The sequence below is a fragment of the Musca autumnalis genome, unplaced genomic scaffold (genome assembly GCF_047663935.1).
Source record: "Musca autumnalis isolate F117 unplaced genomic scaffold, ASM4766393v1 scaffold_2, whole genome shotgun sequence".
Classification (NCBI taxonomy): domain Eukaryota; kingdom Metazoa; phylum Arthropoda; class Insecta; order Diptera; family Muscidae; genus Musca; species Musca autumnalis.
The window spans coordinates 256265885-256410063 of NW_027411755.1; positions in this window are offsets into that span (position 1 = coordinate 256265885).

Consider the following 144179-nt stretch of genomic DNA (forward strand, 5'->3'; position numbering starts at 1 on the left):
GTAGCGTTGTTCAAGCGTGAGTCTATTCATGATGATTTGTCAGAGTATACTGAAACAAATAAAAAAAAGTTTCATCAAAATTTAATTTTTTGTGTTACGTTTTACAATTTAAAGTTCTATCTAGCTTAAAAAAACACCCTTTACTTCGAGCTGACGATTGATGTTCGGGTATAAAAAGTTTTTTGTTGAAGAAGTTATTGAAAAATAACTGATGAGATCCTGTGTCGAGGATCAAAACTAGGCCCTGCCTTACCCCTTGGCGAACAAGAAGGGGTTCCATGCGATGACGTGATTTCATGGCATCTTTTGCATTGGTTCAAACGAAGTCGTGAAAGATCCGATCTTTTAATAAGCATTTGAAACCATTTCATCGATCCAATAGAGATGAATCTTGTGTTTTTATTTATAAACATTTTTCTAATTTTACAATTCATAGACTCGAAATCCAAACCAACGCACATTGGGCCCAATGGCAGGTTTCTGAGGCAAAAAGTCTAGTTTTGAAGTCATATATTTGTATAAATTAGTAACGGGATTAGATTCTTAACACTTTGAGCCACTTAGAAACAAAATCATTTCAACCTGGCAACGCTTCGTGGTCACATACCGAGCTGTCAAAGATATTGCATGTTACTTTGTAAAATTTTATAAAAATGTATCCAACGAAGAACAAATTTGTTTCGCTCGGCAATTAAAAACCGCTGATTTAATAAACAGTTTTTTTAATGGATAAAACGTGTAAAGGTATATAAATTAATATTCTGATTAAGAAATAAAAGAAGTTAGATTTGGTAAGGAATATTTGAAGTAGACTTGTGGTGTATTTTTTGTGTAGTTCGTATTGTAGTTTAAATAGTTTTTGGAATAAAACTCGCGGTATTGCGACGTATTGTCGAAACTATTTATATCTGATAGAAGGTAATAGTGAGTACTATATGTGTAAAAAAATTTCATATCCGTATGGATCCGAATACTTATAGAAAATTACTTACAGATAGCGTGACACTTAAAAATGTGGATATTTTAATTTATTAGACTGGGTTGGGACTGGACGATGCTCAATATGACACAAGTCGCGAAATTTTATAGTAATCTTATCCGAGTTACACCAAGCATTGAAATCTTCAATATTCTAGATCTTTAAATTTAATAACTGGTACTACAAACACCTACTAAATTTCAAGATCTTAACCTGTAATTATAAAGTTTTCAAATAACGGACGCGATCGCGGTTTTCTACTTCCAAAACATAAATTAATGATAGAGGTCACAATTACTATTGTTTTGTATACCAATGCGTCTAATAATCTCTGAGATTTCGCGTTTGGCTAAAATTTGTTGTGTGGGAGGTCCCCCACCCCCTCCATTTTTCGGTATAAAAAGTACCTTACGATCTATTCTCAGACCTTATGAATCTACAAACAAAATTTTATCAAATTCGGTCCAGCCATTTCAGAAGATTTATATTTCGAACATCATGGTATACCTGAAAAGGTTTCTATATATATGTAGATATATATTTGAACCGATCAGAGCCAAATTTTCAGGACCTGATTCTAACCTGAACATATCAAATTTTAAGGCGATCGGATGCAAATTGTGACCTTTGTGGGGCTTAAAAATAAAATCGGATTAAATCGGATGAAACATATACATGAAAACTATATCTATATCTGAACCGATTCTTACCAAATTTTGCAGAAGTACTTTTATGCCCATTAAAAACATTGGAACGAAATTTGGTAGCTCTAGCTGCTTCCAGTGACTTGTTGCCTCAAAAACCTGTCATTGGGCCCAATGTGCAACGTTGTTAAGACTCTCGTCGTAATGATAATGTCATTGCGAAGGGTTGATGGAAATGACATGCCTAAGCATTTGTGAAAATGACATGTCAAAGCATTGGTGTAATGACATGCTTTGGATCCAAAAATGAATAGCATCTTTTGGGGTCCACGCTCATATAAAATTCATCGATGAAGATGCTAAAAAGATGACATGCCAGACCACTTACCCATGGTTGAATGGCATCTTTGGCATCGAACATTTTGCTGGGAATATGAAGCATTTCTAGAGTAAATCGTCTTTTGTAGTTATTTTCTTCAATAATATTCCATTTGTCATTTTTAGTACTTAACGCTAAATTTATTGGGACGAAGATAGGTGCAATTTAGTATATAAAATAACTTGTAATGGAGACGACGCCAACATATGTCATAAGGTATATGTTGGCACGACTAAAACGAAACTTAAAACACGACTTTCTGGACACAAATCTGATCAAAAAACGGACAAACTATTGAACAAAAAACCGCATTAGGAGTTCATTGCACGCAAACAGGGCACAAACCAGATTTTAAAAACGTTGACATTCTGGCACATAAAAATAACTACAAAAGACGATTCACTCCAGAAATGCTTCATATTATTAATATACCGACTAACAGAAGAACAATTTTTATGACTGACACAGCCACTGTGCACATATGTGTAGAAACTTAGTTCATAAGCATCGAGGAAAGCCCAGTTGACGTTGACATTAGAAAAGCAATAGTCGTTCTTCTTCCATAAATTCGGGTAAAATGAGAATAACTTGTTTTACATTTATATATTTTATAAGTTGTAATTATAAATTTGTGTTTTTAAAACAGATCCCTGAGGATGATTGTCGAAGACAATTGAAATATTGGAAATAAAACTTAAACCAACCAAATAAAAAACATTATTTTAATGACCTTCAGCCAAAGTATTAACAAACAAAATTATAATTTAACAGGTCAACAATAACAAAAAACAATTACAGATTTTTACACAAATGGACATTTTTCTTTATAAGAGTTATATGAAAACAATAGGCGTATTTTTTTAATTTTGGAAAAAATTTTAAAAAAATAATGAACACATTTAAAACAAGTGAAAAAGTATCAGTCGGCTTTGCCGACAGAGATATACCCTCAGCCTGTGCAAAGTGAAACATTTTTTCACAAAAAAACTTATGTATTTAAGGGGGTTTCAAAATTTTGGTCGTATGAACCGACACAAATGTTGATTAGGATTAAAGTTCAAAAATTTTGCGGAAAAGGTACTTAAAGGAATGGACCGACGTAGACCATGGGGGTAACATAGGGGGTTTTTACACCCTTCGGGCTGTTTTCTCAAGAAGTATGAACTTGCCCTGAAACAACTTTTACCATCGTATTTGAGGCAGCGAATATAAATTGCTTCAACAAAAATCAAAGTGATTCAATAGCAGGTCTTAAAGTGAACTTATCCAAAATTTTGTGTGGGAGGTACGGGATGGAGTGGACAAATATAGTCCATATTCGAACCTGATCTATGGTAGATATTATAAGAATGTGTAAAGTATGGACCAAATCGGTCACTCCCATCAAGAGTTATCGTGCGCACAATTTTTCCCAATATTTTTGAACATTTGTGGGGTAGGTAGGTACCTGAAGGAGTGGACCGATATGGCTTATCTACGAAATTAAAGTAAGTTTGGAAACAATATTATGAAGGCCAAATTTTGTCCGGAATCGGCATTTCCGTTCGAGAATTATCTTGCGCTTCCATCTATAAACATGGTGTCAAAGTGTTTGTTTTTCAACTTTCAGGCTATTTTTCAGGAAGTATGGACTTGCCCCTGAGGAAACTTGTACCTTCGTATAGGGGACAGTGAATACAAGATGTTACAACAAAAACCAAGGCGATTCGAGAGCAGGTCCTAAACTGAACTTTTCCGAAATTTTGTGTGGGAGGTACTCGAAGGAGTTTACCGATTGAGTCCATATTTAAACCTCATCTAAGTCTGGTAGAAGTTTCATAATGTGCAAAGTATGGACCAAATCGGTTACTCCCTTCAAGAGTTATCGTACGCACAAATTTTCCAAACATTTTCGAACTTTTGTGGGGGAGGTACCGGAAGGAGTGAACCGATGTAATCCATCCTTGAACTTGAACTAAGTTTGGACAAAATATTACGAAAGCCAAATTTTGGACCGAATCGGCAGGTCGGTTCGAGAGTTATCTTGTGCTCCAACCACTACACACGGTGTCATAGGGTTTTTTGTAACTTTCAGGCTATTTTCTCAGGAAGTATGGTTTTGCCCCTAATGAAACTTACAGCGTCGTATAGAGGACAGCGAATACAACTTGCGTAAACAAAAATCAAAGCGATTCGAGACCAGGTCCTAAACTGAACTTTTCCGAAATTTTGTGTGGGAGGTACCCGAAGGAGTGGACCTATTGAGTCCATATTGGAACCTCATCTAAGTTTGGTAGAAATTACACGATGTGCAAAGTATGAACCAAATCGTTTATTCCCTACAAGAGTTATTGTGCGCACAAGTTTTGCGACAATTTTTGAACATTTGTGGGGGAGGTACCAGAAGGAGTGGACCTATATGGCCCATCTTCGAACTTAAATCGAATCTGGACAAAATATTTCGATACCCAAAATTTGAACCGAATCGATTGATCCGTTCGAGAGTTATCGTGCGCACCAGCCAGCCAGACAGACAGACGGACAGACGGACGGACATTGCTAGATCTACTCAAAATTGTCTGAAACGGATATTGTACAAACATACTTGGGGTCTAAAACCATTATTTCGATGAGGCACATTTTTGGTCGTATCAAAGTGTAAATACCCTCTTTAGCCTAAAGGCTGAGGGTATAAAAAGTGTAAAAAAAATCTTGGTTTTGTATTTTTGTTTGTTGTTGTTTGATCTTTTTAAAAATGAAAGAACATATGACAAATTCAAAAATACGCATATTTTAATGCAAAATATAAAACAACTCAATTTTTTAACTTTGATCTTGAATTTCTCTGCAAATACTGAATCGAATTTCATCGTTCAGGATTCATCGGAAAGGCTACTGTGTTACCAGTCGAAAAAAAAAAACAAAAATAAGAAATATCTTTCTTTCCGTTCAAAAGTTACAGATTATTGATCAGGAAAAAAAAAAACGTGATGAAACCGTATGTGCACCCGTCTTGTGTACTAAAGATCCGGGTCAGTGTATCGAAGGAATTTGATGCCGTAAACAACGTCAGACAGTTTGAGAACATATAGTGAATCACCCTACGATCTAGTTTGAAACGTTGATGATCTTATTTACTTACTTCATCCAACCCCGTATACTTTTCAGTGTGCGGTGTTTTGCAAATTATTTTATATCTTTCTCTATCTATGGCCAAATTTTTTTGCATTCTCCTGATCTATAAAATCATAATTATAAGGTGATTCAGTGAAAAAACCTCACGCACAAAATGATTTTAAAATTTAATTTTATCAAAATTATGCACAATTTTGTGAAGTCACTGTAAGCAGATATACAATTGAAAATAAACTTTAGAGTCACATGAGATAATTACATTGACATAACATTTATTTCTCATTAATTTTCTTCAATTCTGAGAATCGTAAAAATGTCGTAAACGCTTTTATTTAAAGATATAATTTTTTAACAGAAAACAAAAAATTTAAAATTTTTTCAAAGTGGTTTCGGCATGACCTTTTTCAATATTTGAATGAAATAATCATTATTATAGTTATTAGTAGGCTAATATTTATTCATTCGTTCAACAAAAAATAATTAAAAAATAATATTTTTATTTTATACATTTTTTCAAAAAAAAAAGCAAGTAAAAAAGTATCAGTCGGCTTTGCCGACAGAGATATACCCTCAGCCTGTGTAAAAATAATGGATCTCCAGCCACTACATATGGTACCATATGGGTTTTTTACAACTTCAGGGATGTTGGCTCAAGAAGTGTGGACTTGCCCCTGAAACAACTTTTACCATCGCAATTGAGGCAGCGAATTTGCTTCAACAAAAATCAAAGTGATTCAAGAGCAGGTCTTAAAGTGAACATGTATCCGAAATTTTGTGTGGAAGGTACCGGATGGAGTGGACAAATATAGTCCATATTTGAACCTGATCTATATCTGGTAGATATATTAGGATGTGTAGAGTATGGACCAATTCGGCCACTCTCTTCAAGAGTTATCGTACGCACAATTATTCCGAACATTCTTGAACTTTTGTGGGGGAGGTACCTGAAGGAGTGGACCGATATGACTTATCTTCGAACTTAAACTACGTTTGGACAAAATATTACTAAGGTAAAACTTTGGACCGAATCGGCAGACCTGTTCGAGAGTTATTTTGCGCTCCAACCTTCTCACACGGTGTCATAGGGGTTTTTTTGCAACTTTCAGGCTATTTTCTCAGGAAGTATGGACTTGCCCCTGATGAAACTTATACCGTCGTATGAAGGGCAGTGAATACAAGTTGCTAAAGCAAAAATCAAAGCGATTCGAGAGGTGGTCCTTAACTGAACTTTTCAAAATTTTTGTGTGGGAGGTACCCGACGGAGTGGACCGATTGAGTTCATATTAAAACCTGATCTAAGTCTGGTACACGCTCCACGATGGGCAAAGTATGGACCAAATCGGTTACTCCCTTCAAGAGTTATCGTGCGCACAAATTTTCCGAACATTTTCGAACTTTTGTGGGGGAGGTACCGGAAGGAGTGGACCGATATAGCTCATCTTCAAACTTAAACTAAGTTTGGGCAAAATATTACGAAAGCCAAAATTTGAACCGAATCGGTTCATCCGTTCGAGAGTTATCGTGCGCTCCAGCCAGCCAGACAGACAGACAGACAGACAGACGGACGGACATTGCTCAATCCACTCCAAATTGTCTGAAACACATTTCGTCCAAACATACTTGGGTTCTAAAACCATTATTTCGATGAGGCACATTTTGCCCGTATGAAAGTGTATATACCCTCGTTAGCATAAATGCTGAGGGTATAAAAAATATTTTTAAAATCGATTTGTGCGTGAACTTTTTTATATTTCAATGGAATAAACGATAGCGTAGTGAGGCAAAAGTTCATTCATACCTGCTACAGGAAATCATTTTTCAAAAAAAAAAAGATGTCAAAAAGTCATAACCCTAATGTATATATTATCTTTTTCTAAATGGATTAGTAAGTAATTCCTCTCATGTCATGCCTCTAGGCCTTCGGTTTTCGCATCTTGTTTCCATCTTACGTCGCGACCAAACCATCTCAATTGTTGTTCCTCAATTCCGTTATTTAGAGTCTTGATATCCATACATCTTCTTATTGCTTCGTTTCGTATTCAAAAGTATCAATCGGCTTTGCCGGCAGAACAGCCTGTATGAATTGAAACTTTCGTCTATTGACAATTTCGAATCTAACACCGGCTACGCAGATTTTTGCCGGTAAAGAAATATATTTGGTTTGAAGCTCAAAAGTGTTGCAGAGGATGTACTTGAAGGAATGGACCGATACAGTTCATTTTGGAAGTGGATTTTATTTTAGGTGTCATTCCTTTCGATCGATTTTGTGCCCACCACTCATTTTAGTTGGTCACCATATAACTTTAAGCTTTTGGACCACTATTCAGGAGGCATGGACTTGCCCTCGAAATACATGACCTCGCATAAAGAGTAGCATAAGTATAATTATCCAAAGGATCTTCGAACAGATCCTAAACTGCACTTATAAAAAAGTTGAAAACATATTTCTGACCATTTCTGAAGTAAAACTACATTTGAAAAAATATTAGGAGATCCGAAGTTTGTTTAATGCATCCGGAAGGTGGGCACCAATAAGTTTGGACAAAATATTATGAAGGCCAAATTTTAGATCGAATCGCCGGATCCGTCCGAGAGTAATCGTGCGCTCCATCCACTACACATGGTGCCATAGGGATTTTTACAGTTTTCTTAGGAAGTACTTACTTGCCCTGGAAAAATTTGTACCATCGTGCTGGGGGCAGCGAAAACAAATTTTATAACAAAGATTAAAGCAATTCGAGAGCATGCCATAAACTGATTTTTTCCTCAATTTTATGTGGGAAGGAGTGGACCGATAGAGTCCATATTGGAACCTTATCTAAGTCTTTTACAAATTTTAAGATGTGCAAATTATGGACCAAAACGGTTACTCCTTTTAGAGTCCATATTGGAACCTCATCTAAGTCTTGTACGAATTTCACGATGTGCAAAATATGGACCAAAACAGTTACTCCCTTCGGGTGTGTTATCGTGCGCACAAATTTCCGAACATTTTCGAACTTTTGTTGGGAAGTACCTGAAGAAGTGGACCGAGATGACTAATCTTCGACCTTAAACTAAGTTTAAACAAAATATTACGAAGGATCAAATAGTTCATCCGTTCGACAGTTGTCGTGCGCTCCAACCAGACAGACGGACGGAATTTTCTAAGGCGACTCCAAATTGTCTGAAACGGATTTAGCCCAAACCATTATTTCGATTAGGCGCGTTAGTCTAAAGGTTGAGGGTATAAAAGGTGAAGCCTAATAGTGTGAAAGAAGATGCGTCCTAAGGGAATGATACCCTTGAAGATTATTATTTATTCTAATGATTTTCCGATTTTGGTGTTGAGTCACATAGTTGGTGACTTTGTTGAAAGTTTTTTTCCAGATTAGTTTGCAAATATCCGTCACTAAATATATTTCTACCTTGTTGACTACACGGACTTTGGAGATGAGGAGTGCCACTCCATAATAAATACGTAAAATTCCTGGATTAATCCCAAATTTCCTACATTGGATTGTATTTTTGATCGTCTGCATATGTCACAGTTATGTGCGAAGTAAGCTAAGAAGTATGAATAAGGACCTCAAGTTTCTAGCCGGCAAATAAAGAAACTTTGATGATCAACAGGTAAGTCTTCGGAGAACTATGTGTTACCATTGCCATCCGTAAATACAAGTGGAACGCATTGGAAGTGTAATAACATCTCTCAGAAATTCGTCTCGAAATTAGCAGGAGGTTGCCTCCTCATAACTTCAAAGGACCACTTATATGAGGGGGCTAAGATTCCTCTTTATGTTAGTGAATATTATATTATAATGTAATGTACATTTGAAAGCATTAATTCGGATAATAAATTCGCAAGTTTGGTGTTTATCTGTGGTTCCGGCAAAGTTTTTTAAAGCTTTTAGATAATTATCTCAGAATGTATGAAATTGCCGCAGTTAAAACTATTTGCGGTTAAAAGTTTGAAAGTGATTCGAGATCTGCTCTTAATCTTCACTTTTGTGAACATTTTTAAAATTTTGTGAAACAGTAAACTTTCGTATGGAAGGCCCATATGACCCATCTACGTTTGGACATTTTCTAGGACGGCAAAATTTGGACTAAATCGGTTAATCCTTTGGAGAGTTATCGAGCGCACCAGCCAGGTATAATGAGGGTATAAAACGATTATTTCGATGATGCGCTGCTTTAAAAGTAAAACCTAGAAAAATTTACAAAAAAAAAGATTTTTGCTGTCTCAAAAATAAATTATCTCACATTGTGGTAAAAATCGACCCGAAATCACGAGTCAATGACTTTTATTTTATTCGATTAGTTATTTTGATATTTATTACCCGCAATTCATTTGAAATCTTTAAATGAGTTTATTTACTACTCGTGATGAAAGTAATTTACATTTTGAACAGTTTCTCATATTCAAAGTTCGGGATTAATTTTATCTATTGAAAAACACCAATTCGCCCCAAGAAGAGGGGCACCAAAATATTATTGTGAATCTATTAAATAAAACTTCTTAGCGTAAATTACCACATAGTCATAAATAACACACACACACCGAGAGACACATACACACACATTATTCAATACTCTAGTTTGAGGACGAATTCATCTGGGCTATGTTTTTATCAGCAAAACATAAGAAATAAACATTTAACGAGCCATTTTTTACGATTCAATAAGCAATAAAGCAACAACAACTGCCATAATAGGCAACTAGAAGCAAATAATAGCAACAACAACAGCACTAACAGGACCACCACCAGAAGCAATAGCTAAAAGTTTTGTTTATTAAAATGAAGCCTCCCGAAATATAAATAAATCTACAAATTACTCCCAATAAACTTAGTTGGCCTCTTTGAGTTGAGTTGTTCTCGACCTCTGAGGCAACATTGGAGCAGCAGTCTTAGCTTTTTATGTGTGTGTTTTTATGTGACTAGTTGTGGTAGTCCTGGTGGTCGTGTTACTAAACATAGACATAAATAAAAAATAAGAAATAAAAAATATGGCAAAACAAAGTTTTTCTTTTCTATTCCTTAGAAAATCTACATACAGGGCCATCAGACACCCTAATAGCTTAAGTTACAAATATCATGGCATGGCTCAGTCTGTGAAAGAATTGTAAATGGTGTTTGGTTTATTTGTACACTACCAAAGGAAATTATGAGAAATAAGTCAGTTCAAATCTACTTGAGAACGAGTGGCATTTACTTGTGGACGGGAAAAATACAATCTTCGCCTATGCCAACCTTGATTTTACTCCTGAGGAAGATATCGAGTTTTAGCTTTTTGGTGGTCTTAATAAAGTCTCCCTGAACCCCTACTGCAGTGTTTCCTGTCAATTTTAACCTAGGATAGCGTACTTACTTGGTTGGCCTATTACGGAACATTTGTCATATAAGCCGAACTAAGAAACAAATTTCCATTCCTTCTCTGTTTGTCGAAGCCTTGGCCAGTCAGCTCTGCGTGTACCGCCATGTGGCCCGTATTTATACACCTTTTTAGCGGGTTCATCATCGCTAATTTTTATGACATGGCCTAGCCAGCGCAATTGTGTCGTTGTTTATCAGATACAGCTCGTGGTTCATACGACGTCGGTATTCACCGTCAACGCAGATTGGCCGTAGAGCTTTCGAAGAATTTTTCTCACAAATACACCAATCACTGCCTTATCTGCTTGCGTAAGTACCCAGGCTTCGGAACCATGTATTAGCCCGGTTACTATCAGTGTTTTGTTAAGCGTTGTTATTGTTGTTTAACTACATGGGGCTTTGTTTTTAAACTGCTTACCTTAGACAAAGTATCATCTGTTGGCCAATACAATTATTTTTCTTATTTCTCAACTGATGTTGTTTGTTGTGTTTATGGCGGTACCGAGGTAGACGAAGTCTTTGCTTCCTCAAAATGATAGAAACCAACTTCCACTGTTGGTCCGAGCTTTTTGGACGCATTGCGCGTCTACACCATGAACCTGGCCTTCTCGCCGTTTATCGCCAGACCCACTATAGCGACCTTCTTAAAGGTATCAGTTACTTCTGTTACTGATCGGCCCATGACGTCTATATCGTCAGCATAAGCAAGTAGGGTGTGGCTATTGGTGTAAATTGTTCAATTTCTTTTATAATATCCTTCTCGTATAACCTTTTCCAGCAGAATGTTGATTAAGTCAGACTAAAAGTTGTCTTCTTGTCTGAAACCTCGTTTGGTGTTAAATTCTTCACAGAGGTTCTTTCTTATTTTAACTGAAGACCGAGTATCAGTTAATGTAATTTACAAAGCCGAATGAACTTTGCGGGGAAACAAAATTTGGACATAACTTTGAACGTCGGGGGCTGTCGAAGCCTGCTTTATAACCGACAAAAAGGTGGTAAGTGTCGATCTGCATCTCTTGGCTCTTCTCCAGTGTTTGCCGCATGGAAAACATCTGGGCAATGGTGGATTAGCCAGATCTAAAGCCACATTCGTATGGTCCAATTATTTCGTTGACCATGGACTTTAGTCGTTCGCACAATATCCCTGACACTATTTTGTAAGCAATAGGAAGAAGACTTACGTCCATATAGTTAGAGTACACAACCTTATCTCCCTTCTTGTGGTCGGGATACATGATGCTCAGGTTCCAATCATCGGGTACGCGTTCTTCCTGCCATATGGTACTAAATAGCTGATACATACACCTTATCACCGTGTCGCTTCCGGATTTGAACAGCTCGGCTGGTATGCCATCGGCTCCTACTGCCTTATTATTCTTCAGCCGGTTTATTCCTGTGTTTATCTCATCTTGGCCGGGCGGTATCCATTCGATACCATCTTCTGGGATTGAATCATACCACCGATTCGGTTGCAAAAATGTTCTTTCCATATTCTGAGCACACTATATGTATCAGTTACTACTTCCATCTATCACAACGTGATAAATTTGATTTCTTGTTTTTATACCCTCAGTTTTATGATAGCGAGGGTATAACAGCAAAAATGTCTAAAATAGTCTTTTCCATTTCAAAAAAAAATGTTGATACTACATCTATGATTTTTGGTACATAGATTAAAAAAAATCGTCATTCCAAATCTGTTTTCGTTACCAACTTTGATCGTTGCGCGCAAAAGATATGACCGTTTTAATTATGCTAATTAGAAAAAATTCTAAAAATATCGAGGCTTAATATAGTAAGCTGTTATATCCTATTATCGCTAACTGAAATCGAACCCTTTGCGATGATGCAAAAAAATTCGAAAAGTTTCAATGGATTCGTCAAAAATTAAATTTGTTAAATAATTTCACGTATTTACAAACATATTTTTGAAACAATAGCGCTTATACTTACAACAAATATATATAAAAAAATTATAGCAGCATCCAGACATTGTAAGGAATAAAATGAAAACTTAGTAGTGAAGTTTGGGGCTATAGTATTTATGTTATTTGCGAAAATACAAAGAAAATATGACGAAAAAAAAATCATGTTATTCTAATTTTATTTTTTTATGGTTTTATAGGAAAGGTTGAAGAAAAAATGTTTGAGTTCTTCGTCATTTTCGTCCAAATTTCACGCAATAATGAAGATATTCTGTTGCAACAAATTTTTCGCTTATAGTTTTCCTATTGGCGAATATTTTTAGAACATTATATAAAATCACAAGGAATTCCAATTGTGACATAACATTAAAATAATATTATATTGATTATTACATCATTTGAAACGCATATAAACCGCGTATTAGTGAAAATGACATGATGCGCATTCGATTTTCCAACACAGCGAATCAATCCCTTTTATTTGGTTTACAGTTTGTGCAATTCTATTTGGCGGCCACGATGTAGCGTCTGTTGCATATTAGGGCGGAAAATATAGTTAGATGGTCATAATTTCCACGAAGTTCATTTACATCCCAGCAAAATGTTCGATGACAAATCATGTGTTGAATCATGGGTACAAGTGACATGTCATAGGTGAAAATTTAGGTGAATCACCAATGACATTTACAAGGGAGTGACACACACTTTCACCAATTCATTGTCATAGCATTTTGCACCAGTTCATTGTCATAGCATCTTGCACCAGTTCATTGTCATGGCATTTTGCACCAGTTCATTGTCATGGCTTCATGCACCAGTTCATTGTCATGGCTTCTTGCACCGGTTCATTGTCATAGCTTCTTGCACCAATGCTTTGGATCCGCATTTTCGCAAATCAGAAATAAAATTTGCAATACAATTTGTATCGCCAGATGTTATTTTTCTTTATTTTGAATGTAATTTTCAAAATTATATATTATATTGATCTGCAATATCATATTTATCTCTTCCGATGGCTGCAAGATATTTCTTTCAACTTGGGGTTCCATTTTGCAATATTCGGTAAATTATGTGTCAATTTCTGAACCAAGCTCATCTTTTGGGAAATCTAGTATAAATTTGAATTCCGTTATGTTATTTCAAAAGAAAAACTTATCCTGTAATAGTTACCATGTTATGGTCTTTTTTATACTAATTTTACCGATCTTCTATTTTGCTTCTCTAACTTTGGATGCCATGTTTTGTGATATCATATTGAACTTGATCTTTCCATTGGAGTTTTGTTCTTCCCTCGGGTGGCGTAACGTCAAATGACTCGTATTAATATACCGGTGGCATCTTTATCCATCCTGTTGACATGGCCCAGCCAACCCAATAATTGCAGCTCAATATGTTTTACTATATCGGTGTTGGTCGGCTGGTGGAGCTCGTGGTTTATAGACCGGGCCTTTTTCATACTTCTTTTTAATATCCACAGAACGAAACAGACTACCGAACACAAAATATATTTTTCTTTTGTTTTATATCAATTTACATTGTATTTTTAATTAAAGTATATACATTTTGCCACTATCGATCACTTTCATCTGACTTTTATTTTCATTTTAACAATTACTTCTGCAAGTACACAATTATTCGGGTACATGAGTATTTGATAATTTATTGTGCGGGTACTTATCAATTTATTAAAACTCATGACAATATTATGACAAAGATCGGATCTTTCACGACTCCTTTCGCACTCATGCAAAAGAACCAGTGAAATCATGATTTCACATAGAATCACTTCCATTTAATTTTGCTGGGATTTTATGCGCATCCGATCTCGATGATAACCTTTAAATAAAAATAGGTAAAAAAACTTTTTAAGTTAAACGGTTTTATGTTAAACATACATTGCAATGTTTAAGATAAATGTACTAAAAACCAAAAAATAATAAAATAGATACAGTCGTGGGAATTATAAACATATGCATAGACTAGACTAAAATAAAACCGTGGGGCACGTCAATTGTCTACAATCGTTGATTAAAATGTTTTTTTTTTTGAATTGTTACACTATAATTAGGCAGTTGTTCAACCGACAACGATGGACGTGTACTTATCACACTAGGGCTAGAATGTGGAAACAAGCTAGCAAGCTCGATTATAAGCGAGTTTTAGGGTTTCATAGTGGTGAGCGAGTAGTACTTTGTCGATTAAAGACAAACTACGAGCAGTGAAACGATTCCTCGCCAGCCAGCAGTGTGAATGTCCAACGATAAACTAGTGGAAACATCTCTTTTATTTACATGGAGTGTATAACTATTGGAATTTCCATGAGCAAGAAAATAGTAAGTAATTTCCTCACCATCTGCGGGTCAACTGCCTAACGACGAATTAAACGATTCTTCCATCGCACATTAAGTCGATAATTTGTAGACAATTGACGTGCCCCACGGTTTTATTTTAGTCTAGTCTATGCATATGTTTATAATTCCCACGACTGTATCTATTTTATTATTTTTGGTTTTTAGTACATTTATCTTAAACATTGCAATGTATGTTTAACATAAAACCGTTTAACTTAAAAAGTTTTTTTTTACCTATTTTTATTTTCTAGTTTTTAGTTTTTATTTCGCATTCAGTTTAATTCATTTAGTGCTTCATTATTGCAAGGTTTCTTGCCCGTTAGTTTATTGCAGTCCAACTACTCTATACGTAGTCCCTGCAAAGATCTTACTCTACTAAGAGCCACGTAGGCTTGACCTTCTTCAAACAGTTTCGCACCTAAGTATACGACTGCGTGATCCACAGTGCTGCCCTGCATTTTATGTATTGTAGAAGCCCATGATAGTATTAAAGGCAACAGACATCTGTGTGTATCGCTCCCGTTGTTTTGTTAACCTGGCTTCATATTCTTTAGGTGTTTCTGACGCTATCATCTGTGTGTATCGCTCACGTTGCTTTGTTAACCTGGCTTCATATTCTTCAGGCGTTTTTGACGCTAATTGTTCCCGACGTTTCTGTAATCGACTATTTCTATCACCTTCACTTTCTTTAGCTCGTTTTGCTTTATACTTTTCTTTCGCTTTTTGAATCCTTCGTTTACGTTGTGTTGCAGTTTCTGTTTTATTTGTGTTTGTATTTTTTATTTTTTACCATTTTGTTCCCACGAGTAATGGACATTTAAACGGTCGACCACCCAGAGGTCCAATAAAGGGGCAAGGCTATGTACAACAAGATGCGCCTGAGTCTTGAGGGGAAAACGCTAACGACATATCATTTTTATCCACCCTAATGCCATACAGTTCTCGTCGCGTTTTAACCTTTCACCTTAACTTGGGTGGTGTACCGCTAACGACGTATCATTTTTTGCCACCCTAACGCCACACAGTCCTCAACACAATAAAAAATCTTGACTTGGGTGGAGGATTCAGGCTGGATTAATCAGATACCTAAGTTACAGATTCAATTTCTAAATTTAAATCTTAATTATACGCCATTTAGTGGCTGCGCCCATCTTAAATATTGAGTTTGTATAGTGCACTGTATTCTTCTTGTCAAGCCCTTTTATTTGATACCCATATTGGTGGGATTGATAACAAATTGTTATCAGCCATTTGGTAGCGGCGGCCATCTTAGATTTCAATTTTGCATAGTAAATTGTATTCTACTTGTTGAGACCTTACATTTGATACCCATGTTGATGGGATTAATAAAACCTAAATTATCCGCCATTTTGTAGAGGCCGCCATCTTGGATTTTAATTTTTTATAGTATATTGTATTCTGCTAGTTGAGCCCTTTCATTTAATACCCATGTTGATGGGATTGATAAAACCTACGTTATCCGCCATTTTGTAGCGGCGCCCATCTTGAATTTATAATGATAATGAATAAACATAATTGTATTGTCACCAAAATCCAAAGTGTATACAAAATTTCAGATTAATCGGTTGACAGGAAGAGGGTCAAATTTGAATTACTAAATTTGACCCAAGAATAAATAATAAATAAAACAAACGGGGTGAGCTAAATAAAACCATTTAAAAATACATCATTTGATGTCGTTCCATTGCGATCCATCAAGAACCGTGGATGTAGCATCGCACTATCGATAGTTTTGAAATATATGTTTTCGCACATTTTATTTATTTATTTATTTCAATAAAAATTATACTGCCAAAACGCGTTTCAATGCGCGCAATATTCAAAAACATTTTTTGCAGATTTTCGAAATTTAAGGTGTATCATATCCGCCGATCTAGTGGACGGATTTGGACGCGTCATGGCTTATTAGATTCAGAACGTAAAAAAAAAACTAATTTCACGCGGGTTTCACGGACAATTTAATGGCAGTTGCAAAATTTGATTCAAAAAAACAGGTTTTTTATAAAAATTTACGCACAAAAATTTCGACTTTAAGCTGAGATTGTTGAGAACCTTTGAAGGCTTCACGCCCGAGTTATACATAAAAAAATGCGTAATCGCGAGTATTACAATCTCATAATCAGTTTTTAAACGAGTACAGTTGCGCGTCCCGATTAGAGCAAAAATTCAAAAAACCCAATTTTTCAGTCTTCAAAATGTCAGCATCCGTTTGAGATTGATCCAGTGGTTATATTAAAAAATCATACATTAGAAACTTCATCTCTGAAGTGTATTCTTTAACTTCTTCTTTGAACACTATACTTTACATTGTACATTCGTATAGCCCCCATACAAAATGACGCGTGACGCGTCGTCGTTTTAAGGAATTTTTAAGATATTTGTCCCATTTAACCATCGAATTGGTTGTAATTTGGTGTTTTGTGCCTCCAGAAAACATTCCTACCAAAGTTGGTTTATATAGGTCCACGTTTTGGTATAGCCCCCATATAACGCCCCATATAAAGTACGCGTCATTATACCCTATACCACAATGTGGAAAAGGGTATAATAAGTTTGTTTTCCCAAAAATTCATGTAACGCCGCGAAATATTCGTCGTAGACCCCTCATGTGGTATACCAAACTTCATATCTCGACGAGATAAAGCGATTTAGCGATGTGTGTCCGTCCGTCCGTCCGTCCGTCCGTCCGTCTGTCCGTCCATTAAAAATTGTAATCAAGCTAGAGGCCGCAATTATGGACCGATTGTCACGAAATTTAGTATGGAGGTCGGGTTTGGACCAGAATAGAACTGATTAGTTTTTGGCGATGATCGTGAAATGTTAAAGGGATGAAATGGACCAAAAACAAAATTTTTGCTCGATTTTGTAGCCGCTCTGTAGGTCGCAATAATAGTCCGATCGGCGCGAAATTTTAAACGTAGTTTTGGTTTGAGATGAAGAAGTAGCGTGCAAGTCAACGGTATGATCGGATAATATTTAGCGGGTTAAATTGATCAAAACTTTTGTGTGAAAATTGGTAAAATTTCTAATGCACATCTTATAACAGCTAGCCCGGAAAGCTAGTGCACAGGGATAGTGGTATAGGGTATCACATGGTCGGCCCCGTCCGACTATAGTCTGTTCTTACTTGTTTTAATATATTTTGAATGTATTAGTCCTATTTGACAACAGAATCGGTTGTAACTTTGTATTTTGTGTTTCCAGAGGCTAAGAAACATTTCTACCATAAAACGTTTATATAGGTCCACACTTTGATATAGCCCCATAGGACGATATCTCCCGATTTTCGGTATTTTGACGAGATGGCTGAAATTTGGTATTTAGTGTTCGTTGGGGGTATGAAACTTTCCCCCAGAAATTTTTAGGTATAGGTCCACGCCATCATATAGCCCCCATAGAACGGTACCTTCCGATCCACCGAAATGACTGAAAATTGTGGTGGAGGGTATAAAAAGTTCGGCCCGACCGAACTTAACACTTTTCTTACTGGTTTTACATTAATATGACCACAGCTTCCGCTCAAATTAAAATTTTAAGAAATCCATCGGTGAATCGTGCTAAAACAGTTTATTTTACCTAAATGCGTTCAAAAGTTATGGTATATTACAACCATTCGCGAGTTACAATACCCCATACCTCAGTTTCAACATAAGTAAATTTTCTACAAAAAGGCCGATATACACTTTCATACGGACAAAATGTGCCTCATCGAAATAATGGCTTTAAACCCCAAGTATGTTTGGACAAAATCCGTTTCAGACAATTTGGAGTCGATTTAGCAATGTCTGTCTGGCTGGAGCGCACGATAACTCTTGAACGGATCAGCCGATTCGGTCCGAAATTTGTTTTCCGTAATATTTTGTCCAAACTTAGTTTAAATTCGAAGTCCTCTTCTTCCGGTACCTCCCCCACAAAAGTTCGAAAATGTTCGGAAAAAATGTGCGCACGATAACTCTTGAAGAGAGTAGCCGATTTGGCCCATACTTTGCACATCGTGAAATTTCTACTAACCTTAGATGAGGTTCCAATATGCTCTCAAATCGCTTTGATTTTTTGTAAAAACTTGTGTTCACTGTTCGGAAAATTTGTGCGCACGATTACTCTTGATGGGAGTGACTGATATTTCTACCAGATATATTCTAATATTTCTATCGGATATAGATCAGGTTCGAATATGAACTAAAAATAAATTTTAAAAGACGTGCTCTGGAATCACTTTGACTTTTGTTGAAACAACTTTCATTCGCTGCCTCAATTATGACGGTAAAAGTTTTTCAGGTACAAATCCATACTTCTTGAGAAAACAGCCCGAAATGTCTAAAAAACCCGTATGGCATCATATGTAGTGGTTGGAGAGCACCATAACTCTCGAAATTATCAACAGATTTGGTCCAAAATTTTGTTTTCGTCATATTTTGTCCAAACTTAGTTTCAGTTCGAAGATGGTATTACCGGTCCATTACTTCCCCCCCCCCCCCATTTTTAAAAAAAATGTCACTAAAATAGTATGCATGATATCACCTGAACTGGGTAAGCAATTTGGTCCAAACTTTGGATCTCATAATATGTTGTCCAAATTTAGTTTAACTTCTAAAATGTTTTCTCCGTGGTGTAAATACTCTACAAAAGTTCAAAACTTGTGTCTAAGTTAACTTCAAAGATCCTTTAGAAATGTATACCGATGATGTTCGTTGTGGTCCTGTTTACCTCCTCCGCAACACTTTTCAACTTTAATCCTAATCCAATTTTTTTATGGAAATTTCAAATGTCTAAAAGGCCCATAAAATTCTGAAAAGACCCTAAACACATTCGATCTGTACGTAGATGAAAGTTTCAATTCACATAGGCTGAGGGTATATCTCCGTCGGCAAATCCGACTGATAATTGAGGAGACTGAATTTCGCGTGGTGCAATGGTATGCACGCCCGCCTTGCACGCAGAAGGTTGGGGGTTCGATTCCCCGGCCAAGCAACATCAAACATTTTTCAACGGTGGCAAAATACCCCTCAGTAATGTTGGCGACATTTCCTGAGTATTTCAGCCTTGAAAAACTTCTCCACAAGTGGTGTCTTAAGACACGCCGTTCGGACTCGGCGATAAACAGTAGGTCCCATATCATTGAGCTAAATATGAATCGGGGTGCACTCATTGATATGAGAGAAGTCTCCCTTGTCCCGTATGGGATGTTGTGGAACAATGTTTTTTTTTTTTTTTTTGAATTTCGCGACTGTGGGCCAAAGATATGCTCCTTTGCAATTTTGGCATTAACATCGCCTAGAATACTTTTAGTGCTAACATTTCTGGTGCAGATTCGCAGATCATGGTCTTTAAAATGTTTGCGGGGGTCGTCAACTATAGAGGGGTTTGTTTTTCTTTTCTTTCGTTTTTTTTTTTTTTTGTTGTAGTAGGCTCTTTTTTCTAGGGGAGGGTTACTAACCCGACGCCCAAGCCCAAGTTTTTAACGTTTTTAAAGGCAGGTCCCATGCGACACCACGGGAAGGTTAGATGAAAGAGGGACCAAGATAAACCCTGGGCTTTGTCATGTTAAAGTCGGTCATTTCCTTTGCTTGGTATCTTTCGTCACCGCAGCCAACAATCACATCATCACGGTTAATACTTTTTTAGAATACAATGCTCTACAAAAACTTGCGTGGTCAAGTTCAGCTTTGTCATGTTATTTTCGTGGTGTTCTGCTATTCAATTAATAGTGCACAGATTCTTCTGGAAATATATAAGGTGAATGAATCAGGGGGTTAGCATCTACTGAAGAGATGAACGCACTCCCAATTATAGGGACTAAACTATTCGTTATGTATTCCCCATACCCAAAAGTGGAAAGAAAGTCTATTCCAATTAGATATGTATGGGAATTTCTGAGTGAAATCGGACACTTTTTCAAAATTAGGTTTTTGATTTCCTTTATTTTTTGCTGTGCTGATGTAGTTAATCCGCAAAAAATTTCTGTATATTTTCAGTTTTTTTTTTATTAAACGTTCCAGATATATCTAGCCTTGAAAAAGTCGAATTCTGTAAAAACTATATGTAAAGAAATACTCATAACTTATTTTTGTATCAGCTTTATAACAAAAATAGAAAAAAATTGCACGTTGTGCTTGGATCCAATTTTCGCGATTTAATATTTAAAATCAATTTTTGCAATGATTGTACTCTTCGATTTTCTTGAACAATTTTTTTAAACTACGATCAATTACAAAACTTTTAAGTCCTGTTTGGTAGTGGGATTTGAATGATTAGTATCTTCTTCTTGTTTTTTTTTTTAATTTGTCAATCCATTTTTTCCTTTATACCAGTATGAAACATTTGTTATTTTACCAAACAAATACCAAATTACTTTTTTAAACATTTGTTTTGTTGTTTTATTTAAGAAATTATCTTAAACATCTTAAAAACTTCTGGAGGGGAACATCCCATCGCATAAATGCCACATTCTATGGTCAATGGAATACTTGGTGCATGCTATAAATGTTTTAAGTCTGACAAATCCTCGTTAAACCTCGTATCTCAAGTCACGACCCAGAATTGAAAAAAAACCACACACAATAATATTATTACAACTTTGTACAGAAATGAACATACTGGCACTTTTGCACATGGAGGGATAGTGGACTTCTTAAGGCAATCTATCCATTTGGTACGACATGCATTCATGTGTGGATGTGTGTATGCCTGTGTAGGTGCTATGCATGCTCTTAATGTATGTATTTGTGTCCATTATAAAATGTTAAGTAAATGCACACATTAAGTGTCTAAGTTCCTCGACAATATTTCAATTGTAAGCTAAACTTTGTATAAAAGCCAAACGGAAACTTCCGTTCCATTCGTTCAAACGGGGTTTGTTTGTTTGTTTGTTTAAAGAACAAATAACTTTCAATAGCCTTACATGCCTGTGGGTCCTTTTCTCTAGTTTCCATTTTTTTTGTTCGACAATTTCTTGGTATGGCAAATGGCTAGTTGCTTCTAAGAAAAAAAAAATAACTGGCAAAAGGATTGGTTTCTTATAACACACTTACAATGTAATAGGAAAAATAATACAAACACAAAGACGTTGGGACATCAATCCGGAAATATTAAAATTGCTCTAAAAGGGAATGGTCGGTCGGTCGTTCGATCTGTGTTTGTACGTGCCCATGTAAAAGTGACAGCATTTCAAATGACATATTCAGGTTAAGCAATGATAGGATTTCTGTTTTATATCTATTGACATTTTCAAGACTGGTGATTGGAAATTCACATATAAAAAATACATGTGTATGTTAAAAGAGGCACGTGCAAATATTTGTGTACAATACTCTTTAAAAAAGTTTTCAATAAATATTGAAAAGGGTTCACTTCGGCACAGTTTTATTTCGTACTTAAAAAAGATCCCACAAAAAAGGAAATTTTTCCCAGAAACTAGCTCAGATTTAAAGCTTTTTGAAACACAATTCAAATATTCATTTTCAGAATGTATTCCGAAAGTAAGCAATCTTAGGTAAAGCGGTATTAATAAATTGTCATACACCCTAAACTAATTACGTTTTTATCTACAAAATAAAAATGAATATTTGAAAATTAATATTCAATAGTTTTCAGGTAAGTAAACCACATTTTGTAAATTTCGGTTCAATAGTACAAGATAAGGGTTTAGACATTTCAAAATAATTGACATAAGGACATAATTAATTTATGTGGCGGTCACGAAAAGGAACGACTTCAATGTACTCGTTCTTGAGGTCTATTTTTTCTGAGGTACCACACGTATGCTTCCACTTGAGCTGTCGATGTTACAACCTGGTTTCATATTGTTTCATTCATGTTCAAAATATAAAATAGAGGGGTAACATTATATATTTTTTGCATATAACATAAAATTTACTTTTTATTATGTAATTTACACAGCCCAGGATTTATCTTGGTCCCTCTTTCATCTCAAGTGGACACTGACCTCCCCGTGGTGTCACCTGGGGAACTGCCTTTAATACCCGACAAAGGTAGTGAGCTAACATGTGCCGCGCGTTCTCCCATAAGAACGATAAAAACTTGGGTTTGGGCGTCGGGTTAGTAACCCTCCCCTAGAAAAACAGCCTACTATGAAAAAACCAAAGAAAAGAAAAACAAACCTCTCTAAAGTTGACGAACCCTGCAAACGTTTTAAGGACCATGATCTGCGAATCTGCACCTGGAATGTTCGCACTCTTTATAGAGAAGGTGCAGTTTACGCATTGGCAGATGTACTTGAAAAGTACAAGGCCGACATTACTGCCACACACACCTAAAGGTGACGCACTGTATTATAGCTGCCATGACACAAAGCATGAGTTTGGTTGCGGATTTGTACTCGTAGTTGGTCGGAAGTTAAAACATCTGGTCTCCAGCTTCACCCCATTGAACGAAAGACCCTCTGCAATTCGATTAAAAGCAAAATTCTTCAACATCAGCTTTATTTGCGCTCATGCTCTCACTGAAGACAGACCAAAGATATATTTTACGAGTGCTTAGAAGAAACTTATTACCGTTGCCCTGCCCATGCCATTAAAATTATACTAGCCGATTTTAATGCCGAAATTGGAAAGGAGAATATCTTTGGTCCAACAGTCGGGAAATTCAGTCTCCACAGTGAAACGTCTGACAATGGTATGAGGCTGATAGGCTTTGCAGCTGCAAGAAACATGGTAGTTAGCAGTACCAGATTTAAGCATCTCGATATTCATAAGGGCACTTGGCTGTCGCTAGATCAAAGAACAAGAAATCAAATTGAACACGTTGTGATAGATGGAAGATATTCATCGAGCGTGTTGGATGTACGATCGTTCCGAGGAGCAAACACAGATTCGGACCACTACCTTGTTGCAGCAAAGGTACGTATCCGGTTAAACGTAGCAAATAAAGCACGAACAGATACAATACGGAAGTTAGACATCGGTAAGCTGCAATCACAACAGATAGCCACAGCATATTTCACTCAACAGGGCCCAACTGCGTAATCAAAGCACTCCTCGTCCCGATAACATATCAGGACAATGGCAAAACATTGTCCACTCCATGCAAACAGCTGCAAAATCAGTACTTGGATACCAGAGACCTCCACCAAGGAATCCATGGTATGACTAGGAGTGTCGTGTTGCTACGGAAGAGAAAAAAGCGGCATATAGGGCTACTTTACAATCAGTAGCAATGCGTAGCGCACGAGAGAGGTATCGGGAGAAAAGGAGAGAGGAGAAACGTCTTTTCCGCAGGAAATAGTGAGAGATGGAAAAGCGGGAGTGTGAACAAAGCGAGATGTACAGGAGACACAATGAAACCCGAAAATTCTACCAGATAGTGAAACATCAAACTGATGGCTTTGGAACTGGCACATCCTCCTGTAGAGACCAGCAAGGTAATCTGGTAACTGATACAGGTAGTGTGCTAAGGATATGGAAAGAGCATTTTTCCAAACTGTTGGTATCCATTAGTAGCGAAGTCGACGAATATACCACATATCCAATTCTAGAAGATGGTATTGAATGTATACCACCCGGCCAAGATGAGGTAAAGACAGCAATAAACCGGCTGGAGAATAATAAGGCAGCAGGAGCTGATGGCCTACCAGCCGAGCTGTTTAAAACCGGAGGCGACACGCTGATAAGGTTATGCATCAGCTAGTTAACTCCATCTGGCAGGAAGAACGCGTACCCGACGATTGGAACCTGAGCATCCTGTGCCCTGTCCACAAGAAAGGATATAAGAATGTATGCTCTAACTATAGGGGCATAAATCTTCTCCCTATCGCCTACAAGATAGTGTCAGGGATATTGTGCGAACGACTAGAGCCTATGGTGAATAAAATAATTGGACCATACCAATGCGGGTTTAGACCTGGCAAGTCCACCAGATATTTACCCTGCGGCAAATCCTGAAGAAGACCCACGAGATGAAGATCGACACCTACGACCTTTTTGTCGATTATAAAGCAGCCTTCGACAGCCTAACGAACAGCTAAGTTCAAAAGTGTTCCAAGCCATGTCTGAATTTGGTATCCCCGCAAAGCTCACGCGGCTTTGTAAAATGACTTTAACTGACACGAGGTCCTCAGTCAAAATAGGAAAGAACCTCTCCGAAGAGTTTTGTACCAAAAGAGGTTTCAGGCAAGGAGACAGCCTTTCGTGTGATCTTTTCAACATCCTGCTAGGAAAGGTTATACAAGAGGCAAACGTCAAAAGAAGTGGCACAATCTACACCAATAGCCACATGTTACTTGCGTATGCTGATGATTAAGACATCATGGGACGATCAGTAAAAGAAGTAACCGATACCTTTATGAAGGTCGAAGGAGAATCTGCCAAAGTGGGTCTGGCGTAAACGGCGAGAAGACCAAGCTGATGGTGTCGACGCGCAATGCGTTCATTGAGATCGGACCAACTGTTAAAGTTGGTTCCTATAATTTTGAGGTAGTAAAAGACTTTGTATACCTCGGCACCGCCGTAAACACAACAAACGACATCAGGTGTGAAATAAAAAGAAGAATTGTATTGGTCAACAGATGCTACTTTGGCTTAACTAAGCACTTCAAAAACAAAGCCACAACTCGTCAAACAAAAATAACGCTTTACAAAACACTGATACTACCCGCGCTGATGTATGGTTCCGAAGCCTGGGTACTTGCGCAAACGTGTTTGAGAGAAAAATTCTTCGAAATATCTACGGACCAAACTGCGTTGACGGTGAATATCGACGTCGTGTGAACCACGAGCTGTATCTCTAATACAACGACATCAATATAATTAAACGTATCGAGATGCAGCGATTGCGTTGGCTAGGCCATATAATAAGAATGAGCGATGATGAACCCGCTAAAAAGGTGTATAAATTCGAGCCACATGGCGGTGCACGCAGAATTGGCAGGCCAAAGAGTAGATGGCGCAAACAAGTGCATGAAGAGATGACAAGGCGCGATATTCCAGAAAGCAAAGCACGAAACAGAGAGAATTGGAGATCTTTTCTTAGTTCGGTCGGTAATGGGCCAGCTAAGGAAATACTAATACGTATACTAGGGTTATGACGTTTTTACAACCTCGTATCCCTGTTACATATTTTTATAAGTTTTTAATTAATATTGCATGAAATCTTTAATATAAATTGATTCGATAAAACTTCGCACAAAACTAGTTTGTAATGTTTATATATAACGCTTTGGAAAATTTTTGATGTCTCGCTAATCAGATATACTTAAGCAAGCTTTACATCATTGCATATATCATATCAATAGTAAAAGTGTGTTTTGTTATTTCAATATTTAAATGTAATAAAAGTTATTTTGTCATTAATTCATTCGTACAACAGGAACTAATTTTCTGAGATTTTAGTTTTTAATTTCCTAGTATTTTTTCACAAATATATAATTCCAAAGTGGATTTTGCGGAAGATTTTTCAATATTTCAATCGAGTAAACGTTATTTTAGTAATTATTAGACAAAAGTTCATTCATTCTCGCTACAGGAAATCATATTTGAGAAAAAAGTCAGAGAGTCATAACTTTACGAGTAATGTACACAGGTGGGCCAAAAGACATTTTCGCTTATTATCATTATTTTTTCATCATTAAAAGAGTTAATGATTGATTAAAATGCACTGGAGAGGCTGCTAAAGATAAAATCATGAAATTTTCAGTAAGGATTCATATAAGAGTGTAAGCGTGCGATAAGGTTGGTTTTGGAAATTCGTACTATGTTGAAGAGTACGACAAATATTAAATTGTACTAAAAACTGTAAACAGTTATAATCAACACCCAGACTAATAGTTTTGTATCTAAAATCTTGGGTGATAGTTGGGGTTTTTGGACATTCGTACTGGAATGAGCGTTGGATAGGTGTAGCAAAGGGTTCATAGAAATTCAAACTATAAGTGTACACAAAATACTAAATTGTAGTAAATTTGGGACGATTTGGCATTAGGTGAATATCTTTGTGAGTTTTAAGTTTGAAATTTGGAATGAAAACCAAGGTTACAGTTAGGGTTGATATAAGGATGTGGTTTTGAAAATATGTACGAAAAGTATTTAATGGTACTAAATTTGGTACAATTTGGATGATCTGATAGAGCTGGAGTTCTGATTTTTATACCCTCAGCATTTATGATAAGGAGGGTATATCACCAGTATTTTTGAAAATTTAACATAGCTGAAGCCAAGGTTTACCCTTTTAGAACACGCGACTCGTGATTGTATATTGTACAAATTAAATACTTTTAGATAAAATGAAATGTTTTTGGACGTGGCAAAAAAATATTGGCTTTAAAAGATAATTTGCGTGGAAGCTGTGGCTATATTTATGTTAAAAAATTGGTGAAAATGGGTTGAAGCCATCATTTTTTTGTTATCTCTCGATTTGTGAGTAAAACACACTTCCCTCGAGTTCCATGTCAAAGTAAAAGCAGAAGCAAACTAAATAAGGATCATCTCACTAATGTACTGCTTTTCAAAATTTCGTCTGCTTCTACCATTAAATGATGCTGACATTTTGAAGCCAGATTTACAGTGTTTTTTGAAATTTTCTTCTAATTTTATTCCGCAAACAAGTTTTTCAAAAAACCATACATAGGATTGTAGTACTTGCGATTCTGAGTTATTTGATACGAATATTGTGAATGTAGTCTGCACAGCTTCATAGAAATCTGCATACAAATGCGAAAATTTTGTGCGAACATTTTTCTAAAAATCATATTTTTCGGGCCTAATTGTAACAATTGTCATTCGATTTCTTCGTACTTGATTGCACATTTTAGTTTTTTACGTTCCTGATCCAATAAATCATTCCCTATGAAAATCCATCTACTAAAACGCGAGTTACAAGAAATTCCAAAGTAGAAAAAGCATCTAAAATTGTTTTTGGAAATATCGCGTATTTTATCGCGTTTTCTACGGTTCGTTTCCACTGCAATGAAACAACTAGTAGAGCATCTTCGTTTTAGCGTAAACAGAGATTTGAAAACTTCACTGATAAGGGAGCTACATTCATTTTATCCCAAAAGATAGTGTGTGATGCTACATCCACGGTTCTTCATTGATCGCCTTGAATTAGATATATATCGATATAGACTTTCATGGTGAACACTGAAATCGGATGCGGACAAAAATTGTATGCACTTTGCGCAACTTAGCGATATTTTATAGGTTTTTTAATGCTAGGATGCAGCCGATGCTACATCTTAGCCTCCAATGTAAATTTTGAAAAATATATTTAAATTAAAAGATATGATCTAGCTGTACATGAAAATCACATGCGGACAAAATGATTTTGATAATTACGCGATTTACACGTATTTTAAAATTCATATAAATTAAAATGGGTTATTTGACCTCTGTTTCCATTTCAGAAGCTTTGAGATATATCCTCATCAACCCAATTACCTTCCCTAATGGGAAAGCTTTAATATGAATGTCAATAAAGCCAAATCCGTCTATTTTATTGGGAGATTTAAGCAAAATGAAGGAAGTATTCCTATAGATTTCTCCAATATTTTCTACTACATAATTCATGTGAAAAAATATTTTGTCAAATAAAAAAATCTTTTTTGGCCAAAATATGTGTTTATTTTGGCTGTAACATCAAAACTATAACACCAATATGTACGATTGTAGTCTCATTTGATTCGCCGTGAAGTTTTGATCCACAACAAATTTTTAGTTAATTTTATGACCACAAAATGGGCCTTAATTTTGAAAAAAGATGGCTTATATTCAACAATTTATCTATTTAATGTACATTCCGCGAATTCTGTGTAACATTTTGCAGGTATTATGCAATATACTCGCTGAAGTCACTTCGAAATAACTTTTTTGTAATAATGGTGCTCATTAAAACAATTAGCGTTTTTATAATATTTTCTTTCTTAAAAAGCGAAATAAAAGCGCTATAACTTTTGCCCGCAACAACCAAAAATTGGCTCGCGACCAGATTCGTTCTGGGATTTTTTTCTTAACCTACATATCAAAAATCGTTCATGTAGCGCAAAAAAAATTATCCTTTTTTTCTGAAATGGAATATTAAATAATTGACAATATTCGTGATATACACTTTCATACGGGCAAAATGTGCCTCATCGAAATAATGGTCTTAGACCCCAAGTATGTTTGGACGAAATCCGTTTCAGACAATTTGGAGTCGATTTAGCAATGTCCGTCCGTCTGTCCGTTTGTCTGTCTGGTTGGCTGGTGCGCACGATAACTCTCGAACGGATCAACCGATTCGGTTCAAATTTTGGCTTTCGCAATATTTTGCCCAAACTTAGTTTAAGTTCGAAGATGGGCTATATCGGTCCACTCCTTCCGGTAACTCCCCCACAAAAGTTCGAAACTCTTGATGGGGTGGCCGATTGGTCCATACTTTACACATCCTAATATATTTACTAGATATAGGTCAGGTTCAAAAATGGACTATATTTGTCCACTCCATCCCGTACCTCCCACACAAAATTTCGGATAAGTTCACTTTAAGACCTGCTATCGGATCACTTGGATTTTTGTTGAAGCGGCTTGCATTCGCTGCCTCAATTACGATGGTAAAAGTTTTTTCAGGGGCAAGTCCATACTTCTTGAGCAAACAGCCCGAAGGGTGGAAAACCCCTATGGCACCATATGTAGTGGCTGGAGATCCACTTCCATAATGGTCAATGTAGATCCCTTCCTTTTAGTGTATCCTCCGCAAAACTTTTGATCTTTAATCCTAATCAACATTTTTGTCGGTTCAAACGCCAAAAATGTTTAAAAACACAGGCTGAGGGTATATCTCTGTCGGCAAAGCCGACTGATACCGTTTTACTTGTTTGTGCAAATCTTTGTATGGCTTTCATGACAAACGCTTATCGTAGCCTTTGAAAGTTATGAGTTCGGTTCTGAACACAAACACGCCGTGACAACATTTTTTCCGTGTTTTTCAAGGACGTGGCTTCGAACACCAGCCTGGCTCAAGCTGATTTAATTTTTATTTGAAAATTTTTGCCTATTAGGCGAAGGTCATTTTTTATTAATTTTTAAATAATTTCTCGTTAGAGACGAGCTTACTGATTTTTGTTGAAGCAACTTGCATTCGCTGATTCCATTACGACTGTAAAAGTTTTTTCAGGGGAAAGTACATACTTCTTAAGAAAACAGCCCGAAAGATATAAAAAACCCTATAGCACCATATGTAGTGGCTGGTGAGCACGATTACTCTCGATCTTATCCATCCATTTGGTTCAAAATATGACTTCCAAAATGAGATCCACTTCCATAATGGACTATGTCGGTCCATTCCTTTAAGTACTTCCTCCGCAACACTTTTGAATCCTAATGCACATTTTTATCGGCAAGTGCAAATGGCCAAAAAGGGCCACAAGATTTGGAAAAGATTCTAAATATATCCGATCTGTCCGAATGATCAACATACATAGGTCCACGTTTTGGTATAGCCCCATATAACTGTTTTTTCGGTTACAAGTATTTTGAGGTTTTCGGCCTTAATTTTTAACAGAATTGGCGGCACCTTACAATCGACCCTTCCAGTCCTTTTCTTTAAGAAATTATTTTATTTCACAATTCCGTATCATTAACTGTGCCTTATGAGCAAAATTATATTTTTTCCACCATCTTTGATTGATTGATGAATTCCTTTTATTAAAAACTTGTGATTTATGAGTGTCATTATGAAGATCGAAACGAGGAAATCATTCACTTGTAGTTTAACTGTCATTTGCTTTGCAATTTCATGGTTTTGAGAAAATTAAAAATTTCCTCGAAACACACACGCATATTTTTGTGAAGTATTTGATTGCTATATAAGTTTACTTTGGGGCGAAATTTTGTAGATTTATGTGTTATCAATACTGAGCAGTACTGCTGGTCAACAACACACCCACACATGTCACTAATACCAATAGTAATATTTCCTTTCCCTCCCCCTCCCACGCTGTGGTTTGTAACTTGGCACTTTTAGCCAAACAAATTGAAGTGATAACCACAAATTAGTTACACGACCACACAGTTTATATCGTTGATATAAATATCAGAAATTGGAAATTTATTATTATCGGTGATAATGCCCGAGGGCGGATGAGACGCATGACTGGTTGGCCGACAGTAATCATCAAGGGGGAAGCGGATGTAAAGGCATTTCAAAATTAACCAAAAATAGATTTGAAAATTAATAGATAAACGTGTGGAAAGTATATTGAATGTTTGCATATTACACACACACACACAAGCAGGTGCATAAATGCTGCTATGTTTGGGTAATTGTTTACTGGTGTTTGCCTATGAAAATTGCAGATAGGAAGATGAATACACATGTGTGTACTCATGTAATTTAATTACTTGTCTGATATTTGTGGTTTATGTGGCGAACTTAATTTGTGGTTGAAATGTAATTTGAAAATTTTTAACTTTTTGCCTTCCACAACAATATTGGACCACATTCGAAACTGTATTCTTTAAGAGGGGCTTAACAGGATTCATGTATTTGTCTAGCCTCCACCTCTGCTCTAAATGTGATGAGAAACATGATTGATTTCCATTTCATAATTGAAGTTTCAAGAGAATTTATTCTGTGGCTATGCTTTGGAACTGTACAAAGTGTGAGACTGTCTAGTGCTCTAATATGTTTGTTTACAGTTTTTTAGCCATTCATTAATGTCGTAGCCTGGACGTTCAGCATGTTAACAGAAAATACATCAACTATCCTTGTAATGGCTATCCCTTGTGTGCCTTAAAAAGGGCGAAAGATACAACCCCAGTTTTGTGATAGTGTTCGTGAGAAGATTGATTGCTTGGCCTAATGGAAAAAATCGGTTGAAATGATTTTTATTTTTTTGCCTACCGTTACATTAATTGTGTCAATAACTGGAGAGACAGAAATTTTGTAATATTTGTTAAGGAAAAAATATCTTTTGCATATTTTATTTTTAAAGCATTTGAGTAGAAAGGCAATCTAAAAGGTCACTGTGTCAATCTGTATTTAATTCAAATGCAAGTGGCATCAATATTTACTGCAAAAACAATGAAGTGATGTGTTAATTAAAGATAATGTACATATATGCAACAGGTGGATACGACGAGTGGTGGTTCAGGAATCGATTTTCCTAGCCAAACCCCCAATTTTTTGTCATCACCGATTGTTAGTTTCTATTGAAACTAAGAAAACCAAAAAAAAAAAAATAGGTGAAAATATTGGAAGATGTGGGCGTGGCGTGCTCCCAAAAGACTACCTTTTTTCTCAACTTTGGAAAATACCTCATTTTTGCAAATTTCTGGAGAAAGAAATAGCTATTTCTCGGAAACAATAACAGATATTATATTCCTTGTTTTTTTGTTTTGCTGTCTTTAAGAACCGTTTCAATGAGTTATCGTTGCGTTTACACGAAGTGAGCTATTTTATTTTTCCTCTGCTACTAAATTTAATGAAATTCATACTTTAGTGGACCAGAACTTTTAGGAAACAGCTTGGAACAAAGCTCCACAGAATGATGCCCGAGAGTGTCCTCTTTCAGCCAATATATACGTTTGTACCCGTACCGTTCCGCCTGTTTAACACTTTTTTTTTTTTTTGAAATTACATGCCCTTCCCATACAAATTATAGATTTGTACACAAATCGACATTTTTTAATATATGAGTTTTTATAAGAGTTATACGAGTTTTATGAAATCCCACGAGCTTTTTTTAATTAAAAAAATAACAAAAATAAATAAATTTATTCTAAAAAGTGGACCGACTGTATTCAAAACTTTGGCAATTTATGACAGTGCGTTAGCAAATTTGTGGGTGACGTAGGGGAAGAAAGATACCAAGCAACGGTCCTGACCCAGGACTTAACTATGTCCCACTTTCATTTGAAGTGGACACTGACCTCCCGTTAAAATTAGTGAGCTAACATGTGCCGCCCTTTTACCCAGAATGTTAAAAACTTGGGTTGGGGTAGTAAGCCACCCCTCCGTAAAGCAAAATACTATGAAAAAACAAATGAAAAGAAAAACAAGGCCTCCGCAAGAGTTTTAAGGACCATGATCTGCGAATCTGTACCTGGAATGTTTGCACTCTTTATAGAGAAGGTGCAGTTTACGCACTGGCAGATGTACTTGAAAAGTACAAGGCTGATATAACTGATGTATATGCAATACGATGGATTATGAAATGCGTCACAACAACACATATTGTAGCTGCTATCAGTTAAAGCTTGAGTTGGTTGCGGATTCGTAGATTGTCAAATTTTAAAACATCAGGTCTTCAACTTCACTCCAGTGATTGAAAGACTTGCTACAATTCGAATAAAATCAAAATTCATCAACATCAGTTTAATTTACATGGAAGCATGAGCTCCCACTGTAAACATGGACAAGCAGATTAAAGCTATATTTTACGAGCGCTTAGAAGAAACATACGACAGCTGTCCTTCCCATGACATTAAAATTATTATACCCTCATCATTTATGCTAACGAAGAAGATGGACCACAGCGATCCACTGTTTCGGTAATCTTCCAACGAATATTTAAAACATTTCAGAAAAGTGTAATTTAAGGCCTCTCTGGATAATTTGTAAATATACCTGTGTAAGCTAAAGACCTCAGTAGTCATAGCTTCATTTTCTTTATTCTAATAATTTAGTTATAAGTAAAAATATGAAGTAAACAAAATTATAAATAAAATACCTCTCTGGAAACGCTTTGCTTTTTTGCAACAAGTGTTCTCGGGGTCCCTATTACTACAGTACCAGTTTTTTCAGTGACAAGTCCATACTTCCAGAGAAAATAGCCCGAAAGCTGTAAAGAACACCTACGGCTACCATGTGTAGTGGCTGGTGCGCATGACAACATTCGAATCGGATACTGCGTTGGTCCAAACTTTGTTTATCACAATATTTCTGCAAGCGTTATATAAAGTTCGAAGATGGTGCTTTTCGGTCTATTCCTTCTGGCATTTTCCCTAAGACTTCAAGAATTTTAGCTAAAGTTGTATGCGCGATTTTCTTGAATGGAGCAACAGATTTGGTCCGAACTTTAGTAATATTTTGTCCAAACTTAGTTTTAGCTCAAAAATGGACCATACTGGGGTACCTCCTTCACAAACTTTCAAAATAGTTGTTTAATACAGTTTAAGATTGGTTCGAGGAACCTTAGAAATTTTAATAAAGGTATTCCTTGTGTTCAGAGCGGTATATTTCCCGAAAAAAGCTGAAAATTATACTGTGACGAACTGAAATGCCTCGTGGGCGCAATATCTTTTAAAAGGAATAACTCCCAAACTTCCAAAATGAACTATGTCGGTCCGGCAAATTTCTTCACGTACCTCCTCCGAAACAATTCTGATCAATGATAAAATCCATATTTTGTATACGTCCGAAAATGGCTACATAATTCTGAAAATCTCCTAATACTCCGCTATTCGATCTGTCCATAGACATTTTCAGTTCCTGTCCGCAAAGCCGACTGATACTTGTTGAGATCAAGGCTTCGGAGTCGAGCCATTTTTGGTCAGACTCCGACTCCAACTCCAGTCCAATTTTTTTCTCGACTCCGACTCCAACTCCGGAGTCGACTCCGAAAATAGATAAAATAAAATTCACAACTTAAATTACAGTCATCTCAGTTTGAACTTTCAAGATACATTACATTGGGAGGATACCAGAACACAGATCTATATTGTTCGTTTTTTTCTCGTTGACAATACGGAATACAAAGTAACAAGCACTTCAGCATACTTCACACTTCAGAACATGTAGCAAAACCCTTCAAAGCAACTGCAATCGGACGGTATCATTACAAGGTTTCTCTACCTAAACACCGACATACGAGTATATTTACAATTTTCCGAATTTGTCTTATGTACCCAATGAGACTCGAAATACCAAATTACCAAAATTACTCTTTGTAATTTTTGAGTTATGGAAAATTAACGACATTTTAACACCGCAACGTGATAGAAGACCAAAATAGCGTATTGCCCCTTAACATACACTTTCGTGGTTAAGGTTGCTGAAAGCTTTATGTCAAAAGGGATCATATTCTTCAACCCGTTAAGAATTTTGATTTACACTTGTAGGCCTTCATCTTCAAGGACAATATCTCGGATTCTTGTCCGTCCATAGTTATTTGTTACGTATTGCACCTCGTAATGTGACAAAAGAAAACCTTCGAAATACATAAAATCGAGCCGTGCCGTTATACTAAATTGTAAACCTATACCGGCAAGTTTACACCTTTATACTTTATAAAGTTCTCGACGAATAGTAGTATCTGATGGTGGAAAGTGTCTTTTGTCTACCTCCTCAAAAAGAACACAAGTAAAACCAACGTTTAGTACGGCTAAGCCGAACTGATAATCGGAAATGATTAAATAGTTCTAGAAATGTATATATCCACTATCCTATAGAGGTAATGCTCATAATTTAACGTCAATTTGTTAAATAATTTTCATTCCTCAGCATAAATATATTGACAAATTTATCCCAGATGCATGACTTAATCGAAAAATCATTTGATCTCTTCTCATCGAAGAACAACAGGATAGCATAGGAATATCCCCTTAAATAGAGAGAGAAATGGTTAAGTAGGTTTATTTATAGATAACCACACACTAATCTATTATAAAAAAGCAGACTTCTTTATAAAAGCGCATAATTCTTCAAAAGACCGAATATGTCGTTTAAAAATAGCAGGAACATCGTCTTTAAGAAGATTCTAACTTTTCTCATACAAATTCAGCAAGAAGTCTAGTTGGTCTTTCGTATGATTTCCCTTAAAGTACTTTCACAGCAGACATATATGACTTAAATAAAAAACCACAAGAGAAGACCAGTGAGTCTTCTATAAAAAGGCCTGTAAATCTTCTTAAAGATCTTCCCTAAGTATATTTGGAACATGCAAACATTATTCCAATCAATTGACCCAAAAATGTTTCCGATATGCATTTTGTAGTCAAAATAGAGATTAAGAGTTTTTATAAATTATGATCATTTAAATAATTTAAATTGATTTGACAAATATTGATAAATGTAGAACAGATTGTTGCCCGGAGTCGGAGTCGAGCTTTTTTTCACGACTCCGACTCCGACTCCGACTCCAGACTCCGAAGCCCTGGTTGAGATTTTGACGAAGAAGAATCTGTTTCCGATCAGTTTTTTGATTTCGTTTGTCGTCACAAAGTCCTTTGTCCCTCACAAACTTTTAAAATAGTTGTTTAATACAGTTTAAGGTCTGTTCGAGGAACCTCAGAACTTTTTACTAAAGGTATTACTTGTGTTCAGAGCGGTATATTTTCTGAAAAAAACTGAAAATTATACTGTGAAGAACAGAAAAATCCATGAAGATGAAATTCAATGTTATTTGGAAATTTATTAACATTCGAAAAAGTAGAACAAAACATAAAAATACGACAGAAAATCCTTTTTTGTCCAATAGACATTTACTAATTTTAAGCAAGACACTAGTTTCAAATAACATCAACGACGACAATGCGGTGGAACAGAAATTATATCATAAAAAATGGTTGATATAGTTTTTTTGCGGGAATTTGTAACGATTTTATATTTTACTGCTGTATTGCCCTTATCAAAATTTTTAAAAACAAAAGTTCGCAAGAATGTTTTTCTAGATGTTGTTTATGAGCCAAAGTATTGTACGTAATATGCTACAAACGTTCAATAAATACAAATGAATGTAAATTACGATTACGACGAGTTCCAAAAGCGTGATATTCCAAATTGGAGAAGTAAAGCAACATATAGGGAGGAATGCAAATATTTTCTTAGTTCGGCCTATAGGATAAATGTCCTGTAGAAGGCCAACTAAGTAAGTAAGATACTCAGGAAATGTCGCCAACATAACGCTGAGAGGTATATTTGCCTCTGCTGACATGTGACGTTGCCTGGCCTCTCTTTAAAAGTTTCACGGAGTCCCTCTATTGCCCTGTTAAACAAATTTTGGGGACGTCTAGAATTGTTAATGTCTCAATATTATAACCGGTATATATAACGGTATCACTCGATTTTACGTATTTTCAGGATTTAGCTAAGAATTGAAAATGACGTTTTTTACTAGTAGAAATATTTTTTAATATATATCCATGAGCTATGTCAACCTTTTTAGTCGATTTGATATTTTTCGAATAGAAATGTTTCAAAAATTGTCAATATGTCTTAAAGTTTTGTTATAGCTGCGTCTCTCATTAAGGTTATTAACATTAAAATATATCTCAGGAACTATGGACTTGGCTCCAGATCAAACATGTACTGTTGTATGTTGGCGGTGAATACAAGTTGTAACAACAAAAATCAATGCGATTCGAGAGCAGGTTCTAAACTGAACTTTTCGGAAACTTTGTGTGGAAGGTACCCAAAGGAGTGGACCGATTGGAACCCCATCTAAACCTGGTAGAAATTTGACGATGTGGAAAGTATGGACAAATTTTCCGAACATTTTCAAACTTTTGTTGGGGAGGTACCGGAAAGAGTGGACCGATATAATCCATCTTCGAACTTAAACTAAGTTTGGACAAAATATTACGAATTCCAAATTTTGGATGGAATTGGTTGATACGTTCGAGAGTTATCGTGCGCTCTAGCCAGCCAAACAGACGGACAGACATCAACTCCAAATTGTCTGAAACACATTTCGTCCAAACATACTTGGGGTCTAAAACCATTATTTCGATGAGGCACATTTTGCCCGTATGAAAGTGTATATACCCTCGTTAGCATAAATGCTGAGGGTGTAAATATAAAAGTAGGGGTGATGAGTATATCAAGATGTCGCCAGACTCGGATCAACGTATTTGCAATTGTGGCGACGGCATGTAAGTGCTTCATTAATAACAAGGTAATATCAGATAAGCCAATTTAGCTATTCTGGACCCTAAAACTTACCAACAAGTAAAGTTAAGTAAGAAAATAAGAATTTTCTCACTTAAACAGCTTTCGAGGTAACTAAATTTTTCAATTGTATGAAAATGTTAAATTCTGTGGAATATATCTCAATTTCGTAAATGACAGACAGTATGACGCACATTCCATTTGCCAACAAATCCCTTTCGTCCACTAGTCATCTATTGGAACATTCTAGAGAAAAAAAGGTTAAAGAATTTCAGGGTGTTTTCTTTTGCGTTAACGTTTCCCCCCAAACACACTCCAATGAATCAATTTCATTTTAAGCATCTGTTAAGTCATATGTTAAAAATGGACATGTGTCATTCAACACTTAATAAGAAACTAATACGTTCGCCCCTTTTCACTTACCATAAGAGAAGGGGAGCGGCTGTTTTGGCTTAACTTCCCCAATACCATAGTTTATTTGTATTTACAATGTTTGCTTTCAACACTCGTTGCTCATAGAAAATATTGTGATGGCCCACTTCAGAGGCTAGAAGAAAGCTTAGAAAAAAACTATAATATATCACATTTCTCAGTTGATTGTTTCCTCCTCTTGGTTGGTGATGTTTTTTGGGGCACTCCTTTTTTTCTGGCTTGCAAAATCCACTGACTGAAGCTGACTAGATTTGTGTTGCGTTTTTTGCTTCATGCATGGGGACCTCTTCCATTTGACTGCTGGCAGAGTGAATAGAAAAAAGTAAATGCATGAAAGCAAAAAAGAAGGGAGAGCACAACAGCTCGTATTTCGTCAAACAACAATATTTGACTTCTTGATGAAATATTAGCAACATGAAAAATCACTTTCGAAATGCGATGAAATTAACTTTGCAATCACTTCATGATGTTGTTGTACAACGATATCAGGACACATTATATATGATTTTTGTCTAGAATAACACTCTCACACATTCATACAAACACATTCTTTTTTGGAAAGTAGTTAACACATTCATTTTTACATGACACTTTAATGTAAATAACGGTTCTTGTTTAGAAATGGTGGAGATGATGTGGACGATGATGGAAGGGTTGATAAACGAAAGGGCGACGTCCATTAAGAACCCTCTATTTGCAATTTGACATATCCGGACAAAAGGTAAACTCGGACAAATATTCAATCTTCTTTTCATTCAATGGTGTGAAACGGATATACACCATTTTGATTTTCTATTAGTTTAATAGAAATTTCCAAACACAGGCGAGGGGGTGTGGAATGAAATGGAATGAATTAAAGGATATCTAAAAGAGTTCAACTGATTGGAAATTGTAAACTATAGCAACGTTATAAAGTGCAATGTAATAATAAGCGTTTGTTACAATGTGCAACAAAATTAATTTTTTTTCAAAATGAGGGGAAAACCCGAGTAGATCCGAAAAATAGGGTTAAAAATAGGTTTAAAAATATGAGACACATGTATCGGCATTTTTAACGTTTACATCGGGAAGTAAACTAAGTTGGTGGGGCAAGTTCCGCCCATTTATAATTTTTTTCGAAATATTCGAGTAAGGATTCATAGTATTCCGTGCATTTTAGCTATATGGCGTCTTTGGCAAAATTACTGAAGAGGATGTGAGGAATATGTTTGCTAAAAATAGGGTTTTAGGGTTAAAGCCGCACTTCATCTGAGTATATTTAAAATTGTACCACAAAACATAATTTTAGAGGGATGATGCCAAAGACAAAATATTCTCCGTCAAATTTCACTACAGGTTACCAAAGAAGTGACGTTGTTGTTGTTGTAACAGTGTTTTATTATTATGTTTGGCTCTGGGTCTATCTCCAGTTCCAGGAAAGTGGCTACGTCGATGGGATGTAACCACAGATCCACTGGAGTTAGATGAGTAGGTTTGGCGGGGAAGTTGAATAGGTGTTTGGTATCGTGCGGGCCCATGCCGCATACTGGGCAGATGTCTTGCACGGTGCGATCATTTCCCGCCCAATCGGAATTTAGGCGACTGCAATATCCCGAGCGTAATTGAGCCAAAACTACTTTGGTTTGTCGTGGCAGCTGACGCTCTTCAGCTGCGATAGATGGGGGATGTACTCCGATGACTGCATTCACACAATAATTGCTTATGGCCTTGGCAACTGTGTCAGTGTGAATGCTGTTCAAACCTGCCTGATATGCCTGTTGATCTAGTGGTTCTCTCCTATATTGCTGGACCTCCGTCTCTAGAGCATAAAAATCCTTCCTGATAAGTCTGGGTGTATCGGTGGCCAGCAGATTGTGATTAAGATGGCTCCCACGGTAACACTTGAGCAAGTACTGCAACGATAGCATCTCATTATGTTGCCGTGCTGGAAGAATCTTTGCCTCCTCATGTAGATGGTCCACTGTAGATTTGATGAGGCACCCTGTTGCTGTTCTCAGGGCGGCGTTCTGACAAATTTGAATCAAGTGAAGTCCCCATTTACAGTTTATTATACCCTCCACTATAATATGGAGGGTATAATTAAAGTTGTCATTCCGTTTGTAACATATCGAAATATTCATCAGAGACCATATAAAGTATATACCCAGCAAACCAAATGTCGGATATCCGACATATCGGAACAATTTCGGAAGCAAAATCGTTCAGATTTCGTATCGATTTCTATACGATTTTTCGTAGGGGAATTCGTTCAGATTTCGTTCCGATTTCGTAGAAAATGTCGGAAGTAAATTTCCCTTCGGATATGCTAATGTTTTTCTTCCGATTTCGTTACGAATTCGGATCGATATGTCGGAAATAAATTTCCCTTCGCACAACAACCACCTTTTGTTTATTTCTAACAAGCAACATTTTAGTTTGTTGTCGAAAAACAAAATGGTTGGTTATAAAATTCGCATATACATTTTTTAAATATTTTAAATATAAATGCAACATATAATAATTCATGCTAGTGCTGATAGACATAACATATTCGTACACAAAGTTTACATTGTTCTACTATAACTACAAAATGATGACAACAGTGAAAATCATTAGATATCTTTGAAATTATAATCTTCCAATAAAAAACATAACAAGGAAAATTTATCAATAAAAAAGAGGCATCAGAGAAAAATGTTTTCCTTCGATAATCACACGAAATTATTCCAAAATCGTTCAGAAATCTTTACGAAAGTTCAGAAGGTACCTCAGATTTTTATACGACATTATTCCGAAATTGTTCAGAAATTGTACGAAAATTCGGAAAAAAAATTTGAATTCCGAATTTCCCAAGGATTTTCTTTCGATTTCGTTGCGTATTCTGATAGAAATCGTTAAATTCGATTACGTTTTCGGATCAGATATCGGACGTAACGTCCGAATTTTGTTCCGATTTCGTTACGATATCGGTACGATTGGTTTGCTGGGTACATATATATTCTTGATCATTGAAGGTTTTACCCTCATTTGTCGGTATAGGTCCATCATATAGACCCCATAGAACGATACCATCCGATTTTCGGTATTTTGAAGGTTTTAGGCTTATTTTCACACCGAAATAGCTGAAATTTGGTACTTAGTCTTTGTTGGGGGTATCAAACTTTCCCTCTGGCATTTGTCGGTACAGGTTCACCTATTAATGTAGTCCTCATAGAACGGTACCTCCCGATTTTCAGTATTTTGAAGGTTGTGGTCACAATAATTTATCGAAATGGTTGAAATTTGGTATTTAGCCTTGGTTGGGGGTTTTCAACGTTCCACTCTTAATTTGTCGGTTTAGGTCCACGCCTTCGCATAGCCACACAGAACGGCACCTCCCAATTATCAGTAGTTTGAAGGTTGTGGCCACAATAATCCACCGAAATGGCTGAAATTTGCTATTTATTCTTCCTTGTAGGTATAACATTTTTCATATGAAATTCGTAGGTATAAGTCCCCGTTTCGAAATAGCCCCCATAGAACGGTACCACCCGATTTCGTAATTGTGAAGGTTATGATCAACTTTGCCGAAAAACACGAAATAATCTCCCAGTTTTTTTTTTAAATAATCAAAAATGTTCTCTTTCTTAAAAATATTTAAAAAATCCACGTTTATTGTTCTCTTAGGGAGCTCTTAAAAATAAAGAGTCTTAGGGGACTCTTTAAAATATTTAAAAAATCCACGTTTATTGTTCTCTTTGGGGACTCTTTAAAATATTTAAAAAGGGGGCTCTTAGAAATATATAAAAAATACACGTTTATTGTTCTCTTAGGAGGCACTTAACAATATTTAAAAATGTTTAAAAAATCCACGTTTATTGTTCTCTTTGGGGCACTTAAAATATTTTAAAAAAACCCACCTTTATTGTTCTCCACGTTGATTGTTCTCTTACCGGGGCTCTTAAAAATATTTAAAAAATCCACGTTGATTGTTCTCTTAGGGGGCTCTTAAAAATATTTAAGAAATCCACGTTTATTGTTCTCTTACCGGGGCTCTTAAAAATATTTAAAAAAATCCACGTTTATTGTTCTCTTAAGGGGACTCTTAAAAATATTTAAAAATTCCACGTTTATTGTTCTCTTAAGGGGGCTCTTAAAAATATTTAAAAATTCCACGTTTATTGTTCTCTTAAGGGGACTCTTAAAAATAGTTAAAAATTCCACGTTTATTGTTCTCTTAAGGGGGCTCTTAAAAATATTTAAAAAAATCCACGTTTATTGTTCTCTTAAGGGGGCTCTTAAAAATATTTAAAAAATCCACGTTTATTGTTCTCTTAAGGGGGCTCTTAAAAATATTTAAAAAAATACACGTTCATTGTTCTCTTAAGGGGGCTCTTAAAAATATTTAAAAAATCCACGTTCATTGTTCTCTTAAGGGGGCTCTTAAAAATATTTAAAAAATCCACGTTTATTGTTCTCTTAAGGGGGCTCTTAAAAATATTTAAAAAATCCAAGTTTATTGTTCTCTTAAGGGGTTAAGGGGGCTCTTGAAAATGTTTAAAAAATCCACGTTTATTGTTCTCTTAAGGGGGCTCTTGAAAATATTTAAAAAATCCACGTTTATTGTTCTCTTAAGGGGGCTCTTAAAAATATTTAAAAAATCCACGTTTATTGTTCTCTTAAGGGGGCTCTTAAAAATATTTAAAAAATCCACGTTTATTGTTCTCTTAAGGGGACTCTTAAAAATAGTTAAAAATTCCACGTTTATTGTTCTCTTAAGGGGGCTCTTAAAAATATTTAAAAAATTCCACGTTTATTGTTCTCTTAAGGGGACTCTTAAAAATATTTAAAAAATCCACGTTTATTGTTCTCTTAAGGGGGCTCTTAAAAATATTTAAAAAAATCCACGTTTATTGTTCTCTTAAGGGGGCTCTTAAAAATATTTAAAAAATCCACGTTCATTGTTCTCTTAAGGGGGCTCTTAAAAATATTTAAAAAATCCACGTTTATTGTTCTCTTAAGGGGGCTCTTAAAAATATTTAAAAAATCCACGTTTATTGTTCTCTTAAGGGGGCTCTTAAAAATATTTAAAAAATCCACGTTTATTGTTCTCTTAAGGGGGCTCTTAAAAATATTTAAAAAATCCACGTTTATTGTTCTCTTAAGGGGGCTCTTAAAAATATTTAAAAAATCCACGTGTATTGTTCTCTTAAGGGGGCTCTTAAAAATATTTAAAAAATCCACGTTTATTGTTCTCTTAAGGGGGCTCTTAAAAATGTTTAAAAAATCCACGTTTATTGTTCTCTTAAGGGGGCTCTTAAAAATATTTAAAAAATCCACGTTCATTGTTCTCTTAAGGGGGCTCTTAAAAATATTTAAAAAATCCACGTTTATTGTTCTCTTAAGGGGGCTCTTAAAAATATTTAAAAAATCCACGTTTATTGTTCTCTTAAGGGGGCTCTTGAAAATATTTAAAAAAATCCACGTTTATTGTTCTCTTAAGGGGGCTCTTGAAAATGTTTAAAAAATCCACGTTTATTGTTCTCTTAAGGGGGCTCTTGAAAATGTTTAAAAAATCCACGTTTATTGTTCTCTTAAGGGGGCTCTTAAAAATATTTAAAAAATCCACGTTTATTGTTCTCTTAAGGGGGCTCTTAAAAATATTTAAAAAATCCACGTTTATTGTTCTCTTAAGGGGCTCTTAAAAATATTTAAAAAATCCACGTTTATTGTTCTCTTAAGGGGGCTCTTAAAAATATTTAAAAAATCCACGTTTATTGTTCTCTTAAGGGGGCTCTTAAAAATATTTAAAAAATCCACGTTTATTGTTCTCTTAAGGGAGCTCTTGAAAATGTTTAAAAAATCCACGTTTATTGTTCTCTTAAGGGGGCTCTTAAAAATGTTTAAAAAATCCACGTTTATTGTTCTCTTAAGGGGGCTCTTAAAAATATTTAAAAAATCCACGTTTATTGTTCTCTTAAGGGGGCTCTTAAAAATATTTAAAAAATCCACGTTTATTGTTCTCTTAAGGGGGCTCTTAAAAATATTTAAAAAATCCACGTTTATTGTTCTCTTAAGGGGGGCTCTTAAAAATATTTAAAAAATCCACGTCTATTGTTCTCTTAAGGGGGCTCTTAAAAATATTTAAAAAATCCACGTTTATTGTTCTCTTAAGGGGGCTCTTAAAAATATTTAAAAAATCCACGTTTATTGTTCTCTTAAGGGAGCTCTTGAAAATGTTTAAAAAATCCACGTTTATTGTTCTCTTAAGGGGGCTCTTAAAAATGTTTAAAAAATCCACGTTTATTGTTCTCTTAAGGGGGCTCTTAAAAATATTTAAAAAATCCACGTTTATTGTTCTCTTAAGGGGGCTCTTAAAAATATTTAAAAAATCCACGTTTATTGTTCTCTTAAGGGGGCTCTTAAAAATATTTAAAAAATCCACGTTTATTGTTCTCTTAAGGGGGGCTCTTAAAAATATTTAAAAAATCCACGTCTATTGTTCTCTTAGGGGGCTCTTAAATATATTTAAAAAATCCACGTTTATTGTTCTCTTAAGGGGGCTCTTAAAAATATTTTAAAAATCCACGTTTATTGTTCTCTTAAGGGGGGCTCTTAAAAATATTTAAAAAATCCACGTTTATTGTTCTCTTAAGGGGGCTCTTAAAAATATTTAAAAAATCCACGTTTATTGTTCTCTTAAGGGGGCTCTTAAAAATATTTAAAAAATCCACGTTTATTGTTCTCTTAAGGGGGCTCTTAAAAATATTAAAAAAATCCACGTTTATTGTTCTCTTAAGGGGGCTCTTAAAAATATTTAAAAAATCCACGTTTATTGTTCTCTTAAGGGGGCTCTTAAAAATATTTAAAAAATCCACGTTTATTGTTCTCTTAAGGGGGCTCTTAAAAATATTTAAAAAATCCACGTTTATTGTTCTCTTAAGGGAGCTCTTGAAAATGTTTAAAAAATCCACGTTTATTGTTCTCTTAAGGGGGCTCTTAAAAATGTTTAAAAAATCCACGTTTATTGTTCTCTTAAGGGGGCTCTTAAAAATATTTAAAAAATCCACGTTTATTGTTCTCTTAAGGGGGCTCTTAAAAATATTTAAAAAATCCACGTTTATTGTTCTCTTAAGGGGGCTCTTAAAAATATTTAAAAAATCCACGTTTATTGTTCTCTTAAGGGGGGCTCTTAAAAATATTTAAAAAATCCACGTCTATTGTTCTCTTAAGGGGGCTCTTAAAAATATTTAAAAAATCCACGTTTATTGTTCTCTTAAGGGGGCTCTTAAAAATATTTAAAAAATCCACGTTTATTGTTCTCTTAAGGGAGCTCTTGAAAATGTTTAAAAAATCCACGTTTATTGTTCTCTTAAGGGGGCTCTTAAAAATGTTTAAAAAATCCACGTTTATTGTTCTCTTAAGGGGGCTCTTAAAAATATTTAAAAAATCCACGTTTATTGTTCTCTTAAGGGGGCTCTTAAAAATATTTAAAAAATCCACGTTTATTGTTCTCTTAAGGGGGCTCTTAAAAATATTTAAAAAATCCACGTTTATTGTTCTCTTAAGGGGGGCTCTTAAAAATATTTAAAAAATCCACGTCTATTGTTCTCTTAGGGGGCTCTTAAATATATTTAAAAAATCCACGTTTATTGTTCTCTTAAGGGGGCTCTTAAAAATATTTTAAAAATCCACGTTTATTGTTCTCTTAAGGGGGGCTCTTAAAAATATTTAAAAAATCCACGTTTATTGTTCTCTTAAGGGGGCTCTTAAAAATATTTAAAAAATCCACGTTTATTGTTCTCTTAAGGGGGCTCTTAAAAATATTTAAAAAATCCACGTTTATTGTTCTCTTAAGGGGGCTCTTAAAAATATTAAAAAAATCCACGTTTATTGTTCTCTTAAGGGGGCTCTTAAAAATATTTAAAAAATCCACGTTTATTGTTCTCTTAAGGGGGCTCTTAAAAATATTTAAAAAATCCACGTTTATTGTTCTCTTAAGGGGGCTCTTAAAAATATTTAAAAAATCCACGTTTATTGTTCTCTTAAGGGGGCTCTTAAAAATATTTAAAAAATCCACGTTTATTGTTCTCTTAAGGGGGCTCTTAAAAATATTTAAAAAATCCACGTTTATTGTTCTCTTAAGGGGGCTCTTAAAAATATTTAAAAAATCCACGTTTATTGTTCTCTTAAGGGGGCTCTTAAAAATATTTAAAAAATCCACGTTTATTGTTCTCTTAAGGGGGCTCTTAAAAATATTTAAAAAATCCACGTTTATTGTTCTCTTAAGGGGGCTCTTAAAAATATTTAAAAAATCCAGGTTTATTGTTCTCTTAGGGGGCTCTTAAAAATATTTAAAAAAGTCCACGTTTATTGTTCTCTTAGGGGGCTCTTAAAAATATTTAAAAAATCCACGTTTATTGTTCTCTTAGGAGACTCTTAAAAATATTTAAAAAATCCACGTTTATTGTTCTCTTTGGGGACTCTTAAAAATATTTAAAAAATCCACGTTTATTGTTCTCCTAGGGGGCTCTTAAAAATATTTAAAAAATCCACGTTTATTGTTCTCTTAGGGGGCTCTTAAAAATATTTAAAGAATCTAAGTTTATTGTTCGCTTAGGGGGCTCTTAAAAATATTTAAAAATCCACGTTAATTGTTATCTTAGGGGGCTCTTAAAAATAATTAAAAAATCCACGTTTATTGTTCTCTTAGGGGGCTCTTAAAAATATTTAAAGAATCTAAGTTTATTGTTCGCTTAGGGGGCTATTAAAAATATTTAAAAATCCACGTTAATTGTTATCTTAGGGGGCTCTTAAAAATATTTAAAAATCCACGTTAATTGTTATCTTAGGGGGCTCTTAAAAATAATTAAAAAATCCACGTTTATTGGTCTCTTAGGGGGCTCTTAAAAATATTTAAAAAATCCACGTTTATTGTTCTCTTAGGGGGCTCTTAAAAATATTTAAAAAATCCACGTTTATTGTTCTCTTAGGGGGCTCTTAAAAATATTTAAAAAATCCACGTTTATTGTTCTCTTAGGAGAATCTTAAAAATATTTAAAAAAATCCACGTTTATTGTTCTCTTTGGGGACTCTTAAAAATATTTAAAAAATCCACGTTTATTGTTCTCTTAGGGGGCTCTTAAAAATATTTAAAAAATCCACGTTTTTTGTTCTCTTAGGGGGCTCTTACAAATATTTAAAGAATCTAAGTTTATTGTTCGCTTAGGGGGCTCTTAAAAATATTTAAAAAATCCACGTTTATTGTTCTCTTAGGGGGCTCTTAAAAATATTTAAAAAATCCACGTTTATTGTTCTCTTAGGAGACTCTTAAAAATATTTAAAAAATCCACGTTTATTGTTCTCTTTGGGGGCTCTTAAGAATATTTAAAAAATCCACGTTTATTGTTCTCTTAGGGGGCTCTTAAAAATATATAAAAAATCCACATTTATTGTTCTCTTAGGAGACTCTTAAAAATATTTAAAAAATCCACGTTTATTGTTCTCTTAGGGGGCTCTTAAAAATATTTAAAAAATCCACGATTATTGTTCTCTTAGGGGGCTCTTAAAAATATATAAAAAATCCACCTTTATTGTTCTCTTAGGGGGCTCTTAAAAATATATAAAAAATCCACATTTATTGTTCTTTTAGGGAGCTCTTAAAAATATTTAAAAAATCCACGTTTATTTTTCTCTTAGAGGGCTCTTAAAAATATTCAAAAAATCCACGTTTATTGTTCTCTTAGGGGGCTCTTAAAAATATTTAAAAAATCCACTTTTATTGTTCTTTTAGGGAGCTCTTAAAAATATTTAAAAAATCCACGTTTATTTTTCTCTTAGAGGGCTCTTAAAAATATTCAAAAAATCCACGTTTATTGTTCTCTTAGGGGGCTCTTAAAAATATTTAAAAAATCCCCGTTTATTGTTCTCTTAGGGGGCTCTTAAAAATATTTAAAAAATCCACGTTTATTGTTCTCTTATGGGTCTCTAAAAATATTTAAAAAATCCACGTTTATTGTTCTCTGAGGGGGCTCTTAAAAATATTTAAAAAATCCACGTTTATTGTTCTCTTAGGGGGCTCTTAAAAATATTCAAAAAATCCACGTTTGTTGTTCTCTTAGGGGGCTCTTAAAAATATTTAAAAAATCCACGTTTATTGTTCTCTTAGGGGGCTCTTAAAAATATTTAAAAAATCCACGTTTATTGTTCTCTTATGGGTCTCTTAAAAATATTTAAAAAATCCACGTTTATTGTTCTCTTAGGGGGCTCTTAAAAATATTTAAAAAATCCACGTTTATTGTTCTCTTAGGGGGCTCTTAAAAATATTTAAAAAATCCACGTTTATTGTTCTCTTAAGGGGGCTCTTATATTTAAAAAAAATCCACGTTTATTGCTTTCGTTCAAAAAAGAACAAAAAGACCCCTCTGACGAACTGTATGTGTACGGATTCCTAGGAATCTGAACTCAAATATTTCGAAAAAAATATGATTGAGCGGAACTTGCACCGCCTAGTTAGGTTTCTTCCCAATGTAAACATTAAAAACTCCGATACACATGTCTCATATTTTTAGCCCAACTTCCATAGTCTGCTTAATGTTCTTTGTCATTTTTTTGCTGTCGCACAGTGTTTTTAACACATTTTAGGCGCTTTGCAACTCTCAACTACTAGAAACATATTTTTTAATAATTTCCACAATTCATAACATTAATACTAATTCATAGTAATGCATTATATTGAGTGATTATAGTCTCCCAACTACATGCATACATATCTGCTTACGATTCATTCATGTGTAAATTTCCCAAACGCTATTCACGCCATATGTGTAATATCGGCTGAATAGCAGAATCCAACCATCCAACAAATGACAACAATATGCCATTGTTTAACAAGAATGATGGGCTTCTCTACGTTTTTCCTTTATTCTTAACATGAAGGACATTAATCGTTATGTGCTCGAGTATTCAGTATGCACACAATGGTGTGTGAGTGTGTGTTTTTTTGTGTTTGGGTCGACCAACATTTGTACCGAGAGACAGATCTTTTTCTTTAGCACCACACATTTGTATGTAAATATGTTAGCTGTTTGTTTTCCTAGATTATTGCTTGACGAATTATATTAATTTGTTGTTGATGAAGATGCTGATGATGATGATGTTCCTGGCACATATGTTCGGTTAGTTTTCTTTTTAGCAACACCACTACCACTCTTCTTATCTTATCTTGTGTTAGGCCAACACCACACATCTATTAGGGGGACAATATGTTTAAAGTGTAGTTTCCATTCATAGGATGGTTCCTTGGGAGCGATGAAGATAAAAGGTCCTTTTGATAAATTACGGTGTTGATTATTTAATAAAATAAATAATGTTCACAAATAAGTAGTGACAATAAACAATGGAGCTCACATGTAGGTGTGAGCGTTTTAAAGTTTACTTTCAACACAGTTGTTGAGGGGATATAAATTTCAGAAATATGTGTAAGAAAGGAAATGTTGACAGGAGTATTTTTAAATTATTACAGTGACAGTAAAAATAGAAAGATATTTAAGTAAGAGGAGTTTAAAGTTTATTTGTAACACTTTTGTTGAATGAATATAAATGTCCGATAGGTGTCCTATGTAGGTAAATAAGGTGTTCAGTCATATTATAGGGTGTAACTCGTACCCCTCTAAACAATTTTGTATTTTCCCATACACAATTTATCTACCAAAAATCCAAACCTTAATCGAAGAAACCTTCTGATGAAAACCCATTTCACGAATCAGAAGAAGCAATGACAATTGATGACTGAATGGTTACTGACTTACAGAACGTTTGTCCTATAAGCCGATGTAAGAAAAAATTTCCGCTCCTCTCTAACTAATGCCTTTCTATGGCGGAGCCGATGTAGACGAAGTCTTTAACTACCTCAAAAATACGAGGGTACTAAAAATCTTCCGGCCTAGGCAACACGCAATGTCGGCAGGCGTCACTTGACATTTTTAAAACCTCAGCATTTAGATCGGGTTCGAATGTGGACCTTATTTGTCCACTCCTTCAGGTACCTATCACACAAAATTTCGGATAAGTTCACTTTGAGACCTGATATCGAATCAATTTGATTTTTGTTGAAAAATCTTGCATTAGCTGGTGTCGATTTAGCAAAGGGCAAGTCCATTCTTCTTAAAAAAAAACAGACCGAAACGTGTAAAAAACCCCTATGGCAAAATATGTAGTGGCTGGAGAGCACGATAACTGTCGAACTAACCGATTTGGTACAAAATTTGGCCTTCGTCATGTTTTGTCATAGTTTCAGTTCGAAGATAGGCAATACCTGTCCACAACTTCCGGTACTTTATATTTAAAAAAGTCAATTAAATGGTATACACGATATCTCTTGAACAAATTTGGTCCAAACTCCTAATATTTTGTCCAAATTTAGTTTAGTTTATAAAACGGAGGTATGTCGAAAAGTATGGACTTGTCCACTACTTCCGGTACCTCTCCACAAAAGTTCGAAAATGTTCGGAAAATTTGTGCGCATGATAACTCTTGAAGGGAGTAACCGATTTGTCTATGCTTTTCTATCAGAATATGGACTCAATCGGTCCACTTCTTCGGGTACCTCCTACACAAAATATCGGAAATGTCCTGTTTAGGACCAGCACTCGAATCGCTTGGATTTTTCTTGTAACAACTTTTACTCACTGCCCCCATAGATTGGTACAAGTTTCATCAGGGGCAAGTCCATACTTCCTGAGAAAATAATTTGTAAGATGCAAAAAACCCCTATGACACCGTGTGCCGATTCGGTCCAAAATTTTAGCTTCGTAATATTTTGTTGGGTGCCACCGTGGTGCAATGGTATGCACGTCCGCCTTGCACGCTGAAGGTCGTGGGTTCGATTCCCCGGCCAGTCAACATCAACATTTCCAACGGTGGCAAAATACCCCTCAGTAATGTTGGCGACATTTCCTGAGTATTTCAGCCATGTAAAACTTCTCTACAAAGTGGTGTCTAAAGACACGCCGATCGGACTCGGCGATAAACAGTAGGTCCCATATCATTGAGCTAATATGAATCGGGGTGCACTCATTGATATGAGAGAAGTCTCCCATGTCCCGTATGGGATGTTTGTGGAACAATTATTATTTTGTTCACACTTAATTAAGTTCGAAGATAAGCCATGTCGGTCCATTCCTTCAGGTACCTCACCCACAGAAGTTGAAAAATGTTCATACACGATAAATCTTGAAGGGAGTGAACGATTTGGTACATACTTTACACATCTACCAAATATAGATCAGGTTCGAATATGGACTGTATTTGTCCACTCCTTCGGGTAGTTCCCCCGTAAAATTCCGGATATAATCACTTTAAGACCTGCTCTCGAATAACTTAAATTTTTGTTGGAGCAACTGGCATTTGCTGCCTCAATTACAACGGTAAACGTTTTTTCAGGGTCAATTCCATACTTCTTGAGAAAACAACCCGAACGGTGTAAAACCCCCTACGGCACTGACCAGCCGATTTGGTCCAAAATTTGGCTTTCGTCATATTTTGTCCAAACTTTCTTTCAGTTCGAAGATGGGCAATATTTTGTCCAAATTTAGTTTAACTTCTAAAATGACTCATATCGCTCCTCCCCTTAGAGCACCTCCTCCACAAATGTTCAACAGTTTTGTCTAAGTGCAGTTTAGGGTCTGCCTAAGATCCTTTGGAAATGTATACCGATGTTGTTCGTTGTGGTCCTGTTTACAGCGATTTATGTTTTCCGTGGACAAGTCCATGCTTCCGGTCCAAATATTTTACCAAATGACTAGTGGTCCCGATATCTATCGAAAAGATATGATTCCGAAATAAAATCCACTTCCATAATGAACTCTGTCGGTCCATTCTTTCAAGTACCTCCTTCGCAACACCTTTGAACTTTAATCCTAATCCATATTTTTGAAGGCAAGTTCAAATGTCCAAAATGGGCCACAAAATTCGGAAAAGACCCTCAATACATTCGATCTGTCCGTATATGAAAGTTTCAATTCACATAGGCTGTGGGTATACTCGTATCTCTGTCGGCAAAGCCAACTGATACTTGTTTACTTGTTTTCCTTCCATTCAAATCAGCCTGGCCTACTGCACAGTTATTTATGTTTTTTCACCCCAATACTTGTATAATTTTCGAATCATATACATATAAAGATATTTAATAGGCAGACCTCTGTGCGAAGAGGCCTGCTCCAATGATATATGCTCATAAAATATCGCAAATGTGATATCCTAAAATAAAAATATGAAATTTCTAAAAAAAATCGTGTTTAAAACTGTCCCGACATTTTGTTCATGTAAGAAAAATTTTTAAGATTGCCGCAAATTCCCTTACTTGCCCTCCTCCCAAGGACTTAACTACTGTTTTCGTTACTAAAATGAGTCTGTCACAAAAACACTTCTCACAGCATTAAACTTAATTTCTCTGGCATAAAAAAAACCGAAAAAAGAACTGAACAGCCCACAAAATTGACAGTCCAGTTAACTACAATTCGTCGAAAAGAAATCGTTTAACCTGATAATTGGTTTGGCATTTGAGTATCCTCAGACCGATACTTAAGCTCTCATATTAATTTCGAACACGTTCTACAATGTTTCAACCTCAGAATACTTTAGCTGAACAATCGAGGTTTTGTTGCTGGTTTTTGGCTTTAAACGGTGTGTGTGATCATTAAGTAAAACCGCTACACGGTGGCCACATCATCTTTGGCATTGCAGAGCAAGCAAACACATCGCTGGCTACAAGCCACAAATGAAAGCGATACATGAACCGAGCGACCGGCGATAGCAATGATTTTGTTTGTTCTTTACTTTCTTTCACTTCGTTATAATTTCCTTTTTGTTTGGATTACACATTTAATATAACCCTTGCATACGTACGTATGTTGGTGGCAGTAGTTTAGTTGCGGGAAAGCGAGGGATATTCCGACGAACGCACGTATTTACACTGGGGGAATAAATGAAATCAGGAAGAACTTAAGCTTGAGTGTTCGTGTGTGTGTGGCAAAGTAAGCACCAAGTTGCCTAGACGAAATAAAGTGAATTAAAACATTTAACTTAATTTGTAAGCTAAACACGGACGCATTGGCTTTTGCTTCAATGCTTCATTATATGCCGCCACCACCACTACCAACGGCTGCTGCTGGTTTGCTTCCTACTGGCCACTCAAATGGCAATCATTGAAATGGAAAATCACTTTATTGCTTTACGTTTCGGGTTATTCTCGTTGTTGGTTTTGGCTTTGTCCGATGTGGGAATTGTGTTGCAGTGTTCAGATGAGGCTGATGGTGTGAGCGGGTTCGAAGTGAAAGGGTAAATCCATTCCAAAATTTTATGTGATTTGTAGCAAATGGCCAGTGACATGTAAGTTGTTATTTTTATTGTTTTCTTCATTCTTCTATTGTATACAAAACATAAATTGAACAATGAAATGAAAACAAAAACACCAACTGTTGTCCCTTTAGAAGAGTACAATGAACGACCGACCGCATTTTTGATTGCCAATGCAGGGGAAACAAGTCAATTTCGATTATTACTGACAAGTGTGTTGAAGATATACTTTTGGAGTCAGTTACAATGGGAATATGTAATTAAATTTTGTAACATTCTGATGGTAAATGTAAGGAAATAAGGATTGCATACAAGAGTGACTACTAGGATTTATGTATGTATGAACTCCCTTTAGGGAAGTACAGCTGGATGCAGATGGTATAATCTGCAAAAGATATATTGAATGGCAGTAAATCGAGGATTGTTCAGCGGATCTGGGGAATGTCCCGAAACAAAATTATCGAGTTTCTGAGATCCATGAGTTCGACAAGGACTTTTGAGCTCAAATGTAATTATTAACCGGCATAATCTTATCAGTGTTGCAGGTATGCCAAACTCTGGCATAACTTGGAATACTTTTGACCTTATTGGGCTGTCGAAGGGAGTCTTATGTCGACTATGGAACGATATTTTTATATGGGTCCACTCTATAGAGTCATATCTTTTCGATAGATATTGCGCCCACTAGTCATTTCAGTGGGTTATCGTACACCTGTTGGACCAGTATGCCAGGACAACATGGGCTTGTCCACGGAAAACATAATATGACTGTACATCATCGGTATAAATTTCCAAAGGATCTCCGAACAGACCCTAAACTGCACTTGGACACAACTGTTAAACTTTTTAGGGGGAGGTATCCTAAGAAGAGGACCGATATGGACCATTTTAGAAGTTAAACTAAGTTTGGACATATGACGAAGGCCAAATTTTGGACCAAATCGGTCTATAAGTTCTAGAGTTATTGTGCTCTCCAACTACTACATATGGTGCCATAGGGGTTTTTTACAATTTTCGGGCTATTTTCCCAAGAAGTATGGACTTGCCACTGAAAAAACTTTTACCGTTGTAATTGAGACAACATTTACATGTTGCTTCAACAGAAATCAAAGTTAGTCAAAAGCAGGTCTTAAAGTGAACTTATCCGAAATTTTGTGTGGGAGGTACCCGAAGCAATGGGCAAATAAATGGGCAAATAAAGCTGCAAAATGGCTACAACATCTAAGGTGCTGCGGTTTAGTCAATTTCTGTAGCTTGAATGCGACTTTGTGTTCTATCTTCATGTGCCCAAGTCAAGCATGCATAAGTCAGTGTAGGCTCATACGTGGATTTGTGCACAGCAATTTTGGTTTTTGCCGTTACTTCTCTTTTCTTTATGAAGTTTTTATACCCTCAGCATTTATGCTAATGAGGGTATATACACTTTCATACGGGCAAAATGTGCCTCACCGAAATAATGGTTTTAGACCCCAAGTATGTTTGGACGAAATGTGTTTCAGACAATTTGGAGTCGATTGAGAAATGTCCGTCCGTCTGTCTGTCTGGCTGGCTGGAGCGTACGATAACTCTAGAACGGATCAACTGTTTCGGTCCAAAATTTGGCTTTCGTAATATTTTGTCCAAATTTAGCTTAAATTCGAAGATGGATTATATCGGTCCTCTCCTTCCGGTACCTCCCCCACAAAAGTTCGAAAATGTTCGGAAAACTTGTACGTACGATAACTCTTGAAGGGAGTAACCGATTTGGTCAATACTTTGCAAATCGTGAAATGTGTACCAGACTTAGATAAAGTTTCTATATGGATTCAATCGGTCCACCCCTTCGGGTACCTCCCACACAAAATTTCGAAAAAGTTCAGTTTAGGGCCATCTCTCGAATCGCTTTGATTTTTGTTGTAACAACTTGTATTCACTATGGGGGGCAGTGAATACAAGTTGTTACAACAAAAATCAAAGCGATTCGATGGTACAAGTTTCATCAGGGGCAAGTCCATACTTCCTGAGAAAATAGTCTGAAAGATGCAAAAACCCCTATGACACCGTGTGTAGTGGTTGGAACGCAAGATAACTCCCGAACGGATCAACCGATTTCATCCAAAATTTGGCCTTCTGAAAGGAGTGGCCGATTTGGGCCATACTTTACACATCCAAATATATATACCAGATATAGATCATGTTCGAATATGGACTATATTTGCCCACTCCTTCAGGTACCTATCATACAAAATGTCGGATAAGTTCACTTTAAGACCTGTTCTCGAATCGCTTAGATTTTCGTTGTAACAACTGCTATTCGTTGCCCCTCATACGACGGTATAAGTTTCATCAGGGGCAAGTCCATACTTCTTGAGAAAACAGTCCGAAAGATGTTAAAAACGCCTATGGCACCATATGTAGTGGCTGGAACGCACGATAACTCTCGAACTGAGCAACCGATTTGGTCAAAATGTTGGCTTTCGTCATATTTTGTCATAGTTTCAGTTCGAAAGTAGGCAATATCTGTCCACAACTTCCGTTACTTCCCCCGAATATTTAAAAATGTAACTTAAATGATATGCCCGATATCTCTTGAACAAATTTGATCCACATACGATCTGAGCGTAGATGAAAGTTTCAATTCACATAGACTGAGGGTATATCTCGGTCGGAAAAGCCGACTGATACTTTTTTACTTGTTAGATTTTTGTCCACTGCGGCAAAACTGTGTGTCGATAGTAGAGTAACCAATATATTGAATGGCAGCAAGTCAAATGTAAAAAGTTATAGTCGAGGACAGGTCAGCGGATCTGTCGACAAGCAGGTGTTATGTGTCGGTTATATATTAGGGTAGTTTGTGGTCGGAATTCTGCTACCATCGGTCATGACATTCAACTCTCACCGCTGTCGTCCATGTGGTGAACAGAGTGGCCGTAGATTTAGTGGCGGATATTTCCATATTCCTCCCGTGGAAAAAGGTGTTAAGATCGGTCAAATAGGAGTTCAGCCTTTCACAAATGACATCAGAAAAGGTACATGACGCCAAGATCGTACAATCATCCGCAAACGTTATGATCTTAATGCCGCCTGGATGGGGCGGAATACAGTAGAGGTAAAGATTAAAGAGTTCTGAAGATATCACCCCGCCTTGGGGAATTTCCTGTTACACTCTACGTGGCTTGAACTTTTTATTTATAACTATCCAACTTTTTAAACATGACCGGAGAGTTGTCTGCTGGATGTCTTCAAACAGCATGAAGTGCTTATCAAAGGCTTTTGATAAATCAAGCGCCACCATCACTGTTCTATCACACGGCTTGCTCTGGATGAGTCCTCGTTTGTGGATATGGCGTGCAGCGCTGCTTACGAAACCCATGCTGAAGATCGGCAACTGCTGTTTTTAACGCTGGGCAGGACTAAAGCCACAAGGGTCTTTAATAGGGCGACAAAAGCGAAATCGATCTGTACCATACAACTTTACTGACATCCATGCCTGGCTTCAGGGTGGTAACGCACCCTGCCTATTGTGAATACTTCGGGAACTATTTGGGTGGTTATCGACAGGTTGAGAACTTATGTGAGATACTCGACTCCCGGCACTGTTTCAGCAGCAGCTGTTTCAACAGAGATTCAGATTCAGATTTCAGAGATTGCATCAGGGCCCAACGCTTTGGATGATTTAGCGTTCCTGATGACATTCGCAACATCATCCATTGTAAATTGTGGTGGCTCATCCTCGGGAGGAAGAGATCTAATGCGACGTAGTACTCTTCGCCCTGTCACCCCCAGGGTGCTCAAAAAACTGTTGGCTGAAATAACTTGCGCATCTCCTCAAATCAGTCAGCGTAACTTCGCCAAACGTGATTAAGGTCCTTTCTTCCTTCTTTCTAGGGTTTGAGTGTGAGTTTATCTTATTATTTAGTGAGTTTACGCACTTATTCCGGCTCCAATGTTGCAACTCTTCAGATGACTTAACCACTTGTTCCGCTTATGCTCACAAACCAACCTGTTAACTTCCAGTGCCAGCTGACTCTGGGGTCTCTGGAGTTGGCATGACGAAGTTTATCACGCTCATTTCCAGATCCAGCCGCCTCTGCCGAGAAGTTTGTTTTTACATAGGGTATTACACCATCAAGTATATGACGAGTGGAACGTTCGTTCTGCTACCCAAACATCAGAAAGGTTGGACAGATCTCTGAAGGTGTTATTAGTGAACTATGCGAAACTTGACAAATTGGCTTTCTCAAGATTGACGAAAGCGCGGCGTTCAGAGGTTATGAATCGGGCGGTCTGCTTATGGTATAATTATGGGATATGGTCTGATCCAAGAGAAATTACGGTTTCCCACGTGATGCCATTTGTCAGACCAGGTAACACGATGGTTATGTCTGGCGAACTGTGACATTCTCCGATAATTCTGATAGGGGCGTTCTCATTGACCGTTTAAAACGTAGAGCTATAGATTTGCTCAGCCAGCGCTATACCCCTCTGGTCCTTTACCCCCATACATTCAATAGTCTGCTACCCCCATACATTCAATGTAGGCGTCATTAGAGTCAGGCTCAGGCGAGATGGGTCTGTACTGAACAGGCTTGTGCAATAGGAAAGCTAATCCCCCACCTAGACTTCTAGTTCGATTCTTCATCAGTACGTTAACCATCACAATGCAAAGCTGTAAGCTGCAGTAGTTGTTGAGCTTGGTTTCCTGCACCACCGCGACCGTTATATTCTTCCTACGGATGCATTTGCGGGATTGCTGCGTGCAGCTGCAGTTATGGAGACTGCGATGGAGTCGCGTAATCGGACGACGAAGATCTGGGACTGTATTCACGCAGCATGCAGCAACATGGTCCCTGTCGTAGTCCCTCGCATGGATAAGTCCAAAACAACCCCTTAGATTTACCCACTCCCGACATCTATTACATCAAAGTATTCATCGGAGACCCTATAAAGTATATATATTATTGATCAGGGTAAAATTCTAAGTCGATATAACCATGTCCGTCTGTCCGTCCGTCCGTCCGTCTGTTGAAATTAAGATACAGCTTCCAATTTTTAAGTTAGAGCTTTGTAATTTGGTATAAAAGTTTATTTTACTCCTAGGATGTTTGGTATTGCAAACGGGCTATATCGATATGATATAGCCCCCATAAAAGTGTACCATACGATTTTCGGTATTATTTGTGGCCACAATAATTCACCGAAACTGCTGAAATTTAATATATGGTCTTCATTTGGGGTATTAAATGTACCATATGAGATTTGTTGGTATAGGTCCACGCCTTCTATAGCCCCCATAGAACGGTACCACAAGATTTTGTCACACCGAAATGGCTGAAATTTGATAGTCTTTGTTGGGGGTATGAAACTTTTCCCCAGAAATTTTTCGGTATAGGTTCACTATCACACCGAAATTGCTGAAATTTGGTACTTAGTCTTCGTTAGGGGGAATCAAACTTTTCCCAAGAAATTTGTCGGTATAGGTCCACGCCTTCATATAGCCCCCATAAGACGGTACCTCCCGATTTTCGCTATTTTGAAGGTTGTGGCCACAATAATCCACCGAAATTGCTGAAATTTAATATCTGGTCTTAATTTGGAGTATTAAATGTGAATTAAAATGAAATTTGTTGGTATAGGTCCACGCCTTCATATGGCCCCAATAGAACGGTACCACGCGATTTTATCACATCGAAACGGCTTCATATAGCCCCCATAGAACGGTACCACACGATTTTATCACACCGAAACGGCTGAAATTCGGCTTCGTTGGGGGTATGAAACTTATCCCCAGAAATTTGTCGGTATAGGTTCACGCCTTCATATAGCCCCCATAGAACGATACCTCCCTATTTCCGGAATTTTGAAGGTTGTGACCTCAATATTCCACAGAAATGGCTGAAATTTGGTATTTAGTCTTTGTTGGAGGCAATGCCTATCTCACTGAAATTCGTCGGAATAGGTCAATGTTTCGATACAGCCCTCATAGAATGGTACCTCCCGATTTTCGTAATTGTGACGTCAATATCCCACCGAAATACTGAAATTTGTTATTTAGTCTTCCATGGGGTTATAAATATTCCAGAATAGAATTATTAGTATATGTTCGCGGGCTCCTATATCCCCATAGAAGTGTGCTTCTTGGTTTTCGGTATTTTGAAGGTTTTACCGAAATATCGGAAATGTGGTATTTAGTCTTCTTTAAGTATAAAAAGTTTCCGCCACAAAATTTTAGGTATAGACCGAAGTTTTGAAATAGCCCCCATGGAATCTCCCTAATTTCGTTATTTTGAAGGTTAGCCACATTGTTTTACCGAACTTTAAGTCTAAATCGAACACCGATCTCATGTATTGTTTCATGACAGCTATAATACATTGAGTAATCATTGGTGATTTTTACGTCGGCCCGATTCCATCGCACTTCCTGTAAGGCGATAATATCCGTTTTGTACTTATCAAGTACACCCCCATTGCGCAAACTACACCTACTATATAAAGAGTACGTACATTCCAGATTCCATACGTACATTGCAGATTCGAAGATCATGGCCCTTAAAACGTTTGTGGGAGTGGTGCTTTTTGCAGAATTTAATCGCATATATCGGCTCACTACCTTCAACAGGAGTTATTGCCCACATTTGTCAGTGTGGTTGGAAGTCTCTCTTGATTTTGATATTTTAATGTTTTCCATATAGAGAAGTACTTCGCTAGGATGTACACATTGTTGACACAACCACTATCAGTCATTCTTTACCGGTTATCCTTTCATTCATTTCTGTTTAATTGTTCCACTTTTAAACGGCATTTTCATGCCACAATTTTTCATATCGAAAACATTTTTATTATTTTTATTTTGCTTAGCGTTTATCGTTCATTAATCCTTGTAATGTTGTTTAAAAACTCAGTATCAAAAACTTTGTAAGAGCATTTAAAATATAAACTGTAGAATATTTTAACTTAGTTACTACTCTCGGCGGTTGGGTAGATTACAGGGCAACAATACAAACAACAAGAACTCGGTTAAATTGCTGCAACGGCATCAGCAGTAAAAACTGAACTGAACCTGAAAACTTATTTTAAACCACAGAAAAACACTCATACCAGTGGTACCTAAATGTAAACTGTTGTTCGGATGCTAACATAGTTTTGGTGCATACCAACCTACCTTTTACCATCACTACCCACCCCACAAACCATGAACAAAAAGTTCTTTTCAAAATATTTTGTTTGAAATTTAGAGAGTTGAAAGATGGATTTGCTTTCACTAAAAAAATATCGTACGTAAAACTAGATGAAGGAAACCTTGCAGGGGTAACGGGTAAATGGAATGTGGTTCATTTATTTTATTGTTGCTGCTGTTGTTAGTCGGTTGGTTTTGTGTTGATACCTTAAGTTAATTAACTAAATACACTTACTTAAATATTTTGTTGAAAGTTAAAGCTTTTTAAATGTTTCTCGTTGTAAGCTGCTACCGCTGCTGCAACAAATATAGAAAGTGATTTCAGAATAAAGGGTTAGCTAAACTAACATTAATTTCACAGAGATTAGTTTCTTTTGTTGTGGGGAAACTAGAAAAAAGTACAGAAGCATATAATATACAAAGTATATCTAAATGAGTATAGCATAATGAGCTTGTGTTTATAACTTATAGTGACAAACGTATGTGTTTGTATATGTCTCAATAAGGAATATTTTTTATACCCTCAGCCTTTAGGCTAAGGAGGGTATATACACTTTGATACGAAGAAAATGTGCCTCATCGAAATAATGGTTTTAGACCCCAAGTATGTTTGGACGAAATGTGTTTCAGACAATTTTGAGTCGATCTAGCCATGTCCGTCTGTCTGTCTGTCTGTCCTGCTGGCTGGAGCGCACGATAACTCTCGAACGGATGAACCGATTCGGTTCAAATTTTGGCTTTCGTAATATTTTGCCCAAACTTAGTTTTAGTTCGAAGATGAATCGCTCTGATTTTTGTTTTAGCAAGTTGTATTCACTGCCCTCCATACGACGGTACAAGTTTCATTAGGGGCATGTCCATACTTCCTGAGAATATAGCCTGAAAGGTGCAAAAACCCGTATGACACCGTGTGAGGCGGTTCGAGCGCAAGATAACTCTAGAACGGATAGGCCGATTCGGTCCAAAATTTGTCGTTAGTAACATTTTGTCCAAACATAGTTTACGTTTGAAGATAAGCCATATCGGTCCACTCCCTCAGGTACCTCACCCACAAAAGTTCGAAAATGTTCGGAAAATTTGTTCATACGGTAACTCTTGAAGGGAGTTGCCGAATTGATCCATACTTTACACATCCTAATATATCTACTGGATATAGATAAGGTTCAAATATGGACTATATTTGTCCACTCCAACCGGTACCTCCCACACAAAATTTCGGATAAGTTCACTTTAAGACCTACTCTCGAATCACTTTGATTTTTGTTGAAGCAACTTGCATTCCCTGCCTCAATTACGATGGTAAACGTTGTTTCAGGGGTAAGTCCATACTTCTTGAGCAAACATCCATAAAGGTCTAAAAACCCTCTATGGCGCCATATGTAGAGGCGGGAGATCCACTTTCATAATGGTCAATGTAGATCCATTCCTTTTAGTATCTCCTTCGCAAAACTTTTGCTCTCTAATCCTAATGAACATTTTTGTCGGGTCAAATTCCCAAAATTTTTAAAAACCCCAAAATACATACGTTTTTTGGGAAAAATTGTTTCAATATATACAGGCTGAGGGTATATCTCTGTACAAGTTCCAATACCGTCGAAAGGACTTGTAGGGGCTCAAATTCTACTGAGTAGAGTATGAACCAAATATATTGTTGAACAAAGACGGACAACAATATGACGACTTGCAACTACAACAACACAACAAGTATTCAGGCGATACTTACGTTTTGTTGATTGCAAATTATAGAAAAACACACACTTTAAATTGATATTCAAATTCAACTTAGTTGACACAGTCGGTCACTTTATGATTTATTCAAATCAACAATTAAAATATGTTTTTAACAAAAAGATTCGATCTGACGATCCGCACTTCAAAACTTCAAGAAGAAGAGTAATTTTCCCTTGTAAGAGATGGGAGTATCGGCGATGATAAAGACTTATCGAGTTCGATAAGATCGACATCCATGTCATCGAGGGGGTTGGGCCGATTCCCAACATGCCGGGCCCCTTGCACTGGTGCAACCGTTAACGCAGTCGCAATTTTCTCCAACACATTTAAAATTCTATCCATCATATCTGGTTGTTGCTGGAGTGCATTTGAATTGGCTACAGATGCCGGTTGAGTCTCATTTTGGCTGATGGATTCTTGTTGTTCACTGGAGTTCTGTTGCTGTTGGTTTTTGCTTTCAGTGCATTTTTGTTGCTTGCCACGCTTCCTTTGCTGCTTATCTTGTTGCTGATGGGTTTTTGGTTGGGTTTTACACTCCTTCGCATTTTGTTGAAGTTCTCCGGCTTTTTGATCGAGAATCTTGGCTTTTTGATGTTCCTGTGATGGTTGCTGTTGTCTCTTGTTGTTCTTTCGCACGGCTTGGTTGTTTTGTCGCTTGAGACCGGTCAGAAATTGTTGTTGCTGCTGCATTTGCGAATTCCTTTGATTCATAAATGGATGGAATCTTGACCCAGATCTGTCTCCACCTTGGTTGCCGGTTCTCACCGTTGATCGATGAATCATGGTATTATGACGAGCTCCACACATTCTACAAGTTCCAGCCCAAAGACAGTTCCGCACAAAGTGATTTTGCCCCAAGCAATTAATGCAGTACCCACGTGAAAGAACTACGCATTCTCTTTGTTCTCCAGTCATTGCCTTAAAGGCGGCACAAAACCTTAAGTGGTGGGTGCCAAAGCATACCATGCACATTTCATTTTGGCCCATGTTCATTATGATATAACTGGAAAGGATGTAAAGAAAGAACAAGAAAACATTCGAGAGCATGCCCTCAAGGCATGAACAGTTAGTAAGCGCCATATTATTTTCAACAACTACACACATAACTGGTCTACTGACGACTACTGACTGGAAGTACACATAATTTCACAATCGGACGAGAAATTATACCTGTTGTAGTTTTAATATCAACTACTCTTACGTTCTCATCATGCCCTTCATGAACTTTTATCACTCGACCCATTTTCCAGTCATTTGAAGGTAGCAGTTCATCCTTGACCAACACCAAATCATGTTCTTGAATATTTCGATCAGGATACTGCCATTTATACCTCTTATGCAATTCCAGCATGTATTCCGTTTTCCATCTTTTGCTAAAGGTGTGATGGAGAGCTTTTATTTTTTCCCAACGATTTATTAGCGATAAATCATCCGCTGGCATTTCAGGAGCAAATATAAGCGATCCACCCCTCAGAAAGTGTGCTGGAGTTAAAGCTTCCAAATCCTCTGGATCTTCCGATAATGGTTTTAGGGGCCTAGAGTTTAAAACGCTCTCTATCCTAACCAAAATTGTCGAAAACTCTTCAAAATTAAATTTCCGATCTTTCATTACCTTTTTAAAATGACACTTAAAACTCTTTACTCCTGCTTCCCATAATCCTCCCATATGTGGAGCACTAGGAGGAATAAACTTACATTCAAACCCATTAACAATATACTTCTCCGAAATTTCTTTACAAGATTTTTTGAGAAATTCTTGGTACTCCCTCATAAGAGCACGATTGGCACCTACAAAATTGGTTCCATTATCCGACATAAGACATCTTGGCAACCCTCTTCTGCCTATGAATCTTGTAAAGGTGGCAAGAAATGCTTCGGTAGATAGCGCTGAACATGCCTCAAGATGAATTGCTTTGGTCGCAAAACACACAAATATACATACATAAGCTTTCTGATATGGGGAATTTCTCAAAGTGCCAGATTTTATCTGGAAAGGTCCCGCAAAATCTGCTCCAACATATGTAAATGGAAGCGAAAGGGAAGTTCTCTCTAAGGGCAATGCTGCCATTATTTGCGACTTAACTTTTTTCTTGTACCTCGTACAAACCACACAGTTATGTATAACTTTCTTTATTGTTCTTCTCAATCTTGGAATATAAAATTGCCTTTGAACTATGGACATCATAAGTGTTATATCTGCATGCAGCAGTGTCTCATGAATGAAATCCAAAAATATATTACACAAATGAGACATATTGGGCAATATTATTGGAAATCGCTCATCATATGTAAGGTTAGCATTAGCTAGACGCCCATTCACTCTTATTACTCCATTTTTGTCTAAAAAGGGATTCAATGCCCGCAGTGGGCTTTGTCGCGATACTAGTTTTGAATTTCCTAAATCACTATATTCTTGCGGATAATGAAACCTTTGTGCCATTCGGACAAGAACCATTTTTGCATTATTCAACTCACTTTGCGACAGCAGTTTTCCATTTTCTAAATCTGAACTCTCATCTTTCCTTCGTTTATTCTTCATTCTATACATATATCCAACTATCCATAACGTTTTATTGTAAGAAGAAAACTTTTTTATAATTTCTTTATACCCATCTTCTTCCACAATTGGTGCACAATTTACCTCAATGTTTCGTTTTTCAGGTGGATCTTTTAAAACACCATTAGATTCTGGCCAATTGTTGCCGGGACTTAGTAGCCACAATGGGCCATTCCACCATAATGAACAGTTTGATAAATCTGCAGTATTAGAACCTCTAGTTCCAAGATCTGCAGGATTGCATTTGGTAGAAACATGTCTCCATGTTGCATTTTCAACATTTTGAAATATCATAGCGGTTCTATTCGCAACATACGTATTCCAAGTGGATGGATGTTTTTGCAACCATGCCAATACAATTGTAGAATCCGTCCACAAGTGAACAGAATAATTATCAATATTCAATTTGGAGACAACATCTTTTACCAAAGATGAGAGCAATACGGCACCACAAAGCTCTAATCTTGGTAAACTTACTTTCTTCAACGGAGCAACTTTACTTTTCGCTATTAACAATCTTACTGAAGAATTTATTTCTGTGTTCGTACGAATGTATAATGCGGCACAATATGCTTTCTCAGAAGCATCACAAAATCCATGTAATTGTACAGAGCCCTCTAGGCAATAATTAATCCATCTTGGGATTTGAATCGAATCAATACTTGAAAATTGATCCACGAAATTTTTCCATTTCATATAAGTGAATGATGAGACTTTCTCATCCCAATTAATGCCTTCTAACCAAAGGTCTTGCAACAAAATTTTTGCCTGTATAATTATAGGCGTTAACCACCCTGCTGGGTCAAATAGTTTTGAAACTGTTGACAAGATTTTTCTTTTGGTTATTGGGCTAGTCACCTCTAGTGACTGCATACTATAAGAAAACGAGTCCGTAATGGCATTCCAACGAATACCTAAAGTTTTTGTTGAACTCATTTCTTCGATTCTTAAAAATTCTCCATTCAATAAATCTTCTGATCGGACATTTGAAAGCAGACTCGGATGATTTGCCGTAATCTTTTTCAACGGAAATCCAGCCGAACTCAAAGTACTCATTAATTGTTTTTGTGCCTCCAAAGCCGAGGCAAGTGTATGACCTCCAGTCAATACATCATCAACATATATCTCTTTATTTATTATTTTAGCTGCAATTGGATATTTTTGTTTTGACTCTTCTGCCAATTGCAACAATGTGCGAATCGCCAAATAAGGTGCACAGTTAATACCAAATGTTACTGTACTCAATTCATAATCTTTAATTTCACTTTGACAATCTTTTCTAAACAATATTCTCTGGTATTGCCGATCAGAAGGATGAACAAATATTTGTCGGTACATTTTCTCAATGTCACCGTTAAACACATACTTATACAAGCGCCAATTAAGTATTACAGCAACTAAATCATTTTGTAATATTGGCCCTGTATGTAAAACATCATTTAATGAATACGAGCTTTTTGTCTTACTCGATCCATTAAACACCACTCTCACTTTTGTGCTAGTACATTCTGGCCGAAAGACAGCATGATACGGTAAGTAATACGAAAAATATTTTCCATCATTACAGATTTCTTTTGAACTTGTGGGTTTCATATGTCCCAATGACAAATACTCATTCAACATATCATTATAAGATTTCTCAAGGTCAATATTTTTTCGCAACTTAACTTCCATATGTTCATATTGCTTCTTTGCTTTAAATCTGGAGGAATCTAAATGCAATTCTTGTGGAAATTGATCTTTGAATGGTAATTTTACAACGAATCTTCCGTCTGCTCGACGGTAAGTCGTATTGGCGTAAAATTGCTCGCAATAATCGTCTGATTCTGTTGAAATAGGAACCTGACTAATTTCCTCTTGTTCCCAAAACTTTTTTAATAATGAGCTTATGTCATCCTCAGTATTAGTTTCTACTTGTAAGGACGCTAAACATATCTCATTTGCCGTTACTGGCCCATATATATACCATCCATATATTGAATTCTGAGCAATCATATTACCCAAAATGTTCTTTTTAACTCCCTCTAATATTATGTATGGGATAACATCACTTCCAATTAGCATATCTACTTGTGCTGAAATCATGAAACCTGGGTCTGCTAACTTCAAATCTTTAATACTTTCAAGGTTAGTTATTTGAATTGTCTGAGATGGAAGTAGACTTGCTAAATTCTTTACTATTAAAGCCTCTGTTTCAAACTCAAGATCATTTATTTCTGAACACAACGTCAGAATACACTTTTTATTTGAATTAGCTACGACTGTTCCACTCAGCCCGCTAATCTTGAAACTTGCATTCTCAGTTCTAATGCCAATTCTTTTAACTATCTTTTGAGTTATAAATGTTCTCTTTGAGGCGGAGTCAATGAGTGCTCTAATTGTAAATATTTCCCCAGAATACTTTACTTTAACTAGAGCTGTAGGCAGCATAATGTCATCGTGACACACTGACACATGTGTTTCCACATTAGAAGGTTGAGCTGCCGAACTAGACGAACATGGCATTTCTTCAACGACATTATCTGTAGTAACAAGAGCATTTGTTTGACGTCCATTTGTCGAACGGAAAGATGTTTGGTTATCTCTTGCTACTGTTCTTGGCTGTGTAAATCTCTCTTGCACATTGTTTGCTAAATGCAGTTTAGTGTGGTGCTTCTTCTTGCAAAACATACACCTATGTACACTAACACATTCTTGAGAGATATGTCCGCTTGTCAGACAATTATTACACAACCTCTTTTCTCTGACAAAATCAATTCTCTGATTTACATTCAAACTATTAAATCTTGGACAATTCTTTAAAATGTGATTTCTATTACACATGACACATCTATTGGATGATGTCGATTGCGCATTTTGATGCGCTGGATAACCACTATTGAAATAAGTGGAAGCTGCTTCATTCCTAAGACAATCTATTCGCTCTAGAACTCGATGTCTGTTTTTTAGAAATTCTTCCATTTGTGACCATTTGGGTAGCTCTGAATGTGATTCGAGCGATTGTTCCCAAAGGGTCAATGTTTCAACTGGAAGCTTAGTTGAACATAAGTATATCAAAATTGGGTCCCACTGATCCACTTTAATATTGTGGGCTTTCAAAATAGATAAACAGTCGCTAACTGTCGATTGTATTCTTTTAATGTCTCTACTCGATTCAACCTTTGCTGCCGAAAGATTGAATAAAATCTTTAATTGATTGTCTACGAGAACTCTCACATTCTCATATCGCACAGACAATGCTTCCCATGCCAAAGAAAAATTCTGATCAGATAATGGATACCGATCAACAATTCTCCCAGCTTCACCCTTTGTTTTGTTCCGCAAATGGTAAAGTTTTTGCGCTGGCGTAAGTCTGGGATGATTACCATATATGGCCGTAAACATATCTCTAAATGTTGGCCATTCTTCATAACTTCCGTAGAAGTCTTGAGTGTCACACGGTGGCACTTTAATGCAGATCTCCGACATATCAAATGTTGTATTCGGAGGATAGACAGCTGAGCTGTGAAACAATGATGGATTTGTAGCATCGCCTCTAGCGGTGTTACCTTGACTTTCAAGTTTTCTTTTCTTCATAATTTCCATTAAATTAGCTTTTGTTATTTCATATTTATCTTTAACTGTCTCAAACAGTTTTCTAGCTTTCCTTTTATACTTTTCTTCTTCTTCATCTTCTGCTTCTACCAAATAGACACTATCAAATGCACTGCGTACATTGTGCCAATCTTCATCTAGGGAATCTAACTTGGTTTCTATTAAAGAAACCGAAAAATCATTTTCAGGAGTCTTTCCCACCTTCTCACACGTTTTCATAAGGCTATCAGTTTCGTATTCGAACCTAGCACAAACTATAGAATCCATTTTTAGTAATATTAATTTATTTTTGTATTATTTTATTTATTATGAAATGTGTTTATTATATTTATTATTAATTATGCACTTATTTATTTATTTTATTATGGTATTTATTAGTGTTATTATTTATATTACGCTTGTCAAACTATAATTATCGCTTTATTTATTTTTAAATAAATAAAGTGTAATTATTTCGTAATGATTTTAGGTGTTTGCAAGGTAATTTATGCGTTTTCTCAATAAATAGTTTAAATTATAAACTTTTATGAGAATATATTCAATATTTTTTATTATTTGTATTTTTTATTTTGTTTGTTAATTAATTTATTATATTTTATTGAATTAAAATTTATTTTGTATTCAATTTATTATTTTTTATTATTATTATTACGAATTTAATAATTTGTGTTACGTTCTATACGTTACGTTATACAACCTTACGTTACGTTACGCTAACTACACAAATTTTCAATTCACACTTTATGAGCAGTAGTCGATATGGCAACAATTGACTACTGACAGATCGATCAAACACAACAATAAAGAGATGGCAATACTCGTTTATGTCGTGAATGACAAATGGAAATAAATGAAAACAACAAATGAAAACAAATGTGCAAAATGCAAATAAAATGATGGAAAAAATGAAAAAAGTGAGAGTGATGCTTTTAATGGTGTTAATGTATGTTTTATTATTTTTTTTAAATTGTTAAACCGAATAAACGCACATATACTTCAGTCTTTGAAAGCAAACAAATGATTTTTTCTTTTTGGAAATGACTGTGTTGGTTTGTTATGTGTGTCAATCACAGCAACAAATAACAAAAAGCCGCCAAATACGAACACAGACAAGCAAACTCAAATTCTACTTTTTTTTTTGACAATTTCTAAGCAATTTTTATGCTTTTTTTGGAAAAAATTTTGGCAAATCAGCCGATTCTTTATTTTAGGACTCGAAGGACCATGTACAAGTTCCAATACCGTCGAAAGGACTTGTAGGGGCTCAAATTCTACTGAGTAGAGTATGAACCAAATATATTGTTGAACAAAGACGGACAACAATATGACGACTTGCAACTACAACAACACAACAAGTATTCAGGCGATACTTACGTTTTGTTGATTGCAAATTATAGAAAAACACACACTTTAAATTGATATTCAAATTCAACTTAGTTGACACAGTCGGTCACTTTATGATTTATTCAAATCAACAATTAAAATATGTTTTTAACAAAAAGATTCGATCTGACGATCCGCACTTCAAAACTTCAAGAAGAAGAGTAATTTTCCCTTGCAAGAGATGGCAGTATCGGCGATGATAAAGACTTATCGAGTTCGATAAGATCGACATCCATGTCATCGAGGGGGCCGATTCCCAACAATCTCTGTCGGCAAAGCCGACTGATACTTTTTTACTTGTTGTTACATTGGTTTATTATTATATTCCTATTTTTGTAGTTTAATATTTCAAATACTATTTCAAAGTATTTATTATAAAATTCATATTTTTGCAAATTATCTTTGATTGATATTGCCAGTATTGAAATCATTTTTATTAGCTCGATTCTTTATTTCAGCTTCGTTACTATCTTTTCCAATATCATAGAGTGCAGCACAATTTTCTTTTTAGCTCAATGATATGAAACCTTATTTTTACTGCAGAGTCCGGAAATGTAAGGTAACATTTCGAAAGTTTGAACATTTATTTTAATACAATCTTGAATACTAAATATGATGGTGATCGTAGTACCATTTGTCAAATAAGATATTTTTGCTTCCATAGTAAAGAAAAAATGAGTGGAAGGTGGGAAACTTTACCAATAGAAGAACGAAGAGTTGTGTTTGTTGATGTTTTTGTGGAAGCGCAAATATGTTCGTTCGTGTATTATTTCAGTTATCAGGTTCTAGTTCCTCTGTATCCAGACTCAAAAATTTTGCAACCTGGACTGGTTGCGTCTAAAAAGAATAAGGAGACAGGTGAGTGGGGTTAGCTGGACAGCTAAACAAATGTAGAGTGTAGTGTGGGCCATATCCGCCGAGACGATTATATTGGGTGTCGTGTCATCAATTCGGGACCAAAACGAAATAAGTAGGCTGCATCGTCCAGATCTTAACTGGGCTAAAATAACTCGCGTTTGCCTTGGAAGCTGGTTTTCTTCTATTGCGATGGATCATGAAGATCTCTCCTGACGTGACTGGGTGGGGGAAGCCTGTCCATTAAGTTGTGACAATGCATCGACAACATCATGTTGTGCTGATGCACTGGTAAAACCTTCGTCTCCTCATGAATATAGTCCACAGGGCGGCATTCTGGCTTGTTCAAATATTCTTCCACTGCGTAGCGCTAACATTTGCATGCCACGCTGGCGCCGCGTAACTTACCTCAGACCGGGCCACAGCACCTCAAGTGCTGTCGGCCAGCTATATTAGGAACTTATTCCTACTTTTTTCTTATCGCAAATAGCTGTTGCTTGCGCGTCTTAAACATGATATCGAACGTAACAGTTAATTTTTTGTGGTTGTTAATGGTCGGAATCAATACACCATATACCAATATGTTTAGTGGGAGCCCCATTTCAGTTGTCAAAGTGGTGAACAGTGTGACAGTGAATTTAGCCGCGGATATGTTCATATTCCTCAGATGAAAGAACTGCACTAGGTCAGCTATGTAAACCTTTAACCTATCACATACGTCATCGACGATAGGACCCCACGTCATTATCGTAAAATCATCCGCATACATTACGATCGCTACTTCGTCTGGAGGGTGTGGAATTTCAGAAAGATAGATGTTAACAATTCTGGATATATCACCCGCCTTGCGGAACTCCCTGTTTGGACTTCTTATCTCTTAATTCCACAAACGACTGGCGTCTAGTTTAATATCCAACGTTTCAAAAACTGCTGGAGAGTGGGCCTTTCTATATCCTGGAAGAGCGTGGCACGATTGACGGTATCGAAATTTTTCGGTCGCACGGCCTGTTCTGGTTGAGTAATGCTGAGGAAGTACTATGTAATTTGCGGAATCCATGTTGGGCAACTGGAAAACTGCCTCTAGAATCTTTGTTACAGGCGCCAAGAGGGAAATCGGCCTGCACGATTCACCACTGCTGTCATACTTGCCGAGCTTCAGTAGCGGGGTCACAATGCCTACTTCTAAGGCTTCTGGTACAAGTCCAGGTTCATGCAGTTCCTTAAGCATAACCATTGATATTCCGTGTGGGCCCAACGCTTTTGGCAAATTTCGCGTTTCGGATGACATCTGCAACATCGTTCATCGTAAATCGTAGTGGTACCTCCTTGGCGAACAGAGTTCTCCTTATACTCCTCTTCGCCCGATCACTCTCGATGTACTCTATAAACAGCCGGTTAAAATAACACGCGCGCCACTTTTGGTCAGTTACAGTCACGCCGCTGAAAGTAACAGTCGTTCTGTCATCCTTTTTCAGTCGTTCTTTTATCCTTCTTTCCCGGATTCGAGAGTGATTTCACGGTTGTCCACAATTTACTTAATCCTGTACCAATCTTGCATTGCTTAAGGTGGTCCAGCCCCTTTTCCGTCTTATGTTCGCCAATTGCAACAATGTGCGAATCGCCAAATAAGGTGCACAGTTAATACCAAATGTTACTGTACTCAATTCATAATCTTTAATTTCACTTTGACAATCTTTTCTAAACAATATTCTCTGGTATTGCCGATCAGAAGGATGAACAAATATTTGTCGGTACATTTTCTCAATGTCACCGTTAAACACATACTTATACAAGCGCCAATTAAGTATTACAGCAACTAAATCATTTTGTAATATTGGCCCTGTATGTAAAACATCATTTAATGAATACGAGCTTTTTGTCTTACTCGATCCATTAAACACCACTCTCACTTTTGTGCTAGTACATTCTGGCCGAAAGACAGCATGATACGGTAAGTAATACGAAAAATATTTTCCATCATTACAGATTTCTTTTGAACTTGTGGGTTTCATATGTCCCAATGACAAATACTCATTCAACATATCATTATAAGATTTCTCAAGGTCAATATTTTTTCGCAACTTAACTTCCATATGTTCATATTGCTTCTTTGCTTTAAATCTGGAGGAATCTAAATGCAATTCTTGTGGAAATTGATCTTTGAATGGTAATTTTACAACGAATCTTCCGTCTGCTCGACGGTAAGTCGTATTGGCGTAAAATTGCTCGCAATAATCGTCTGATTCTGTTGAAATAGGAACCTGACTAATTTCCTCTTGTTCCCAAAACTTTTTTAATAATGAGCTTATGTCATCCTCAGTATTAGTTTCTACTTGTAAGGACGCTAAACATATCTCATTTGCCGTTACTGGCCCATATATATACCATCCATATATTGAATTCTGAGCAATCATATTACCCAAAATGTTCTTTTTAACTCCCTCTAATATTATGTATGGGATAACATCACTTCCAATTAGCATATCTACTTGTGCTGAAATCATGAAACCTGGGTCTGCTAACTTCAAATCTTTAATACTTTCAAGGTTAGTTATTTGAATTGTCTGAGATGGAAGTAGACTTGCTAAATTCTTTACTATTAAAGCCTCTGTTTCAAACTCAAGATCATTTATTTCTGAACACAACGTCAGAATACACTTTTTATTTGAATTAGCTACGACTGTTCCACTCAGCCCGCTAATCTTGAAACTTGCATTCTCAGTTCTAATGCCAATTCTTTTAACTATCTTTTGAGTTATAAATGTTCTCTTTGAGGCGGAGTCAATGAGTGCTCTAATTGTAAATATTTCCCCAGAATACTTTACTTTAACTAGAGCTGTAGGCAGCATAATGTCATCGTGACACACTGACACATGTGTTTCCACATTAGAAGGTTGAGCTGCCGAACTAGACGAACATGGCATTTCTTCAACGACATTATCTGTAGTAACAAGAGCATTTGTTTGACGTCCATTTGTCGAACGGAAAGATGTTTGGTTATCTCTTGCTACTGTTCTTGGCTGTGTAAATCTCTCTTGCACATTGTTTGCTAAATGCAGTTTAGTGTGGTGCTTCTTCTTGCAAAACATACACCTATGTACACTAACACATTCTTGAGAGATATGTCCGCTTGTCAGACAATTATTACACAACCTCTTTTCTCTGACAAAATCAATTCTCTGATTTACATTCAAACTATTAAATCTTGGACAATTCTTTAAAATGTGATTTCTATTACACATGACACATCTATTGGATGATGTCGATTGCGCATTTTGATGCGCTGGATAACCACTATTGAAATAAGTGGAAGCTGCTTCATTCCTAAGACAATCTATTCGCTCTAGAACTCGATGTCTGTTTTTTAGAAATTCTTCCATTTGTGACCATTTGGGTAGCTCTGAATGTGATTCGAGCGATTGTTCCCAAAGGGTCAATGTTTCAACTGGAAGCTTAGTTGAACATAAGTATATCAAAATTGGGTCCCACTGATCCACTTTAATATTGTGGGCTTTCAAAATAGATAAACAGTCGCTAACTGTCGATTGTATTCTTTTAATGTCTCTACTCGATTCAACCTTTGCTGCCGAAAGATTGAATAAAATCTTTAATTGATTGTCTACGAGAACTCTCACATTCTCATATCGCACAGACAATGCTTCCCATGCCAAAGAAAAATTCTGATCAGATAATGGATACCGATCAACAATTCTCCCAGCTTCACCCTTTGTTTTGTTCCGCAAATGGTAAAGTTTTTGCGCTGGCGTAAGTCTGGGATGATTACCATATATGGCCGTAAACATATCTCTAAATGTTGGCCATTCTTCATAACTTCCGTAGAAGTCTTGAGTGTCACACGGTGGCACTTTAATGCAGATCTCCGACATATCAAATGTTGTATTCGGAGGATAGACAGCTGAGCTGTGAAACAATGATGGATTTGTAGCATCGCCTCTAGCGGTGTTACCTTGACTTTCAAGTTTTCTTTTCTTCATAATTTCCATTAAATTAGCTTTTGTTATTTCATATTTATCTTTAACTGTCTCAAACAGTTTTCTAGCTTTCCTTTTATACTTTTCTTCTTCTTCATCTTCTGCTTCTACCAAATAGACACTATCAAATGCACTGCGTACATTGTGCCAATCTTCATCTAGGGAATCTAACTTGGTTTCTATTAAAGAAACCGAAAAATCATTTTCAGGAGTCTTTCCCACCTTCTCACACGTTTTCATAAGGCTATCAGTTTCGTATTCGAACCTAGCACAAACTATAGAATCCATTTTTAGTAATATTAATTTATTTTTGTATTATTTTATTTATTATGAAATGTGTTTATTATATTTATTATTAATTATGCACTTATTTATTTATTTTATTATGGTATTTATTAGTGTTATTATTTATATTACGCTTGTCAAACTATAATTATCGCTTTATTTATTTTTAAATAAATAAAGTGTAATTATTTCGTAATGATTTTAGGTGTTTGCAAGGTAATTTATGCGTTTTCTCAATAAATAGTTTAAATTATAAACTTTTATGAGAATATATTCAATATTTTTTATTATTTGTATTTTTTATTTTGTTTGTTAATTAATTTATTATATTTTATTGAATTAAAATTTATTTTGTATTCAATTTATTATTTTTTATTATTATTATTACGAATTTAATAATTTGTGTTACGTTCTATACGTTACGTTATACAACCTTACGTTACGTTACGCTAACTACACAAATTTTCAATTCACACTTTATGAGCAGTAGTCGATATGGCAACAATTGACTACTGACAGATCGATCAAACACAACAATAAAGAGATGGCAATACTCGTTTATGTCGTGAATGACAAATGGAAATAAATGAAAACAACAAATGAAAACAAATGTGCAAAATGCAAATAAAATGATGGAAAAAATGAAAAAAGTGAGAGTGATGCTTTTAATGGTGTTAATGTATGTTTTATTATTTTTTTTAAATTGTTAAACCGAATAAACGCACATATACTTCAGTCTTTGAAAGCAAACAAATGATTTTTTCTTTTTGGAAATGACTGTGTTGGTTTGTTATGTGTGTCAATCACAGCAACAAATAACAAAAAGCCGCCAAATACGAACACAGACAAGCAAACTCAAATTCTACTTTTTTTTTTGACAATTTCTAAGCAATTTTTATGCTTTTTTTGGAAAAAATTTTGGCAAATCAGCCGATTCTTTATTTTAGGACTCGAAGGACCATGTACAAGTTCCAATACCGTCGAAAGGACTTGTAGGGGCTCAAATTCTACTGAGTAGAGTATGAACCAAATATATTGTTGAACAAAGACGGACAACAATATGACGACTTGCAACTACAACAACACAACAAGTATTCAGGCGATACTTACGTTTTGTTGATTGCAAATTATAGAAAAACACACACTTTAAATTGATATTCAAATTCAACTTAGTTGACACAGTCGGTCACTTTATGATTTATTCAAATCAACAATTAAAATATGTTTTTAACAAAAAGATTCGATCTGACGATCCGCACTTCAAAACTTCAAGAAGAAGAGTAATTTTCCCTTGCAAGAGATGGCAGTATCGGCGATGATAAAGACTTATCGAGTTCGATAAGATCGACATCCATGTCATCGAGGGGGCCGATTCCCAACAATCTCTGTCGGCAAAGCCGACTGATACTTTTTTACTTGTTGTTACATTGGTTTATTATTATATTCCTATTTTTGTAGTTTAATATTTCAAATACTATTTCAAAGTATTTATTATAAAATTCATATTTTTGCAAATTATCTTTGATTGATATTGCCAGTATTGAAATCATTTTTATTAGCTCGATTCTTTATTTCAGCTTCGTTACTATCTTTTCCAATATCATAGAGTGCAGCACAATTTTCTTTTTAGCTCAATGATATGAAACCTTATTTTTACTGCAGAGTCCGGAAATGTAAGGTAACATTTCGAAAGTTTGAACATTTATTTTAATACAATCTTGAATACTAAATATGATGGTGATCGTAGTACCATTTGTCAAATAAGATATTTTTGCTTCCATAGTAAAGAAAAAATGAGTGGAAGGTGGGAAACTTTACCAATAGAAGAACGAAGAGTTGTGTTTGTTGATGTTTTTGTGGAAGCGCAAATATGTTCGTTCGTGTATTATTTCAGTTATCAGGTTCTAGTTCCTCTGTATCCAGACTCAAAAATTTTGCAACCTGGACTGGTTGCGTCTAAAAAGAATAAGGAGACAGGTGAGTGGGGTTAGCTGGACAGCTAAACAAATGTAGAGTGTAGTGTGGGCCATATCCGCCGAGACGATTATATTGGGTGTCGTGTCATCAATTCGGGACCAAAACGAAATAAGTAGGCTGCATCGTCCAGATCTTAACTGGGCTAAAATAACTCGCGTTTGCCTTGGAAGCTGGTTTTCTTCTATTGCGATGGATCATGAAGATCTCTCCTGACGTGACTGGGTGGGGGAAGCCTGTCCATTAAGTTGTGACAATGCATCGACAACATCATGTTGTGCTGATGCACTGGTAAAACCTTCGTCTCCTCATGAATATAGTCCACAGGGCGGCATTCTGGCTTGTTCAAATATTCTTCCACTGCGTAGCGCTAACATTTGCATGCCACGCTGGCGCCGCGTAACTTACCTCAGACCGGGCCACAGCACCTCAAGTGCTGTCGGCCAGCTATATTAGGAACTTATTCCTACTTTTTTCTTATCGCAAATAGCTGTTGCTTGCGCGTCTTAAACATGATATCGAACGTAACAGTTAATTTTTTGTGGTTGTTAATGGTCGGAATCAATACACCATATACCAATATGTTTAGTGGGAGCCCCATTTCAGTTGTCAAAGTGGTGAACAGTGTGACAGTGAATTTAGCCGCGGATATGTTCATATTCCTCAGATGAAAGAACTGCACTAGGTCAGCTATGTAAACCTTTAACCTATCACATACGTCATCGACGATAGGACCCCACGTCATTATCGTAAAATCATCCGCATACATTACGATCGCTACTTCGTCTGGAGGGTGTGGAATTTCAGAAAGATAGATGTTAACAATTCTGGATATATCACCCGCCTTGCGGAACTCCCTGTTTGGACTTCTTATCTCTTAATTCCACAAACGACTGGCGTCTAGTTTAATATCCAACGTTTCAAAAACTGCTGGAGAGTGGGCCTTTCTATATCCTGGAAGAGCGTGGCACGATTGACGGTATCGAAATTTTTCGGTCGCACGGCCTGTTCTGGTTGAGTAATGCTGAGGAAGTACTATGTAATTTGCGGAATCCATGTTGGGCAACTGGAAAACTGCCTCTAGAATCTTTGTTACAGGCGCCAAGAGGGAAATCGGCCTGCACGATTCACCACTGCTGTCATACTTGCCGAGCTTCAGTAGCGGGGTCACAATGCCTACTTCTAAGGCTTCTGGTACAAGTCCAGGTTCATGCAGTTCCTTAAGCATAACCATTGATATTCCGTGTGGGCCCAACGCTTTTGGCAAATTTCGCGTTTCGGATGACATCTGCAACATCGTTCATCGTAAATCGTAGTGGTACCTCCTTGGCGAACAGAGTTCTCCTTATACTCCTCTTCGCCCGATCACTCTCGATGTACTCTATAAACAGCCGGTTAAAATAACACGCGCGCCACTTTTGGTCAGTTACAGTCACGCCGCTGAAAGTAACAGTCGTTCTGTCATCCTTTTTCAGTCGTTCTTTTATCCTTCTTTCCCGGATTCGAGAGTGATTTCACGGTTGTCCACAATTTACTTAATCCTGTACCAATCTTGCATTGCTTAAGGTGGTCCAGCCCCTTTTCCGTCTTATGTTCGCCAACTGTTGACTTCAAGAGTATGTTCTGTAACTCTTGGGTCTTCAGGGTTCGTACGACGTAGCGCATCACACTCATTTGTTAGTCCCGTCGCCTTTGCTGCGAAATTTGGTCTGATTTCCGGTATTCGACGAGCAGGTTTGTAGCGATCGGCTGCTCCAGTGATTTTGTCCAGAGTAGTTCTTTCAGATACCTGAGGATCTGAGGGAATGGGTAACTCTCTGAAGCTGTGATTGGTAAATTCTCAGAACCCTTGTCAATTAGCTTTCCCATGGTTGAGGGAAGTACGACGTTCAGAGGTTATGAAGTCAGGTGGTCTTTTTATGAAGACGATTATAGGATGGTGGTATGAACCAATACAAATGACGGATATGTAATTTTTCAGACCTTGTGCCACAATGGTGATATCTGGCGAGCTGTGTCAATCTCTTCTTATCATCGCTGGAGCGTCTCCATTAACCGTGCAAATCATGCAGCTATCAAGTTTCTCAACCAGCGTTGAACGTGGTGATTACCTAGGATGGAATGCCAAAGCTCATGCTGGGTATTGAAGTGCCCTAGCACTAGACGGTTATTGCCGTATATATATTGGTCTTATAAAGGCACAGCTATTCATCAGCAGTATTTACACTACGGTTATGATTGTTTTAAAACCTCGTATCCCTGCATCCTATTTTGATGAGTTTTTACCTAAGATTAGATAAAATCTTAATTATATGGTGATTCAATAGAAAAAACGCAGGTACAAAATCAATTGAATATTTTTCTATATGAGCTTTTTGGCGTATTTTTGAAGTCACTATAAGCAGATATATAACTGAAAATAAGCTATGGAGCCACGCGACTTGAAATGGCATAAACTTTCGTTTCTCACTAAATGTACCATCATATCATTACATACATAAAACATTTATATCATATATAATTTTATTTCATATGTCATATCAATTAAAAGTGATTTGTGCGGGACCTTTTGCAACATTTAAATGGAATCAAAGTAATTTTAGTCAATAATAGGCAAAAGGTCATTCATTCGTGCAAGAAGAAGTAATCTTTTTCAAAATAATTTTTTTCACCTCATAATATTTTAAAAAAAATTTCAAAGTTTCAACCTTTTTATACCCTCCACCATAAAATGGAGGGTATATTTAATTTTGTCATTCCGTTCGTAACACATCGAAATATTCATCGGAGACCCTAAAAAGTATATATATTCTTGATCAGGGTCAAATTCTAAGTCGATATAACCATGTCCGTCCGTCTGTTGAAATCACGATACAGCTCGCATTTTAAGATAGAGTTTTCTAATTTGGTACAGAAGTTTCTATTACTCCTGGATGTTTGGTATTGCAAATGAGCTATATCGGTCCACGTTTTGACAAAGCCCCCATTGAACGGTACCACCCGATTTTCGCTACTTTGAAGGTTATAGCTTAATTATTGCACCGAAATGGCTGAAATTTGGTACTCAGTCTTCCTTGAGGCTATAAAATTTTCCCCAGAATTTTATCGGTATAGGTCCACGCCTTCATATAGCCTCCATACAACGGTACCTCCCGATTTTCAATATTTTGAAGGTTGTAGCCTCGATATTCCACCGAAATCGCTGAAAGTCGGTATTTAGTCTTCATTGGGGATATTGAACATTCCGTATGAAATTTGTCGGTATAGGTCCCCGCCTTCTTAAAGCCCCCATAGAACGGTACCTCCCGATTTCCAGTATTTTAAAGGTTATATTTAGTCTTCATTTGAGGTATTAAACATTTCTTATGAAATTTGTCGGTATAGGTCCCCGCCTTCCTTTAGCACCCGTAGAACGGTACCTCCCGATTTTCGGTAATTTGATGCTTATGGCCCCAATATTGCTCAGAAATGGCTGACATTTGGTATGTAGTCTTCGTGACTGGTACAGAACTTTCCCCCGGAAATTTGTCAGTACAGGTCCACGCCTAATATAGCCCCATAGAACAGTACCTCGCGATTTTCGGTACATTGAAGGTTATGGCCACAATATTCCATTGAAATGGCTAAAATTTGGTATTTAGCCTTCGTTGGGGATATTCAACTTTCCCCTCTAAATTTGTCGGTATAGGTCCTCGCCTTCATATATTCCCCATAGAACTGTACATCCCAATTTTCGGTATTTTAAAGTTTGTGGCCTCAATATTCCACCAAAATATCTGAAATTTGGTATATAGTCTTCGTCGGGGTTACAAAACTTTCCACCTGGAATTTGTAGATATAGGTCCACGTTTTTATATCGCACCCATAGGACGGTACCTCCCGATTTTCGGTATTTTTAATGTTGTGGCTTCAATATTCCACCGAAATGGTTGTCATTTGGTATTTAGTCTTCGTTGGTGGTATAAAACTTTCCACCTTATATTTATCCGTACAGGTCAACTCCTTTTTATAGCCGCCATTAAACGGTATCTCCCGTTTTTTTTATTTTTAAGGTTATGTCAACACAACAACCCACCCAAATGACTGAAATTTGGTATTTAGTAAACGTTAGAGATAAAAACGTTTCCGACTAAAATTCGTCGGTATAGGTCCACGTTTCGATATTGCCCCCAAGAACGGTACCTCCCAATATTCGTAATTCTGAATGTGGTGACGGGAAGTCTCCCTTGTCCCGTATGGGATGTTGTGGAACAATGTTTTTTGTTTGAATGTGGACGTAAACATCCTACCGAAATGATTGAGATTTGTTATGTAGTCTTCAATGCGGTTATAAAATATTCCAGAAGAGAATTATGAGTATGGGTCCGCGTCTTTCTATATCCCCCATAGAAGCGTACCTTTTGATTTTCGATATTTTTAGATTTTAGCCACATTATGTTACCGAAATAGCGAAAGTTTGGTACTTAGTCTGAGTGTAATAACTTTCCGGTATAGATCGACGTTTTGATATAGCCCACATGGGACGTACCGAATTTCGGTATTTTGAAGGTTACACACATTGTTTCATTGTTTCTCAAATTCGGTATTTAGTCTTCTTTGTAAACGAAGGGAATCTAATTGTTCCATTTTATTTCAATACAACCCATGGTGGAGGGTATAACAACTTCGGCCCGGCCGAAAATAACTCCGTTCTTACTTGTTATTACTTACATAGAATAAACCTTATTTTAGTCATTAATAGGCAAAAGTTCATTCATTCCCGCTTCAGAAATAGTTTTTGAGATAAAAGGTCAAAAAGTCATACCCTAATGTACACATTAAGCAGCTCTACCACGACTGTACCACATTTACTGCTACCCCATACATTCCATGGACGATTCATTGGAGTCAACCTCAAGCGAGATAGATCTGTACTGGACAGACTGTTGAATTAGGAAGGCAAGACCTCTTCCTCCGCTTCTAGTGTGATCCTTCTGCAAAAGGTTGGAGAGACTGCGGTGGCATCTTGAATTTCGACGACGACGAAGGGTCGGGCGACGAAGTTGGAGCCACACTGGGAAATATTCTCGCACAGCAACATGCCTATCGCAGTAATCCTGGGTGCGACTAAGGCCAGAGTACCCTCCCTACATCCTTTACATCTCACCATTGTTGACATGTGGTGGATGACAAACGGAATAGATCCATACTTGCATCATAAACCAGAAATTCTTTTTTTCGAATTGAGCTGTTTATGACCTAAGAGGTACATTGAAAAATTAGGAATCCACCGAAATCCCACACATTCAATCATTAAGCTACGTTTCACGGGTGGTTAGACCGATCATCAGGCATATTATAATGTTATTTTTAGTGGGTGGACAAAGGCTAAGCTTGGAAACTAGAATTTATATCACAAATCATTCGAAAATTCTATATTCGAATTATTTATTTTATTTTTTTAATGTTATTTATTTAATTCCAAATCTTTCCTATATTGCTACTTTATATTCGTTTTTTTCATGTCTGTCTTCTATGCAATCCTTCCCAATATACGCATTTTTGCATTAGATTATTTTAATAATAATGTGTGCTTGTGTTTGTGTGCGTGGCAATAAAAACATATGGTGTTGTTTATTTTAATTTATTTGTGGACAAGAAGAGAAAGTTAATTTGGGTTTTTGTTATATATCGCATTATTTAATGCAATATTTACGAATTCTAAAAATGTCAATTAAACAAATGCACAATCTGATTGACATGCATACACTCTCATACATACACAAAGACACAACTAACAAATTCAATACAATATACATTTGGCCATAATGGTTATTGTTATTTGCTTAATTTAACCTCATTTGCAATAAAATAAAATCATCAAATGGTGTCAACTAAATTAAATGATGCATAATTAACGGTTTCAAAAATTATGTTGGTATGTCAGTTTGTTGCACGAAATTGAAACTATTTGTTGAAAATAACAACAACTGTCATAAATGTGCAATGGAGTAAAATTTACATTTTGGAAAAGCTTTATTGACATTTAACTAAAAATTGTATACAAATTAGATTATGAATGTGGACATAAAAGGCTTTTGGGGTTGGGGAACGAACAAGAGGCGCATGTTAACTATCGCTAACCACTTTACCATTAGGAGAAAGTGACCACAATAATGGAAGAATATTAACTGTTTCAGTTAAGCTTTTTTATTGAAAAAAAACTTTTATGGGAAATTTTTTTTTAAGAAAAGCTAGGAAGCTACTTCCTGTTGGTATGTTTCCCACCTTATCGAAACTGAATTAAAAATGTCACTGGTATTGAGGGTATAAAATATATTATATGTGTTTCTGCTCAACTAATTTTAGTGTTCCTGAATCCGGAATTCCCCTAACATTTTCAAATATTTTGGTGGCAGCATTTATACTCTGCTGTGTGTTATATATCTTTTTTTTCAAATATTAACATCAGTCATAATTAAATTTCCCGCGTACTTTGTAATGAATTGAAAAAATAATGAATTTGAAGCATGTCTTAATTTCCCTTTGAATGTTCAGTTGAATGCCAGCCAAAACGTTTGATTTACTTCTGAAAATAAAAAAGAATGAATTTCAACGGCATGCCATTTATACGGCTTTGTGCGCTTGAATGCGTGTGTCTGTGTGTGTGTATGTGAGAGTTGGTTTGTTCAAACGTTAGTTTACATAAAATTGATAAAATATTTTAATTTTTATTATTGAAATATGGTTTGCAATTGACTGCGTTCAATGAGCGGAAATTCCAAAAAATATATATTTATTCAATGGTGGATGTGATCGCTCTGTTCACTCGTTTATTTGTTCGCCTTCCCTTTTTGGATGATACTTTTGTTCCTGTCGTTTCGTTGTCATTGGTTATGAATAAATTTTACAATTTTTTTTTCTTCCACCTCTTTCCGCTTGGTTTTTTTTCCTTTGCATATTTGTGGAGTGCCTTTGAATGGCGGCAGTATCCTGTATTTGGACGTCGTCATTCTTTGTAGTTTTACACATGAATTGATCTACGCTCTTTATTTCCCTGCCATTACTGCAATTCAATTTTTGGCTAAGAGGTCGAGTGGATTGTTGGCGAAACACCACTTCTCCTTGTGATGCCATGCGATGCGACGATGATGATGGTAGAGATTCATTTTCCTTCTTTGTTGGTTCATCGTTCGTCCTTAGCGTCCTTTATCCATTCATCCTTTTATTCGCTTTACATTCATTTGCCATGATTTTGATTAAAGAACAAATAAGATTATGAATGCGTAAAATGTGTTAAATGAAGTCAAGTGTAATGGTAATGCTTGGTTATGTGAAAGACATTTTTCTTTTAATTTTTCGCAAAGGAAATGCATATCAGAGGAAATATTTTTGGAATATTTGTAAGACGGAAATATTTAATGTTGTAATTTGCCGTATTACAAAATTTTGGTGCACAAAGTATAGTTATTTGGAAAACAAGTTTGGACAAATTCGATAACACAGATTACATACTTATACATATGGGGATTTCTGAGTGAAATCGGACAATTTTTCACAACAAGGTTTTTGGTTTCCTTTATTTATTGCTGTGGTGATGCTGCTCATCGGCAAAATATTTTAGTACATTTTTTTGACTAACCGTTCTAGAGATATCGCGCCTTGAAAAAGTCGAATTTTGTAAAAACTATATGTAACCTCATAACATCTTTTAATAAAAAAAGGGAAAAAATGCGCAGTGGGCTTGTATGCAATTTTTGCGATTTAATAGTTAAATTCAAATTTTAACGATAATTCTAATCTTCGATTTTCTTTAATTTAAGTCCTTATTGGTAGTGAGATTCGAATGATTACAATTTTTTTAAAATTGTCAATACATTTTTTCCTTATACCAGTGCACTATAGATAATTTGACCAGTTTTTTAGGCAAAAAGTCGATTTTGCAAATTTAATAATAATATTTTTTTTAGTGGGCATTGAAAAAAGAACTTGTTAAAATTTATTAATATGATAGACATTTGTCAAAATAAGAATCTGGAAGAAAAGCTAAAAATATATAAATTATATTGCAGTGTGTTTAAAACAGTGGAAAAATACACAATTTATTTAATATATAATATAGCTTAAACATTTTGTGTACCGACCAAAAAACAAAACAGTCTTCTGTATTGGTATTACCGCATTTCAAAATCCCATTAAACCCTTTTTTTATATTCATCTGATTTTGTTAGGTTACTTCTCAATAAAAAATGTCAAAATTGTGGAAGTGTGGTTTGAAGAAATAAACAACAAATATAAAATATTATTTAATTGAATTAATTGAGCTTATCATGACCTAAGAAGTTTTGTATTGAAAAGGTGATATCTAGCGAAGTCCACACACATCCAACCAATATGCCACGATGGTTTCGCTGGTGGTTTAAGCCAACTCATCAGGCATATTTAGATGTGGTGCTAGACAAAATATACTTCACAACAATTTGCACATCTAAATATGCCTGATGAGCTGGCTTAAACCACAAGTGAAACGATCGTAGCATATTGGTTGGATATGTGTGGACTTCGCTAGATATCACTTTTTATACCCTCAGCCTTTAGGCTAGAAAGGGTATATGAAGAAAAGACAAAATTTTTTAGTTTTCCATCGAAAAAAAATTAAAAAAAAATTTTAAAGCTACATGAATGATTTTTGGTACACGGCTTGAGAAAAAATTCCCATTCTCAAATCTGTTCGAGATACTAATTTCGGTTATTGCGCGCAAAAGTTATGGCGGTTTCAATTCTGATAATAAGAAAAAATCTTTAAAAATCACTAGTCATTATATTGAGAAAAACTGTTAACTAATGGCTTCTTACGTACTATATGATTACTGAGGTGCTATAACATTAGTAAAAATTTTGTAAATTTTCGCGGAAAATAAGAAAGAATTAAAAAAAATTGTAGTTTGCAATATGTTTTGATAGAATTCAAGCTGTTTATACATCCTAAAAATACTTTAAAAATATGTGCGTAATGTAAACATCACGAGTATTCAAATGAAACCAAAACTTAACAAATCTATTTAGCGGTTCGCATATTATAGCAAAAACAAAAATTATATTGAGCAAATTCAAAAAAGAAAAAAATATTTTTCAAATTTATTTTATGAAATAGTTGAAGAAAATATAGGAAAAATAGGTTGGAGTTCTTTATCTATTTTAGGTAAAATTCACGCGAAAAGGCACATTTATTATTGTAATCACTTCAGTACACACGCTAACACCTTGAGGAAGATATGGAAGACCTTCAAATAAATGATGGGTTCCCTTAAACAGGGAATAATTTTGAAGGAAAACTGTATCAGGTAATATACATTTTGAAATGCGTGAAAATAGCGAAATCCTCAAAATCAGTTGATGCGCATGCGGTTTCCCGATACAAGGAATTGTTTTCTTTTCGTTTGTATACTTTTAACAAGATTTACTTTGGCGGCTGCGATGTAGCATCGTCTACAGTTTAGTGTGCCAAAAACTGTATAATGCTCATAATTTGCACAAAGTGCATACACTTTTTATGCGCATCCGATTTCACTATCAACCGTGAAAAAATACATCGATCTAAACATATTTCAATAAAATCCATCAAGAACCGTGGATGTAGCATCACACAGTATTTTTTGGATAAATCGGATACAGCTCCCATGTCACCAAGTTTTTTAAACCGCTGTTTTCGTACAAACGCGAGTGATGATTCAGTTTCTTCATTGAAATTGAAACGATCCACATAAAACGCGAATTAGTCAGCGATATTTTGAAAAACATTTTTCGCAAATTTTTCCATTTTTGCAGTAGCCATTTCCGCCGTTCTAGTAGATGGATTTTTACGATCTGTGATTCATATGATCCGGATCGTCGAAAAACTAAAATATCGCGGGGTACCAGCACACTCAAAACGATATTGTAAATACTGTACACAAAAAATAGGTTTTTTAGAAAAAATATCGCACTAAATTTTGGCCTTTGGCAGTAGATTACTCTGCTGCTGTGTGGGCTACATACTCAATATACATATCAGATTATGCGAAATCGCGAGTTCTTTTATCCTATAATTGGTTTTTCGAAATATCCGAATGCGCGTCCCAGTTACATAAAAATACAAAAAACACCTGAAATCCGGCTTCAAAATGTCAGCATCCATAAAAGGAGGATGCAGTGGAAATTTTTAAAAGTGATACATTAAAAGTGTAATCTTCATTTTGAATTCTCCTACTTTTACTTTGGACAGATGTCCCTCATTTGAATGGTTTAATCCGAAATCGAATAGCAATGTAAAAAACCTGTTTAGCTTCAACGTGTTTTTACCTATGTTTTTTCCTTTACGCGGTCGTAACTACCACGTAAATTAAAATTTTTTGCTAAATTTTTGAGCTTTGTACAAAAACATCTAAATTAATCCAGCAATAGTCATAGTTACTGGTAAACTACAATAGTTCGCGTATTATAATAGTGCAAACCTTGGCTTCATGGAAACTAAAAAATTTTGACTTTTCCTCATATACACTTTCATACGGGCAAATTGTGCCTCATCGAAATAATGGTTTTAGACCCCAAGTATGTTTGGACGAAATGTGTTTCAGACAATTTGGAGTTTATTTAGCAATGTCCGTTCGTCTGTCTGTCTGGTTGGCTATTGCGCAAGAAAACTCTCGAACGGATGAACCGATTCGGTTAAAATTTTGGCTTTCGTAATATTTTGTGCAAACTTAGTTTAAGTTCGAATATGAGCTATATCGGTCCACTCCTTCCAGTACCTCCCCCACAAAAGTTCCAAAATATTCGGAAAATTTGTGGGCATGATAACTCTTGAAGAGAGTAACCGATTTGGTACATACTTTGCACATCGTGAAATTTCTACGAGACTTAGATGAGGTTCCAATATGGACTCAATCAGCCCACTCCTTCGGGTACCTCCCACACAAAATTTCTGATAAGTTCAGTTTAGGATCTGCTCTCGAATCGCTTTGATTTTTGTTGCAACAACTTGTATTCACTTCCGCCCATATGAGTTAGAAGTTTCATCAGGGGCAAGTCCATACTTCCTGAGAAAATGGCCGGAAAGTCGCAAAAAGCCCCTATTACACCTTGTGTAGTAGTTGGTGCGCAAGATAACTCTCAAACTGATCTGTCGATTCGGTTCAAAATTTGGCCTTGGTATTATTTTACCAAAACATAGTTTAAGTTCGAAGATGGGCTATATCGGTCCACTCCTTCAAAAATGTTCAGAAAATTGTTGCGCACGACAATTCTTGAAGAGAGTGACCGATCTATACTTTGCACATACTAATATATCTACCAGATATAGATCACGTTCGAATATGGACTATATTGTCTACTCCTTCTGGTACCTCTCACACAAAATTTCGGATAAGTTCACTTTAAGACCTGCTCTCGAATCACTTTGATTTTTGTTGAAGCGATTTGCATTCGCTACCTCCATTACGACGGTAAAAGTTTTTTTCAGGGGCAAGTCTATGTTTCTTTTGAAAACAGCCCGAAAGGTGTAAAAAAAACCCTATGTCACCATATGTGGCGGTCGGAGAACACGATAACTCTTGAACTGTTCAACCGATTTGGTCCAACATATGGTCTTCGTCATATCATATCCAAACTTAGTTTCATGGGCAACACCGGTCCACAACTTTCGGTACATCTCCCCAATATTTAAAAAATGTCACTAAAATGCTAGGACGATATCACTTGAATGGGGCAACCAATTTGGTCCAAACTTTGGATCTCCTAATATTTTATCAAAATTTAGTATAACTTCTAAAATGGCCAATATCGGTCCTCCCTTAAGGTACCTGCCCTACAAAAGTTCAACATTTGTGTCTTAGTGCAGTTAATTCCTAATTATACCCTCAGCCTTTAGGCTAAGGAGGGTATATACACTTTGATACGATGAAAATGTGCCTCATCGAAATAATGGTTTTAGACCCCAAGTATGTTTGGACGAAATGTGTTTCAGACAATTTGGAGTCGATCTAGCCATGTCCGTCCGTCTGTCTGTCTGTCTGTCCTGCTGGCTGGAGCGCACGATAACTCTCGAACGGATGAACCGATTCGGTTCAAATTTTGGCTTTCGTAATATTTTGCCTAAACTTAGTTTAAGTTCGAAGATGGATTATATCGGTCCAGTCCTTCCGGTACCTCCCCCACAAAAGTTCGAAAATGTTCGGAAAATTTGAACGCACGATAACTCTTGAAGGGGGTAAGTGATTTGATTCATACTTTACCCATCGTGAAATATATACCAGACTTAGATGTGGTTCCAATATGGACTCAATCGGTCTACTCCTTCTGGTACCTCCCACACAAAATTTTAGGTAAGTTCAGTTTAGGACCTGCTCTCGAATCGATTTAATTTTTGTTTTAGCAACTCCTATTCACCGCCCCCTACACGACGGTAAAAGTTTCATCAGGGGCAAGTCCATACTTCCTGAGAAAATGGCCTGAAAGTTTCCAAAAACCCCTATGACACCGTCTGAGGTGGTTGGAGCGCAAGATAACTCTCGAACGGATCTGCCGTTTCGGTCCAAAATATGGCCTTAGTAATATTTTGTCCAAACATAGTTTAAGTTCGAAGATAAGCCATATCGGTCCACTCCATCAGGTACCTCCCCCACAAAATTTCAAAAATGTTCGGAAAAATTGTTCGTACGGTAACTTTTGAAGGGAGTGGCCGAATTGGTCCATACTTTGCACATCTTTATATATCTACCAGATATAGATCAGGTTCAAATATGGACTATATTTGTCCACTTCATCCAGTACGTCCCAAACAAAATTTCGGATAAGTTCATTTTAAGACCTGCTATCGAATCACTTCGATTTTTGTTGAAGCAACTTGCATTCGCTGCCTCAATTACGATGGTAAAAGTTTTTTCAGGGGCAAATCCACACTTCTTAAGCAAACAGCATGAAGGGAGTAAAACCTCCCTAGTGGCACCATATGTAGTGGCTGGAGATCGACTTTCATAAGGGTCAATGTCGATCCATTCCTTTAAGTATTTCCTCCGCAAAACTTCTGCTCTTTAATCTAATCAACTTTTTTGTCGGTTCATAAGTCCAAATATTTTAAAACCCTTTAAATACATACGTTTTTTGGGAAAATATTGTTTCAATATACACCTGCTGAGGGTATATCTCCGTCAGCAAAGCCGACTGATACTTTTTTACTTGTTCAATACAAAATTTCTTAGGTCATGATAAGCTCAATTAATTCAATTAAATAAAACTCTAATAAGACAACAATTAAATAAAATTAAAACAACAATTAAAAAAAAAAATTTACAAATTCATTGCAAATAAAAAAGTAATGGCGACAAATGATAATGGCGGTAATAGTAAGCTTTATTTTATCTCCCTTTTACATATTAAACATTGATACGGTTTAAAAGAGTACTCGTCATTATTAATGTATAACAAAAACAAACAAAAAACATTTTTCCACAACATCCCGTACGGCACAAGGGAGACTTCTCTCATATCAATGAGTGCACCCCGATTCATATTAGCTAAATGATATGGGACCTACTGTTTATCCCCGAGTCCGAACGGCGTGTCTTAAGACACCACTTGTGGAGAAGTTTTACAAGGCTGAAATACTTAGAAAATGTCGCCTGTGTGAATTGAATCGAATACCGGCTACGTAACCAAAATCATTTTCCCAATAATTATGTAGTAGGGAGTTTTCATATGTTATGGATCTTTTTAGTCGTATGAACTTACCGAAAAAGTATATATTTGGAGGATATACATGAAAAAATGGATCAACATAGTCCATTTTGGAAGTGGATCCTATTTTGGGAGTCATTTACTTTCGATAAATATCGCGCCCATTAGTCATTTCAGTTGGTCATCGTAAAATTTAGAGTTTTTGGACGACTATGTCAGAAGGCATGGACTTTCGCACGAAAAGCCTAATAACGCTTTAAACGGGAACACAAGGAGGAGCAAACGAACCTTGTACAGAATGTTGAACTTTTGAGGGAGATGTACCCTAAGGAATAGACCGGTGTTGGCAATTTTCGAAGTTACGCTAAATTTGGACAAAATATTACCAGAACCAAAGTTTGGACCAAATCGGCTGATCCGTTCTTATCATTTTAGTGAAGATTGGCTCTATTTTGAACTAAAACTAAAAAAAAAAATATTAAAAGGGCCAAATTTTGGACCTTATCGGCTGATCTTTTTTGGTGTCGCAGGGTGCCGCAGGGCCTCTTAATATGGCTTGCGAATTCAAGCTCTTGCAAAAAGAATCACAGCGATTCGACAGCAGGTCCTAAACTGAACATTTCAAAATTTTGTGTGGGAGGTACCCGAAGGAGTGGACCGATAGAGTCTATATTGGAACCTCATCTATGTGTGGTAGAAATTTCACGATGTGCAAGGTGTGGACCAAATCGGTTACTCCCCTACAAGAATCAATATGCGCACAATTTTTCGAACTTTTGTGGAGGATGATCCGGAAGGTAAGGACCGATATGGCTCATCTTAGAACTTGATCTAAGTTTGGACAAAATATTACGAAGGCTAAATTTTGGACCAAATCGGTTGACGGACATGGCTAAATCGACTCCAAATTGTCTGAAACGGATTTCTTCAAAACATACATGGGGTCTAAAACCTTTATTTCGATGAGGTACATTTTGTCCGTATGAAAGTGTATATACCCTCGTTAGCATAAATGCTGATGGTATAAAAGCTTCTTAGTTTTTCAATTTTGAAAATCGAAAAATTACGCAGTTTTTAAGATGTTTGAGATAAATTCCTAAATAAAACATATAATTTTTTTTTTTTTTGGTAAAATAACAAATGCTTCACACTGCTATAAAGGAAACATTGTATTGACAAATTTTTATTTTACACAATTAAGAAAAAAATAGTAATTATTCGAATCCCAATAACAAATTGAACCGATTTTAATATAAAACAAGTAAAAAGTCGTTAAGTTCTTTTTTACTCTCCACCATAAAATAGTCTTAATTAAAATGGAATAATTAGGGTCCTTTTACAATTTTAGGTGGAACAACTTTTCGACAATGGTTAGACACCTACTGCCTTCCACTATTGCCTAAATTACACTGTGAACACAAATGTTGGGACAGAGATAATTCCTTTGGGAGATGAAAGCCCTTGGTGTGTGTATATTAAAAACCCCGAAGGACAGATGCGCCGTGATTCGAACTTCCGCGTAAGCCATCATGAATTAGCATTATATCTTTGTTTGTTGTTTTTGTAGAGCACTTAAGCAACAGTGAACAAAGATATAACGCTAATTCCTGATGGCCCACAGGGTCTCTAAGAAAAATTTCATCACGCCATAACCCGGAAGTTCGACTCACGGCGGATCTGTCCTTCGGGGTTCATAATATACTCACCAAGGCCTTTCTTCCCCAAGAGGAATTTTCCGTGCCCCAGACTTTCACCTCCATTTTGTTGCACAGTGTTATATGATCTAATCTAAAAAAATGTGTTCAGCTAGGTGAAAGGTACCACCTACGGGAGTCCCGGGACGTACCGAAATGGTTTGGTCCGACAAAATTTTTTGAGCTACTTTAACAAATTATTACAATTTTTTCTCTAAAATAATTTTTGTTTTTGAAATTTCAAATGAAAACTGATATTGTTCTGAAGGTTCTGTACTGAAAATGTACTTTATCAACAAGTTGTCGTAAGAAATATTTATTTTTTTTTGTTTGAATACGCTCTTTGATAGAAACTTCCAGTAAAACTGAGTTCCTTCCTTATGCCATGCCTGTGTTTTGAAATTCGTATTCAAAAGGATTACAAATTCATTATTGTGCGGATTAGAAGTACATAAAATGAAGTGCCTATTGGGCAAAATGTACGACATATCAAGGGTTATCCGTGGAGTATATCTCGAAAACCAATTAGAAAATTGTTTTACTGCCTTAATCAAAATTTTGTATTCCTATCTTGTATTAACTTATTGCTAAATAGTGGGGGAAAATAATAGAGAAAAATTTATTGTTGTGCATCATAAAGTGATAATATCTGCTACAAATAGCATGCCCATCTGATTTTTTTCCTATCAGTAACAAATTTGTAGCTAAAAAAACAACCGTAAACGAAATTAAAGCTCAAGCTACTGTATTAAAATCTGCTGTTATTCGTATTGTATATTGTATATCACGGTGCTTTTGAACCAACTTCAAACGAATAAAGCTTACACCTGGGTTTATAGGTAAAAAATAAAAAAAACTAATTTTTAGGGTTTTTGCAGGTTTTGACCGTTTTGCTAGAAAACCACAAGCCCTATCTAAATGGAACTAAAGAAAATGTTGTAGAAGTGAAAATTATTGTTCTTTTATGATATTTTCCTATGGTTTACTATTTTTGAGATATAGAAATTCAAATTGGGACAATTCACTAACTGTATCGTCTCCTTATAAAACAATGTCATGACTGCAATTTCCCAACTTAAACTTATAAATCTCAAAAATGGTACAACCGAGGAAAAAATTACGAATCCCAATCTTGTAGAGAATTTTCACAGCTATAAGATTTTCTGTAATCCAATTTCGATAAGACTTACTGTTTTGAGGAAATCGTGAAAACCTAACAAAAAACCTGAAAATGTGACTTCTTCTGAAACTTCTATATCTCGAAAATGATAAATCCTAGGAACAAATTTAAAAAGCTACAACATTTTCCTTAGTCCCATTTCGATATGACTTGCGGTTTCCAAGCAAAGTCCCGAAAACCTAAAAATGTGAAAAAAAATCCCTCCAGCTATTTTTTTTGTGGTTTTTTCTCATCTGTGAAAAAAAAATCCCTCCAGCTATTTTTTTTGTGGTTTTTTCTCATCTATGAACATTGCTGTTTCAGAATCTTCTCTTCTTCAGAAGAACTTCCCAGTTTAACGTTGGTTCAAGACCACCGTGAAATTGTAATTCAAAATGTTTCCCTAAAATCTTGAGCAAAGTCCAATTCGATTTTTTCGAGACCTGGAGTAGGTTCGAATATGGGTCGACTCACTTGAGGTCTTGTTTACAGCGATATTGTATTTTTCGTGGGTCAATGGTTATATCAGGATTGGTCCAAAAGCTCTAAATCTTACGCCGACCAACTAATTTGACTTCCAAAATAAGGTCCACTTCCAAAAGTCGATTCTTTCTGGTATCGTCTGTACAAAAGTGCAAAACTTTTGCGCTTTCATCGAAGTCACATTTTTGATCATAATGCCAACAATCGAGAAGTTTTACACTCCAAATATTTTGAAGATATTGTCGGAAAGTTTATACGTCCAAAAAAAGAAGACGAAATTCTGAAACTTCCTGGCTATACAATTTACAGAACAAAAATTGGCTATGTAGACCGTATCCGATGTGTCTATATATAAAAGTCTCAACTAACACAGGCTGAGGGTATATCTCTGTAGGGAAACCCGACTGTTACTTTTTCTTGTTTTCCAGAAATCAAAAGTTATGAATTTTTATAAGAAGTGATTGGTTGTTGGAAACCATTGATGTATCAGATGGAGTTTTTCGACTCAACCTATTTTTTCAGGATTTAGCTAAAATGTTGCCGAGCTTGTTTTAGAGATATTTTTCGATCATGTTTTTGCGAAGTCTCAAACAGTACTACGAGTTGGATTTGGAGCCTATGAGTCGTAGATTGCATCGCCCAGCTCCTGTAACTTTCTGAATGTTTAGTTGGCTTTCATTGACTCTATCACTTCTGGTAAAATAGTAAAGCTTTGGTGTTTTTATGCACTTAAAGAGTATTATTTTCTTACAATAATAAAAAACGTTTTTAATGGCACTGAAATTAGTGTGTAATATATGTACTTTAAAGAAGAAACGGCGTTATGTTCGGGTCGAACTGTTTATATCCTCCAAACACTGTATACTCGTATATCTATTCGACATATTCGCACTTTTTGCATGGAAGTTCTTCCACCAAAATGATTTCCAAAATCCAAATTTTTAAAAATTATGCTAATAGACTCAACAACACAACACATGGTCTTATGCCAAACTGCCCTGAGTATGCTTATGTCATGTTCATACCAGCATTTGAATCACGTCGTTCGTTCTCATAATTACCTACACGAATTAACCCGTTCATACGACATGGTACACAATTCATAGCAACATGATTCATATTTTCATGGTTTTTGTTTACTGATTTTAAAGAAAGTTTCAACCAAAATACGGGTAAAATTATTTTATATGAACTGAAAAAATATTTATCCTTCTTTCAGATATCTATTTAATATTAAATTCTATTATTTTCATTCATGTTTTCCATTTCTTCTCACAATTTTGGTGCTTTCAGTATATTTTCAAATTTTTCTATTTCAATAATTAACGAGAGAGAGACCTGCCAACATATCTTTTTGTATACAGAAATTCCGGCAGGCATTTGATTTTTGTTTCTAAATTTGTACGCGAATTTGAAACGATGGACAAGAAATGCAACTGCAATGGAAGAGAAGACAAAATTTGCTATGATTTGAATGAATACTAGTCGTTAAACTGTTTACTTTTCATTCATATTTTGCAGTTTTTCTAAAAAGTTTTGGATTTTTAATATATTTTTAATTTGTTATTTTTCCTGTCATAATTAATTTATTTCGATAAATTCTCTCATTTGTTAGAGATGGGACATATATACAAAAATCGTTGTTCGTTCTCAAATTGTGTATGGGGAATGAAGTAATTGTATCGTAATTTGGGGTCGAACAACGAATAGAGAGCGAATTACCGCTAGTCTGAACATGGCATTAGGCTAAAAACTGACAAACTTTCCAAAAAAAATGTCAAATGACTCCTGGCGACACTGCTTGTTGCCTAGGCCAGAAGGTTTTTAGTGCCCCTCGTACATAAAATCATAAAAAAAAACCTTTAAAATAGTTTTACGTAACGATACATAACATTTTTAATTTTCATGATTTTTGGTCAAGTTGGGCCCCCCCCGAAATGAAATCCTGCGTACGTCCCTGTACGGGACTATATCAAAAAGTCAACCTATCTTAAAATTTTTGGCGGAAAAGTTTTGTAGCTGCAGGGAACTTCAAGAGTCAAATTGAGGGTAGTTTCATCAAAACAATGTAGACCCTCAAAAATGGACCCATGTTGACGAATTTTAGTGAAGAAATTTCGTGACCACTGAAAATTCCCGAAAATCGGGAGGTACAGTTATATGGGGGGATATACCAAAACATGGACCTATATTGACGATTATTTTTGAATAGACAAAATTGTAGCTAAAATTCTCAAAATACCGATCATTACAGCTAGTTCGGTTAAAAATTGCAGCTAAAATTCTCAAAATACCGAAAATCGGGAGATACCGTTATATGGGGGCTATACCAAAACATGGACCTATGTTGACGATGTTTCGTTGGAGATGTTTTATGACCACTGAGAACTTCAAATGTCAAATTACAGCTATTTCGGTTAAAAACTGTAGCTAAAATTCTCAAAATACCGAAAATTGGGAGGTACTGTTATATGGGGGCTATACCAAAACATGGACCTATGTTGACGATATTTCGTGGAGATGTTTCATGACCACTGAGAACCCCAAATGTCAAATTGCAGATATTTCGGTTACAAATTGTGGCTAAAATTCTCAAAATACCGAAAATCGGGAGGTACCCTTATATGGGGGCTATACCAAAACATGGACCTATGTTGACGATGTTTCGTTGGAGATGTTTTATGACCACTGAGAACTTCAAATGTCAAATTACATCTATTTCGGTTAAAAACTGTAGCTAAAATTCTCAAAATACCGAAAATTGGGAGGTACCGTTATATGGGGGCTATACCAAAACATGGACCTATTTTGACAATGTTTCGTGGAGATGTTTCATGACAACTGAGAACCTCATATGTCAAATTGCAGATAGTTCGGTTAAAAATTGTGGCTAAAATTACCAAAATACCGAAAATCGGGAGGTACCGTTATATGGGGACTATACCAAAACATGGACCTATGCCCATATCCTTTGGAATATAAGTTTGTTGATCACTAGGAACCCTAAGTGCCAAATTATAGCTAATTCGGTCTGCAAATGTGGCGAAGAACGTCAAAATACCTCAAATCCGGAGGTACCGTTATATGGGGGCTATACCAAAAAGTGGACCGATATAGCCCATCTTCAAACTTGACCTGCCTATGGAAAAAAGACCCTCGGGTGCAAAATTTCAGCACTCTATCTCAATTATTGCGGACGCTAGAGTGATTACAACAGACGGACAGACAGACATGGCTAGATCGTCTTAGAATTTTATCCTGATCAAGAATGTATATACTTTATAGGGTCGCAAATGATTAGTTCGATGTGTTACAAACAGAATGACAAACTTAATATACCCTCCATACTATGGTGGAGGGTATAGAAAGGAACAATTGTGTTGACAAATTTTAAACAATTAAGAAAAAAAAGTAAATATACGAATCCCAATACCAAATTGATCGAATTTTAATACAAAAAAAATTAAAGAAAATCAAAGAGTAGAGTTACTGTTAAAAACTGATTTTAAATATTATATTGCAAAAAAAGGTATCTAAACCCACTGTGCAAATTTGTTTTCTATTATCTATATTGAGTGATTCACTGACTGATTCATCAACGCCCAGACGAAACGGCTGAAGCTTCAAACTTGAAATTTTGAGTGTGGGTTGTTGTTGGTGTGTAGGGGTGAAATAAGGCTGGGTTTTTCGAAATTCGAACTAGAAGGGTACTAACAGTACTAAATAGGGAACCCTTTGTATTAGTAAAAAGAAAAGAGCTAGAATTGTGAAATTTGGTATCAGGGGAGTTAAAAAGATGTTCCAAAGGGTTTTTGGAAATTCGAACTATAAGCGAAAATTACTAAATGTTACTAAATTTGGTACCAATTGTATATCTTAAACGGATATAGCTACAATCTTGGAATTTGGTATGGAAATCAAGGTTGGGAAGTGGTGCTTCTAAAAGGAAATGGAAAATTCGAATGGAAAAAAAGTACCAAATGGTACTAAATTTAGTACAACTTGATTTGGGTGAACGGAAAGAGCTGTAAACATGGAATAGAGAGAGAAAAGTACTAACTGGTACTAAATTTGGATTTGGATGAATGGATACAGCTGGAAACTTGAACTTTGGAATTAAGATTACTGTTGAAGTGTAGGATTTAGATATGGTGTAGGTGCTGGAAATTCGTACTTATGGGTACGAAAAGTTTAAATGGTACTAAATTTGGTACAATGGAGATTTGGGTGAACGAATAGAACTGGAATCCTGAAATTTGGAATTGAGAATACTAGGTAGTTTTGAAAATGGGTACGAAAAGTACCAAATGGTACTAAATTTGGGTAGTTTTGAAAATTCGTACAATGGATTTCGGTGAACGGATAGTGCTGGAATCGTGACATTTGAATTGAGATTACTTTTGGTATGTAGGATTGAGGTAGTTTTGGAAAATCGTACTTATAGGTACGAAAAATATTAAATGGTACTAAATTTGGCACAATGTGGATTTGGGTTAACGGATACAGCTGGAATCCTGAAATTTGTAATTGAGATTACTTTTGGAATGTAGGATTGAGGTAGTTTTGGAAATTCGTACTCAGGTAACAAAAGGTACTACATTTCGCACAATGGGTATTTGGGTAAACGGATAGAGCTGAAATCATGAAATTTGGAATCAAGATTACTGTTGCAGTGTAGGATTGAGAAAGTTTTGAAAATTCGTACTTATGGGAACGAAAAATACAAAATTTGGTACAATTTAGATTTGTGTGAATGGATAGAACTGGAATCCTGAAATTTGGAATTAAGATTTCTGTTGGAGTGTAGGATTGGGGAAGTTTTGGAAAATCGTACTTATGGATTCGGAAAGTACTAAATGGTCCTAAATTTGGTACACTTTGGATTTGAGTTATAGAGCTGGAATCTTAAAATTATAGAATTGAAGTAGTTTTGGAAATTCGTATTTATGGTTTCGAAAAATACTAAATTTGGTACAATTTGGATTTGGTTGAATGGATAGCGCTTGAATTTTAAAATTTGCATTTAAGATTACTGTTGGAGTGTAGGGCTGAATTAGTTGTGGTAATTCGTACTTTTGCATACGAATAGTACCAAATGGTACTAAGTTTGGTATTGGACGGACGGTTACAACTGGAACCCTGAGATTTGGAATTAAGATTACTGCTATTATTTTGTATTAAGGCCAGTGTAGGTTTGAGATAAGTGGTTGTCGAAATACGTACCATATGTATACGAAAATTTCTAAATGGTACTCAATTTTTATTGGGTGAAGGGACAGCCCTGGAAATTGTATTTTTTTTAGTTAGGGTGTTTTAAGAAGCATAAATTTACGAAAAGTACTAAATAGGTCTAAATTTGGTATCGGGTGTAGGAACAGATCTGGAACTCTGACATTTGTTCTTAGAGTCACTGTTGGTATGTGGGGTAAAATATGGAGATGGCTTTGGAAAATCATACTATGAAAAGTACTAAATGGTGCAGAATTTGGTACAATTTCTTATTGTGTAAAGGTTTTAGCAGGAATTTTGAAATATTAGGAGGAGGTTTGGGAAATTCATACTAATGTATTTAGATGTCAGGTACCATAATTGGTTTAGGGTGAACCGATAGAGATGGACACGAGAATCGCGGTTTGAATAAAAGAAGGTAACTTTTAAATTTTTTAAAGGTACGAAAAATCAATAAACTTTGTACAATTTTATTACTGCATGAACGATAAAATAAGGAGTTTTTTGGGATGCGTATTAATTATGAAATTTGGTATGGGGTCACTGAGGGCTGAAATGGTATTGGAAATACCTAATATATGGTTACGGAAAGGTTGATTTTTATGAAAATTGAACTAAAGTTGTACGAAAAGTACTTAAATAAAAACACATATTAATTAAAATTGGTATTAGCACAATATTCATATTAAATATTTTTTATTTGATTTTTAGATCGTTTCCGCATACGAAGTAGCGGGCATTTTGCTAGTTTATTAAATAGCTGATATAACAACAAAAAATACAAAAACAGATTTTTTTCACATTGGGCCACTATTAAAGAAGTACGAGCATTTATTTGCATATATTTTTTAAAAATTCTACTTTTTAAGGGAACCGTTAGTCAAAAAAATCTGAAAGTATACCTAAAATGCTTTGCTGATGAGCGGCATCAGCACAGCAAAAAATCAGAAAGTGAAAATGTGTCAAATTTTACTCAGAAATGCCTATATATTGGGATATTTCTTAGTACGAAACCATCTTATATTTTTTTATTTTGTATATTATATTTTATTTTTTATATTGTGTTTTACATTTTAATATTCTGATAATATATATGTATATTTTTTTTTACCAATTCGACGCCTCCAAACAATAGTATGCTAAGTCGACTTAGCATGTTTTCAAGTTCTTTACATTTTTATATTTAACGTCCTTTAACTTAAATTCTGTCAAATTTTGGTAATGATCGGACAATCCGAACAGAAGTTATAAACAAATATTTACTTAGCATAGTACTGAAGACCAAAGAAATTTCAAAACTTTTAGAGCTTGTCCTGCAAAACTCGCTTTTCAGAATTAGCAAACTATTATTTGGAGGTGTCGACCGTCCTTAACTTAAATTCTGTCTAATTTTGGTAATGATCGGCCAATCCGAACAGAAGTTATAAACAAATATTGACTTAGCATAGTACTGAAGTTCAAAAAAATTTTCAAACTTTGAGAGCTTCTCCTGCAAAACTCACTTTTTAGACTTAGCATACTATTATTTGGAAGTGTCGAATTGCCAGTTGCATTATTTAAATATTTCATTATTTAATATTTCATTGGGCCTTATTTCTGCCCAATCAATTTCAATGAATAAATTTGAATGCCAAAATATTATAAATTATATTCGAATAAATTTGGGTAGTAACAACATAAAGTAAATTTCCAGAAAATCCCTTTTTGATAACAACTTTTGATAAAAACAACTGGGGGAAATTAATGTTCTATTAATGAATTTTATATATAAAAACAATAATCCCTGTGGAAGTCTATTAAATAACGATTTATGGCAATTTAACCATTAAAAGGGGCGGTGAGTCTTTTGTGTGTGTGTTGAGGAGTGTGTGAGTTGTGCTAAACCAACAAATCCAAATATTTGCAAATAAATTGTGAATTTTATTTTTTCCAATTTCCCATAAATTTCCAGCAAATAAACTATTTAATATACAAAAGCAGCAACAACAACAAAAGCTATAACTAAAATATAAAAAATAGAATCAATAAAAACACTAAACTAAAAATCCACTTGCTGACTTGCAACTGACACAGAAGTTGTTGGTTGGGTGAATGTCAGTGGGTACTAGAGTGTGTGTGTGTAACACTAATGCCACTAACATTTGCTGCTACTATACCAACAAACCAACAGTTTCAGGATCACTTAGAGCAACACCAGCCTGCACCAGTGGCAAACAGTTAGTAGTTAAGGCCAAAACTACGGCTAACATTGCCATCCCGGCAACACAACAAGGCAACCGACTAATCCTCAACAACAGCAATATCGGTAAATCGAAGCGTACCAAAATAACACTGCAGCATTTTTGGTATTTTAGGGGCAAACCAAATGCGCTGTGCTGCCGTTTGCATAACTGCTACACAGAAAGTGTGGATTTTTTGGAAAAGCATTTGGTTATTTATTATTATTTTGTGGCTGCAAATGAATTTGAATTCGAACCACCGAGAGTAAGAATAAAAAATCATCCTAAAAATTTACAAAAAACCAACATATACTGCTTACGAAATCAGTGACTAACGCAACACACACACATTTGTACACTTCCATAAAGTAAAAGCCATCCAAACGAAATAAAAACCAACAAAACGACTTTTCTCACAAAAAAACGAACAACGTTTTTAGCCATAAATTTTAAACGGAAATGCGGCGAAAATTGAATTTTACGTATCCCACCCACAAAAAATGATAGCAGTGCCAGCAGAAGAAGATGTAACAGACATTGCAGCAACAGGACCAGTTACAGAACAGAAACTTGAATACATCTGTGGCATTATTGCGTTTCGGTTTTCGTTTTTCTAATTGAAACGCGCAGTGGCTTTTATGTGAGGGGTAGGTGTTTTTGTTGGTTTATCCAAAAATTCGTATATAAGAGGGAATCGAACAATATGTGAATTGTAAAAAACAAGTGTATTACAAAAGCATGCAAAGTGGGCCAGATATATGACGGCAGTCAGTATCAAAGGTAGAAGGTATGTTTGTCCGGGGAACCGATTCTAGTCATGCTTTTTTTAATCTCCAAAAAATAATTAATCCCTATCCACACTAATACATTAACATTGATTCCATTAGAGTCCATGATATCTGTATTGTGTGTCTGTGTGTTTGCAGAGCTATGATTTAACGAAGCGTAAATGCTCTTTTCACGCTTGTTTTACGTTTTCTGTTAATCTTTTTTGTGATTTCTGTTCTTCGTTCTTCTTCGTTCATTGTATCTTCTTTATTTCTCCAGCTGAGTTATGTTTGTCCACCCCCACATGTAAGCTCAAATCATCTAACAAGCAAACAATAGCGTGCTGCTGAACTAGTAATTCCGCGTGTATGTGGGATGATGATATGGTGGAGGCAGAGATTATGATTTTCTCCCAATACACAATAAAAAAGTAATTTCGTGAATGTGAATATAGTTTTAATACCCTACGTCAGTAGTAAGGACAATTTTGTGAAAATCTGAATTTAATTTTGAGCAGTCGATCTCTTTGAAGAGGGTGAGAAACGGAATGAAATATATGAAGCAACAGCGCTGAAATGCTATAACATTGAAAAAAAAAACAAAGAGAAGGAAAACCGAACCACCTTATTGTCGACAGCCCCGCAGTAGCTTTAAGGACCATGATCTGCGAATGTACCTCGAATATCCCGGCTCTATACAAAGAAAGTGGAATTTTGCACTGGAAAATAATATCCAAAGGTTGTGTAATGAGGATTTGTAGTATGCCGGAGGTTAATCCATCTGTTCTCCAATTTCACCCAGGTGGGAAAGTCGGATAACAGTAGCCTTAAATGCGTCAATGACGTCAACCCCTAGGAAGAACATGTGGGAGATTTTAAAGTCAACATTTGAAACGGGAATATCTTTGACTCAACTATAGTCTGAAATCAGCCTCGAATATCAAACATCTGACAACAGAATACTACTTATAGATTTCGCAGCGACAAGAAACATGGTAGCTCCAGATTTAGGCATTTCGATTTTTATAAGGACACGTGATTGTCATGAGAAAAAAAAAACAAAATTAAACATGTTATGATTAATGGAAGACATTCATCGAGTGTGTTGGACGTACGAGCAAGCATCGACATGAGTTCGAGTCACTTTTCGACATAGAACACGACAATAGGATCTACGCTACAGAACGATCCTGCTTCCACTTCGTCAGAGTTTCTCAGCCACAGCTGTAGTAAACCGAATTTAGTCTCCCCTGATAAGTAAAATATGCCGTCAACCTAGCTTGGTGTCCTCCTAATTCGAGACAATATTGAACAAAATTCCGGTCCTAGCTTATGCAAATTAAACCTTTGCCATAACTGGTGTCATCTAAGGATAAGCTCTGTTCTAATCTCGACTGGTCACAACAATTCATAGCCAGCTTTTACCACCGCAAGCACGATGTCTTTTGATGTTCAGTGTTTCTTTTGAAGAAATTGGTACCAGAAAAGGTGATGTATCACCTTGCATCCCCACAGGAACTGGAGTCCACGTTCCCGCTTCAACACCCGTGCATCAGGGACTGCAGTTCTGCGAATAACAGGACGTATTCCATGCAGTAGTACTCGTACTATTACCGAAACTTGTAATAGAAGTTTTTGACTACTGCATACTGAATTCTAAGCAGTTTTGGTCCATAAAAACCTATATGGTTCCAAGGAGAACAAAAATCTCCCTTTTATAGTCTTCAACAGTTCACAGTTATACCCTCAATGTATTGAGCATCCAAATTTGCAGAACAATCCCCAGCGAGTTGTAGTCCGGAGATGAAAATTACTGAAGTCGATTTGCAGCCCTTCTCTTCCACATGCAGTGAAGTTAAGAGAAATATCCCCAAATCCAAACTATCCAGCCCTTGGCATATCCAGAAGGCATATCCATGGGAATGTTAAAGAAGTTGGGAGCAGATTCAGATGACATAAGTCTCGGAACTGTCAATTTCCATATTGGTTATTTCGGACGTTTGGAAGGTGTGTAATTTCCGTTCTGAAGCCAGATATATCTGCTACCAATGGAAAATAGTGCCGCCCAATTTCCCTCATTTCACCTGTTGCAAAGCTTTTAGAATCTTTATTATTTCTCTCACTGAAACAGCATTTAAATCTTGCTTCACATCAATATGATTTCACCGAAGCTCATAGCACAACCCCGGCATTGCCGAGAAAACCACTAAGATTGTGAATGCCCTAAATCGTCGATGTTCCTTCCTAATTATGTCATATGTTGAATTGCTAACTACCTAAATGGACAAAAATCCAAATTCCACAATATTAAAATGGGATTACCGCAAAGCGGACTAGTCCTACCATTTTGTTTACCATCTAACTTGTAAATCTCCGACCTCCACCAGCAGACATTTCGGTAATGTCGTGGGCAGATGACTACACAATGTTGTTGTTGTAACATCATGTTTAAAAGTTAATTTTTCGATGGTTTGTAACCAAAAAGCTACCAGTGTTAGTAGGGTAGGTTTGTCAGGACAGTTGAAAGAGTGCATTGTGTAGGTTGCTTGATAGGTTTGCTGATCTATAGGCTCTATCTAATATCGTTGGACCTTTCATGAAGATCCCTCCTGATACACCTCTTCACGCAGATGTCCCACTGCTGACATGAGGATACACCCTGTTGCAGTTCTCAAACTTGGCCAGTATCAGAGACTTTTGATAAATCGAGCACAACCAACACTGTCCTACCGCACGGCTTGTTCTGGCTGATTCCACGACTAATATATGTGGAGAAGGCATGCAGCGCTGTTGTTGTGTTGTGCTGCTTACGGAACCCATGGTGATGATCGGCAACTGGATGGCTTTTTCTGACGCTGGGGACGATTTTGCTTTCCAAATGGCATTCGCAACATCATCCATTATAAATTGTTGTTGGTCCTCCTTGGAAGGATCAGTCATCGTAACGTCGCCAAACGTGACCGAAGTCCTATCTTCCTACTCTCCAGGGTTCGAGAGTGACTTAACCGTTGTCCACTTATTCCTGATCTAATGTTTGCAACTCTTCAGATGATTTAGCCTCTTGTTCCGCTTAGGCTCATCGAAAAACCTGGGGGGGTCACTGCATTTGGCTTGACGAAGCTCATATGTTGATCATATTCACGAGTAGAACAGTTCGTGCTGGTGTATTATTAGCCGAGTCACCCTAATCATCCACCTAGACGCATCACGGAGCTCTTGAAGCAACCTTATATGGAAGGTGCTTACACCTGGGAAGTTTTTGTGGATTCTGAAACTACAATGTTTATAGATGAGAAAAATTAAAAAAAAATTGCCGGAGCGCTTTTTTAATAAATTTCGATTCAAGTTGACAGTTTTAGGGGTTTTTTAGGTATTCACTATTTTGCTTGGAAACCGCAAGTCCTATGGAAATGGGAAGAAAGAATATGTTGTACCTATGCAAATTTTCTACAAGATTGACCTTAATGATAATTTCGTAGGTTTTACCGTTATTGAGATATAGAAGTTCAAATTGGCACAATGTATTGACTGTATCGCTACCTTATAAAACAATGTCATACATGGTGCGTCTTAACTAACTTTTGGTGAAACCACTTACACCTGGGAAGTTTTTGCGGATTTTGAAGCGGCAATGTTCATAGGTGAGACAAATAAAAAAACAAGAAAAATAGCTTGAGTGATTTTGAAACAAATCGCGTTCAAAGTTAAATTTTTTAGGGTTTCACGAATTTGCTTGGAAACCGCAAGTCCTATCGAAATGGGACTAAAGAAAATGTTGTAACAGTGAAAATTCTGTACAAGATTGACTTGCATAATATTTTCGTAGTTTTTGCCGTTTTTGAGATATAGAAGTTCAAATCAATCATTCATATTTTTTCTCATGTCTTCAGGATTTTGATTCGGAATGGGAATAAAAAATAGTTTGTAACGCCCAAAAGTCTCATTGTTCGTTTTTGGGGTTCATTATTTAATCTTCATCATAATTTACACTATTTATCGTATTATCCATTGCATAAAGTTATCATGAATCTTAAATTATCATGTGTTCGTATATGAATGATTTAATTGCATTCAAGTTTAACGGTCACAACAAAGCTCCTAATGGTAGAATTATAAATTAAATACCCATGTCAAATAAGCATAGCCCCTAGCGGTACATAGTGGTACTGGAGTGATGTTTGCATGTTCCTGTCATGTGGTGACAGTTCAAGTGATCGTCGTCGATTGACGGTTGACCTGGCGAAATCGTATAAAAGGAGGTGCCTTTCACATACTCGGTGCAGTCGTCTGTTGATGATTGCTGAGATAAGGTGGTTGGTTAGAAGAAACGGCGCGCAACCTTGGTTGGATTGAGTCGAAGTATTCTAAGCAATATTCCTTGGCTCATAGTGGGGACTGAACCACGGCGACGGGTGGGTGTATAGCAATATAGACTATTCTCTAGCTGTGTTGACGCTGCTGTAGTACGGCGACGGGTGGGTGTGTAGCAGACACACTATTCTCTAGCTGTGCGACGCGACTGAACAACGGCGACGGGTGGGTGTGTAGAAATACACACTATTCTCTAGGTGTGCGACGCGACTGAACTGCTGTTGACGCTGCTGTACTACGGCGACGGGTGGGTGTGTAGCAGACACACTATTCTCAAGCTGTGCGACGCGACTGAACAACGGGGACGGGTGGGTGTGTAGAAATACACACTATTCCCTAGCTGTGCGGACGGAATACTAGACTGAATGTGGATAATCATCGGGCCGCTCCAGCCGCTGCCACCATTATTCATCGGGCCGCCGCACTGTTAAGCCACTGCCACCATTATTCTTCGATACTCATCGGGCCGCCGCATTGTCAAGCCGCTGCCACCATTATTCGTTGATATTCATCGGGCTGCCGCATTGCCAAGCCGATGCTACCATTATTCATCGATATTTATCGGGCCGCCGCATTATCAAACCGCTGCCAACATCATTCGTCGTTTTATAAGAAGACGATACAGTCAGTGCATTGTCCCAATTTGAACTTCTATATCTCAGAAACGGTAAAATCTACGAAAATACCATACAGGTCAATCTTTTAGAGAATTTTCATACCTACAACATTTTCTTTTGTCCCCTTTCGATATGACTTGAGGTTTCCAAGCAAAAGCGCTCTGGCAATTTTTTTTATCTATTTTTCATCTATGAACAAGTTTTTCATCTATGAACATTAAAGTTTCAGAATCCGCAAAAACTTCCCAGGTGTAAGCACCTTCCATTTAAAGTTGCTACAAGAACACCGTGGCATCCGAAAGGACTTTATTTGATCATCGTACATTAACAACCAGTCTCCGAGCCATACATGTCTACGGATGCAGTAAAGTTCTAATCCAACATCCTCCAACCGTTTCGGATACAGAGCGGCTTCTTCCAAAGCAATAAATATATTTGCATATTTTTATACCCTCCACCATAGTATGGAGGGTATATTAAGTTTGTCATTCTGTTTGTAACACATCGAACTAATCATTTGCGACCCTATAAAGTATATTTATTCTTGATCAGGATAAAATTCTAAGACGATCTAGCCATGTCCGTCTGTCCGTCTGTCTGTCCGTCTGTTGTAATCACTCTAGCGTCCGCAATAATTGAGATAGAGTGCTGAAATTTTGCACCCGAGGGTCTTTTTTCCATAGGCAGGTCAAGTTCGAAGATGGGCTATATCGGTCCACTTTTTGGTATAGCCCCCATATAACGGTACCTCCGGATTTAAGGTATTTTGACGTTCTTCGCCACAGTTGCAGACCGAATTAGCTATAATTTGGCACTTAGGGTTCCTAGTGATCAAGAAACTTACATCCCAAAGGATATGGACATAGGTCAATGTTTTGGTATAGTCCCCATATAACGGTACCTCCCGATTTTCGGTATTTTGAGAATTTTAGCCACAATTTGTAACCGAAATATCTGCAATTTGACATTTGAGGTTCTCAGTGGTCATGAAACATCTCCACCAAGCATCGTCAACATAGGTCCATGTTTTGGTATAGCCCCCATATAACGGTACCTCCCGATTTTCGGTATTTTGAGAATTTTAGCCACAATTTGTAACCGAAATATCTGCAATTTGACATTTGAGGTTCTCAGTGGTCATGAAACATCTCCACCAAACATCGTCAACATAGGTCCATGTTTTGGTATAGCCCCCATATAACGGTACCTCCCAATTTCCGTATTTTGAGAATTTTAGCTACAGTTTTTAACCGAAATAGCTGTAATTTGACATTTGAAGTTCTCAGTGGTCATAAAACATCTCCAACGAAACATCGTCAACATAGGTCCATGTTTTGGTATAGCCCCCATATAACAATATCGCCCGATTTTCGGTATTTTGAGAATTTTAGCTGCAATTTTTAACCGAACTAGCTCTAATAATCGGTATTTTGAGAATTTTAGCTACAATTTTGTCTATCCAAAAATAATCGTCAATATAGGTCCATGTTTTAGTATATCCCCCCATATAACTGTACCTCCCGATTTTCGGGAATTTTCAGTGGTTACGAAATTTCTTCACTAAAATTCGTCAACATGGGTCCATTTTTGAGAGTCTACATTGTTTTGATGAAACTACCCTCAATTTGACTCTTGAAGTTCCCTGCAGCTATAAAACTTTTCCGCCAAAAAATTTAAAGATAGGTTGACTCTTTGATATAGCCCCGTAGGTGGTACCTTTCACCTAGCTGAAAACATTTTTTTAGATTAGATCAGATAACACTGTGCAACAAAATGGAGGTGAAAGTCTGGGGCACGGAAAATTCCTCATGGGGAAGAAAGGCCTTGGTGAGTATATTATGAACCCCGAAGGACAAATCCGCCGTGAGTCGAACTTCCGCGTTATGGCGTGATGAAATTTTTGTTAGAGACCCTGTGGGCCATCAGGAATTAGCGTTATATCTTTGTTCACTGTTGCTTAAGTGCTCTTCAAAAACAACAAACAAAGATATAATGCTAATTCATGATTGCTTACAGGGTCTTCGATTCACGGCGCATCTGTCCTTCGGGGTTTTTAATATACACACACCAAGGGCTTTCATCTCCAAAAGGAATTATCTCTGTCTCAACATTTGTGTTCACAGTGTAATTTAAGCAATAGTGGGAGGCAGTAGGAGTCTAACCATTGTCGATATTGTAAAAGGACCGGAAATTGTAAAAGGACCCTAATTATTCCATTTTAATTAAGACTATTTTATGGTGGAGGGTATAAAAAGTTCGGCTCGGCCGAACTTAACGACTTTTTACTTGTTTCTCTTCATTCTTTCAATTCCTCTACAATAATGCCAGGAGAGAACTTCAGAACGGAACTGTTACAACAGCAAACACCAGCAACATATTTCGCAGATTTAACCCAATTTCCTCGATGCAAGAACTCCTCGTCTCTAAAACATATCAGCGCAATATTTCCAGGGAGCCCATGGTAGCAGGAGTTTCGTGTTTTTACCAAAGTGAATAATGGCGCATATAAGGTTATTCTGCTATCAGTAGCAATTCGTAGCGCACGAGAGAGGTATCGGGAGAAAGGGAGTAGAGAAAAGTATTTTCCACGGGAAAATGTGTAAAAAAGGAATGCGGGAGTAGGAAAAAATGGGGTGTACAGAAGTCAGAATGAAGTCTGAAAAATCTACTAGAGGTACGTGGACCTATGATAAAAAAATAAAGCTTAAAAGTGTTCAAACAAATTGAAATCGATTTAGCCATGTCCGTCCATCTTTCTGTCTCTCTGTCTGTCTGGTTGGCTAGTGCGCACGATAACTCTCGAAAGGATGAACCGATTAGAACCAAATTTTGGGTATCGTAATATTTTGTCCAAACTTAGTTTAAGTTCGAAGATGGGCCATATCGGTCCAATCCCTCGGGCACCTCCCTCACAAAAGTTAAAAATTTTTCTATAAAATGCTTGAAGGGAGCAATTGATTCAGTCCAAACTTTGCACGTCGTATTATGCCTTCCAGATATAGATCGGGTTCGAAAATGGAGTATATCGGTTGTTATTGTAACAGTGTTTTTTTTATTATGTTTGTATATTCGTTCCTTTGTTCAATCTGGCTCCGGGTCTATCTCCAGTTCCAGAAAAATGGCTGCTTCGATGGGATGTAGCCACAGATCCACTGTTGCTAGATGGGTAGCTTTGGCGGGGCAGTTGAAAAGGTGTTCTGTGTCGTGCGGGCCCATGCCGCACACTGTGCACATGTCTTGCACGGCGTGATCGATTTACGCCCAATAAGAATTTAGGCGACTGCAGTATCCCGAGCGTAGTTGAGCAAAACTACTCTGGGTTGTGGTGGTAGCCGACGCCCCTCTGCTGCGATAGATGGGGAATGTACTCCGAGTACTTTATTCACACTATAATTGCTTAAGGCCTTGGCAACTGCGTCCGTGTGAATGCTATTCAAACCTGCTTGATATGCTTGTTGATCTAGGGGTTCTCTCCTGTATCGTTGGACCTCTCCATCTAGAGGATGATCCTGATCTGCCTGAATGTGTAGGGCCTTCCCACAAGATGGTGATTGGGATGGTTCACACGGTAGCATCCATGCAGGTACTGCAACGAATGCATCTCATTGTGTTGCTTTACTGAAAGTATCTTTGCCTCCTCATGTAGATGGTCCACTGAAGATTTGAGGAGGCACCCTGTTGCTGTTCTCAGGGCGGCAAATCTTTTTCCAATTCGTATCACATAATCTCGGGGACCAGACTGGAGCCGCATAGCTTACCACAGACCGACCTATCGCGTTATATGTGGTCAACAAGGTTTCTTTACCTGCACCCTAAGTACTGCCGGCTAGGCACTTGAGGACCTTGTTCCAACTTTTCAGCTTGTCGCAGATAGCTGTGGCGTGTGCGCACGACGTGAATGTAGTGTCGAATGTAACCCCTAAAATTTTAGGGGAGTTTGTGGTCGGAATTCTGCTACCGTCGACCACGACATTCAACTCACGTCCAAACAGCGCTGTCCATGTGGTGAACAGAGTGGCTGTAGATTTTGTGGCGGAAGTCTGCATATTCCTCGAATGGAAAAAGGTGGTAAGATCGCTGAAGTAGTTGTTCAGTCTCTCACAGATGTCATCAGGATAGGTACCCGGCGCCAGGATCGTGCAATCATCCGCATACGTTACGATCTTGATGCCGTCTGGAGGGGCGGAATACAGGAAAGGTAGAGGTTAAACAGTTCCCCCCACCTTGGGGGACTCCCTGCTTCACTCTACGGGGTTTGGACTTCTTATTCCTGAATTCCACGTACGACTGGCGTCCACACATATAGTTGACAATCCAACGTTTCAAGCTTGGCCGGAGGGTTGTCTGCTCAATGTCCTCAAACAGCGTAGAGTACCTGACTGTATCAAAGGCTTTTGATAAGTCAAGTGCCATCGCACAGCCGTCTCTGGTTGAGTCCTTGACAAATATGTGTGGTAATGGCGTGCAGCGATGTTGTCGTGCTGTGCTGCTTACGGAATCCATGCTGATGGTCGGCAACTTGATAGCTATTTCTGATACTGGGGAGAACTAAGGCCTCAAGGGTCTTTGCTACGGGCGACAAAAGCGAAATCGGCCTGTACGATTCACTTTTGCTGGCATCCTTGCCGGGCTTCCATAGTGGGACCACCCTGCTCATTTTCCAGACTTCGGGAACAATGAGGGTGGATAGCGACAAGTTGAGAACTTTAGTGAGATACTCCAGTCCCGGCTCATCTAGCTGCTTCAGCATTGCCATAGAGATTCCATCAGGGCCCAACGCTTTGGATGATTTAGCATTTCTGATGGCATTGGCAACATCATCCATTGTAAATTGTGGTGGTTCATCTTCGGCACGAAGAGATCTGATGCGGCGTAATACTCTTCTCTTCGACTTAACCGTTGCCCACAATTCACCTATACCGGCTCCAATGTTGCAGTTCTTCAGATGATTTAACCATTTGTTCCGCTTATGCTCGCCGACCAGCCTGTTAACTTCCAGTGTCAGCTGCCTGACTCTGGGATCATTGGGGTTGCCACGACGAAGCTCATCACGCTCATTTGCTAATCCCGTCGCCTCTGCTGGAAAGTTTGGTCTTACTTCGGGTATTCGACCAGCAGGGATATGGCGAGTGGCTGCAGCAGTGATGATGTCTCGGAACGTCCTTTCCGCTACCCGAACATCAGAAGGATTGGGCAATTCCCTGAAACGGTGATTGGTAAACTCTCTGAAACTCGGCCAATCAGCTTTCTTATGATTAACGAATGTGTGGCGTTCAGAGGTGATGAAGTCGGGCGGTCTGCTAATGGAGACAATTGTGGGGAGATGGTCTGATCCAAGGGAAATGACGGGTTGCCAGGTAACGTCATTTGTCAGACCAGGTGACACGATTGTTATGTCTGGCGAACTGTGACTCTAATTCTGGTAGGGGCGTCCTCATTGACCGTGCAAGATGATTGCGGGTGAGTTTCGTAGCCAGGCGAAGAGGGTGTTTCGTAATCCGACGACGACTCACTGGGGACTGTGTTCACGCAGCATGCAGCAACATAGTCCCTGTCGTAGTCCCTCACGTGGATAAGTCCAGAGCAACCTCTTAGATGCACCCACTCCTGACATCTATTGCATCTCACCGAAGGTTGGATGTGGGTGAGGATGCGGATGTGACAAACTGGGGTTTCCTCCATCCCGGCGCGGACCAAATGAGGCATTCCGGGATATGCTGCTCCCAACCAGAAAAACGAAACAAATACAAACCTATGCACACTGAGGAGGCAGCCGCTGGCCGGAACGATGATTTTGTGTTGTTCCGGGTCAATCCGGTACGAAAGAACACACTACCGTGGGATTGTGTATATCGGTGAACTCCTTCGGGTAACTTCCACACAAAAGTCGGATAAAGTGCACTTTAAGAGCACCTCTCTGATCGGGTTGAATTTTTTTTTCAGTAGGTTGTACTTGCCGCTCCCTTTACGACGGTGCACTTTTTTTCTTGCGCAAGTCCACACTTCTTGACATATTAGCCTAAACGCTGACGGCACCAAACAAAATGGCAAATCCGCAAGATAATTCTCGCAGGGAGTTTCTGATGGGTGCAGACTTTGCACATCGTATTATTTCATTCAGTTATGTATCAGGTTGGAATGTGGACTATATCGGTCCACTCCTTCGTGTACCTCCCACACAAAATTCTGAAACATTGAAGTTTGTAAGCTACTTCCGCATCGTTTTGATTCTTCAGTAGGTTGTTCTAGCGGCCTCATTTACAACGGTACAATTTTTTTCGGGAGTAAATCAATACTTCCCAAAGGTTCCAAAACCCTGTCGGTACATATGGCTATTGTACAAGATAAATTTAAAACTTTTTAATTTTTTTTAATTGTTTTGTTTTTTGATCTGTGGCTGAGGGTATATCACAGCTGACTGATACTTTCTTAGTTATTTTTTAATACAATTTTAGAGGGAAATCCATGAATAGAAGAAGCTGTATTTGCTAGATAGTAACCCAATGTTACAAATTGGTATATTAAATAATAAAGGTACTCGGATCTTCCCTAAATTTAAATCCAAGTGAGTCACAGTCATGTCGTGATAAGCCCTTCCCAGAAGATCTGAGGTTCAGTATATGGTTGGTTAACATTTCCTGTGTTGTCTTAAGAATCGACGCTCGTACTCGGCGGTAAACTGTAATTAGTAGTATAATTAAGCGAATATGCATCGCTGTGCTTTCATTAATATGAAAGAAGTAACCTTGTACCTTCTGGAATGTTGTGGGAACATATGTATTTTTGTAAAAATTTACAAATTGCTTCCATGTATTGAAATACTAATATTATTGTATAGGGTGCCAGTTAGTTTAACACACCGAACACAATGGTTACTTTATGTATTTCCAACATCTTCTACAACTGTGTATTTTGTTAATTCAGCAATGTACATAAAATGCTACACCAAAAGGTGGGAAAAATTAAATTAGTTATTCACTGTTTTCACTATTTACTTAGAGAGTATAGAAAACGTTGATAGTTTTTACATTATTCCCCTCTGGAATAACTAGGGGAAGTATTTATGAAAATTATTTCTTACGAGAGAAAACTTTAAAATTAAATTTTAAATTTCTACAGCTATGGAAAGAGTTTGAACTGCATGCATATGCACACCTTCGTATATACATATACAAACACACGTACATGCACACCTTCTCTATTTTTGCCACTTGAGTAATTTATAGCCGATAATGATCTCTTGCAGCCCGATGCTATTTGGTGTGAGGTGTTGCGCCATGTGGAATACCTATGTACGTGTAGGTGCATGTACGATTACACTCACCCAGCCGCTATTCCCCCGTGCAAACTCGTACAACATAAATATTTATGTTCGCTGTGTTTAGTTGAATGCTTCCGCTTAAACGGATATGGCATTAAGAACGAATTTAATTTGGGAATTTAGACAATTATCCGCTTATGACAGATTTTCATTTGAAAACACATCGCAAAAAACCAACAACAACAACTGACGGAGATTTACACACAAAGCATTTCACTTAAAAACATGCAAACAAATGAAATCCCATTGAGAATTTATGCATTTTTAATGTCATGCATGCAAGTTGCTAGGGGTGGTGGGTGAGATAGTGTCGGTCGGGAAGGCGGTTTGCATGTTATTGTATTTTTAATTGAATTTATTTAAATTTGTCGCGTATCATGCTGACGCAAAAGAAAAAAAAAACGCTTGCATAAATTCTCTGTTGGTCTAGTATCAAATGAATAGTTGGGGATTTATATTTTGCATATGTTATTGCTAATATTGTTTTTTTGTCTTTTTTGGGAATATTAATATTTGTCAGTGAACAAGAAAAAAGGAATATTAAAAATCTAATATTGTTTAATTTGGTGGTAATAAATATTTAACTTTGTTATGAATTTCTTTTTAATAGATTGAAACTGCATTTTAAAAAGTAATTTGAAAAAAGTTCTTAATGAAGAATCGAGAGCAATGTGCAAAGGAAAGCAAAAACATTTCATTGGGGATATAAGCATATCCGCTACAGTGTCAACATAGGATCGCTTTTTAGTATAGTCTCTATTGAACGATAATACCCTGGAGGTACTTTGCCATTTTGTTTCATAAGCTATTAAACATAGACAAATAAACTTGGCTCTCAAAACTTTTATGGGAGATTAAGAAATTTCATCCTTAGAAATCGCCAGATGGCATAACACCAGCTACGAGAGCTGCACGACGTTTTTAGGATAGTGACAGACGACGAATCCAGGATCTATTCTAAGGAGCCTGAAACAAAGCAGGAATCGGCCGTTTGAGTCTTCGATAGTGAGCTAAAACAAATGGAAGTTGTTGACGTAAGAAGCACTTCGAAGCAAAAGGTTGCCTGTTTCTTCAGGAAAATTTACCGTGTGGTCGGTTAATTCTGAGTGTGGACGGTTAATTCTGAGTGGTAGATTATAATTTGTTAGCCTGAAGTCTCCTGAGAAGTTCAAAAAATGAACAAGAGAAGACAAATCATTCTGCATCTTGACAATGTGGGCTCTCACACATCGATACAAACCAGCGCCTGTTTGACGTGGAATTGATGGGTTATCCGTCGTACAGCTCTGACTGAGGTCCAATGACTTCATTTGATTCCAGCACATGAATAAAAAAGGCGTAGTCAACGATTTTTGTTGCCAGAAAATGCTGTAAAACGTTCAAAAACCAGGTTTTGGAGGTGTCTTAATCGGATGGAAAAATTGCTTCGCCAATAGATTTGAGCGCCCGAAAAATTGTATAGATCATGCTGGAGACTACTTAAGAAAACAATAAAATCGTTTTTGATGGTAAATATTCGCGTTTTCATTGTTAGGCCAGATAGTTATCGTTCAGCCCTTGCATATTGCAAAATGCAGCTGAACTGGTTTTAACAATCCTAAAGGAGGTTTTGAAGTCCTGTCTGTATTTCTCTACCGACCGACATTCGTAAAGCGGTGTCACCGATTCACTTACTTAGCTGGCCCATTACAGAACATTTGTTCCATAAGCTGAACTAAGTAAAGATCTCAATTTTTCTGCGTTTGTTGCTTCGCTTTTTGGAATATCGCGTTTACCATCTCTTTTTCCACTTGTTCGCTTCGATGTAGCCTTGGCCTGCCAGTTCTGCGTGTACCGCCATGTGGCCCGTATTTATACGCTTTTTTAGCGGGTTCATCATCATTCATTCTTATGATATGGCCTACCCAACGTAATCGTTGCATCTCGGTACGTTTATCTATACTGATGTCGTTGTATAGTAGATCTAGTTCCTGGTTCGTACGACGTCGATATACACCATCAACGCAGATTGTCCTGTAGATCTTTCGAAGAATTTTTCTCTCAAACACACCAAGCACTGCCTTATCTGCGTGCGCAAGTACCCAGGCTTCGGAATATACATTAGCACAGGTAGTATCAGTGTTTTGTAAAGCGTTGGTTTTGTTTGACGAGATGTGGTCTTGTTCACAACTGATATTGTTTGTTGTGTTTATGACGGTGGCGAGGTAGACGAAGTCTTTTACTACCTCAAAACTATAGGAACCAACTTCCACCGTTGGTCCTAGCTGATGGACACATTGCGCGTCGACACCATCAACTTTGTCTTTTCGTCGTTTACCGTCAGGCCCACTTTTGCATATTCTCCTTCGACCTTCTTAAAGATATCAGTTACTTCCTTTACGGATCGTCCCATGATTTCAGTGCCATCAGCATAAGCAAATATCAGGTGGCTGTTGCTGTAGATTGTTCCATTTCTTTTGACATTTGCATCTCGTATAACCTTTTCCAGCAGGATGTTGAACAGATCACACGAAACCTCTTTTGGTTCTGAATTGTTCGGAGAGATTCTTTCCTAATTTAACTGAGTACCTAGTAGCAGTTAAAATCATCTTACAAAGCCGAATGAGCTTTGCGGGCATACCAAATTCAGACATGACTTGGAATACCATTTGGGCGTGGGAGAGCTGTCGAAGGCTGCCTTATAATCGACAAAAAGGTGGTCTTCTCCAGGATTTGCCGCAGGGCAAATACCTGGTCAATGGTGGACTTGCCAGGACTAAAGTCGCATGGTGTGGTTCAATTATCTTGTAGGCAATAGAGAGAAGACTTATGCCCTTATAGTTGGAGCATACAGTCTTGTCTCCTTTCTTGTGGACGGGACACAGGATACTCAGGTTCCAATCGTCGGGTACGCGTTCTTCCTGCCAGATTATCAGCGTGTCGCCTCCAGTTTTGAACAGCTCGGCTGGTAAGCCATCGGCTCCTGCTGCCCTATTATTCTTCAGCCGGTTTATTACTGTCTTTACCTCATCTTGGTTGGGCGGCATACATTTAATACCATTTTCTGGGATTGGATCTGTGGTATCTTCGTCGTCTTCGTTACTATCCATATCATGAGCACACTATCAGTATCAGTTACCAAATTACCTTGCTGGTCTCCACAGAAGGATGTGCTTGTACCAAAGTCATCAGTTTGATGCTCAACTCATTGGTAGAACTTCCGGACATTAGTCTGACTCCTGTACATCTCGATTTTTTCACACTCTCGCTTTTCCATGTCTCTCTTTTTCCTGTGGAAAAGACGTTTCTCCTCTCTCATATTCTCCCGATACCTCTCTCGTGCGCTACGCGTTGCTACTGATTGTGAGGTGCTCTATATGCCACATTTTTCTCTTCGGTAGCAGCACGAAACTCCTGGTCATACCATTTTTTCCTTGGTGGAGGTCTTTGGTATCCAAGTGTGGATTTTGCGGCCGTTTGCATGGAATATGCAATACTTTGCCATTGTGTTGATATGTTATCGGGACGAGGAGTGCGTTGTTTAAACAATTGAGCAAGTTGAGTGAAATATGCTGTGGCTATACGTTGTGATTGCAGCTTACCGATTTCTAACTTTTGTGTTTGGTCTGTTCGTACTTTATTTGCAATGTTTAGATGGGTACGTACCTTTGCTGCAACAAGGTAGTGGTCCGAATCTATGTTTGCTCCTCGGAACGATCGTACATCATATACGCTCCGTGAATGACTTCCATCTATCACAAAGTGATCAAAATGATTTCTTGTTTTGTGATCCGTAGGCTGCCAGGTGTCGTTATGAATGTCGAGAGGTTCAAAGTCTATCAGCCTCATTGCGTTTTGAGATGTTTCACTGTGGAGAAAGAATCTTTGTCTCCTCGTGCAGATGATCCAGTGACAGCCCGTCGCAGTTCTTAGGACGGCTTTTTGACAGGTGTGAATATTTTTTTCTTTACGTGATACTAATATTCACAGGCCGAGCCATCGCCAAGAATATTTATAATTGTTGCACAAATATCCCAGAAGGGACAAGGGCCAAGAACATTTCCTTATCTGCCGGCAAGGGATTGAGGACCTTATTTGTATATCTCAGCTTATCGCAGGTAACTATGGTATGCGCGGGGATAATAGTGGTATGAATTATGTTGCCATCAGTGCTCATGTCTACAGTCCATGTGGTGAACAGTGTGGCTGTAGACTTGGTGGCGGATATTTACATATCCTTTTCGAGCAAAAGGTGGTAAGATCCACCAAAAAGGAGTTCAGCCTTTCACAAATGACATCATGAAAGGTAACCTACGCCTAGATCGTACAATCATCCGCACAAGTAACGATCTTAATACCGTCTGGAGGTTCGTGGAAAATAGCAAAGGTAGAGGTTAAACAGTTCCGGATCACCCCACCTGGGGGAACTCCCTGTTTCACTCTTTATTTCACTCTGCAGATCATGAAAGTCTTCTTCCAAAATTCCACGTACGACTAGCGTCGAAAAATTTTCAAACTATTCCGGACGGTAACTTCCATGTTCTCAGACAGAGTGAAGTGATTGACAGTATTTGATAAGTCGAACGCAACCAACACTGTCTTATGGCATATCTTGTTCTGGTTGAGTCCGCGACTAATATGTATGTGTAGAGATGTCATGCAACGATACTATAATGATGGGCTGCATACGAAACCCATTCTGACAACCGGCAACTGGATAGTTATGTCTGAAGTTGGGGAGCTGTTGCCACGGGCGACAAAAATTAAATCGTTCGCTGTATTCTTGCCTGATTTCATTAACGTTACCAGTCTGTCATTTTCCAGACTTTGGGCACGAAGTGAGTGGCTAGCGACAAGTTGAGAACTTTCGTGAGGTACTCAACTCCCGGCTCTTACAGCTGTTTCAGCATTACCATGGAGATAACGTAAGTGCCTAAGGATTTGGATGATTAAGTGTTCCTAATGGCATTTGCAATTCCCGGGAATTCTCGGTTTTTTGGCTTCGTGATTTTCCCGGGATTTTAATTGTTCCACCAACATCCCATACGGGACAAGGGAGACTTCTCTCATATCAATGAGTGCACCCCGATTCATATTAGCTCAATGATATGGGTCCTACTGTTTATTGCCGAGTCCGAACGGCGTGTCCTAAGACACCACTTGTAAAGAAGTTTTACATGGCTGAAATACTCAGGAAATGTCGCCAACATTACTGAGGGGTATTTTGCCACCGTTGAAATTTTTTTTGATGTTGCCTGGCCGGGGAATCGAACCCACGACCTTTAGCGTGCAAGGCGGGTGTGCATACCATTACACCACGGTGGCACCAAAATAATTTTTCCCGAGAAATCGGGAAATATCTATTTACAATTATCACAACTGAATAATCTACGTAATAAGTTAGGAACCTGTGATGAGGAATTCTATGCCCGTCCCTTTTATACCATAGAATAAGAATTCGATTACAATTTACAAAATCAGGAACTGACAAAATATTTACAAATAATTTCAATCTACAAAAGTTTATAGGAGCCTTGCCAAAAGAGAGGAGAAATTTATAAGTAGACATCGGATTTTTGCATATTTTTGAAATTTCAACCAATTATAACTACGATATATATATATATATATATATATATATATATATATATATATATATATATATAAAAAGTATATAAAAGTATATGGTTTCAATGATAGAAATTCGATGTCATATTGAAAATAATCAATAATACGTACAACGCTTCAGCTTCTGTTGTTTAACAAACGAATTATTTGCATTATCATTTTCAAAAATATTCAAAAATCCGATGTCTGGTTATAAGAACCGACACCTTTTGTCCTGTGCCAAAAAATTAAATTATTACATTAAAGTCCCGATCTAAGCATAAAAACATATTAAGAAAATATGATTTTGAGGTCCATTAATCAGATTCATATCCTGAGCCAAATCTCTTTCCATCGTGCGATTTCCTTAGCTTTGAATAATGGAAATGGTTAGTGTGGTCTAAATGCGGATACCATCGTGACTGAGCCGCAAATTCGTAAAAATATCCAATGCATGCATATTTCCATAATTTTTTCGCTTTTACTCGATAGAGCGAAAACGTGTCAGCTGAACAGAACTCTCTGAAAATTTTGCTCTGGGTTTCTGACAAATGGAACCGGTATTGTATTTCATTTATGTATGGAAACATCACGTATCCAACCTCTTATTTTAAAATTTCCCGGGAAATCCCGGATTCCCGGGAATGGCGATTTTGTAATTACCGTTTCCCGGGAATGAAGAAAACCGGGAAAACCAAAAACCCTATTCGGGAGACAGGCAATTTTCACACATTGGACATGCGAAGGTCTTGAACATTACTTACGGTCAACTTGATCTTGATATGCCCACCTCATTCATGTTTAACACACCAATTGTGGCTATTTCAAACATATATAGTTACTTACATACTTAGCTGGCCCATTACAGAACATTTGTTCCATATGCCGAACTAAGAAAAGATCTCCAAATCTCTCTGTTTCGTGCTTCGCTTTTTGGAATACCGCGCCTTGTCATCTCTTCATCCACTTTTTTGCTCCATCTATTCTTTGGCCTGCCAATTCTGCGTGCACCGCCATTTTTTAGCGGGTTCATCATCGCTCATTCTTATGATATGGCCTAGCCAACGCAATCGCTGCATCTCGATACGTTTAACTATATTGATGTCGTTGTATAGCAGATACAGCTCGTGGTTGATACGACGTCGATATTCACCGTCAACGCAGATTGGTCCGTAGATCTTTCGAAGAGTATACGAAGTCTTTTACTACCTCAAAATTATAGGAACCAACTTCAACAGTTGGTCCGATCTCAATGAACGCATTGCGCGTCGACACCATCAGCTTGGTCTTCTCGCCGTTTACCGCCAGACCTACTTTAGCAGATTCTCCTTCGACCTTCATAAAAGTATCGGTTACTTCTTTTACTGATCGTCCCATGATGTCTATATCATCATAAGCAAGTAACATGTGGCTATTGGTGTTGATTGTGCCACTTCTTTTGACGTTTGCCTCTCTTATAACCTTTTCTAGCAGGATGTTGAAAAGATCACACGATAGGCTTTCTCCTTGCCTGAAACCTCTTTTGGTACAAAATTCTTCGGAGAGGTTCTTTCCTATTTTAATTGGAGATCTTGTGTCAGTTATAGTCATTTTACAAAGCCGAATGAGCTTTGGGGGATACCAAATTCAGACATAGCTTGGAATACGTTTGAACGTAGCGGGCTGTCAAAGGCTGCTTTATAATCCACAAAAAGGTGGTAGGTGGCGATCTGCATCTCTTGGGTCTTCTCCAGGATTTGCGGCAGGGTAAATATCTGGTCAATGGTGGACTTGCCAGGTCTAAAGCCGCATTGGTATGGTCCAATTATTTCGTTGACCATGGGCTTTAGTCGTTCGCACAATATTACTTGTAGGCGATAGGGAGAAGACTTATGCCCCTATAGTTGGAGCATAAAGTCTTATCTTCTTTTCTAATGGACGGGACACAGGATGCCCAGGTTCCAATCGTCGGGTACGCGTTCTTCCTACCAGATGAAGTTAACTAGGTGATGCATACACCTTATCAGCGTGTCGCCCTCGGTTTTAAACAGCTCGGCTGGTAGGCCATCAGCTCCTGCTGCCTTATTATTCTTCAGCCGGTTTATTTCATGGCAATGTTTTGCCATTGTCCTGATATGTTATCGGGACGAGGAGTGCTTCGATTAAGCAGTTGGCCCAGTTGAGTGAAATATGCTGTGGCTATCTGTTGTGATTGCAGCTTACCGATGTCCAACTTCCGTATTGTGTATGTTCGCACTTTTGCTACGTTTAATCTGGTACGTACCTTTGCTCCGAGTCTATGTTTGCACCTCGGAACGATCGTACATCCAACACGTTTGATGCATGTCTTCCATTTATCAAAACGTGATCAATTTGGTTTCTTGTTCTTTGATCTGGCGACAGCCAGGTGCCGTTACGAATATCGAGATGCTTAAGTCTGGTCCTGCTAACTACCATGTTTCTTTCAGCTGCAAAGTCTATCAGCCTCATACCATTGTCAGATGTTTCACTGTGGAGACTGAATTTCCCGACTGTTGGGCCAAAGATATTCTCCTTTCCAATTTTGGCATTAAAATCGCCTAGTATAATTTTAACGTCATGGGCAGGGCAACGGTCATAAGTTTCTTATAAGCGCTCGTCCTTGTCTTCAGTGAGAGCATGAGCGCAAATAAAGCTGGTGTTGAAGAATTTTGCTTTCAATCGAATTGCAGCGAGTCTTTCATTTACTGGGGTGAAGCTGGAGACCAGATGTTTTAACCTCCGACCATGGCAGCTATAATACAGAGTGTCACCTTTAGGTGTTGTTGTGACGCCTTTCCCGTTCCATCGTATTTCCTGTATGGCAGTAATGTCGGCCTTGTACTTTTCAAGTACATCTGCCAATACGTAAACTGCAACTTCTCTATAAAGAGTACGAGCATTCCAGGTGCAGATTCGCAGATCATGGTCCTTAAAACGTTTGCTGTGGTCGTTAGCTTTTGAGGGATTTGTTTTTCTTTTCTTTCGTTTTTTCATAGTAGGCTGTTTTTTCTAGGGGAGTGTTATTAACCCGACGCCCAAATCCAAGTTTTTAACGTTCCTATGGGTGAACGCGCGGCACATGTTAGCTCACTACCTTTAACGGGTGTTAAAGGCAGTTCCCTAGGTGACACCACGGGGTGGTCAGTGTCCCCTTGAGATGAAAGAGGTACCAAGATAAATCCTGGGCTTTTCCACGTTAAAGCCGGACCGTTCCTTGGTATCTTCCACCCCCTACGTCAAACATATATAGTTGGGCTGAAACTAATCTTCCTTTGGACGGTATGGCAATATATACGGACGGATCCACTATTGACGAGAACACTGTTTCCTGCAAAAATCCGATCAACAATCTAGCTATCAGGAAATCAGCAGAGTTTAATAGAGGACTTGAACTCAGTAGTGGAACTAGGACCCGTGACTCTATATATCGATAGTCCCCTGCAAGCACCATAAAAAAACTTACGAGCGGCCCATGCTTGCAGAATAGCGTTGCATAATATACGCAATATCGTTAAATTTTTCTAGGTTCCCATTCGTAGTAACATAATGGGAAAGAATCAATTGATCTCCCAACGTAGGATTGGATAAGTTAGGGAAGAAGGCCACTGAGGGACACATAACAGGTCTCTGTATGTTCTAACATTTAATTTCAAATTGGGTGACGACCACTGTATATGATGTGGATATTCAGAAGAGATTGAGACAGGCAACTGCTTTACAGGTTTCCTTTGCTGTCCACTAAAAGGCACCGACTACTGGGTAGATATGAGATAGATATTCTCATCTGTTTATCATATACATATATTTCACATTATCATGACTTGGCAAACACACTTAGTTCTTTTCTTATTTATTTGTTCCTCTACAACATTCAGTGGGCCAAAGGTCGTTTTGTTATAGCTCCCGAAATATATTCTGGAGGATTTGGACAAAAATTGTCAACCCATTTTGGAATACTTCAAAACTTTTACGCGCAGTTGAGTAGACATTAAAAAATTTACCACAGGATCTCGTTTAGGTGTTGCCTTTATAACCGTACCTTTCCACTAAGATGTAATAACCCAAAAAATATATATTTATTTCAGTCTATCGCCAGGGCAGTTTTCAGATGGTCTGTATTAAATATGAACTCGTTTCTGTTTAATTTTATTGTGAAGCTAAGATTTTCATAAGAATTTATTCTGCACAAGAAAACTACAATTAATGAAACTATTGAAACTACTTTAATTTGTTAATTTCCATATTAATTTAAATACAATTATTTAATTTAGTTGAAACAAATATTTCCCATCCATTTTTTTTTTGCAATTTAATTTAAATCACATTATTTTTCATTATAAATCCAACTGCAATTTTCTAAACAGACGCAACGGACATTTAATTTGACTTCTAGGAATTTAAATTTAATGCAAATTACAATTTATTCACTCAAACAGTGACAAGTAAATAGACAAGTTTCACATTACCTGCACGTGTACACAAACACACACTCAAAATCAAAATCAAATTAACAATTCACTTGGGGCGTATGATTATTGTAAATTGCATTTATGTCACTGAGCCATAACTCATGCGTCACCCACGCCCCCTAATGAAATGTTTTTATTTTGAACGGTGTGTGAGTCTGTGGGACATACAGACAACCTGAGAATGAAAGAAACACATTGTTTTATTGCATTTAATAGAAATTCCAAATAAACAAACAAAAACAAAACAATTTTCATTAACTTTAATAATCAAATCAAATTAAGTTTTATTTATTTTAATAATTTAGACAAATTATATGAATCGAATGAATGAACGAATGAATGGCATCATTTACAGTAATTTTATACGTAGCAATTAAATTATTATTTTTGAAGTGTCTTGTGAACTAATTATATTGTGATTGTCAATTTTATTCAGCTAGTAGTTTGTTTGTTTAGTTAGGTTATTAAAAGAAATTGTATTTAATTTTGCAATATATTTTTTAGATTTTATAAAGTGACAATAAATGTTTGCCAACTGCTGAAGACGTATACAAAAACTTCCAAATTCAAATAAGTATGTGTAAAAATATTTGAAAGCAGTTATGCTAGGAAGTTAGGAAGCCGACTTCAAAAGAAAAAACGATTTCAATTTCATTTCATGTAGACTCTTATCTAACATCAATTTAGATAGTGAACTAAAAGGTGCTGCACAAGAGAAGATCTAAAAAAACTTTGAATGGACTTTCTCATAAATAAAATTGCTACGGTGAAAATTTAAAACCGACCATCTAACAGCCCTTTACACTACACTCAAACGAAAATTTTGAATTCAATTCTTCTTTTGAACCTGTAGATTCCAAAAATATCAGTACATCTCATTAATCTTACATAAAGCGCTAGTCAGTAGTAACCGTTGAGTAACGTTGAGCAAATTATGGAAAATTCAAATTTTACCTTGCACGTCTTTGAAGATATAGAGGGGGCGCTCAATAATGTAAAGCTTGAATCTTTCAACAACACAGAATTGGATTAATGACATTCTGAAAAAACAGAATTATCAATTCGCACATAGGAAAGAATTTTCCCTACCTTTGTACAATATTGGAAATATCGAGGAAAGGAAGAAAAAAAATATTTTTACTTCGTACAGTGTTCTACTCTTGCAAGAACTACATTCGGAAAAGGATGGGATTCAGACCACAAGTCATACACTGATTGTATGTAACCGTTGTTCTGCCAACTTTTTTGACTTGTCTGGTGGCAAACGCTTGGGAATAAGACACTACAGGAGCTATGAAAATCATCAGTTAGGCTGCTTTGAACGTTATTATGGATCTCCAAACTGTAAAATCCTGATTCATTTTCCTGCTGCGAGGATGGCTTTAAGATTCAGAGAGTTAAAATCGTGGTTTCACATTTTGGACATGCGACGACCTTAAACATAAGTAGTAGTCAACTTGGAGTAAAGCACACAAACAATACTATGACTACATATTTTAAGTTTGGTCAAAACCAAGTACCACGTAGTACAAATACACTCCACGTCAGTAGAATAGAACACCTACATTTTTGTAATGTTAGCTTCTTTATCCCAAAACGAAATAACAGCGTTAAAGGGTTTAAAATGACAGACAATTGGAACATCTCGGAATATCAATAGGAGTCGCGCAGTGATGTCACAATAAGATAGGATATGACACAGACAACCTGGAGTGCTTCGGGTGCTGATAATATGGAATATTTTCAAAATAATAATTATGAAAAACGTAAAATTTTTTAGAAAAATCTTTATATTTTCTTCAATAAAATGATGTTTCCGCGAACAAGTCTGCCGTTTAAAGGTTTGGAAATACGCTCCAGATTTAGAGGAAGATAATCTGTCATAAAAACAACCACTATTTCAATACACTTTTTAAAAGCAACATACGAAACCTAAAACCTCAATTTCCATGACAGCGAAAACGGGCCTTTTAAATATGCGAGTTCAGTTCAGCATAACCTAGTCCATTTATATTGGAACATAACACTATTGAGAACAGACGCGGATACCGAAATAAGGGTGTGTAAGGGTGTGTTCAACTTGAAAAATTTATTGTGAAAAAATATGACATAATTGCGCGACTCCTATTGATATTCCGAGATGTTTCCAAAATCTGTCAATTTAAACCCTTTAAAGCTGTTATTTCGGGGTCCGCGGAATAATTTATAGGTTTTCTTTGGTGAAAAATGATTAGAAAGCCTTGCTTTACCGACTGAAAGAAAATTCGGCGTTAATATCTCAAAAATTCGCGAAAATAAAATGTCTGTTCTATCCTGATGACCAAAAATAAATACCTATTTTTTATAGTTATATCGGAAAAAACATTTCGCGAAGAACTAGAAACATAATTTTTCTGTGTTTGATATGGAACTTTATCGACATTAGATCTCTACAAGATTAAAAAACGTAAATTCATTCGCTTCGGGATAAATAAGCTAACATTAACAGAAATTTAGGTGTTTTATTCTACTGACGTGGGTGTATATTGATGGGAGGCGATAGAACTCATTCCAATTAGAAGGATTTTGAATTTTGGCATTGATACATCAAGTAGTTTCCTCTATATGAGGGTTCAAATCTGAAACTTAGGTAAAAATCTGCATAATACCAAAAATCGGAGGTACCGTTATATGGTTATATGTCAGTAATATTTATGGGGAAATTCTTTGTGTCAAATAGGAACCCTGCACCTCAATTTTGTCGATAAATTTAGCTAAAATATTAAAAATTTCGAAAATACAGAAGTATCGTAATATGGGGGCTGTACCAAAAGGTGCACCGACCTTCCCTCGAAATTGTCCGGCTACAACAAAACTTGTGCTAAAATTCATCCACCTACGCCAACTCCTTCTATTTTTGGCCACCGTTGATATGAACTCGCGATATAATGCGTCGGCGTCTTTCGTGAAAGTCCAATAATCCAAAACACACCTTTAAGATTAATGATAGCTGTACCGTCTTTGAAGCAGAGCTTCTTTCTATCGGGAAAACAACAGAATTGGTCTCGCAAGACCATTGTCTGTATATGTCGACAGTCAGGCGACGCCAAGTCAGGAACCAGAAATTTTCAAGCTGTCCTTGATGGAAAAAATGCTCTTTATGATATACAAATTGTCGTCAAATGTTGCTGGGTTCCAGGACTTAGTAATATAAATAAAAAAAGTATCAGTCGTCTTTGCCGAGAGATAGATATACCCTTAGCCTGTGTGAGTTGAATTTTTCATCTACCGGTAGCTCGGAAAACAGTCACACAACCAAGATCATTTTCCCTAAAAATTATGTATTTAGAGAGTTTTCTGAATTATGTGTCCTTTTTTAGACGTATCCAGCAAAAATGTCCTCCCAAAATCATGGGTTTTGTAAGGGATTTTTGGCAGCCGTAACTACTCGCAAACCTCCTTTCTTCCCCATTATTTTTACAAGGGCATGTCACACTCAGTTTGTAGTTATTTTATGACCACTAGAATAACTAGTTATTCTGTGCCCACTAGAAGTTGAAAAGTAAGTTGAAAAAATTCTATTTTTAGAACAGTTGATGTAGAGATTTTTTTTAAATTTCATCACACTTCTTACTTTTATTTTACTTTATTTTATTTCGCTCGCTGTGCGAGTTGAACACACGAACCCTCTGATTTCTAGCCAAAGACACTACATACTATGCCACGCACACGAACATTAAGGGTTGCTTAAGAACTTAAATGTGCAGTGCACATGTGCACCACGAACTGTTATTTTTTAAATAAAAAAAACTCGCGTCCCGACAGTGAGCGTTGAACACACAACCCTAGGATTTATAGTCGGACACACATTCACTGTGCCACCGTCCTCATTACTTAGTGAGGAGCAAAGTAAGTAGGTTTGCCTTGTAATTTTTTTAAGAAGTATCCCATTACTTTTCAGATTACTTGTAATGGGAAAAGAAGCTTGTTTACATTACTTTGTAATGTGTTACGTAATGACTTATGGATCCGAATTTTTGCTGGGTATGAACACAAAATATGGATTTGAATTAAGGCTCAAAAGTGTTGCGGAGGAGGTACCTGAAGGAATGCACCGGTATAGTCCAATTTGTGAAGTGGATCTTTTTTTGAGAGTAATTTATTTTCGATAGATATAGCGTCCACCAGTCATTGCAGTTGGTCACCGTATAATTAAGTGATTTTTGGGCCACTACGTCAGGATGCATGGGTTTGCCCACGAAAAACATAATATCGCTGTAAAAAGTAACACAAGGCGTAGCTTTGGTATACATTTCCAAAAGATCTCACGGTGCTCTTGAACCAACTTTAAATGAAAGGTGCTTACACCTGGGAAGTTGTTGCGGATTCTCAAAGATGAGAAAAATCAAAAAAAAAAAAAAAAAAAAAAACAAAAAAAAACGAAAAAATCGCCGGAGATCTTTTTAAATAAATAGTGGTCAAAGTTCACATTTTTAGGGTTTTTTAGGTTTTCTCGATATTGCTGGGAAACCGCAAGCGCCATCAAACAGGAACTAAAAAAAATTTGTAGCAGTGAAAATTCTCTACAAGTTTATCCTCTGTGATATTTTCGTAGGTTTTATAATTTTTGAGATATAGAAGTTCAATTTGGGCAATTCACTGACTGCATCGTTTCCTTATAAAAGGATGTCATGACTGCAATTTCCAAACATAAATTTATGTATCTCAAAACTGGTACAATCTAGGAAAAAATTACAAAAGCAAATCTTGTAGAGAATATTTACAGCTATAAGATTTTCTTTAGTCCTATTTCGATAAGACACCGTTTTCACGCAAATCGTGAAAACAGCAAAAAAAAAAAAAACTAAAAATGTGACCTGAACTTCTACATCTCAAAAATGGTGAAACTTATTAACAAATCATAACTGCCAATCCTCTAGAGAATTTTCTTTGGCCCCATTTCGATAGGATTTTCGGTTTCCAAGCAAAATCGCGAAAAGGTAATATAAACCTAAAAATGTGAACATTGACCACGATTTATTTAAAAATCTCTCTAGATACTCCTTCTTGTTTTTGGATTTTTCTCATCTATAAGCATTGCTGTTTTAGAATCCGCAAAAACTTCCCAGGTGTAAGCGGTTTTCATTTAATGTTAGTTAAGGCGCACCGTACATAACATTGTTTTATAAGGAGGCGATATAGTCAGTGAATGGTCCTAGTTTGAACTTCTATATCTCAATGGTAAAGACTACGAAAATATCATAAAGGTCAATCTTGTGCAGTGAAAATTTTACTGCTACAACATTTTCCTTTGCTCCTCTTTGATTGAAGTTTCCCAGCAAAATCGCGAAAATCTAAAAAAAAACCTAAAAATGTGAACTTTGACCGCGATTTATTTAAAAGGCGCCCGGGCGATCGGGCGATTTTTTGGTTTTTTGATTTTTCTCATCTATGAACATTGTAGTTTCAGAATCCACAAAAACCTCCCAGGTGTAAGCTCCTTTCATTTAAAGTTGGTTTAAGAGCACCGTGATCTTTGAACAGATTCAAAATTGCACCTTAACAAAATTTGTTTAATTTTTTGGAGGGAGGTACCCAACGTTTTGGGGGGAGGTACCCTAAGTCCATTTTCGAAGTTAAACCTAATTTAATTTAAAACTAGAAAATAATTTGTCGCTTAGCCTCAATAAAAATATTCTTTCTCAATCTCTCAAATAAAACGCTTGCCGTTTAATTTTGCCACCACTTATAATTTAAATACAAGCATTTTATTTGAGAGATTCCACCACGAGAAAGCATGTACTTATTGAGGATAAGCGACAAATTATTTTCTAGTTTTAAGTACATACTCTAAGTGCTAAGTTACAGCCAATTCTGTACTAATTTCCATAATGTTTAGTAAGTAAGTTTCTGTACCAATGGGTGGTCCCATTGCCAAATTACAGCCAATTCGGGCTAAAAATGAAGATAAAATCCTAATAAGACTTGAAATCGGGTGATACCGCTATATGCGGGCTATACCAAAACCTGGACCTATGTTCACAATTTTTGGTGGGGAAATGTCTGTATCATTGGGAATCTCAAATGCCAAATTACAGCTAATTTGGGCTAAAAATGAAGATAAAATCTATAGGTAAAAATGGGCACATATTCATGTATTGTCATTCAAATCTGAAAGGTGTGCAAAGTTTCGTTTCAGTTCAATTGGTCAACTGCAACTGCGTTAAAAATGAGTTACTAGGTTTGAACTAAATCGGGTGGTACCGTTATATGGGGCCTATAGAAAAAATGGACCCATATTGGTTTTGATTCCATATTCATGTATTTTCATCCAAATCTGAAAAGTGTGCAAAGTTTCAGTTCGACAACTGTGTTAAAAATGAGTTAACAGATTTGAACTAAACGGACACCAAATCAAGTTAAATAAAACACTGTAAAAACACAAAACACAGTTTTTATTGGTCGTTATTTATTGGTTGTTCGAATATGCAGAATATACAAAAATACAAAACATAGTTTTTTCTGAGCCGAAAAAGCGTAAATCTCAAAAACATCATCCAGAACTCAAAAGTTCGTCTCACGACGGATCTGTCCTTCGGGATTCTTAATATACTCACCAAGAGCTTTCATCCTCAAAAGGAATTATCTCTGCCCCAAAATTTCGGTTCACAGTGTCGACTACATGCCTTAGTCAATGGAATTTTACAAAATCAATACAGTTTTAACCTTAGCATATCCAATATAGACTAACGTTTTAACCAGACACAAATCATGGAGGCGACTCTAGTAAATCTTAACGCCATTCGATATTTTTTTGGACTACCAGGGTGTTTTGCATATGGTCAAGGGTGTTCCAATCATTTTCTGAGTAAGACATAAGACATCAGCCTTAAATAGCGGCAATAAAATCCTAAAACGAAGTTCATATTTAGTTTATGCCTACGATATTTACCATGGTTGGTGAGTGGATAGTGCTACTACAACATAAAAGTCATTGGAATTCGAATATTTTGCTGTTAAGGTAAGGATGAAACCAAAACTTCAATGAAAACTTGGATACTTGTGGTAAATTGGAGTAAGGTAAGGTAAGGTAAAAGAGGCGCTTTGATGTCTAACGTCAATCAATGAATCCTAGTTTCAACCTTTCATTATTTACATATTTTATATAGTATGACTGTAATTCTTTAAAATAAATTGTTTTAGGAGGGATCCGATAATGTCGAACATTAAAATTAATTTTCGTGGAAGCTGTATTTTGATTTTTTTTTAATAATCCGGACGCGCAACAAGATAATATTCAAAACTCATAATAGGATTATAAAACTTGTGATTTTACATTGTGTAAAGTATATCTCATGAGTGTGCTCCATACAGTATCCTAGTAATTGAAATCCAAAGTCGAATATTTAATGCGTAAATTTTCTGTCATTCAATTTTCGGTGAACCCCACGTGAATTTAGTTTTTTTACACGACGGTTCTAACGAGGCCTTCCGCGTTCGAATCCATCCATTAATTATTGTGTGGGATTTTAGCGAAATAGTTGGATAACTCCCAAATATTTTTTCTAATTTTTCGAATCAAACCAAAGAAATATATTTGCAACAATATGTTCCAACAATAAGTTTTTTTTTTTTGTTTCTACGCATTGTCTAGATTTTTTTTAATTTATTTTTTGAGGGTTTGTATGGACTCTGGGACAGGATAATTTGGCTTTACTTCAAGATTTTTTTTTATTATTTGTCGAATTTCCGCGAAAATAAAAATAGGTTTTGTAAATATTTAAACATCTACGAATAGATTTGGAATGCTGTTAACGATTAATGCATAAATTTTCTCATAACAAAAAACAAGTGAGCAAAGGCTATAGTCGGGACGGGGCCGACCATGTGATACCCTACACCACTACCCCTGGGCTAAGCTTTCCACTGGTAAACATTTCTTTTAGGGACTATAAACCGACTACGACGAAAAATAATATGCCTCTTTGTCTCTGGGACCCCCATAAGCAACCAAAATTTCGTGACCATCCAATCAAAATTACGACCTATAGCTTGATTGCAAAAAATGGAAGAATTGGATGCATTACCGACTATTGTGGTATCTCCCTTGTTTGACCACCTTCGCCAACCTGCTTTACACCAACGTAAAGGTAGGTAATATTTTCTTCTTCATTGACAGGCTTTGCCGTTGGAATACCCCTACTAGAAGCCAATATATTCACAAAGAATAAAACTTTGAATTTGTCTCCAAATGAGTTTTTCCCCATTCCGACCCCTAAATATTATCCGACTATCACCAAAATCAATAGGCTTCTTGCTCTGTGAGACCCCCAATAACTCCCAAAATTTCGTGACGATCCAATCAAAATTGCAAGCTGCAGCGCGATTTCGTAAAAAATGAAAAATGGGATGTATTACCGACTCAATAGGCTTCTTCCTATGTGGGACTCGCATCAACTCCCAAAAAATTCGTGACGATCCGATCAAAATTGCGACCTGTAGCGTGATTACAAACAAATCGGGAAATGGGATGTATTACCGACTATTGCGATATCTCTGTTGTTTGAGCAGCTACGACAACCTCCTTTACATCATTGTAAAGGTGATATTTTCTACTTTCCTTGCCAGGTTTTGCTTTTGATATACCTCTTAAAGAAACAGAGATATTGGCTTTGTAATAAAACGTAGACCTTTTCTCCAAATAAGTTTTTGCGCATTCCGACCCCTGAATATTATCCGACCATCATTAAAATCAGTAGGCTTCTTCCTCTGTGGGACCCCCATTAACCCCTAAAATTTCGTGACGATCCGATCAAAATTGCGACCTGTGGCGTGATTACAAAAAAATCGGAAAATGGGATGCATTATCGACTATTGCCATATCTCTGCTATTTGACCACCTATGACAACCTACTTTACATCGTTGTAAAGGTGATACTTTCTACTTTCCTTTCCAGGTTTTGCTTTTGATATACCTCTTAAAGAAACAGAGATATTGGCTTTGAAATAAAACGTAGACCTTTTCTCCAAATAAGTTTTTGCCCATTCCGACCCCCGAATATTATCCGACCATCATCAAAATCAATAGGCTTCTTGCTCTGTGAGACCCCCAATAACTCCCAAAATTTCGTGACGATCCAATCAAAATTGCAACCTGCAGCGCGATTTCGTAAAAAATGAAAAATGGGATGTATTACCGACTATTGCGATATCTCCGTTATTTGGTTACCTACGCCGACCTAGTTTTCATCGTTGTAAAGACGGGATCTTCTACTTTCATAGTCAGGCTTTGCTTTTGGAAAATTTTCAACCAACGCTGTGATATTTGTCAGTATAATTAAAATCGCAAAAATGAAAATTGGGGTTTTATTTGCTACTATTGCGATATCTTCGTTGTTTGATCACCTACGAACACCTACTTTACATCATTAGAAAATTGATATTTTCTGCTTTCATAGTCAGATTTTGCTTTTGGTATACCCCATATAGAAGCTGAGATATTGGCTTTGGAAAAAAACGTTGTCTTTTTATCCACCTAAGTTTTTTGCCCTTTCCGACCCCTAAATATTATCTGACCACCACCAAAATCAATAGGCTTCTTCCCCTCCTGGACCCCCATCAACATCCAAAATTTCGTGACGATCCGATCAAAATTGCGACCTGTAGCGTGATTACAAGGTTTAGATGGACAGACGGACAGACGGACGGACGGACACACATAGCCAGATCGACTCAGCTCGTCGAGACATTCATTTTGGTATATATAAGTGTGGGTCTACGACCATTATTTCGATGCGTTACAAACTTTTTCGCCAAAACCAACTTATAATACCCTCCCCACATAGTGGTGTAGGGTATAATGAGATATTTTTAAATGTTTTTTCTTTATATGAGAATAAAAACCGCTATAACTTTTGCGCGCATCGCCCAATTTTGTGAACGCGAAAAGATTTGAAACCATAAGTTTTTCCTTAACCTATATTCCAAAAATTGTAGATGTGCTAGCAAAAAACATTTTATTAATTTTTTCAAATGGAACTGCAAAGGAAATTTGGTTTTACATATATTGATATGTTCCTATTGTGAATTATGCTGCCTCCTATTACTCTTTAGTCGTTAAGACAATGTTGCTATAAGTCTTAAGTTTCATGTAATACAGATTAATTTTTGCTATATATTATGTTATGTACATACGCCTGTTTTTCTTCGAACAAATTTAAGTTCAATTGTTTCATTATTCGACATTGTTCTTTGATCCTTAATCTCAGCAGTATTATTCGTCATCATTTTGTAGGCATGCATGCTATGTTTTTGTTTTCTTTTATTAAACACTTCGTTTAGTCGCTTGAATAGCTTCATGTCATAAATCATATGTTGATGTTGATTCTTTCTCGTCTGTGACTATGGCCATTTGGCCAAGGAAGTAGCACATAAAGACAACTGCTGTATATTCGTGTCGATACAATATGTGAAAACTTCCTTATTGGATTAAATGTGAAAACAAACACACACACTTTTGTATGATTAGAAAAGAAAGGGAAGAAGACAACAAAAAAAAAAAAAAATAAATAAATATGGTAACATGGGGCGCCTTCGCCACTGGGGCGGCTATGCCAGCGCCGATTTTCTCGCAAAATACAAGTGCTAGAAAAAATCCGTTAAAGGCAAAATTGTGAGTTTAATGAAGATCTATCATCTCCCAAAAGTTGGCAGTTGTGTCATAGGTATGATAGCGGACGCACGCGGTTTTGTGTTTTCAGGGTATTGGGAAAAATAATTACGGTAGGTATTTTTTGTGATATCTTCTTTACCTTTTGTGATATCAAAAACATATTTTATACCGTTAGAAGACAACTACCGAAGAATATAAATCACAATAATTCGCATGAAAAAAGCAATTGCAAATGTCAATATATTAATATTATGAAATATGTAAGGGGTGGGGCGCCTACGCCACGATAGGGGCGTGGTGGGTTAATGCTAGAAATTTGTCATGTTTAACTTAAATTCTTTAATGTGAAGTTAAAATCAAATATTATCCTAAAAGTATCTTGTTTTAGTTATATTATGATTTTTATACCCTCAGCCTTTAGGCTATGAAGGGTATATACACTTTCATACGGGCAAAATGTGCCTCATCGAAATAATGGTTTTAGACCCCAAGTATGTTTGGACGAAATGTGTTTCAGACAATTTGGAGTCGATTGAGCAATGTCCGTCCGTCTGTCTGTCTGGCTGGCTGGCTGGAGCGCACGATAACTCTTGAAGGGATGAACCGATTCGGTTCAAATTTTGGCTTTCGTAATATTTTGTCCAAACTTAGTTTAAGTTCGAAGATGAGCTATATCGGTCCACTCCTTCCGGTACCTCCCCCACAAAAGTTCGAATATGTTCGGAAAATTTGTACGCACGATAACTCTTGAAGGGTGTAACCGATTTGGTCCATACTTTGCCCATCGTGGAGCGTGTTCCAGACTTAGTTCAGGTTTTAATATGGACTCAATCGGTCCACTCCGTCGGGTACCTCCCACACAAAATTTTGGAAAAGTTCAGTTTAGGAACATCTCTCGAATCGCTTTAATTTTTGCTTTAGCAACTTGTATTCACTGCCCCCCATACAACGGTATAAGTTTCATCAGGGGCAAGTCCATACTTCCTGAGAAAATAGCCTGAAAGTTGCAAAAAACCCCTATGACACCGTGTGAGGAGGTTGGAGGGCAAAATAACTCTCGAACAGGTCTGCCGATTCGGTCCAAAGTTTGGCCTTAGTAATATTTTGTCCAAACATAGTTTAAGTTCGAAGATAAGCCATATCGGTCCACTCCTTCAGGTACCTCCCCCACAAAAGTTCAAAAATGTTCGGAAAAATTGTGCGTACGATAACCCTTGAAGAGAGTGGCCGAATTGGTCCATACTTTACACATCCTAATATATCTCCAGATATAGATCAGGTTCAAATATGGACTATATTTGTTCACTCCATCCGGTACCTCCCACTCAAAATTTCGGATACATGTTCACTTTAAGACCTGCTTTCGAATCACTTTGATTTTTGTTGAAGCAACTTGCATTGCTGCCTCAATTGCGATGGTAAAAGTTGTTTCAGGGGCAAGTTCATACTTCTTGAGCAAACATCCCTGAAGGTCTAAAAAACCCCTATGGTACCATATGTAGTGGATGGAGATCCATTCTTTTTAGTATCTCCTCCGCAAAACTTTTGATATTAAATCCTAATCAACATTTTTGTCAGTTCAAACGCACACAATTTTTAAAACTCCCTAAATACATGCGTTTTTTGGAAAAAGAATTGTTTCAATATACACAGGCTGAGGGTATATCTCTGTCGGCAAAGCCGACTGATACTTTTTTACTTGTTGTACCTAAATTCAGGGAACCTATTTAAATTAACAGCTAGAATCGGTTACTTTTTGTGAATTTTATAATCATTTTTGATTATCCAATAGAAAACATGTTCCTTTTGTGCATAATGTTGATATTTAAGGAAGAAGTATGGTAAATTTCAGTTTTAGAGTCCGTTGGAGAATGTTTAATTTCGATGGCGAAGCTACCCCATGGGTGGGGAGGCTTCGCCACTTTTTATCCATTTTGTAAATTTTCAAAAATAATATTTTAAAAACAAAATTATGACTATTTATTTATCAAAACTTATAGTCAAGATACGATAATATTTGTACCAAAAATAATTTTTGAAAAAACTTTAACGGTGTCGGTATGAGAACATTTTGAACAAAAACGTGGCGAAGGCGCCCCATGTTACCATAAATACTGGCTGCTGTTCACATCATCAGTCATGAAATATCCACAACATTTCATATGTATATATGTTTGTGTGTAATACAATCTTAAGTTTTTGTGTATCTATGTTTTCATCTGCAAAGTCGGAAAACAATACCAATAAAATGTTTTCCTTGAAGAATGGAAAATGAACGTAGTAGAAAATTATAATCAATCATTTGCTTCATATCCATGCATATGTTTAACATTGGATTTCTTTGGCAGGGATCAGATTTACTTTAAGCATATACATATGTACGTGTTGGTGCATATGTATAATATAAATTTTCTTCTTTATGCTTATTATCGTTGCTGTTAAAGTATGTGTTTTCATATGGTGGATATATTCATGGTCTATCGATATTTATCTATGAATTTGAAATAATTCGGAAAATTTCTATGTTGTTTAATGATCCAATGAATTGACTACAATTAAATAGCTAAATATGGTTATTCAATTACCAAATTACAGGCAATATATATCATATGTAATTTATGTGTGTATGTTTGAAAATGTGTACATACGAATATATTTGGTCAAGTTATTTAATATGAGTGGTTTTTCAACATACATACATAATTATTGTGGTAAAGAATTTCTGTTGCGTAGCCGGTATTCGATTCTATATTGTACATAGATGAAAGTATCAATTCATACAGACTGTGGGTATACCACTGCCGTCAAAGCCGACTTATACTTTTTACTTTAGATCAAGGTCGCCGATGGACTATCTACTGTAGAGCTGACCCGCAACCTATTGTTGTTGCTGTTGGGGAGGCATGCAAATGCTGGTGCGTAATTTTAAATTACATGCCAATGTGGGTTGCCGACGTTTACAAACACCACTTGGCACTAAAGTTTTTGTTGTTTTGCAGGCACAATTAGTTGCCAGTGCAATTTTCTTCAAGCTCAAATAAAAGAGCTAGTTTTACATTTCACTAGAAGTGTTAAAGTCGGCTTAGGCTCTGTATAAGTTCTAAATTTATTTTCAAAATCATCGTCCGTATATACTGAACATAACGGTACTTAATCCTAGATTTTGTTTACTTAATCTATCCTTAATCATAACAACAACAATCCTTAAAACTACATCTGTTAATCAGCTGATGTACTTGAAAATACTACAGGTGATCGGTGTAAGGGTAGTTCACATTGAATCATATATCGTTAATTAATACGTATTACTACACTACCCAATCCATTAGGTACCTACCCCAAAAAAGTTCAACATTGTTATACCCTACACCACTATGTGGTAAGGGGTATTATGTGTTAGTGCATTTGTATGTAACATACAAAAGGAAGCGAGATAGACCCATAGTTCCTTCTAGGGATATACATAGAATCACTTTCTGAGTCGATTTATGCATGTCCGTCCGTCCGTCCGTCCGTCCGTTCGCAACATACAGGTCGCATTTGTTGACCGATTTCGCTGAAAATTGGGGAATACCATTTTTTTAGCCGTCGGAAGATCAAGTTCGAAGATGGGATATATCGGTCCACGTTTTGGTATAGCCCCCATATAACGGTACCCCCCGATTTACGGTATTTTGACGTTTTCAGCTACATTTTCAGACCGATTTGGCTACAATTTGACATTTAGGGTTCTTAAGTGTCAATAAACATATATAACAAAACTTGTGGACATAGGTCCACGTTTTGGTATAGCCCCCATATAACGGTACCCCCGATTTGCGGTATTTTGACGTTTTTAGCTACATTTTCAGACCGATTTAGCTATAACTTGACATTTAGGGTTCTTAAGTATCAATAAACTTATATAACAAAAGTTGTGGACATAGGTCCACGTTTTGGTATAGCCCCCATATAACGGTACCCCCCGATTTGCGGTATTTTGACGTTTTTAGCTACATTTTCAGACCGATTTAGCTATAACTTGACATTTAGGGTTCTTAAGTATCAATAAACTTATATAACAAAAGTTGTGGACATAGGTCCACGTTTTGGTATAGCCCCCATATAACGGTACCCCCCAATTTACGGTATTTTGACGTTTTTAGCTACATTTTCAGACCGATGTAGCTATAATTTAACATTTAGGGTTCTAAAGTTTCAATAAACTTATATAACAAAAGTTGTGGACATAGGTCCCCGTTTTGGTATAGCCCCCATATAACGGTACCCCCGATTTGCGGTGTTTTGACGTTTGTAGCTACATTTTCAGACCGATGTAGCTATAATTTTTCATTTAAATTTATTAGGTCTATAAATAAATGTACCAAATTATATCGAAATCGGTTCAGATTTGGATATAGCTCCCATATATTTTTCCGCCGATTTGGCGTATTTGCTGCACCAAACACGCTATATACGTCCGATTTTGATGAAATTTTGAATGTGTAACTGAATTCGGTCGATTTGACGTATTTGCTGAAAACACGCTATTTACGTGCAATTTTGATGAAATTTGGGATGTGTATATATTTTACATATTCACAGTGGTGTAGGGTATCATATAGTCGGCCCCGCCCGACTATGATCCTTTCCTTACTGGTTTTATTATGTGCTACTTTTGGGATTTTTTGAAATTTAATTCTTGTTGCACTGATCCCAATGCTATATATATATTTTTTATGCCCTCAGCATTTATGCATACGGGCAAAATGTGCTCATCGAAATAGTGGTTTTAGAACCCAAGTATGTTTGGACGAAATGTGTTTCAGACAATTTGAAGTTGATTTAGCCAAGTCCGCCCGTCTGTCTGTCTGTCTGTCTGGCTTTCGTAATATTTGGCATTCGTAATATTTTGTCCAAACTTAGTTTAAGTTCAAAGATAGGCCATATCGGTCAACTCCTTCAGGTACCTCCCCCACAAATGTTCGAAAAATTGTGCGCACGATAACTCTTAAAGGTAGTAACCGATTTGGTCTATAATTTACACATCGTGAAATTTCTACCAGACGTAGATGATATGCCAATATGGAATCTATCGGCCCACTGCATCGGGTACCTCCAACACAAAATATCGGAAAAGTTCAGCTTAGGACCAGCTCTCGAATCGCTTCCATTTTTGTTGTGCCAAGTTGTATTCGATGCCCCCATTACGACGGTGCAAGTTTTTCAGGGGCAAGTTCATACTTCTTGAGAAAATGGCCTGAAAGCTGTAAAAACCCGCATTTGCACCATGGGTTGTGGATGGAGCGCGCTCTAACTCTAGAGCGGATAAACCGTTTCGATCCAAAATTTGGCTATCATAATATTTTGCACAAAGTTGTGATTCAAAGTGATTCAAGTTCAAAGATGGGTCCTATTGGTCCACTTCGGGTAACTCCCATACAACATTTCGGAACAGTGTAGGTTAGGACCTCCTCTAGATTAGATTTTTCTTGCAATACTCGTATGTTGCACTCAAGGTCCCTATTACGATGGTACAAGTTTTGCAAGTTCATATTTCTTGAGCAAAAGAGCTGAAAAGTGTAAAAAACTCTTACGGCCAGCATGTGTGTGGCTAGTGCGCACCACAACTCCCGAACCGAACACAGATTTTGTCCACATTTTGCATATCTAACGTATCTAACGAAACCACTTTTTTTACGTGGCTGAAATACTCAGGAAATACCGACACTACAGTATCAACCAGAATAATGAATTGTATTCAACAACATAGTAAGTACTTACTTACTTACTTAGTTCGCCCATTACAGAACATTTGTTCCATAGACCGAACTAAGAAAAGATCTCCATTCCTCTCTGTTTTTCGCTTGACTTTTTGGAATACCTGCCGATTCTGCGTGCACCGCCATGTGGCATGTATTCATACGCCTTTTTAGCGGGTTCATCGTCGCTCATTCTCATGATATGGCCTAGCCAACGCAATCGTTGCATCTCGATACGTTTAACTATATGCATGTCTTTGTATACCTTATATAGCTCGTGGTTCGTCCGACGTCGATACTCACCGTCAACGCAAATCGGCCCGTAGATCTTTCGAAGAATTTTCCTCTCAAACACACCAAACACTGCCTTATCTGCTTGCGCAAGTGCCCATGCTTCGGAGCCATACATTAGCACGGGTAGTATCAGCGTTTTGTATAGTGTTATTTTTGTTTGACGAGATGTGGTTTTTGTTTTTAAATTGCTTACTTAGACCATTGGCCAATACAATTCTTCTTCTTATTTCACAACTGATGTTGTTGGTTGTGTTTATGGCAGTGCCGAGGTAGACGAAGTCTTTAACTACCTCAAAATTGTAGGTACCAATTTCCACAGTTGGTCCGAGCTCTTTGGACGCTTTGCGCGTCGACACCATCAATTTGGTCTTTTCGCCGTTTACCACCAGACCCACTTTCGCAGATTCTGCTTCGAGCTTCCTAAAGGTATCAGTTACTTCCTTTACTGATCGTCCCATGATGTCTATGTCATCAGCATAGGCAAGTAACATGTGGCCATTGGTGTAAATTGTGCCATTTCTTTTGACATTTGCATCTCGTATTACATTTTCCAGCAAAATGTTGAATAGGTCACACGAAAGGCTGTCTCCTTGTCTGAAACCTCTTTTGGTACAAAATTCTTCGGAGAGGTTCTTTCCAATTTTAACTGAGGACCTAGTATCAGTTAAAGTCATCTTACAAGGCCGGATGAGCTTTGCGGGGATACCAAATTCAGACATTGCGTGGAATACCTTTGATCGGAGGGGACTGTCGAATGCTGCTTTATAACACTGTGCCACAAATTGGAACTCAAGGTCTGTGCGGTGGAAAATTCCTTTTGGAGATGAAAGCCCTTAGTGAGTATATTTAGAACCCAAAAGGAAATTTTCCCCATAGGTCAAGTTTCTGAGATATCGCGCGATGAATTTTTTGAATTTTCGCCTGTAATGCTTGAGAAAATAGCTTTATATCTCTGTTTGCCGTTATTGTAGCTTCATTTTGAGATTACATGTCTTCAGTCAAATTGAATGGCGAATCTTTTTGTAGAACATTTCATTCTTCTAACTCAATTCCTTTCATGTCCTTTTCGTCCTTTCTTTCTTGAACCGTAATAAAAGTACCACAAGATGAGATTTTACAGCATCCAAATATTCCACAAAAATGTTGCTCAGAGAATTTTAGGTATGGTTCTCATTGACAACTAATCGATATTATCACGTTTTCATTGTCTTTTTTGACATTTACCCGGTTTTTGTTCAGAAAAAACCTATGTTTTGTTTTTCTGTATATTCGTTATTTGCTATGTATTGGTAGGTAGACATACCCATTGCTTATCGCTTATTTTGACATCTGGGATGTGTCTGAAATATTTACCATATATAGCTCCCGATACGCTGAACACGTTAATGACAAATTTTCTTGGAGAATAGATCCGGTTATCTAATATTTTGAACCGGATATAGCGATATAAAACCCTGATTTTTTACCGATTTTTGAACCGGATATAGCGATATAAAACCCTGATTTTTTACCGATTTTAAGTAACCGATTAAGGTTATATGTATACCATTAGAAAGCTAATAAAATTGCCAATCAGGGAAAATAAATTTTTTGACAGCATCTTACCTGAGTTCGGTGCTAAAACAAAAAACCCGTATTCTTGAACCGTTTTTAAGGAAAAATATCACTGCGCGTAAATAAGAAGATCAAAGCTTGGTGGGTGAAATATTCTTTTTGCCGATGAAAGTGGATGAATTTAATATTATGAACCCGGAAGGACAGTTATGCCGTAGGTCAAACTTCTGAGTTATGGCGTGATGCATACATTCTTGATGAATTTTAACAGAACGACAATAAACCCGTAACATAAATTCCATTTCGCTATAACTCAGAAGTTTGACCTACGGCATAACTGTCCTTCCGGGTTCATAATATTAAATTCATCCACTTTCATCGGCAAAAAGAATATTTCACCCACCAAGCTTTGATCTTCTTATTTACGCGCAGTGATATTTTTCCTTAAAAACGGTTCAAGAATACGGGTTTTTTGTTTTAGCACCGAACAAAAAGATTCGCCATTCGATTTGACTGAAGACATGTAATCTCAAAATGAAGCTACAATAACGGCAAACAGAGATATAAAGCTATTTTCTCAAGCATCACAGGCGAAAATTCAAAAAATTCATCGCGCGATATCTCAGAAACTTGACCTATGGGGAAAATTTCCTTTTGGGTTCTTAATATACTCACTAAGGGCTTTCATCTCCAAAAGGAATTTTCCACCGCACAGAAACCTTGTTGCACAGTGTAATCGACAAAAAGGTGAAATATGTCGATCTGCATCTCTTGGGTCTTCTCTAGGATTTGCCGCAAGGTAAATATCTGGTCAATGGTGGACTTGCCAGGTCTAAAGCCACATTGGTATGGTCCAATTATTTCGTTGACCATTGGCTTTAGTCGTTCGCACAATATCCCTGACACTATCTTATGGGCAATAGGGAGAAGACTTATGCCCCTATAGTTTGAGCATACAGTCTTATCTCCTTTCTTATGGACGGGACATAGGATGCTCAGGTTCCAATCGTCGGGTACGCGTTCTTCCTGCCAGATGGTGCTAACTAGTTGATGCATACACCTTATCAGCGCGTCGCCTCCGGTTTTAAACAGCTCGGCTGGTAAGCCGTCGGCTCCTGCTGCTTTATTATTCTTCAGACGGTTGATTGCTGTTTTTACCTCATCTTGGCCGGACGGTATACACTCTATACCATCTTCTGGGATTGGATCTGTGGTATCATCGTCTTCGCTACTATTGGATACCAGCAGATTGGAGAAATGTTCCTTCCATATCCTGAGCACGTTATCTGTATCTGTTACCATATTACCTTGCTGGTCTCTACAGGAGGATGTGCCTGTACCAAAGCCATCTGTTTGATGTTTCACTCTTTGGTAGAATTTTCGGACTTCATTCTGGCTCCTGTACATCTCGATTTTTTCACACTCCCGCTTTTCCATTTCTCTCTTTTTCTTGCGGAAAAGACGTTTCTCTTC